Raw genomic sequence first — 144,179 nt, forward strand, 5'->3', positions numbered from 1 at the left:
TTTCTCGAGCTGCGAGGGAAATAGCTTTCGCGTTACATTCAAGACCTGCAGAAATATGCCTGAACTGCATATTAAGCTGGAAAATGATTGTAGTAGCGAATCAGAGAATTTTTACTGGGTATAGAAACTTTTAGTTGCTTTCTTGGTAGGAATTAACAAACTCGGTGCAATTATGAATCTGGCGTTTGTTGTTCTTATAATTGCTACAAATATGCAGTTGTTTAATGTTAATTGATGATTACTGACAGATGATCAATGTTATCCTTCGTTGAAATGCACCAGAGGAATCAAAACGGAAATACACGAAAGAACATGTGTATCTATTCAAACGTTTTGCAAAGAAAAATCGTGCATATCCTCAAGAATGTGGTCTCTTAACTCTACAACATTTCTACGAAAGATTACAAATTAAAACAAGAAAGAGAAAGAAATTCTGTAAGAAAAAATTACGAAAGTGTAACTATTTATTTTTAACATATTACTTACTTTTATAATGGTCTATGTTAATATATACATTTAGATGCACGTGTTATAAATTAGTGGCCTTAGTGTTAAATTCTGCTTCTATAAAATCGGTTGAGACGACTAATATAAATTCATATAGATGGATATGGAGGTGCGAGTTAAGATCGCTATTAAATTCCTGTAGATATAGGGACATATAAATTTTAACTCTGTTGGAATAAGCTTCAGAAGCAACTTGATTCGCCTTTAAAAAATCGAGACAATTAATTTGGACGGTTTCTCTCACTGAGAAATAGCTGAAAGATCCCGGAAGATCCGGGCATATTGTGCATGGAAACAGCAGCATCTCTGTCCAAACTATTCTACGCTGTAATTCGAGTGATTTTATCTCGTGTCTGCATCGACGTGTTACGATTCTCGGACGTGGCAATTCAGCCAATTTACTCGATTCCCCCGACGTTCCACAATGGCTTGCCAGAAGTCCCCATGACAATATCGTGGACATCGTGGAATGCAGACAGATCGAGCTGAACCGACACGTTCTCCACGCGAATTCACTGCCTTTTGTCGCAATATATCACTTTGCGGACCGCTTGGACAGTAATAGAAAAATTATAACTGCACAAAGTACGTAGTATTATAAATGAAGCAAATATTTATGAGATATCGATAGAATTCCTCGAATATTTTTCTAATTTTTCATAGACGAGATAATTAATATTTGAATGTTTGATGATCCAGATCTTGAAAATGAGATAGTGATTTTACGACAAGTTATAAATTAAAGAAATATTTGTAAAATATCCATCAGAGTACTTTTAAATATATTTCTGTTTGATCACTAAAGAAGTTACTATAATTTGAAAATGACTGTCTACCGTGACTATGACTTTGATCTAATGATCCAAATTTTCATTATACATTGATTCTGCTTTGCATTTGCGGATGCTTGTCACGTGGAATTAATGCGCGGTACGTGTCTCGAATAGACGCTGGTTGCCCTGGAACCATAGAATTAAGCAACATATCCCATCGTCCAAATTGTATTATATTACAGTGGCTATAAAAAATATTAGCATATACGTTTGTTCTCCAAGAAAGCAACTTTTTTAAACAGGTATTACATTCCATTTTTGACAGCATTTCAATTTTCTCTAGTCATATGGAAGTACTAAATGACACGAAATTTAATATATTTGAATCTAATTAATTAATATATACATTTTATAACAGATACAACAAAGTATAAAATACTTTTTTAAATAAAAATACTTTTTTGTAACCACCGTATATAGAGAACAAAAAATTTGTCCAAACGTCTCTCACGTTCGTCGGTAAACGTAATTCTCTTTCAGAGTTTTGATTGATGGTAATTCTTGATTAAAAGATTAGCTTGCTTGTTACGTAATAGCATTTAGAGATGAACCTGGGTCGATGTCCGATTCAGAATATCCTTCTGTGTGGATAACTTCTGTTTGTTTAAACTGCCATTTGGAGCTGCTTTGCTATACTGGATGTCGGAGCCTTTAATTAAACTGTCTGTAAACCTAGTCGTTCCTGTGTTTGCATCGTAGATGCGCATAGATATACTTATGCAAGCGAGTTATCGGCAAATCGACGTTAATTGCCATTTGGCTCAACTCAGTGACAAGGCGCGCAATAGTTGGAATCTTCAAGCACGATTAATGTATGATATCCTTTCTCATTTGTCCAATGAGATTTTATATATGTTATTTATCATTATAATAAATTCTTTGCACCTTGATGAAGTAATATGTAATTCATTTATGCCTTCCAGTAATGTTTATGTAACTCTTATTCGTTATTTCCCTGCTTGATCCTTAAATTTTAATTAATGCAATGATTAAATCCACTTATGTGACCTCTATCATGGTATTGCTCGTAAGAAGTGACTTTAACCAATTTTTGCAGTAAATGTAATAAAATGTACGAATCAATGACGAATCGGTAATTAGAACAATTACTAGGCTTTTACAAAGTCACTAGATTATAAATGTAAAAAAATAACTTAAGCGTGGTTCTTTTATATTCTAAGCGTAACTAATTGATTTTGCATACCTTTAATCAAACATTATTGTATCGTATCATATACTTTTTCTATTATCTTATACCCTGTGTAAGAGTTGAAAATTCAAGTGAAATTTTATAATTATTAAAGAAAAAATGCATAAAATATCTAAAGCGAAATTTCAAATAATATTAAACACGTAATGCTAATACCTACTAAAGATTTACGGCAACGCGGTATAATATTTAATACGTAAAACAAATTGCTACTTAAATATCATTTAATCGCATTGATAAAAATATGAATTAGCATAGGCATTCGCAATCTGGTTATGAAACACGATACATCTATTGTTTGCATCTCCATGGACAGGTAAGTGATGAATTCCACTGTAACACGAGGCACCGAGGAAATCTTTGCAAGTTTAAAAAATTGTTGGCACGCGCGTAGAGGCCGGAAGCGGGGGCTCGAAACCGAGGGTGCAAACGAAAGAGGTGGACTCCACGTTTGTCTCTCGAGCCCTCCACTAACTTTTTCCCCCCCATATGGCCGGCACATGTGGGTTCCCCATGGGCTACGGAGGGGGCAAAGTAATCGGGAAACCAGCTGATGGTCGCCGTTTGTTGGCCTTCTTCAGTTACTCTTGGACCGTGCTGTGCTCCGAATCCGCTTTCGCGGCGTTCCATCCAACCGTCTCCGATTTCCACGATAAATTGCAGCAAGTATCACCGTGAGAAACGACCTTAACCCGTTCCCTAGCTGGATCCACGAGAGGAAAGACGAGACAGAGCAGCAGCAGCAGCGCAGGACGCCGATATAATCGAGGTGAGTTCGATGAAATCTCGACGACGCCATTCAATGCAGAGCTTCGCTCTCTGATCCGCTATTTACTCTGAGTCAAACTCTGAAATTTAATTAATAGTTACTTGACAGTTTCCATGTTAATATATCTTATACTCAAGTGAACGTAGAAGTTGGATAATTGGTAGTTGTTTCAGCGAGGCTTCAATTAAATCTGAACGTTTAATTTCCTGCTAGGTCGGCCGATTCGATCGATGTTTTTGCTGTCGGTATTAAAGATAAGAATACGCTCCAACGTGCAGAGATCCTCCATCAAGAGTCGGTATAGTTCAAAGCTTAATTGCTAGCCGTTAGGCGGTTTATCGAGGTTTTTCACTCTCGATAGCGCAATTAGCGCTAATTAAACTTGTTAATTGCTGCTCGAAAGTTTAAGACTGTGCTACGAAGGCGTCGGGAAACGACACTGGAAATATCGACTACGAGAGAAATAGGGTTTTATCGTTCTGTTATGAAATCTCGATAAATAATTAGTCTTACAAGTTTTTTCAAATTACTTTCCTATAATTGTACAGTGGCTAGAAAAAGTATTTGCACTGTATATATTATAACATTTATTGCAGCAAGTAATTAGCTACAAGCTTGTTAAATTTCGTATACGTGCCTACAAAAGTTTGGTACTGTAAAAATGAAGTACATAAGTAATAATAGATATTACTTGATAGATAAAAGACGTTCTATTTGAAAATAAGTATAGATGCAAATACTTTTCGTAGTTATTAAACTGATCTTATACTGTTACCTTTTGGGTTACGTGATCTTACAAAATTCCTTAAGTCCAAAGCAAAAATATTTTTAAAGCGTCGAAATCTCATAATTCTTAAATCTGAATACTATTTAGTAAACAGCTCCGTTTTGCTCAATGATTTACGAGGCAGATGGTCGTAAAAGCCAAAGAAGAATATCGTGTATATCTTGTCAAATTAACTGATATTATCAAAGTTTATCACGCACTTGCAAACAATCGTGTATCTGTAAATTGACACAATCATTAAACAAATATATACAACCATAACACTCAATTCTCTAATTATTTCAATCAATTTACATTCATACAACCAATCAAAGATATAGGAGGGACCAAATGCTCGAATATAAAGCGGAGCGAAATAAAAATGGAATAGAGTTTACGTAATAAATGAAGACTCAATGTCCTATTTTAACTCGTTCGTGTGTTTCGTCGACAATATTCTAGGAATTTGGCGAATAACTGTTCTTCCATGACTGTTAGCCAAGTTAAAACGCTCGTGTTCGCGAATTTTCGAAGAAGATAAATGTTTATCGTTGCTCAGAGCGGAAGTGGAAAAAGTTAAAGTGGCTGCCAGAGTCTTTCAAAACTTCCTATAGCCCGTGCTTAAAACTTCTCCAGCGTAAATAGAGGGGGAAGATATTCTAACTTTTTTCCAGTCATAAAAGTAGCAATTCCTGGGCTACAAGCTCATCAGAATTATTGTTCCATCTTATTGACGATCAAATAGAAACTTTGACGATATTTCTACCATAAAATCGCAACCTTCCGGACGTTAAACTATTCTCGTTTCTTTTCAATCTTGACAAACCTGGGAAGAAGATAACGTTGTTAATAGAGAAATTCTTATTAATATTTAAGCACTATAGTGCTTGATAATATTTAGATTAACATACTTTTTGTCTTTTGTTATGTAAAGGCACGTATTCTATTTGACAACAATGAGAATTTTATTTGTTTCTCGAGTGTGTAATATGACATAGTCGTTTGTGGATATTTAACTCAGTTTGTATTAACAACAGATAAATGTTGCTAAACTATGTGTCTTAATAGGAAAGTTACGATTAAAAGCAGTATTCAACGCCTTCTTGTGACATTTATAAGAAGCTTTAGAAAGCTTTGTATCACGAGATACAATTGTAATAAGAACGAATGATAAAATCGTTGCAGGTCAATTATTCGTAATATTGTAACTAAATTATGTTCTCTTAGAACTAAACGTGGGATCACATACCTTTGCACGTACGTACGTAATACGTAGAAAAATTAACGTTCGATAAATTTTTTTACTATTACATCGTATTTTAATGTTAATGTTACTCGCCTGAAACATAACTCGAACGTTAAACATTAAAACCGCTTTTCCAAAAATTATGGACTATAAAGTTCAATCTAGAATTCTAACTGTGCAACTGTCCTGCTACTACGATGCGACTAAAACGAATAAGTTTAAAAGAAGACAGCGAAAGAAACGACTACATTTTCATTTGCAATAAAAAGGGTAATAAAAAGAGCTACTCGAAGCTTCATTGTTTTCGACTGTCCATCTTACTCTGTTCCAGCGGTCAGCGAATCGAGGAACAGTGAAATGCTTTTTAAAAGTTGCAACCGTCGAGATAAAGCAATTCGCTTTCAACGCTTTTCCACGCAATCGAGTCGAGTTGTTCTGAAAACTCTGAATGGTCAAAAAGAAAGGAAGGGAAAAGAGAAGAGAGAAACGAAGACAATCGAAGGGTAGTGCGCGCGCGCGCGCGTGTGTGTGTGTATGTTCGTTTTCGAAAGTGTAACACGTTCGAAGGCCCGTATTTTGGCCATTGAACCCCGCCAGTGGCTGGCACACGGGGGTGAATCTGGCGATGGGGGATGGGAATCCTTAGTAACAGTGTAATCCCGAGTATTGATTTCGAGGGGCTGGCTTTAGGCTTGTGTTACATCTGTATACACGGCGTCCTACAAACATCGGTCAACCTGAGCAAGCGACGAGAGATCGAGAGGCGTGATCAAACCGACCGCTTTTCCAGTGTGTCGAGCAAATTACAGTAGCTAGGAAAATTGCTAATAATTAGCCGAGCGATCCGAATAATAGCGGAGAATTTGTTAGGGAATTAATCGCTGCCTTAAGCCTGGTTCAGATTAGCCGAATGAGTTATACGAATTCAACTCGTAGTCGAATAATCTTCTTGAAGAGAATACAAGTTAAGTCGTAAATTGTAGTGACATCACGTTACTCAGGGAATAATTACAGCGTTGCTCGCCAAAGTATTTCATCATTTATCACTGAATATTTATCGAACATTTATCAACTGAATATTCGGATATATTATACGTCTCATGCAAAACTTTTTGAAATTTTATTAGCATTATAGTGTAATACGACTGTCATAATCATACTCTTAGAATTTTTTAACCAATTTAAAAATGTACGTATAGTTAGAAAATGTTCAAATATACACTTACAAACGTGCAAACGTATGTTCAGTAAAGAAATTAATATACAGCATGAATAACAATTTTGGATGACAATTCTAAGCTAATAAGGGGAATGCAAGTTGCTGGAATTTAAATTGCGTGGATTCAGGCGAAGTAACTTAACTAATCTGAGAGAGACTTTGAATTCGAGGAAAGTCGAGAGTTTCGAGAGGATCGTCCGCCGAGAAAGATGGTAATTGGTAATACTTTAGCGTATTCGTTGAAATAAAGAGGGATAACGAAACGAGAACGTTAAGAAGAGAATAGCGAGGATTTTCCAGGATTAACTGGAACGATTGTAATACAATTGAGCTCGTGTTTGCAGAATAAAAGTGAATTTTAATTGGGGCTGAGACGTAAAAAGAACGGCCCGGTGATTTAGATCCCTTTCGGCCGATGGAATAATGTCTGGCGAGCTTAAGAGCTTGCACAATTTAGCAAATGAAAGCAACGAGCTTTTAAAATGGTTTGTAAGAAGTAACTCTCTCAAAGATGAAACCTTAAATGAGAACAAAAGATGAACGAGCGAGTGTATATACTTTTTAAAAGAGAGTAATCGTAATATATAAAAAGCGTCTGGATATCTGGCTTACTCTTGAAAAGGTACTTTAACTACGCTTTGATTGCTACGACCTTTAACAATTTTATGTTTTATAATCACCTTACCTAAGTACAACAGTATATTATAATCCGATCAAATAGATTTTCCAAGTCAGAAATTGAATGAAACAGGATGAAATATCGAATTAAGGAAATTTTGTTAAGAGAAAAGAATTTTCAAGATTGCTAGGTTGTAGGAAATTACTAGACAATCTAAAAGTGCAAAAGTTCAGAAAAATATACAAAATATCTAGAATACTTGTTATATTAGTATATATAGTGAGCGAAGCAAATCTTTATATACATTCCATTTTCCAAGGTTATTTTAGTAACAATATAAAATTTAGAAGCTAAAAAAGCCAACTTTAAAAATTAAATAACTCGTGTCGAAGTCTTGTGAGCGATTTACGATCCGACGATAGCAATTGCGAGTTAAAAATGTTTTTCTCTCAAATTTCAGATGATACCGGATTCGGAAAGCATTTGTCAGACTTCCGAGGCTGCGGTTAGGAGTACGGACGTATATCACAAGATTAAGAACACGCCGGAAGGGGAAGCGGCCTCGGTGACCGCCTGGAAGCGATATCAGCAACTAGTGGCGATCGTCGAGTCCAGGGGAGGAAAGTTCAACCGGAAGTCGATGATCGAGGCAATCTTTCGCGGAAACGATCTCGTCTACGCGAGCCATTGATCTCAAGATCAATATCGTAGATCTACGTTGCAATGAATTTTTACCAAAGCGAGCGGATTTATATTTATACAGTAGCGTGGAACAATTTGGATTGTAAAGATACGATTTGTCGCCTTGTAATATTTAATTACACGATATCGATAATTGCACTGCGGGTCATAAAACGTTCGTGGCAATTACACAGCATAGAATGCGTGCAATGTGCGAAAGATTTATCAAAGATACGGAATATAATTTTTAGTAGGTGACACGAATCTCTGCGCAGATTGTTTCTCAATAAGTTTCGTGGTAGACTACGGATGTTTATGCAAATTTAGATTTTTATAAAAACACGATTAAACGAACGCACCCAAAGTAAAGTTTCTTTTCATTCGCAATACTTTACTTTGGATATTTTATACATCTTTGTACAAAATGCATAGATATCGATACTATATATCGTGAGCTATGTTCGTAAAAATATAAAATTGCATAGAAAATCCGTACTCTGTGGATAATATATCGCGATATTTCTTAAAATACTCGAATAGTTTAGACAGCGATAAGTTAATTGATTGCTCGTTAGAAGTGTTACTTTCAAAGCTTTATCATAGTCCTTGTATTTATAACGATATGCTCTAATTAATCGTTCTCTGATTATATACTCTAATTAATCGAGACTATGGAACCAGCGAGCATCGACGAGCGTTTCTCTGACAAATTGACACAATGATATACGTTCGATTCTCTTCGATATCAAAATGTCGAAAATCAATTAATCGACGTAGCAACGTGACAATAACGCGATCTCAGCTTCAACACATACTCACGTATCTCCTTTTTCCTCCAATGGATAATCAATCTCTACGCCACTGGCGAGAACAATTAGAGATACGATTAACGATGCCAAACCGTGTATTGCTAGTCAACGTTAGAGTAATAAAAAGACAGTATGTATACAGGTTAATTAGTTAATTAAACGAAGATTAGGACCTATCCGAGGGCGTACACGTGTAATCTCTGCAACAAGTCAAGGAAAAACAACTATACTGGGTACACACGTGCCACGTAATTGCAGTCAGATTGCTGTGAGAAGATTTCACGATCGCCTACGATTCTAATCACTAGTTAAAGCTGAGGAAGATATTTATCTACTCGAAGATCGAGACTCTATCGTGATTTTGTAAACTTTCGTAATTTTTTTTTTTCCCCTATTTTTATAAGAATTCTATCATAGAAATAAATTCTTAATTCTTAATTCTTTCTTTTTATTTTTTATACGACAAGTTTTACGAACTTAAACTTTTTTTGGATTATTCAGATCCAATTGTGTCTTTTTATTGTTATTAACGAACATCCTAACTTTGAAGAAAGTTGATTGGATCATAAAATTTCAAGAGTTGTCAACAAAACTAGGTCGAGATACTTTAATATTTTTTTATAAAGAATAAAATAAATGTATCGATTGGTTTCTGACAAAACATCTAGTCCCTTCTAAGAAGACATCTAGAATATTGAAAACTTGAAGCCAATGACTTCATGGTAAAAAATCATGAATTACAATATTCTTCATTTTCATTCAACTTTGAAAAATTTTCTTTATATCGATAAAGGTAATCAAGATAAACGAGGTTCTCTCTCTTTATTCTCGTTATTTTTTGTCAATTTATTGTTATTCTTTATTCCCTGTTATGTCTGTTATGATCGTTAATTATTCTCTGTATCGGCCCGAGCTGGGAATTAAACGGGACAAACGCACCTGTGAACACACGTGTTGCCACGTACACATATATGTATATTTAATGAATTAAATAATACCGTACAAAATGTACAAGATATATACAAAACGATCTTTATACAATAATCGAAGGCGTTGGACATGTTGTTTTCAAAAACATCTCGCGTTACGTAAATGGCCGATACGGGATTGTGGGAACAACGGGAGCACATATTTTACACATATTTTACACCATTTCTGTTTAGACATTGTCTCGTATCTATACGGATCGTAACTCAGCCTCGTTGCAATTTCGATTCCAGACCCATAAGTTATTACGTCGGCCGGTCGTGATTTATGGACAGATGACGCACCGCAATGTATCGTTCTATTAAAACGCAGAATCACCGTTTCAAATCAGTTTTTTCGAATTTTCCTTTCCATTTGTTTCCCCGTATCGCGTACACGCTTTCATACGATTTTTTAATCGAGTTTTAATCTATCGTCGTTGGAATATCATTCAGGCAATTACACGAAAACCTGCGAAGGTTTAAAGGAATCTTCTTGCACTCTATTTATATTAAGCTTTGGAAAATCGATAGTTATCGAGCAGAAAATAGGAAACTCACAATTTAATTAATTTTCCTTTCCATTTGTATCTCTATATAGCGCACACACTCTCATACGATCTTTAAATCGAACTTCGATCTATCCTCGTTCAAATATCGGTAATTAGCTGTTGGAAAAACTTAAACGCGTCCTTCCGCATCCTGATTGTATTTATTCGAACCTTGAAAAGCCAATAATTATCGAACGAGAAAACAAGAAACTGACAATTGGATTAATTATCTTCTTTAACCGGGCTGGCTACATTCTTGCAAACTTTCCAATCCGGCTACTTCCGTGTGGTTGTTATATAATTTTCTAGATCTTAGGCGTAGAGGAACTGCGGGAGATTACCTCGCGATTTCTACTTAGGCACGACCCCCGCTTTCGTAAAAGAGCAAATTTTTCTACAGCCTTAACGATCTTCTTGTATAAAGAAAAATTCTGTACATTTTACAAAATCGATTCTATATATAAGATTTCTAATGCAAGATCAGTCCTAATTTTTCTAAAAGAAGAACACGTCTCTTTGTGAAAGAATACTTTGTACAGTCTTTCCATTCCTCTCGTGCCAAAGTCTTACGCTTTTTTTCAGAAATGACTCGCCATTGTTTTGTACAAGATATACCTTAGCTTCTTAAAAGAAATTAATTATAATATTGGCTTATATTACAATGAACACTTTGTACAATCTTCCTTATGCTCGTCTTTTACTCTATTGTTACTTCATCCAAGATCTTCTCCAACCTACTTTACTAAGATCATTGGCTATCATGCTATCATTGCTTTTAATCATTGACTTCACCTCAGGGCACTGTAAATTTTCCATTAACTTCTGTATGCTTCGATAGCGTATTTGTATTATATAATAGACCTGATGAAGTTAGTTTCAAGCGTAACAATTAGACTATCCTGATTATGATGTAATCAGGCCTAAATTTAGGCTAAAGATGCCACCCTAAATTTAAGATTGGTATCCTTTTTAATTCTACTAGTCAAATTCTATCAAGAAAAAAAAAACAAACAAAAAAGAAAAAAGACGAAAAATGGGTCAGAAAATTAGAATGCACTAAAACACAGATCGTTCTTTCCAAAGAAATTTCCACAAATTCTGTCCTCCAGAATTTTCATATAAATTCAGTAACGAAGATTTTTTTGAAGTCAGGTGCAGATCCGCCAATGTCGTGCCTGCAGATGTCCCCATTGTCCAGGTAGCTGACGTCCGAATTTTTTAGGGTGCTCTTCAAGCTCTCGATCGAAAGATTCGGCATCCTCCGATCGACTGTGAGCTTGTCGAGATCGTTCATCGAGTAGCCGGGACCTATTCTCGTTTTCTTCAAATGATACGACTGTATGCTCGGCTTCGTGTCTATCAGATTGTTCCTCCTCTCTTCCGTCCCGTTCTCGATGATCCTCGGCGTGAAAGATCGCATGTTGACCTTTACCTCGCTGGCTCTCTTCGAGGGCAGCAGCTCCACCTGCAAAACAGCACGTTCTCACGATCCTCCATTATGCAATCGATGAAAGGCCAATCATGTTCTCGATGAAGTAATTCCAATGGTCCTCGCACTTTTCACCGACAATGTGCATGGGTAAAATGGAGATAGTTTTGTTGGTTTGTTCGCGATGGATTTTTCAACGAGGTTTAGTGTAGACTTCTAGGTGATAATTGGAAACTTGATGGTAATGTGCGATATAGAAGATTATGGCAGTTTGGTGTAAGTCTAATGCGTTCGTTGTTAAGTTGCTCCGCTTTTGGAATTGTATATTTTTTAATGTAAAAAATGGCTGTATCTTAGGTCTGAATGATAATGTTGGCAAATTTTCGTCGTCAAGTATGTTTAAGCGTGATTTGCTTGGAATTTCAGATGATAAATGGAAAGTTGGTGATTATATGCGATGAAGAAGACTGTGTCAATTTGATGTAAATTTAACGCGTTCATTACGCTATTAAAATGTTAGGAACTCTGCTTTTAGGAGTATACATTTTTTTTCTTATATCAGAAACATTTCATCATGAGGTTTATTTTAAGCTAGTGCTTGTTTCGGCACATTTGAAGTATGATTTAACGTGGTTTGCGTGGAATTTCATGTGATAAATGGAAAGCTGGTGGTGATGTGCAATGGAGAAGACTATAGCAATCTGGTGTATGGTTTAACGAATTCATTGCGCGCTGCTAGAATGCAGCTACTTCGCTTTTGGAATTGCATATTTTTTCCATTAGAAATGGCTTTATTTCGAGCGATAGTATTGTATTTGTTTCAGCACATTTTCGTTGCCGACTTTGGCGTGATAAATGGAAAGCTGTGGCGGTGGTGTGAGATGGAAAAAATCATGGGAATTCGGTACAAGTTTCACCTTTACGGCTACTAAAATATAATATACGAGCATAGTTTTCACTTCAGGAATTGCACCTTTTCTTCCATTAGAAGTGTTGAATTGAGTTTGAGTTTAACCGATGATGTTCCTTTTAACACATTGTTCGTTACTTTTGCTATGAAATTTTGTTAAAGCAGATGTACTAATTAAATTAACAGTTCAAATGACGTATGTGTAAATTGCAGCGAAAACGTTACATGGACTTTGGTAACTACGACTTCGAATCCAACCCTTTGCACTCCAACAAAATATACAACAAAACTCTTTGAAACTAAAAGTTACGTTTTGAAAAGAAGAAAGTTATTGTACCAATATAAATAATCTAAATTGTAAAGATTATTATGTGTTTCTTTTATTCCATTTCCTAACTTATATCAATGAAAATAAAACGAGGTAAAAATTAAAAAGAGAAAAAGGAATAATGTTTCCAAAAAAATGTAAAAATAGAGTACAAGTTTGTAAGTTTCTCAAATGTTCCTTTATGAAAATTGTAAGACGCTTTAGGAAGTATGAAAGGGTGCTGCTGGAAATGTTACCTTAGTTCCCTTACGTTGAAAGTATTCGAAATCGTCGTTGGCCACTGTGGTAACGGAGCAACAGCTTCTGCTTCGACTCCTGCAAGAGCTCATGGTATCGAAATCTCCATTCTCCAGATCGCAGCTCTCATCATCGGAAGTCTCATAACCATCACCTTCCTCCTGAGTCTCCTCTCTCTGAGTATTCTGCTGTTCTTTCTTCTGATCTTGCTTCTTTAAGTCGTACGTCCTCGAGTCCAGCGCCGGTCGATGGTACCTGAAACATTTTCCATAAAAAGTATTCATGCTATTCTTATACAGATCCTCTTGCACGATAATTTAGAAAATGATAATATTAGCGAATTGATAATTTGCAAGTTGCTGCACGATTTTGCAATATTTCAAAATAGGCAACAGGTGATTTTATAATCTTATTAAATTATAAAATTTATTTATAGATTCATTCAGTCGCTTGCACTTCGCAAACTTTTACTAACAATGCTAGGCCAATTATCCAATAGAATTCTAGGAAGCTTTTCAAACTTTTAATATTTATATCAAACAATCTTTAATATAATCATTAAACATTTGTAAATAGTCTTATGAAACTACGCTTATTCCATTACTAAACTTGTCATTAGAGCTTAAGAATTGTTTAATATTGGTAACTTGTAAGTTGTAAACTTTCGCTAATAATATTACTTGAACAGTGCAAGAGAGTCTCGATAATACAATTTCCAAAGAAATCAATAATGTTTACGATTGGCATCTAGCATGATCGAAGCTCTGATTTCTCCTCAGAGCGATTCTAGGGCAACGTGGCTCTTCCTGCAGATTGTTATCTAAGCCAATGATCAAATTTTCCAAGCCAAGCGCGCTCCTTGCGTGCCTTCTCGGAGGTTCTTCTCGAATCTCATCTAGACTCTTCGTAAACTTCCTTTTGCTGCAAGGATCATCCAGCTGGACTAGGTTTTCCATATTCTGACCAAAGACGTCGGTACTACCAATTTTTCGACGACTGCCGGGTAGCTCCTGGAAAATCTCATTTGGTCTTGGACGTTTGTTCTGCTGGTCCACGGTGCTCTTTCTCGTTGTTTCCACGACGTTTGCTTCTTGGCGTGGCTCGAAGGTCGAGCTGGCGTAGGAAGAGAGTTCTGCGGGGAGAGAAGCGTAATTATTGTCCTCGTTGAGAGATTGTATTCTTGGGTAGTGCTGTATCCCCATCGTTATCGTACCAGTTTTGCCTGCAACATCATTTCCATTGTCTCTTTTTTACCCTTCCAGGGCATTCGTCGGCGAATTTTGTTATTTAGGAATTCTTTGCGGGCTACACGAAAAGTTTTATTTTATCAATTATTAGTCTCTTAACTAGAAAATAAATGTCTCTCTCTTTGAAATAAAATTTCTCGCCCTTTGAAAATAAATTTCTGTAATTATAAAATTGAAAATTATTGAAAACACGACAATTTCAGATAGATTGACTTTGATTCTTCTAATATAACTGTGTTACGTATTATCTTGTTGTCTGGCCTTCGGTGGTTCTTCAATTAAGATCATTATACAGTCAGAATGGAAGAATTAAAAAATTGAGAAAGTGTGAAAGACTTGACGCATTATCTCACTAATTGGCCTATATTGATTCTTAAATTAAAATCAGTATAGAGTTAGGATAAAAGAATTCAACGATTGACCCACTCACTGACCCTATTAATCAACTCCATAAATTGAAAATTACAGAAAAATAATGATTCTTTACCATTTAGTTTACCATTATTTATGTCATCTGCTTACGGATTCGTTTCATCGAATAAATCGTTCTTAAGAACTGGATATTCGTGTGCTTATGCAACGAAATTATAAAATTAGTAGAAAAGGTGGAGTTACTTAGTTTGTCTTCCGAAAGACTCGGTTGAAAAAGTACGAGAGAATTGATTTTCAAGGGCAGGAGAAAAGTGTACCGTCAGAAATTCTAGAAAACGTGACCGAGAATATCGATTTCCTACTTGCACAGTGGCCCATAATTCAAGGTATTTGTGCTATCGTTCGCGAGGAAACGGCACTTTCTATCGGCGACGGATTATCGTCCCACGAAATTCCTAACGCGTGTTAACCGGATCGTGCGATGGTTCCCGATCAAAAATTCAGAGCATGTTCCGAGAGATAGTTGCCTATCGGCAGCTATTTGTCCCTGGTATCCAATAAAATGGCTCCTTCGGAGAATTCGTGATTCTCTAAAGATTTTTCGAAGTACAGATAATGCGCAAGAAACCATTGTCGGAGGATTCAGGAATTTTTAATAAATATTCAGCGTTGCAACAGCACCGGCATTGTTCGCCAGATCAATATGGCTGTGAAACCTTCGCACATTTCTATAAATAGGAGTGGAATCCATTGGTGGAAGTTGCTTCGAAATAATGAATATTCATCGGAATGAATGAATTTTTTAAATCGTTTCGGAAAATGATTTTGGAAATGTATGTAAATAAAGAGACTATATAAGTGGAGTACTCTGACAGAGTATTAGAATTTGGTGTTGTTACGGATGCGTGCGGATCGAATACATCCACGTAAAGACAATTTTTTAAAAATTAACCAACAATTATCCTTGTTATCATTCGTAAAAGAAATTATTAATTTCGTAATAATAATACGATACTTTTAAAATTATTCGAATAAATAATAATGAAACACTCGAATAAATAGAAAGCAGAATTTTAACGAATAACGAACGACTTTTATCCGGAAAAGATTATTCTGCCCGGAAAGAATTTGATAATTATTTCGACTAAGTATTTATTCCAAAAGGATCGAAATAATGTTCTAATTAAAAGTTGTACTCTTAACGCTTCGTAAATTAATTTAATCGCGATTAGTTTGATACACAAACCGTATCCTCGTTTCAACAATAATTAAAAAATATATTCTTTGCTTTTGAAATTATACTACGAACCATATAAAGTGCATTGTGGTCACGAAAGTATTCGAACATTTGTACCCACTTTTTATAAACATATGTGTGTCATACTTCCATATTTCGTATTAACTGTAGTTTTTATAACATATAATAAATCGCGATAGCCGGACATAGAGCGTGTCAATGGGCAACAAGCGTAAATGTCAGCACTAAAGAAATCCTACATAAGCTAGCTACCGCTAAAAACAACGAGAAAGAGAGAGAGAGAGAGAGAGAGAGAAAGGAGGAGAGAAGAGGCAATAATAGAAGGAGCAAAGGAAGCGTGTCGAAAAATTAGTGTACACTCGCCTCTGTTCTGATGATTGTGCAACCGGCCGTAGAGGCTTCCGTTAGTCAAGGGGAACTTGAGTCCGTGGTTCAGGTTCAACTGCAGCTTATACTCGGCGTCCTGCTCGAAGTGACGAAACTTCCCATCAATGCCGCCTGGAAGCGTAACAGAAATTTTTTCGTGAAATCGTCTAGAAACGGGCCGTCAATTTCTCTTCTGTTGTGGTCGTTGCGCAAAATTCGCTCACCTCGCGATCTATATTAGCGGAGCCGCAAAAATGAAACACATAGTGAAATCAAGCGTCGTGGCTCCACGTTGGCCGGCTATAAATCATTTCGCAGACAGAAATATCGGGACGATCGACGATCGAGAAACGTTCGGAGTATTATTTTATAGGAAACGAGAGGCAAAAAAAAAAAAAAAAAGAGGGAAGAACAAATAAATGGCGCTAGTAAAAGAGAAATTAACCGCGCGATACGCGGTTACCAGGATTGCGAGATGACGGGCTGTCGCGTAACTGATATTTCTCCTTGACGATTACGGGTTCGATGCAGCTCGTTCCCACGCGTGTACTCTGGGTCAACACGTTGCATTTTTCATCCTGCAATCGATACCATCCTCGCAAGAAAATATCGTAAAATCGGTCTATCGTGTCTTGATGCAAGATTTCTTGTAAGCATCGGATGTACCATAAGTCGGATATTCTATTCTATTGGAACACTCGCTGATCTCGTACAAAATATGATAATTGGATTGCAGATGTTTACGTAGATTTATATATTCTTATCTATATAATTAAGGATTAGAAAGATAATTGCTTTACTTATTAAACATTATAACGCTATATTATCAGTTACGCTACAAGCATTAGGATACCCACGTACTTGTTACATTTATTGAATTCCAAATTTCACTTTATTTGGTATTCCATTATGAGATGCATACGATGCAAATGCGATAATAGATTTATAATAAAATAATTAGAAACTAATGACAGTGAAAAGTATTTAATTTATATCTGCTAGATATCAATAATATTTGTGATCGACGATGTAGCATCGTATATTCTGTGCATTTTAACACATTCAAGTTCCCCATAAATGCATAAAAGCCCCCCGTCTAGCAATTAAATTAATTTAATTTATCAAAGAAACGACTAATCGATTAAAATGTTACATCCGTGCATGATCGTGATCCAATAAGCTTGCAGAAAATCTCACCTTTACTCAATTTATATTAGAACAGAGAATCACGTACCGTGAGATAATCTCCTCGCGTGATCCTGTTTCGTGTAGACCTTCGCCACGTAGCGACAGAACATTTTGTCGAACAGCGCCAGAAACACCGGCAGCAGGGTGTCCTTTACCAGAGGCAACCAAGTCGCCAGATTCTGGGTTGTGCAGAAATCCCTTAGCAGACCTGGCTTGATAGATATCACCTGGTAGGAGAAAGAAGATTGTTCTACGTTATTACCACGGTCCATTCTCTCCAGTGTCTCCTACATTCCTTTTTCTTCCAATCCCCCTCTCTCTTCTACACGCGATCTTTTATTTCTGACTTTTGTTCAAAATCTACAATTTTCTTACTCGTATCCTTCACTGGTTATTCCAGCAAACGAATAAGCGTAAATATTCAAACCTTTGGAAGTGTTCATATCGTGCTCTCATCGTACTCATCGTACATCGAGATCGTGCTCATGTACTGTTATCATAAATCCACTCCAGTGTCTTACGTTATATTTTTACTCTTAAATAAAGCTTCAACCGATCTATATTTATACAACATTTCTTCTCGCGTATAACCATAATATATACCAGTATCGTTTGGAAAAATAGGAAAAACACTCCACACACATATTTCACCCTGTCGCATTTTCCTCTACTACGAATCTCATCTAAGAAACTTAAATTCTTCTTTGAAACTTCCATTTCGTCGTGCGATCGCGAGAAATATATTTCCAGGATTTCTCTAGGATTTTCCTAAGCCACGAAGGGATAGTTTATTCTCTCGATCGATGAGATTTCGCCAAGAAATCGTGTCAGGAACGCTACATCGTGGCTTTCGCCGAGCGAAATATGCAGTGGAATGCAATTGGAATCGCGCGCGGCTAATTACTCGGCTCGTCTGCCCTCGACGCGTCGATAAACAAGCGACGCGCACGCTTCTGTAATTTCGCGGCCATGCTAATGCAGCCGCGGAAAGAGCAAGAAACCGAGAAAAGGGCGCGATGGAAAAAGAGGGAACGAGGGAAACGTCGAAACGCGTCGCCTTATATGGCCGGTGTGTTACTTTCGATTTTAGCCAACCGCAAGCGGGAAATCTCGCAGTGAAAATTGCGTTCGGTCGCGCTTTTAGAAGCGCGTTTTTTTTTCTTCATTGCGTGGCTGGCGCGTAAATAAGTATGCCTTGTATACCTTCGATACCTTCTCCGCGTAATAGCGCGTGAAGGAGAGACAGGGTTGCGTTGCAGTGGAACTCTTTGTTGAAACAAGATTCTAAACCTACTGCGATCCTTGAATTTTTATATTCCAATTTCGCTCTTGTTTCAGCAAACAGACAGTATTTGTAACGTTCGAAGAATATTCCATATAAGACTGAAGCGAGAAATCATGCACACCGACAACAGTTTACAAGGTCTTCGCGTTTTATTCAAGCCGCGTGGAAACATTTTTCGATATTAGGAAAATACAATTGGACTAAAAATAAGCGGGAATGTGATATATTATTCTAAACAATCAGACTAACGTTCTTATTTTTCTGGATCGCGTGACTAGGTTGTATAATTATCAAATAATCTGAGAATCAACACGTATCGTGTATAATGATAAACATTTTTACTGCGGCAAAGGAAATACATAAAAAATAGCCATTTCAAAAGATAATTCTAGCTTAACGTTTTAATATCCTTGCATCGTTTCTCGTTTCGCATTTTGACTTTTATATCCACTTCTTATTCTCCTATCGGATAAATAAAATTCCGTTGTATCTATTATTTATGTTGAAACGCAACTGCAAAGAATACAGAGCTTCTCCAAAGATGCTGAGATCCTCTGAAAGACAGATGTCCGCTGTTTTCCAACCTTCCACAAAACAGTTTCAAATACGTAGCTCGCGTTAACAAACGCAGCACTCGTTGCAAAAATGAGAATGGTCGAGCGACTCATGAATATTCACCGAGCTTCGTTCCGCGTTAACATTCGAGTCGAATAGTTCGCGACTGGATAAAACAAGATATACGACTACGACCCTTCGTACGTTCGACAAGAATATAACCGCGAACAGCTGTGGAAAAAGCGGCAAGAAATCGTGGCCGATTACGCAACAATGAAAGTTCATAGTCGTATTTCGTATCTCTCGGCCAGTGCAGAAGTTAATGACAGGATCGACGTAAGAAAAGGTTTCTAGTCGCTTGGGAAATCGCGCCGCGATTCTAGACTGGATTTACATGGAATTATATGTGCGATATGAATTGCACGTGGTCACTCGTGCATACTGGCTAATTTGATGAAATTACACGGATAAAACAAAAATAACAGAAATATCGAAAACGTTCTAAAAATTATTCCGAATCAGTAAAATTCTTCTAAGACACATTTTAATGCTTAAGGGCCTTACCAGATCATTACAAATGACCGGTTTCAAAATTTAATTTCAAATTGTGCACATTCATTGCTATTTCTTTCGTTCGTCTAACTCTATGTAAATTCGCATATTATCCGGCTAATCAATTTCTCAATTTTTGTCAATCTAAATTTATTATTACATTAAATCATTTTTAATAAATTAATAAAATAATAAAGAAATAAAATAATTTTGAAAAATCTATCGAAAATATCGCTCGATAAATTTGCTCTCTTAGATTACTGAATTTGGCGACGCGGCGAGAGAGTGGCTCTAGCGATTTGAATTCTGCGCGGCTATTACGCGTGCAATAACTGATATGAAATCGAAACTAGTATACCTTAATTAGATAGAGGGGAAACGTGCGTAGCGTTGGGCGTACCGAAAGCGACTCTCCCGTGGAAAGGGAAACCTCGAAATATCGTTCTATTAACACAGTGAAACCGTTTCATGGACGATATAATTGAATTTCGAATTTCACCCGGGAAACTAAGATTTCCTTCGCGTGATTCTGTGAAGAGGAAAGAAAATGAAGAAAATAAATCGCGTTGCTTTTTATGATACTTTCAGGGTTACGAACATCCTTATTTGGTTTATTGTTCTTATGTTCAGACTTTCTATCGGACCATTTAAGAATCTAGTTGTTCCTGTACGATAATTCGATAATTAATAATTATCATATGTATGTTTCCATTGGCTGGAAAAACCAATAACTCAAAACAAATAAATCAAAAACTCATCGTTTCAACGAATTTATCTTCTAGTTCTAGCGCTGAAGCTAATATGTAAAATTCATCATATTTTTTTGGGAAATATTCTAAATCTCTTCTAGAATTTCTCTTTATCAGAAGATAAAAGCAAAGCCCCAACAGAAAGACGATCGAAAACTGGTTTCTCATTAGCAGGATTAATCCCAAGTTAATATTGCTATCTAATAATTATCATCTGCATGTTCCCAGTAACTGAAGAAACAAAAAACCAAAAACTCGTCGTTCCAACTTCAGTCGTTCTAATGTTAAAGCTATCAAGAATAGAACAGGTTATGTCTAGATTCAGAAAGGCCACACGAAGATCACCGACTTGTACATATTATCAAAAAATTCATCTCCAACGACTGTGACCAGACAATTACAGTAGAATATCCTCTCCTATACTGCTCGACATACAGAAACCATCGTGCCTCAAAATCAACAATACTTTAGCAAGCTATAACATAACAATAACAAAGATAAATTGTTTGATAAACTGACAAACTGGCTAACTGAGTAGTTACTATAGTCGCTAATGGTTAAAGTAGTTGATGCGACTATAAGCAACCCAATTAACCAGTTAACTGCATTTGACGAGTGTATTCGTCGTCGCTTGCGTTTATTTACGCACTCCATGACCTAACCCAATGAGAGATTTTTAAAACTAAATAGTTGATTCTTCCATAGTTCCATAGTTTGATTGAAAACTTCCATAGTTGATTGGTTAAGAAAAAAGAAATTGGCATTTGCGTATTATTTCCAGAGTATTAGTAGTATTGTACAGGATGCTTTTCACTATGTCAATAACGATCATATGATCTAGAATATTTGCTGTTCTCGTGAAATAGAATCCTGTTTTCTAAAATTACGATAAAATTATAATAAAGTAACCTTATAAACCTCCTTCGCCGCAATATCGAACATTTACCATATTTCTTGTAAAATATTCTAAACCGTTTCTCTACAATTTCTCTCTGTCACAAAATAAAAAAGAAAGCTTCGGTAGAAAGACGATCGAAAGCTCGTTCCCTATAATTCGATCACGCCCCTGCTCTTCAACCTCCATTACTCGACAATTACAATACCCACGCAATCTCGAGCAACAGATTTTCTGCTCCGAATCTTTCGAAGAATACTCGTTGGCGTACTTTCGGCTTGTGGCGTATATTTAACACGTAACTAGCGTCGTTGCACGCGTGCTGCACAAGCGAATCGCCCCGGTTCGCGCGATTCCACAATGAGGGGCGCGTCGTATACTTCTCTCTTTCTTCTTCCTCTTATCTCGCAACTATTATCTTGTCTCTGTCCATGAGCAACGCGAGTTTCTCCAATCAATTTCAACGGCGATTCGCGTTGAATCCTGAACGAGCCTTCCAAGCATTTTACGCTATCGCTCAAGAGTCTAGATACCTGCTTACATTTGACAAGATACACTTTAATTATAAGATCACGAACGAATCATATTACAACGATTTATCCTTTACAATCAGCATAGCTACAGTAACGCACAAAAATATTCCGACACTTGTAGAAATCTTTTATGAATATGTGTATTCATTAGTATGTTCATTAATATATTCATTAATATGTTCATGTATATATTATACGAAGCATTCTGTAGTATCATTAACACCGTAACAAGACTATAGCTTGGATAATAAGTTCATTCACGTTTCCTTAAAAGAGTACATGGACATGTTATTACATTCATATAAATAATCTATCTATATAATCTATCGATATAATCAAAGAGTAATTCATTTATCCTATTTCTCTACAAATATGTATTTCATAATAAATTTCACAGAAATCTCGTATCTTTAAATCTTTTTAGATAATTTTTATAACATCCTTGGAAATGATAAACTGTTCCAGTGTTCAAATACACTTTCGCGAATCGCTGTATGTATGTAGTAGTAGATATACATACATACGGGTATATAGTAAATAGTAAAACATATTTTTGCTATCATTCTAACAGGTAATCTAGATTTAAAGCCATAATAAATACCATAAATACATAGTAAGTATTAATTCATCGTTAATTTGTACACTCTGATAAAATTTTATTGTTACTACGAATCGACCAAAGTGGCCGGATATTTATGAGTAATAGTGTAGCTTGCCTTTTAATTGTTCGACGAAGAACGCGGGAGAGTCACGGTGTTCGACTCGCGTAGAATTCGAGCGAATATATCTCTGGCTTTCTCGTTGATCGAGGTCGGTTCGGTTGACAGCGATTTGCTTCGCGCGGGGTGTTTGAAAGGAAAGTGCAACGCGAGTAAAAAGACCGAAGGTCTGAAAGTTGAGTTTATTCTGTGCCAGTGTCGCCTGGTAATCGCTTATGCTTCCTAGTCATCGTGAAACCGAATATTTCCTGATCGATGCGCTTAGAATTCTTTTCACGTTCGTTTTGGAGAGCGTGATGAATTCTAACATGGAAATAATACACTTGTAACACTTATTTTATAATAGATTACAGTGACGAGTACATTAATAGATCATGGTAAATTTAATGTAATTTAGTTTATGACTATTAATTAATAATTCCTGATAATAATCCAGTAGTTATTATTGAAACTATCGATTTAGAAGCCGATCTGTATTAAATATAGATTTTATTAAACATTGTAATATAATTCTATTGCAAAGGTTTGTAATAATATCTTATTGTATTGTAAATATAAAGATCAATGAACTTTAAAACATAACGTGAAATTTATTATATAAAGCAAAAAGAAAATAATAGTGCTTCAAAAGTACGAGAAATGTATTTTTAAATACGCTGTTACAGAGAAAGAAATAGAAGTAAAACTTACAATATAATTAGTTGAGTAATTAGTATACGCGTAAGCGTTTCTCATTTATGTACTGGCCACTAAATATCGTGGATGTGTTTATGTAACGCACTACATTGCAACGTTCAAGTATTTGTATAAAATCATTCGGAGAGATACGATCGTAAAAGTTAATGAGAAAAGTAAAATCGGAACAACGTAAATATTCGTCGACAGCAATAAATTGTTACGAATTAACATATTAACGTTATTAGTAGCAGTCAGACTTCGAAAATGAAATTATGGAAGATTTTTAACGAGAAATTAATATAAAAATTTTTTTATACCTTATAAATATATTTTTTAAATCCCATCGGTTTTTATAGAACGAAACAATTTTCGTCGGTTTTTATGAAAAATAGAATGAAACGATTTTTTTCTGGACGAAAGAGATAGAGAGGAAAGGAGGAGATTTCAATGAGTGGATCGAAGCAACCTAATTCACTGTTGGTCGCTGCAATAATCAATGAGATACGTCACACGAGCGATTATAAATATTAATGAGTAAGGTCAGGAGAAGTTTCTCTAGCGACAAGCTTGCCATCCAACGAATCATAATCGAGTCTGATATCGAGGTCGTAATCCATATTAAGCTCACACTTTCGAATATACTTGTACATTATCGGTCGTGTGTAATGATACTAGTTTTTCTGTTGCTCCTCCTCGCGTTCCTGTGCAGCTTTTTTAATGCTGGAATTTCCTTATTGATATGATTTTACATGGTTTCTTTTATTCTAGTGAGACTACTTCTTTAATATCCTTAACATTATTCTTTTTACTGTCTCTTTTTCTTGGTGACCTTGTTCTGCTTAAAATTTTTTTATCGTTATGAAATATTCCTCCTTAGTCTTCTTGCACTATTCTCTTTTTTACTGCTGAAATTCTTCTTCTTGCACCATTAACGCTGATTTTTATTATTACTATCTCCTTTTCCCTGCCTTTGCATCGCTTTTCCACTACCAGAATTTATAGTTTTAAAGTCCAATGTTTTTCCTCTCATTGTCGCTTTTTATGTTTCGATACTTCTGTATCGTGCACTTTTATTGCTGGAATTTCCTTCTCAAGGAAACTAAATACTCCGCTTTTTTACGATTGCCAAGAATATAAACTCCTATTTCTTTCGAGTGCCGTGGAATATAATTTTGTACCTAATTTAATAAAAACTCATACATGCATTCGATATGAAAGGAAAGTCTCGGTCATTTGTCTCCCTTTCTGAAGTGCTAACTTTCTCAATGATGAACGGAATTCCGGTGTGAGAGGAAGAGAATAATACCGGAGACTCATTCACTTCCGGAGGAAGGGAATTCGAGCTAGGTTCCGGTTTTCAAGGGTACCCTTTCCTTTTTGTAATCCGTTTGAATATAAAGAAAACATTTTTTGAAGTATTCCTGCTATTTAAAATAATCTAATAATTTTAATGTTCCTGGCTCAATCATGTTAATAAATTCAATAATAACTAGAAATTAAAGATATGTTTAAATGTCATCGAACAAGTAGATCATTATAAAACGATCTCTATAATCGAATACCAATTTACCAGGTTGATTTAATGAGCGAATTAAACCAACGATCTGCTCGTGTAATCTCAAGTAGTTCTTTAATAGCGCGTGACAAATAACATAATCGGAAATAAGTCAAATCATGCCCATTGCGAAATCATTCCCATTACAGTCAATAATTCAACTCACGCTACTAATCGGTCGATAGAAAGATAAATTGAAAAATATCACTTATCAAATCAGACAGAACTTTCTATAATTTGTAAATTCCTAACTCTACTGCAATTCTTGAATTTCTATATTTCAATCATACTCTTATTTTAGAAAACTGCTTTCCTTGTCAATAATAATAAACGTTCAATAAATAATATTTTTGCAAGCTTTCAAATAGTTCCTCGCCTTCTCTGAAATCCATTTTTGAGTTGCGTCACTTTTGAAATACGTGTACCATATATTCTAACGTTAAAAAAGTTACAATTAGATTTAAAATAACTAAAGATACGCAGCGAAATTAACCCGAGTCTACACAAATGAAAAAAAGAAGATAAAATGTAAAGCAAAATGATATTTACCAAAACTGGAAGATATTGGAAGACATAGCAAACGAAGAGAATGCTGTAAATCGTTGATCTTCCGCTAGCTTCGTCTATCTGGACCCTCTTCTTTCGTAAACAAGCTCTGCTGTTAGTGGATCCACTGGTGCACGATCCACTCGAAGGATCCCAATGTTGAGGATGGCATTCGAAGGCTCCTGAAGAATTCTTCGAACTCGTTTCCGATAGATCTGACACTGATTTCAGCAACTCGGCTTTCGGTGTACGACAGATGTTCCTGACCAAAGCCATCAGTAGGCTGATCACAGTCGTCATTGTCAACAGACACCGTAGTGAATTCATGAAAATTCCATATTTCAGAGAGATCTCCTGCGCTAGGAAGACGCAGAGATCTGGTTCGAAGTTGAGGACTCCAGTGACACCAACGCAAGCGCTGATCACGCTTAAACTGACCAGATGATACTTAAGATGATTTTTCGTAAGATTTAATGCTTCGTCGCCCATGCTTATCGCGGTGAAAATTGCGATTGAGGTCAGTGTCAGTTCTTGAAGGATGCTAGATGAGTTTAGCATCCAGACTAGGGTCGAGCAGAATTCTGTGAAATAAAATAATAATTATGTACTTTATTAATATTTCAACTTTAAGAGTCAAGGAATGAAAATTCTGTTTACATTAAATCTTATCTCTTTTCACTTATGCTTCCTCTTTTACCACACGTACCTACTTACACGTGTTATATTTAAATCCTCTCTCATTTTTACTTCATCCTATTTACACCTTCTCCTCAATCCCTTACTTTATTTAATTTGCTTTCTACTGCTCGTAGCCAATTAACTACCATCTCATTTTCGCTTCATTCTAACGCCTTCCCTGGTGCTCGAGTGACACTGGTAATTATGAAACCTTACGAAATTGTTTTATCGTGTAGAAAGCACAGGCAACGTTAAAAAAATCATACAAATTGTACTTTTTCGTTGTGCATTTTTACATAACTCGTGTATTTAATTTATTTTGTGTAAGTATTTACAGTCCAATTAATCGTACAATGTATAAGCAAAGTTTCCTAATGTAATAATTTCAATAAAAAGATTCCTTTGCTCCACGCTTCTAAATAAAAGTTTCCTATACAAAAGAATACTAAAAGATTAGAACGAGTTTTAGAATTATTTTGCCGAGTTTCCAACGCATCAATTACCTGTTTCCAAAGCTTTTATTATATTTAGAAAGAATGCATTTAAGGGATAAGATTGCCCCTGTCTATTCTCAAGCCTCTTTCGATCGCTTTCTCTTCAGACACTCCTATCATTTTCTCTTCCTACAATAATGATAGAGCAACAGATGCGTAACTTCTTGTTTCATTACCTCCAAAGTGATTAGTTGGCCGAATGAGAGTAAGAATGGCGTACAACAGCAATCCAAGCTGGTGAACCAAACTCTGCGAGAGAATGGCTACCGTGAACACGTCGATCTTCCGTTTCGCCGAGGATGGCTGGTTCTGATAAATCAGAAGAGACCAAGATAACAGCAGGATGCATATCGGAGAACCTACACAGGTGGGCAGCCATTCTCCTACCTCGCTTCGCATCTCTGAAATCAAAAGACAACGTCTCTTTTAATACCTATGCGAAAAGGAAAGAGAAAAATTAGCGTGCCTTTTTAACAGAAGATATAAATAATTCACATTTTAATAAGATGAAAGGAAAGTGAGGTGGAACGCCTATTCTCTCTGTCAAGGTTCTTTTCATTGACCCACGGGGAAAGTATAGAATTTACTGCCAGACTTAAAAGAGGCTTTTCAATCCTTTCAGGTTTGAATTTCTTGTAGTTTCTGCGAAAAATTATTTCTTTTTATTAACTGTTAGTAGACTGCGGATATTTGATTATATGAATAATAAATATACAGTGGCGAATAAAAGAAAGCCGAATTGATACTGACACTATAAATTTTAGTAACCTTTTGTATCAAGAATCTTTTATCATATTGATGATAATTACCTATTGCATAGTACAATAGTACAATATAATAATATTTATTCGCTCTTTAATTAAATGTAGATCTAATTTGTAAAATTATAGATACCATCTCTACATGTATTATACTTTTCATACTTTTCATTTTATAAACTTTCTCTTCTCTGCCACTTTAATTAAAGACATGGGGCCCAAGTGGACGAATTGCGTTACTTATATTTTTGTGCTTACGTATCTTATGTACACTCTCTGCATTTTTGCACTTTCAAATTTTTACCAACAACTAGTGATTTCTTAATTTACTAATATTATCGATAAATTAGTAGACAAGATATGCACATGCGTAAACGGATATTTAATCGAAGATATATGTACATATATAGAATTTACATTCGAATAAGATGAAAGGAAAGTGAGATGGAACGTCTATTCTCTGTTAAGATACTTTTCATTAATCCGCGGGGAAAGTATAGAATTTTCTATACGAGGCTTCTGCCAGGCGAAAGAAGATCGAACGAGCCGAAAAAAGAATCACTTCAATTCATCCAATTAAGTCTTTCACGCGAGGTAATTTCGCGCTAATCGTCCGTCTCGATCTCTACTCCCAGGAGGAGGCTCGAAACGGAACGAACTTTACAACCGGTAAAATGAAACGAGCAAACTATTCATTAAAATGCACTGGATCTGTCCCAGTTTATCAGAGGTGGAGAGATGATCTCGGATATTTGTGTGATTTTAAATTCGAAAATAGTGCCATAAAAGGCACAGGAAACATAAATTTAACAGTCGAGGAAGATTAAAGATCGCATCATCTACTTCTCTCAATTCTCTCACTTGTCAATAATTTGGAAACCAAATTTATCGATGAAGAACCAACTATCTAGGTCGTCTAACAATTTTCTATTATTTCGATGCTTTCCAATCCAACAAGTATGCTGCATGAAACCAATAGAATCATCATAACTAATTTCACGATACTCAGTATTTTCCAAATATTCAGGAATAGATGGATAGCAGGAATACGTATTTAATCCTGAAATCAGATAAAACAAAATTTACTTGACGGTGTATTGAATTTTAAAATCGCTTCTCTGCGCAAGACTTATCATGTTTCTTTTTTCTTTTTCATTTATTTATTTGATTCTTCTCGGCTTTGAATGGTACGCCATACACCAATACTATTTTTCTTTCGTGCTATGATATTTATCTCTCTAGTTTTTAATACTAGCTTAAAACCTGTTAATTATCCTATTATATCATGTTTCATCTTCCCTGCAAACGAGGCTAGAACAGTTAGCTTCCATGAATTTGGCTGAGAGATGACGACGAAATGACTGGAAAATGCCACAAGAATCGACGGATAGACAGAGACAGATAGAGGAAATAAAAAAAAAAAGAAAAAAGGAAAACGCAAGGGAAATTACAGGTGGAAGGAAAGGCTGGTTTCCTCGGCTCGTTTCAGAGGTAAGGTTCTCGTCAGTGAGAGTGGCAATGCCTTAATCTCGATGAAAGCTCTCGCAATTAGCGTCGTACGCGTCGAATTATTACATCCTCGTGCTCGAGGAAGAATGGCGGGAATGATCGTTAATCAACGAAGTTATTATCGCGAGAAGAAGGAAGTTCTTGATTGGTTTCACGTAAAATGTCAACGATGGTATGAAAGAAGGATAACGTGAAGAGACACCGGGCAGATCATGATTTTTCTTCCTCGTTTCAAGTTCCAAGTATTCAGCCACGGACTCTGCTTCTTCTTTCGTCTCAACTCGGCTCCGCTTTGCAACTTTCTATTCCGCGTGCGGCTGTGGTCTAATTTATTATTAGAAACGAGTCAAATTTTAAAGGATTCGTTCGACATTTCCACCGAAATCGTTCACATCGCTGAACATTTTTCAGTCCATGAAATTTATCTTATTTTCATCAATCCTAAACAATTCAGTAACGAAAATCATCGATGATCATCGCGTTGAAAATCACGTTCACTAATTAACTAATCGACATGTTAAGGGAGTGTACGAACAATTTGAAGATACGAGCCAGTAAAAAATAACTTTAAAAGTATTTTAAACAGCGTGGAGAGCAATATTCCCAAGTTGAGTAACTCTCTCTTTAAAAACGATGAAGTGTTCAACGATTAGTTGCATAAATTCCCAAGTTTTGCGCAAGTCGTGCTATTATCTTTTTTATCGTCGATATCACGTAAACTTCGTAATTTTACCGGGTTTTCACCAAGTCAGAAATTTTCAACGATTGTTACGCGACGAGGAAATTTCACTTTGGAGCTGTCAGTCAAGCTGAGGCCTCTTCGAGGCAATTTCTTGGCGGAAAGACTTTACCGGGATCGCGGAGGTTTCCAAGAAAAGAAAGAAAAGAATCCCAGCGAGGAACGAATCGAAACACGCGAATATGAAGCGAATGGCTCGTGAAATCTTTCCACAGCCTCGGTTACTTTCTCGTGGTCCTTATCTCGTTGATCAAAAATTGTAAATATGTATCTTCCATCTCTTATACCTCCGAGTGACCGGCTAAATACCTTCTCCTCTATATTAGTACATTAGTACACTGAAAATGGCAGGAAGGAAATAGCTGGAGTAAGGAAACATGAATGTTTCTCTCGACTGACGACCACTATCACCCCTTCCACTGCTCAAGCCTTCCATCACTTGTCTTGCTAGTTATCACCTCCTTCTACTTCTCCTCCTAACCCCAATCTTTTATGCTAAAGATTTGTATAAATTTTTATTTGTTTACCCTTCAAGATACGGATCTTGTCTATAGTGGAGGGGTAGCAATTAACAAATAAATTTCCGCTCCTCCCTCTTGCCTTTTGTAGGTTGCACAGAGAAGAATGTTGAATAGTATATGAGAATAGTTAGTAAAATTGGTACACTAAAAAGTGCAGCAAGGGAATAGCGGGAGTAAGAAAGTAAGAAATTTGGAAGCAAAGAATGCTTCCAAAATTCTTATGTATTCAAAATAGCATGAGGAAGGTTGGAAAGGTTCTTGTAAGCTTATGAGTCTCAAATGTTCGTAGAGTAGGTCTTACCTTTTCATATTGAAAATTTACGAGACTGTTAACATCATATTCATGCAACGTGCGATATTATAAGGCGGAAAATTTCGGTTATCCTTGTAAGAAATCGCTAAGGAGAACCGATGCAATAATCTTAATGCGTTAGTTGCGTAAGTAAATGAAGAAAATAATTAGCGAGGTGAAAATTTCAAGGAAATCTGGCTACCGGGGAGTTTAGAAAAATATTTGTATCAAACTTGATACAGGATATTTAATCATTCTTTCAAAGTATTTAAGTGTTGTAATATTTTAATATCACAGCACTTAATGATCGTCTTTCATACGTATGCCTAAATATCTTGTATATAATTAATTTGTAATTAAAGTTATATAACGATGATAAATATCTCTATGTAATCATGCTTTTCTATTAATGAAAATGGATATCAATATTAACAAAAACACTTGTTTAGAATCAAACCTGTTAACGTTATAGAACAAAATTTATTATTATTGTTAGTGCGTGAAACTTGTTACTTGTAAAATTTCGTCAGTAATAATGTAGTACAATTATGCAAGAAGAAAAATTACGTCTTTTTTATAAGACCATTTTAAAAAATGCATTTCTATTACTAATAACTTGTAAAGCAGTAACTTTTAATAATAAAAACAAAAGGAATCCGATACCGGCAATTTTAATTAGTTTGATGGTTGTAACGTTTTAAGTGGCGCTTGGACAAAGTGAAATTAGATTCAAAGTAGAAAAAGTCACGGAAACCAGGTTAATTTTCCTTCTACTGATAACAATGTCGTTCGAAGGAACCAGTCTGAAGATCTTGTCTCCATTATACTCGGTTCTTTAGCTCGATGTGAACGTCATTCTTCCTGCTGTTTCTGCCGGAAGTAGGTTACGCCGAAGAAAGTCCGCAGAATCGCGCGTGTCTGTATGGTAATGCCATAAAAAGGATTTACTTTCGCAGGAATTTGGACAGATATCTCGAGATTTTCGTTTAGTTTTTTTTTTTAGAGAAGAAACATGTATTTCTTATCCTATTTTCTCCATCCTTTCACAACTGTGTCCTTTTTAGTCTGCAATAAAGTTCTTTTATTATTCGTTGATAATATAGTTCTGTATAAAAAGAAGACATGGTGTGCATTGCAATTTGAAAATTGGATTATGTTATAGAATTATATTAATATTATGGCAGAAATCTTACAAATCGTAAATTTCCAGTTACTAAGAAAAATAATAAAAACATTTGGCATTTATGCATTATAATGTTATGGAATTCAAGATCATGAAAATACATATAATATACAAAAATATATAAAATATCCAAAGTATATTTTTATTATAATATTACTTATGTCCCATTTCTTTGACTGTATTCGCAAAATACAACACATGTATACAAATTTGAATAAATATCTGTAGTCTCACAATAAAACTTTCTCGTATAATAGTAACAGGTTTACTACTAAAACTGGTGAAATTCTACAAATTTATGAATCACAAATCACTTGATTATTGTATTTCACTGATTAAAATTCTGAACGAGAAGTCTATACGCTATACATTACAACCAACAACTAATGGTTACTCTATTCACTTTTATTATTATCAACAAGTTATTCGCTAATAAATTACTGTTCAAGAGAGTCAATTTTACCGAAAAGAAATAGATCTATAGTTTAGCTAATAAATGAATTACTAAAGTGCAGTGTTGCGTGCACGCAAGTACAATGAAGCGTGAAAGGACTAAAATTCTATTTTCAGGGAAGCTAAACTTTTAAAGAACTTTAAACTGTTAAAGGAAAACTTACAACTCTATTTTCGTAGAAAATTAAGTTTTCCATAGATTATCTAAAGAAAACGTAAAAAATTCCATTTCCGTAGAAGAAAGTTAAATTTTTAAAGGATTTAAAAAATAGACAAAAAACGAAAGTCCAAAGCGCTCAGGATTCGAATTCTTTCGTTAAAACGATAGAGCACCTAAAAAAATACCTCGAGGTTCATCAAGACCAGTTTATAGCCTAGGATTCCTCCTGAAAACTTCGAATGTTCCTCTCGAAATGTTAAAAAAGAAAACATCCATCGAAGAGGCAATACAAGTTTAAAAGCCACCGCTTCCTAATCACGTGGATCGCAGCACACACGGATAGAGGAACACGTTTATGACCAGCATGCCGGTCCATGGACTACGAGAAGCAGGGGTGAGAGGTGTGTCGTTCGATTAGACTGGAATGCTGGGAGGTGTGTAGCATCGAGCAAGGTCAGAAAAAACGCTCGTCGTCACGAAGCCACATGAGATCATCGAGGAAGACGTTAATATCTGCTAAGCCTGACCCTATTCTAACTGAGAGTCAACCGGTACCAACAAAATAAAATTCTTTTCAGAGATCTATGACTATTCTAATAAAATATCAAAACGCGAAAGAAGAACATTCTAAAGAGTGGACATTTGTTAGGCTTTTTACTGTTATTTTAAAGCCTGGCTACGAAAGGTGCGATAAATCTGAATCACGCGATCTCTGTCAATTTCTCCTGGTCGCGAAAGGCATCACTGGATAGCTTGTAGAAGTACATAGCTAACACTTGAATGCCATAAACGCGTATTAAATTTTTAGCAGCAATATCCTGCAAGCTAAAGATATCTTTGGTATACGAGTTGGTGCAGCTTTTTATGGTAAATAGAAAGATGTGTCTGAATATTTAAATACTTTCTATAATTTCTATATGTAGAATAACGAGCATATAATCGTTGAAAATAATTGTATAATCATAGTGTTCCAAAGTACAGGAAGTGTATTTTTAAATTCTATGGATAGTACAAAAAGAATTTAATATAATAAAGTAATTGAATTTTCGCATATACTACAGGAAACGTATACGTACATTTCTTCTAAGAAAATAATTAGACCACCAACTAAAGACTTAATCGTAATTCAATCTACATCAAAACCACTCTGCATTTCCTGCTAATTCTGTTACTCATTCGAAACTACTATTACATCGATAGTAATTTCCTCTATTTTTATAGGTTTTACGTAAACGAAAAACTTTTGTTAAAGTACGAAAATTCTAAACCTGATATTTTTTAAATTCCTGACACCCACGAAGCACATAATAATTCTAAGCTCGTTTCACCTTCTCCGGAAAAGTATTAGCTTGAACTTTGCAATCAAAAATAACTTTCATTTCAATCCATCTTTATCTTCCCCCGCGTCGAATGTCATCGAAGAACTTGGTCGACCAATTCAACTTCCTGAAACTCCAATAGACGTTCCTGAATAGCGCAATTTATCGGTAGCCGTTCGAGATTCAATTCGAAGTATCACACGCAGCATTCGCGAAGCCAAGGGAACGGCAATTCCCGCAATTACCTCTAGTAGGATGAAATTACGTTTCATGATTGTGACCTCTGGCCAATTAGGTCTTCTCTGTCGAGCAATCAACCAGCCTACGTGAAAACGATATTTAGTGTCACGAGTATCATGCCCCCGGCAAAACTGGATGCTCTAACTCGGTCATGTGAAACTCTGTCGCCCACTCTTTCACGGTGTCTCCCGTTCCTCTATGCTTCTTTATCTCGCGTAAGGAATGCTCCCTGTCTCTTCTGGGGCTTGAAAAGGACTCTGGCCTCCACCTTGAAACCGTTTCTCACGATGGTTATGCGCGATCCACCCAACAGGAATTTCGTTTTGCCAGGTAAGACGAGAAGAGGTAAACGTATGGCTTGATCCATGTACGTATACGCGTACGTTTCTGAATTTGGTGGTTCAGGTGAAAACTGGTTCCCAGAGAATTTCTCTGTCGATTGGATGAATTAATGTATCGACAAAGAGTCGACTTGTTTTCAAAGGAATCTTGGTTTCGATGAACTCTTCGGACTTTCCGAAGAAAAATAAAAATACAGGTGAATCGGAGGATCGTGTACTAATTTCTAAAATCGCAAGCAGATAAAGTATGCAGCTGCCACGATGCGTTCAAAGATAATTCCAGTGAATTAAACAATTAGTTCTCAGAAAAATTTCTCCGCCGATTGGATGATTTGATGCATCGATGAAGAGCCGCCGTGTTTTTAAAGAAATCTTGATTTCGACGAACTCTTCGGAATTTGCAAAGAGAAATGAAAATGTACGGTATAATCGCCGACTGAAAGTTTGTCTTTCTGAAGAAGTTTTCATCTCGATAAATTCTTGCGAATCGCAAGAAGAAACAGAAATTTGGAGAAAATGACTCTAGCGAATTGTGAACCTGGTTTCAAAAATATTTCTCTGCCTATCGAATGCATTCCAGCATCTATCGAGTCAACTTCTCATCAAAAAGTTTTTATCTCGATCAAGTTCTCTCTTCAAAATTACCTACCAGAAGGAACACAAAAATACAAACGAAGATCCGAGGATCACGTATCAACTTCCAAAATTATAAACAGACAAAGCTGAATGCTCAGAGACTGCGACATCAGCTCCAAGATAATTCTAGCGAATTAGAACCCTTCTAATTCGAGTTGTTGGCACCGGCACATGGGGTGACTGCATCGTGGTCGAAAAGTAGGTTACGAATACCGGCGAGAAAGTAACCGAGAACCGATCTGTCGTATCGTCGAGAAAGATTAGGCGCGGCCGGTTTGCATCGGCGATCACATTATCGGTCGAACGTGGCTTTGGCCACTTCGTTGGCCGTCTCCGAAGATTCAGGACGGCCTCTGTACGGCTTCGAGTGCCTTGATGCATCGATACTTTTTGTAGCTCGAGCCACCGTCAAGTACGTGCGTGCCAAATTCCATTCGGCCAAACGCAACCGCACTGTCTATGTTCCGCGTTGTTTCGAGGTCAGGGAAAAACGGCTATTTCGCGAACTAGGAATCTTCTCCACACATTATCGAATTTCTTCGGATACTTCTTGTGCAATTCCGTTAATATTATTAGCGAAATTTTACAAGTCACAACCTACAAATTAGAAATAAAATGAGAAAACTATGATAATCAGTTTTTGTAGACCTTTCCAATTTGAAAAGGAGGACTTAATACAATGTGGTTGAAGAAGAAAATAATAGCTGAGTTGAACTGAAAATATAAAGAATTGAAAAATAGCGGATAACTCACGAGAGTGTGTTATCAAAGACCCTTAGTATTTTAAAAAAAAATATATCATCTCCCCTCCTATTTTTCTGTTTAAGCGTGCACATAAAATTATTTTACTACCCTAGAGTAGCTATTCTACGGTAGAAATCATATACCATAGAATCTTCGTTTAGAAAACAAAATTAACATTTGATAGAATAAGATTTTATTAGAATTGGATGATCAGGTGATTTGTAGTTCTTGAAACTTATATTTGTAAACTATAACGAGTAAATTATGTATATGTGTTATATGAGGGAATTTATTGACACAGTTAATTCAATCGTGTAAGACAGCTCTACTATACACGTTAATGAATGGATTGTCAAAATACTATGAAAAACGTAGCTAATATTAAAAAGCCAGAACTAAAATTTCCAAGGCAATTTAATCAATTCGCCATTACGACTTCGTTTTACCAGAAAGCTCTTCAATTGACGGCTTCTAATTGTAAATAATAGTAGATTAGTGAAAAAATTGTCCGTATGAATATTTTACGAGGTTGATTCGCTATTTACGTGGGACTGTACCGTAAGAAAAACTTGTTTCTGTCTCGTAATAGGAGCTAACAGGAATATCTGATTACTTCCTTGTTATACTCTTTGCGAACTACACGCGATTATTTTTAAAGTTTCGCAAATCCAAACTACAAACCCTACGAGCCAACCAATTTAAAATCAGACCGAGATAAAAGGCTAAAGGAGTAATATCCTGCGAATCAGAATTCCGGAATACGACCGAATTAGAATTTCATCGCGGAACGAGCATAATTTCGAAATTATAGTACTAGGGTCGGCGTATCCGATTGAGGACTGCATTTACATTGTTATGCTCATTGAGCGAATTAATGCACCGTCCATAAGCTGACGCAAGGACGCGAGGCGGAGATGTCCTTGATAATTTACAAATCATTTCCGTTGTTAGCCAGAAATAATCGAAAACTAGGAAAGAAAAAAAATATCGGAAAAGGAAGATATAGAATAAATAAAAATAAGAGAAAATAATTTGGTACTCACTGCAGAGTGTCAGTGATTATGCGGAACTATCGTTGCCGTGGAATGCAACCGCATCGCTATTCAGAGCCTGCGGATGCGCGCGATCTCGATCAATCGGATCCTCGTGGCCGGTGCGACGCGATTTCTACGTTTTTGTTTCCGCCTCAGGCATCCTCAGCCTCCTCTGTTCTGGTCCAAGTACCGCGTGTTACGATTATATCAAAGATCGTACAAATTATTTACAGCTCGATGATCACTTCTAATCCAGGAAATGATACTTCTCTCTGTCACACTTTCTCTGATTAAACTTTACACTAGAACAAAAATACTCGAGTGCCCAATTTAAAGAATTGCAAAAAAGAGCAAGAGAGTAATAATTTTTTGAAAGAATAATTCCCGCCAAAACGCGAACAAATCGGTTTATGCACACCGATTGTCGGCTCTTGATGTCAACGCGGAGTACGAACACTGCGGAACATTTTTCCAAAAAACAAACTATCCAAAACAGTCACCGTATTTGTTTCGCGTATACCAATCGATTGGAAACTTTCACTGTTTGGGGTACCCTTAAAATTTCACTGGACCATCAGATTTTCGCTGCAATATGGGCACCGACCGTTAAATTAAATTTCCAATTAAATCGCCGATCTTTGTCTCGTGATCGACGACTGACCATTGACACGCATGAATGACAAGTGAAATTGTTTGAGCTGTCGTTAAACGTGGTATGTAAAGAACGGGCGCGTCTATACGATACCAGCTGTCGAGCGAGCAATATTGCCGCGAAGAAGCCCGGACCGGGACTGACTGGCCATAGGATTCATTTGGGTCAGCAGCACAACGTAGTATAGCGAAGGCAGGGTTCCGACTATACTATCTGTTACACGGCGAAGTGAAGGTGCAGTGCCGTGTGTTACTATAACGGAGCTATCCTCGCGGCGCGGTTCGATTCTTCTTGCGATCCCGCGATTTGACGCTTGCCCGTTTCTCGCGCTAATAACTATCACGTGAAATTCGACCAACTTTCATTAAAAGAAGAAGAAGAAGAAAATAAAGAAACAAAGAGGAAGAAAGATTCCACTATATTTTAGACGATTTCGTCATGTTACGAGAACCGCAGCGTTTATTCACCACGGTTCTGTAGTTGTTAAAATAAAGTTATATAAAACGAACAGTTTTTGTCTTACGTAAAGGTAGAACTTCGACTCAGACTCCTTTCAGATGTGCGAAGACTTGGGATGATACAGGAACGACGCAGGAAAACGAAGACACGGAGCTGACAGGAACGTAGTTAACATTTTATTTGTATTTTACTTCTAACTGTTTAACAAAGTTGCTTTGGCTCACTTCGACGAGTCATTATTTTTTAAAAGAAAAATATATATGTATATCATACATAACTGTCTCTCCCTTGGGAAAAATATTCTCTGCAGTCTCGCGAGGTATTTTCGATTTGTCACATTTGATCAGTCGATTGAACACCTTTAGGATTTGTAGTTAAGGGAAGTCTTCGGTTTCAGCTCGACGTAATAGGAATAATCGAGCTGCAAAACAACATAACGATTATTTACAAAGGCTCTTTTAAAGGGGTAAGCGTTTCCTCGATATAGGATTGGACATAGGGGTTGTTTCCCAGCTGCCTTCGCGGTTCCATTGTCTACTAGATCCCATAGATCGATCATCTGACACTCTGCTTGCCTGAAACGCAAAATTGTTATTTGTAACATTAAAAAAACATGCTTATTAATTTCATTGAGTTTCAAAGTTATTTCATTACAGGTTTGCGAAACCAAAGCACAGCGATTCCTCCAACACGACGTATCCAACGTGAAGATTTCTCAGAGTGAAGTACACGGATGTGACATCTTTTCTGCTGAAGATCTCGTAAACTTTCATCGTCCGATCTCTAGAACATAAAACCGGTGATAATAAATACCACGGCAGATGTAACGATCCAGGGAATGGCAAGCTTATGCACCTCATCTCTTTGCTCTCGTAGTAAGGGTTATTGACTATAGGTCTTCCCGTCGAGAGCATTAAGTTTGCCATCAAAGACATCTTGCCGGCGAACACAGCGTGTTCTGGCGTGTTCTTCTTGATCCACTCGAACAGTTCCTCTTGCTCGATGTCGCTGTACTCGCCTTATTACATATATCATATTTTTATATGATGAAAGATTAGATAATAAAGAGCTTGTTTATTAACCTTCGGAGGCTGGGCCAATTTTGACTCACGCGGATAATTCACAATTATTGCTTTTCATAAAAATTATACTTATATATCGTTACTATTCTGTCAAACTATATGAACGATTTTATTTGTTAAGAAAATATATTTGTTACTAGACTACAGATTATTTTATAGATTTATATCTGTATTTACATTATTTATTTCCTATATGTTATTTCATATATGTTTTTTTTTGTCATAACTTTTAATAGGTAAAATAAATTTCTATATAAGTTCTATTTAATTGTGCTCATAAAAATATAAATTTGCATAAAAAAATTGCAGTCTAGTTACCACGTGCAGGTAAGAAGCTTTTTTTAGTGGGTATTTCGCTTTTTTTTCGTTAGAAAATAAAATACGTATTTAAGTAGTGAAATAGTCTGTAAAAGTTGCGAAAGTTGACAACATCAAGAATCACAGTTTAGTTGTAATTTCTTTTTAACCAGTTTACGTTATTAAATTCTATTGAGTTCACGTTGTAATTATGAAAACGAATTTCAAAAAATCCTCTTTTATCTAGATCTTACAATGTTATTCAATTTGAAGAAATTCAGGCATCATAGATAACCATGTTCTTTTCAATTAAAGGAATATTGTCCGTACCTAACGAGTTTCTACGATATATCTGTTATATCAACATATTTTTTGTAATTTGAAAAAATAGTCTTGTTTTATTTATATTTTTTAATAATGTCCTTATACATTTTTACACACTATTTCATTGCTCGATCGTTAATTGTTCCGTAGGGCCTGATAATTACCTATGATACTTCGTTCTTCCTGCAGTCTCTCTAATCCATGATAAGACATCGCGGATATCAATAGGAGAGTAAGAGCAGTCTTAGTCATCTCGTTCTTCAAACCAAGCTTTTCCAAGTATCTATTCGCGCAAACAGTGCCGGCTATTATACAGAGATGGGGGTTCATGAACAGCTTGAGTCTCATGATGAAAACTGCCATGATGATAAAAGCTCCGGTCTGCAGGCCGTTGTAAGCCATATCCGCCTCTATGCATTTAGGATATCCTTTGATTTTGTAATTCCTGTACCAGAAATAGACCGCCAGCATTCCAGCCAATATAGCAGACGGCAGAAGCAACGTTTTTATAATCGCTTCGAAGCTTCTGTATTGGAGGAAATCGAATTCGGGAGAGCACGTGTACAGCATCGTGTGGAAGTCTTTGTAACTGGTCAGTTTCGCTTTAAGTAAGTCGAACACGTGCGCGTTGTCCTCGGATAACGAGGCGGAAAACGATTCTAAGTACAGCGTGCATATAATTGTCAGAACGATCTCGAGAATCGTTTGGAGCTTTATGCCCATGAAATGAGTCAGCTTCTCCGTTAAGCTTACAACGTTACTGATGAGTAAAAGATTGAAGTACAGGGAATACAGCAAGGGGAAACCATCTGTGATTCCGGTTGCTAATAAAATTGACCAACCATGAACTTTAAAAATACATCTGTAAAGGTCGTTTGGAATTATTTTCATCCATTTTAATATCAATAGAGCAACGACCTGCGTGGTGAGTACAAAATGTGAAAATTGCCAGCAACATAAGCTAATTACCGTCGCTATACCCATTTTCTGAAAGAAATAAATTGTTTGTTACTTCATACAGAATATGTCAGTCCTGTGAGTGTTTAATATTTCTCAACACACCTGAAGTAAATCTTTGGGCACTTTCTGAGGATCTTGCAAAGTGCCCTCTCTAATAATCAGAGTCAACCTATACATTTGAGAGAGTAATACAGGGTATGCGAAACTTTCTCTCAGCGGTGGAGTCCATTGGACACGAGTACATTCGTTATGATTATAAAAGAATAGAAGCACTGCTATGATTCCACTACTCAAACTATTACCAAGGAAGGCAGCATAATAGAACAGTACAGCTGCCGTAAATATAGTAAAAATCCAAACGATTTGTAAGTAAAAATAAACTGGAACACCAAGACCCTCGCAACTAGTCACTGGTGGCAAACCTTCTCCTCTTTCTATCTGAAAGTGATTCTTTTCTAGTTCTTCCGTAGGAAGTGACACACATTGAATTTCTCAATGCATACAGAGTCTGTGTACCAAATATTCTTTATGTATTATTATAGTATTTGACTCTGTATACAGTTCTAACAAACATGAATCTCACTTGCCAACACTGCTCTATGGATATAATCCCCAGATTCTTGGCACAATGATAAAGATATCCAGCTACCAGCTGTAAATTATCAATTATGTTTTATACAAGTCGATCTTCTTAACCCTGCTACGACCTTAAAATTTTTATTTTCCTATCTTGCTCATATTTCAATAAACAACAAGATATCTAATGTTTTGAAATGAACTTTAACATAACCATGGCATAAGACATTTTATATTTTTTAACCATAGAAAGACACGATTATAGCTCTCTTGCGCAATTGAACTAATATCATACGATTATAAAAATATGTTAGATTAAAGTAGGGATTAAGTAAATCAAGACTAGATAACCAATTATATATTGGTACAATAAAATGATTCAAGAATTATTGTACAAGAGAGTCTAGATAAGAAAATAACTGGAAGGACGCAGCAAAGTTAACCTAACCAAAAAATAGATTCATCGTCGAATACCGAATAGAGAATAATACCTCTGGCAACAAGCTATACTTTCTAGCTGCATTAATAATGTTTCCATATTCCGAGATATTATCATGGCTGATTTTTCTAAGTCCATCCATGAACGTTTTCGATTCCGCGATAGTCTTGTAATACGAGTAATACATCCCCTGAACAGAAAAAAAACAAAACATACCTGTTATCTTCGTGAATAATTTGTCAGTTTCTCGAAATCGTTCGAATCTCGTACCATTTCCGTGCGGAAGGACATTTCTCTCTCGATTTCGGACAGATGCGAGAAATGCCGGTCATTTTCGAACAGCGTCGACACATGCCACCAATGGAAAAAGCCAAATGCCAAACCTGTCACGGCACACGAGATGATTTTATGATAACGCTGACCAGGAAACCACACCAATTAGCCTTTTTCCTTCGCAAGGAGGCTTGTACCTATCAAATCCACCGCTAACTCGTACAAATTCAATGGTTTACGGCGTAATTTTTCGCCGCTTTTACGCTTCCTGTCACTTTCTGTCGCCATCTTTAAGATCCGACTAAATTCAGTCACGTGACTGTATGGAACTATCAGCGCGCCATCGATCGGAAATTTCAAAATGCCTGTCGATCGGTCAAAAATTAGTTTGACTTTAATCGATTTTCTGATAAAGAAGGTTACAAGGAGAATGTCAACTTTAATTTCAATCTCTTAATAAAGTTATAAAATGACTATGGTAGGTGTTTATGTACGTGCGGCATGTATATTAAATGTAGAATATGTCAATAATAGTGGTAGAAATTTATGCGTAACTAGCTGCGGTTTGTTATTAAGGAAATTAATTTACTATGTATTTATATTGTTAAATTAGTGTTGCATGGTGAGGATTTTGAAGGTTATTTAATTTTCTAAAACGAAAATGAATTTCCCTTGTGCGAGGCAGTTTCTACGGCCCTGGATGCGCGCGTACAGCCAAGCGTGCATTGGCACTCCCGTTATCGATCAGTCGCGTGTTAGTCCACCGTGACATGGAGGATCTTCTGCTGCAGATCGTCCGAGAATCAAGCAATGCAAAATTACAAAATTTGCGGAAGTCTGCGCAAGAAGCGTATGGTGAGTCGATTTAAAAGATTCGTTTTATATATTTCTTATGATAAGATGGTCACACTTGCTCCATAAATTTAAAGCTGATCGATACTTGTAATAATTATACTCGCCCTACAGTACCTTATCCACCATTGACTTGTCAATTATAATTCTTATATTGGTAAAAAGCTCTTTTTTATCAATTTATGATAAGTAAGATTCTGAAACAAACGATATATTTTACTTTATTTGTTTAATTAATTTAACATGTTTGTGTAGATTTCCTGGACAAACAGCAGGGATTACTACGCGATCCACCCCACGAATTACGAGCAAAATGTCTACATACCTTTCAGCTAGCACTAGAAACGAAGAGGAGCAAATTCGTTGCATTTGGTCTGTCGGGATTACATGTGAGTATTTCATTGAATTCCCCTTTCCTCTTTTTGTCCATATTGTGCCAGTTTAGTATCGTATACATGTAAATGACGCATTCGCCCGCGGGAAGGAACTCTGCGATAAAGGGTACGATATCAGTGACCAGCTGTAACATGATATTTCTTTACTGTTCTTCGTTTTAATCCGAGACACATAGTTACTTCACAGTGCTGTTTTCCAATAGACGATGGATATATGTCTAAAATCAATTAGAATATTTTATTCAAATTTCGTCATAATTGGACTGCGGGTTTTTATGCATCTATACAAAATTTAGATTGAAATAAAATATAAAACACTCCAAATATATTACTCGTAATATTTAGCGAGTGAAATAAATCTCCACTTAGATGTCTTCCTTTCATTCATAAAATACATATTTGCATAAACATCCGCAATCTAATCAAAATAAATAATCTGTAATTAATATAAACGTTTTGAATTCAGAAAATGTTAAGGGATGATAGATTCCAGTCGCCGTACGAGCCAGAGGATGATTCTCTTTGGCTACCCGCGCAAATGTTGCACGCAATGAGTTCCATGTTATCCCAATCTGACGACACGCAGACGGACATGCTAAAAGTGAGCCTAAATTTAACCCTTTTTTAACCCTGCTGCCTTCTTTGCGTTATTTTTGACGCATTTTACTATCGGTAATAAATTTCTTAAATCCGAGGAAAAAATAAGATAATTCTATTGATCCAATCTTTTACAATCTTTTAACCAGAGATTTTGTTGAAACATTAAATCTATTTTTGTTTATTAAAACGGGAGCGTGGCATTCAGACAAAAAAATTCGAGGACTGCAGCAGGTCTAACACTCAACTGGTATCGTTACTGAATTTTAAGACATCTAATTTTATTTTTTATTTTACACTCTACGTGATAATGGCAATCAATGATCTTTGTCGACTAAAGTGCAAAATAGAAATTAAAATTAAGTTGCGATGATCAGCCACGATTCTGGTCGAGAATTAAAATTCATCGAAGCTAATTAAGAAATATTCTACGACATATTAATCTGTATAGGTTCTGTTACAAGTTGCCTGTTCCTCTTACTGGACAATGAACGGTCGTTTAATAATCGCCATTCTCACTACTTGCTGCGAGGCTTTCGAAAATGGGAATCAAGCGGTGAGGACCGCGGCTCAAGCTGCAACCAGTCAAACGTTACGGTCTTTTTGCCTATTCCTAGGTAATTTCATTCAATGCTGTTATCCGTAGTACGTTCTAGAGTTTCGTGATTGTCCTTGTGATTATTTCTGGAATTTGTCAGATACTCCAACGTGAAGTTCAACGAAAGTTTGATCAATAAATCTCTGCTCGCGTGACTAGTGAAACGTTCTTTGCGAATTCCGTGATTGATAAGCTGTTTCCTTTGAAACACTTTCGAGGATTTTTTCTTGAACGTTAGTAGAATTCATTAATAGGATGTTTACTTATGTGAATTTGTATTTTTACGAATGTGGCTAAAATAAATCAAACTTGAGCAAAGCATTTGAATATTTTCGATATTTAGATATTTCAAATACTTTGAATATTTGTATATCTTATACTTGGATATTACTACACCATATCTATACATACTTTGTTCTATATATTCTATATATTTTATATCATTTTTTATATTTATAATTTGAAATTTTTTAATTTAAATGTATGAGGATCCACTCAATATGCTATTAATCTTCGCTGCTAATTAGTAAAAATATCTTACTTTTCACAGACGAGGAATGTCAAGAAATGGACGAGAATGCAAAGAAGAATAAGAATTTATGGGAAAGAGGTGTCTCCTGTTTCAACGAAGCTCTGCCAATTCTTCAATACATCTGCAGCAAACTAGACGAAGCTCAGAAGTAAGGGAAAAAATATTAATTTTATTTGAATACACATCAATTTTAGGAAACCTTATTACAGTAATGGAAGAAATGGAAACACCGTGGTATTTCTGTTGGAATGTCTGCATACCTTGATATCCTCTTTGCCGCAGAAAATCCATACGAACGCACATTTTACCACCTTCCTTTGGCAGAAATTCTGTCCTGCACTGATAGCTTTCCTAGGTACACCGAGGGTCGACAAGACGTTCACGTCTAGAGAAGGAAAAGAGAACGAAATTGGAAGAGGATCTGGATACTTGGCCACTTCTTTGAGCTTCGATAGTCACCAGGCTAAAACTGTTTATAGGTACATAATTTTAGATACAATAATTATAAAATTTAATATTATTATTAGACGGATATTTATACAATATTACACTTCTATTACAATATTTCGAATATTTATTATGTCATTAATATTGGAATACATTAGTTGTTTCAATATTTGCAAAATCTGTTTCACAAGGAATCATTAAATAATTTAAAGAATGTAAAAACATACATATTATATTAAAGATTTTTGACAAAAGAACAAAAGCTTTAAAATAATAAGATAAGTAAGTTATTTAATTCATTGGCAAAGGACACTAGAATAAAAATGTACTCACTGTATGTTTACATTTTTAAACTTCCTATAAATGTATAAATATAATTATGATTAATCTAATGATATAAATCTAATTATGATTCATAAAAAATTTGATGTCTAAAGTAACTTGAAAGTGAAATTTGACAATTTTTCTACCTATAGCATTGGAACAGAATTAGTTCGATTAGTGGGCTGCGTGGGACCCCTTCGTCCAGTTTTAGAATCAGTATTTCACAGAATGTTACTGTATCCTCCACCTCAGCAACGCTTAGAATCTTTGAAGGCTTTGAAAGAGCTTTTACGAAGTCCTAGTCGAATCGTTGACTTTGCCGGTCCATTATTGGTGGAAGAAGATAAATCTAGTCATATTCAGAGCGACATGGCCTTAATGAGATTGTGAGTCACTATATTAAAGCCCTTCATCTAAAATAACAGAAGTTTATTAATTTGATAATAATTAAAAATATAGAGCAATGGATTCCATCGAAGAATCAACAACTGGTGGTTTAAGTACATTGCACGCTAGTGTGTCGTGCGTGGTTGCAATGCTCTCCGCTCTTCAGGAATTATGCGAGGGGAAGGCTATTAATCACACCTACACGTGCACGATCAATAGCTTGTACGAAGACTTGGAATCCTGTGACTACAAAGGACCTTTGACTTATCAGTGCATGGCACGGTTGCCGAAAACATACAGGTGAATTTTACTACTGTAAAATATTGTAAGAAACACTGTGCGATTTAAAGGATCACTATCCTTTTCGTAAATTCTCTGTCGAATAATCACTCTGTGAAACGTTATAAAGTACAAATATTGTTAAATAGATGCGTTCAATGGTAATACCTAATGTTCTTCAATGATAACCAACAAGTAATCATAAATTTTTCCCTCATAAATTCCAATTATGCGATTAATTTCACAATTTTACATTTCTTCATAGAATTACTAAACAGACAGATGTTACTACGTTTCGTAAGAGCAAAGGACTAAATTAACATTGAATAGGTTGATGAAGTGCTTCGTAGATGCATTGTTACAAAATGTAATTAGGAAAGTCCATAAAAAGCTCTTTGATTTGCTTTCAGAGAGCAATTGGAGCTCATGAAGAAGGGAATAGGCTCCGATTCTGACTCCTCGGGGCACGGTCCATCGGAAGATGGTGATTCCACGGACACAGAAGGTCCTCAGAACGAATCTGACGAGGTTCAAGAAGAAAATAGCTTGGAAGACAACGACTACGCGATAGAGAACGAAAGGGAGAGATTGAGATTAGAAAAATTACCAAAGTGTCTTCACGTGGGTCGTCAGGTGGCTGATGAATGCAACGTAGATATGGAAAGGCATAATGCTAGAAAATTCGTCAGGACATTGAAGAGTGACTTGATTCCTATGGTTTTGAGTCTCAGAAGCAACATAGAAGTCGACGAAGCTCTGCAGAACTTTGCTTCAGAATATTGTCAAGGTACGATAATCGTATACACGAGAAATTGATTCTTGCCCAGAATAATGTCGATTTTATCGTGTTTACTGACGGATAATGTATTGTCTGTTGCTTCCCGAGACCATGTCCCAACTTTTTGGTAATTCTTGAATTCTGAATTGTGCTTCCTTAGAAAATTATTAAGATTTTGATGCGAAATATTTGGTTACTGCTTTGAGAGTTTTCATTAGGCTAAATTTTCTATTCTTTATAGAATTTTGTAGCGACTGTGATAAATGAAAATTTGTCCGTGTTAAGTCTAGAAAATAGAGTGGATGTCGCAATAATTTTTTATAAGTCTTTATTTTATCTAACGTTGTTTTTTTAATATTCCTTTTCGTCTTTAGTAAATTGTGGACGTTTACGCATTTATGAGAAATTTCAAGATATAAAGACGCACAAAATGCATCAATGTATTAAAATATATGAAATATTCAAAGTACAATATGCAATGTTACAAATTCTTATAATATTTAATGACGAATGAAAGAAATTTCCGTTTGAAGATTCTACTCCCTTAATACTAATAATTCTATTCGTAAAAATATAAATTTGCATGAACATCCACAATCTTATTATTATATGTGCTATTTATAATTCTTCTAATTGCTACTTATAAGCTTCGTCATAAATAAGCTTTATAAATTCCAAAACCAAAAGATGAAACGACATTGCGTTTACAGGAGTTTTCACAGCACAACAAAAGATGCAGGAACAGACGGACACCAGTACAGATTCATGTGCCTTGATTACGATCATGAACGCCGATGGAATTTACTTGGCCACCTATGCGGCATTATTGTTGAACTTGAAGTTGATTAGGATTAATTACTATCACGAGGATAATCGTCAGGTCCCCATCAGTGAGGTATCAATGACGTCTGACACATCGTTTAAATGTTTTTCTGCAACTCTGATAATTTCTCAAAAGCTCCTGTCGCATTCTCCAGGAACAATTTGTGGAAGAAGTGCACGGATCTGGAGTTCTAGTCTATCTTTCGGCAACTTGGTTGTCTGAACTTTACCAACAAGTTCTAGCGTGTAATTTACTCGAGAAATGTGGCTATAATCCGCACTACACGGATAACAGTGCTCTGATAAACGTATTAACTGGTAAATCAATTTTCTATAATCTGAAACGAGATTGTCCAGTCTCTGGCCATCGAATTAGGACCGTTCAAAATTTCTAACAGAACGAATAAGAATCTTGTAATGATAATTTAAGGACTTTCTAAATAACAATTTCTCGGCTTTTTCCGCGAATTCTTATATATATGGAATAACGTTTTATACCAAATATCGTTTTGGTAAGTATCAAACTTTTTTCCAACCAAGGACAATTTACTCTTTGCGATATAACACTAAAGTTTGGAGAAGAAAAATAAAATTTTGGTACGTGTCCTTGATTCGATGATCGAAGACTGTAAATCCTGAAAACTGATAGATACATTTACTTTCGTAAGATGTTGATGGGATTCCTGGAAGCCAGAGAGGCGGACAGCTTTTGTCTGACTATATACGATTGGAAAAAGCTCAGCTATCTCGAAGCGAACCAACACCGGAAGCAGAAGCAGGAGCGAAGCTTTCGAGAAGAGTATTGACGTGTTGTTGGGGAAGTATGATGACTGTGTTGACGACAGGATTGAATCCTCCTAAGGAACAAAATAACAAGGGAATACTGAGCAGAGACGGCGATAGACGTGGTATCAGAGATACCGTGATTTTGTCGTTGGAAGGTCTTCATAAAGCTGCAATTTTGAGCAATGTACTTGGTCAGTATTATTTCTTAATAAACTGTTTAATAAATTACTCTAAATACCTGAGGATATACATACAAATGTTGCCAATACGTATAGCGATTCCAGTTTTTATTTCTTCCGAGTTTCATTTCCAGTTATTCTTATTCAAATTTATTTTCTCGTTAATTAGGCCTGCAGAATCGTTGTGGTTCCATCTTCGCTCTGCTGGTGAAAGCAGCCTGTACAGAGCAGTCTATTTCGAAAATCACGAGGACGAAGGATGTTCTGCGCCTGAAATTACAAAACAGAGCAACTAATATTCACACATCGCACGCGTTAAGTATGGACGTACTTCTGGGCAAGGGTTTAGAACTTGGAAGTCATGGCAGCGATTGCTGGCCTCATGTTTTCACGTAAGACATCGCTAACAATTGAAATATTTTCCAATTTCTATCCAACTTATCGAATTTATAAAGTACTGGTTAATTTTAATTTATTAAATATTGGCAGCAACTGATTAAGTAGCTTTATACTTTAAAAAGGTGTTGTTTGTACGTGAGCAAATTGGAACATGATTTCTTTGGAAAAAATCAGAATCCATCGCTGCCTAAGACTCAGCAGAAGAAAGACAAGAAAGATAGTTCGAATGGAGATCCAAAGGGAAGCCAAGATAGGCTAAAACTTAATTTCAACATCACCGAGGAGGAAGAAACTTGGTAAAGCGTATAGAAAATTTTGATTCTCGATGAATCCATTAAACTCTCCATTACTAAAAGACAGTTTATTATTTTAGTGTCGATGTCTATAGTTTTCTATCCAGTCCATACACACAAAACTCCAGTACAGACACAATCCCAGAAATAATCCAAGAATCGAACGCGGACAGTCAATTTAATGGAATACTTCCTGCCGACTATGCCGCAAAAATTATCTGCGTTTTATCCCAACAAGTCGACAGGCTATTTGAAAATGCTGCGCTAAAGTTGAACCTTAAAGCGTTATGTCTATTCTTGTCTGCTCTTTGCAGAGCTAGTAAAGCTCAGTTATTCAAAACCACGGATGGTCTCAAAGACAATAAGAGGTTCTGGTGGAGAAGAAGCAAACCCAGAGAAAACGAAATGAATGTGCTGCTCTTGGCTCGATTAGGAGAAGTTATGTTGAAGTGCGTGAAGAGTGGAAGACCTCTGATTCATATAATGAGGGTGAGAGAATCTTCGTCCATCCTTTAAGAGCTGTATTTTTGTGCCATCCTTGACAGAATCGTATTTTCCTATTTGCTAGAAAATTTCTTCAACTTTTAGTTTCGCGATTGTAGAAATCCTACTTAAGAGGTGGCTAATAAGTTGAGATATCAAAAATTAAGTCTTTATAGGTTGAAACTAAAGCGAGATTGAAATAGTAAAAAATAAAAAATATTCAGGAATCGCAGCAGGTTCAAGATTTTATAAACGAGATGCGTTTCAAAGTTTCTAAATTGGATATGCGTATTTCAGGTTTGGAGTATCCTAGGGCCGCACTTTATGGAGGCAGCTTGTCACAAGGACCGTGGCATTTCAAAAAAAGCAGTACAATGCATTCACGACTCGATGGCAGCTTTGCTGAACGAGCAAGTGGAATTGCCTCATTTCCATTTCAACGAGGCTCTTTTCAAACCTTTCGAGAACCTATTGTGCCTAGAACTATGCGACAGTGACGTTCAGGATCAAGTGAGTCATTGTTTGTCTTTAACCTTATCAGAGTGTAGCTCGAGAGAAACCTCAATATAGAGCAACAAAGTATTATTATATACATTCAAGTACATTGCTATAAATTTCAAATCCTAAATATCATCATTAGACTGCGAATATTCATGCAAATTAATATTTTTATAAACATCATTAAAGAGATGGAACCTAAGCAGGTTTGTTTTATTTATTAAGTATTATAATGACTACACTATTTTGCATATTTCATACATTTTTGCTATTCTATGTGCATTTTGTGCATTTTAGTATCTTTAAATTCCTCACAAATGCATAAAAATCCACAGTCTGATCATCGTACCTAATATTAATATACATCTTCTATAAAAAGTGGGAAAATTACATATTTTTTGTATTTGACACCAGAGATGCAAAGGGTGGGTCTTTGACAATAAAGAAGTAATTATTTTCTAAATATACTGAATTCTCCGTTATTTTACATTATTACAGAATCAAAACGAAAGCGTTATAGATTCAAAAAATTCGGCGAAAGCAATTTATTAGAAAATAATTATTTCTTAAATAGTTCATTCTCAATACTTGATTACTTTAATGTACTGCCAAAGCGTTAAGTCGATCCAAAAGCAATATAAATTCCAAAAGCTCTTCGCGATAAAGAAGCGTAACTGTTTTCTAAATTCTCCGTACTTAATTCCCCCTCATTTTGTTAAATCAGCGAAGGCTTAAATCGACGCAAAAGAATTATAAATTCCTTCCAGATCGTCAGTTGCATCTGTGAGTTCGTCGAGACCAACAGAACCGAGATTCGATCAGGCTGGCGACCTCTTTTCGGAGCGCTACGCGTAGCTTCAGTTGGTAATTCAGATTCTGTCGAATCTGCGCCACTCCTGGAGGTCTTCAGGGTCTTCCTATCCACGGACAACACGCTTGTATTCGCCAATGCGGCGTTAGATTGCATTCTATGTCTCCTGAAGCACGTCCGTGGAATCGGTGACACGGAGGGTCACCAGGATGATCAAGATCAGATCGACGTTGCAGAATCCAGAAGAATGAGACTCTGTGTCGAAAGTCTGAAATATCTTCTCAGCTGTTCCGATATTCTTGCATCGATGTATGGCATGCCAGCTTGTCCGATTTTCCATTCAGCTCAAAGAATCCAAGTTTCGACCATTCCTCAATACGTCGATCCTACGATACCCAATTCCGAGCTGATCAGATTCGATAAACACGCTGAATCGATGCAGGAGACTATACCTGAAAGGCCACATGACGTATTAATGGATAACGTTCATACAATTACAACTCTGCAAAGTATGGACAAGCCAAGTGGCATTCTGAGAGTCTGGTACATTTTGATCGAAGGCCTAGCAAGCGCTACCATGATCTGCCCTAAACGTTATCAACCTCACGCGTTGGAAACCTTGTTCCATTTACTGAGAGACACGTTGAATGTTCCTGGGCCAACGTTTGGTTTATACTGTGTCAATCACCTGCTTCTGCCTATGGTGCAGAACTGGTTGAGGAGGACGTCGAAGATCTTCAGAGGATGGGACAATTTCGCGCCTAATTTTAAACAATGCTGTGGACTGACTACGGATTTGGTTGTTGATTACTTAACTCATTTACAAGGTAATTAACATATCATCTAGCTTGTTACGTTCTCTCGGTCATTTTCTAGCCGATTTTATTTCGCTCTGATTAAAAAGTATCTCGAGTTATCTGGAAGTGTCTTAAAGAATAAAAAAGCTGTCGTTGATGTGCAGATTTGTAGATTTCTCGTTTCAATTTCACGTTAAATTTTTGTCTTCTTTATTGAAATAAAAGCAAGATTGAAATAGAAAAATTGGAGGATTGCAGCAGGGTTAATAACACGCGATGCTTAAGGCAGAGAGAAGAGACAATTTCGACGAGATAAATTTATAATTTGCGTTTGCAAATGGATTTTAGGACCCGAGGTACTTAGAAACAACGCCTATTTATCAGCTACGACGTTGATGTTGAAGCAATTGTTGCTAGTAATGGCGGAATGCGTGGTCCAACCCACGGAGAGTATAGCTCGTCTAGGTTGCGCCTGTATTAGGTAAGTATCTTTTGATCGAAACCTAGGCCTATAAGAATTGTTTAAAAGTTTGAGACCTCTGCGAGCTGGGACATATGTACGCACAATATATTAACACGGATCGAGATCAAAGTCCTCTATTCGTTCCAACGCTTGATGACTCACTATCGAATTAAGATCACCGAGTCGCAAAGAAGGCGCTCCATTCTTCTCACCATTCTTCTAACTCGAAGAATCGACCTGTTTCGTTAAATCAGAAAATCTATCAAACGTTCATCCATTTCGAGGATCCGTTTCCCATCACCCGTTACTGATACACTGATGCTCGTACACTAATTAAGAAGATCGAACGAGGCTCCAAAAAGATGGATCAGAATTCAAAGATCGAAGATTCAAGACCTAACTCATTTTAATCATCATCGCGAACTAATCTGTTTTACCAAGTTAAGAAAAAAAAGAAAACGATTAAATGTACGCATTGCTACCAAACTTACACCCATGTCAATTGAAAGAGTCTCCAGTGGAAGGTGGAAGAGCTTGGAGAAGAACGAAGATCGATCGAGATCTCCTATGACGATTGAAAGAATCGAAGGAAAAGAGAGAAGGTTCGAAGAGGACGAGGATCGATCAGAAGAGAGAAAGGGTGAATCATAACGCGGAGGTTCGTTGGAATGTCCATCGACGGAGGTTAGATATATCGTCGTTACGGGCGTAGCGTGCGTGTAAGATGATAACGAAGCTTGACAGGCTGTCCGGTGGGATAAGGTAGCCACCGACACTCGACACCCCCGGAGCGTCGTGTCAGCGACTCACACAAATCCGACAAGAGGACGTATACAAGAGACAGCCCCCGTCTCTTCCGTCTATCTTGCTTTAACTATGGGCCGGATGGATCCGTTTGTCGTTCGTTTTCTCCATATTAATGCACGGCACACATCGACACGCGTGTAATTCAATCTTAGCCGGGGTCGATCGCGAAGTATCGATGTACAGGCGTGCGCAGAGTTTAAAAACGGGACAGGTTCGCGGGCAGATAGCTAGCCTGGCACTGAATGACGAACGGGATCCTGATCTGAAATCTTAGAGTCACCCACTCTTGATAGCAACCTATATCTGCTGTTTGCGAGCAGAGAAATTAACCCTTTCGCGAGTTAGCCATTCGCGTACGATCTATTTTCCCGTTTCGTACGAGTCCTACAAATTCGTCGAGTTACACAAAATTGTTAGGCACGATCTTTGTATTCAAAGATATTCTCGTTCTTCTGAAAGTGATCCTCAGTGATCAATTCGTGCAATTATAGGCGTAAGAATGAGAAAAGAGATACAGCGGGAAATATGAAAATGATATGATGATAAGAATTCGGACATCGCAGTGGCCGTGTTGATTTTTTAATAAAGAATATTTCATCCCAGAAGAAAATTTATCAATTTTTTAATTGGAGTTTGTAGCGTGATTTGAGGCGGATGAATTTCTTTTTGCTACCGATCTTTCGAGTAATTATTCGAGCGATTGTTTTAGAAGATATCGCGCTTTATAAACTGTTATATAAATATATGTATAACCGAAACAAAGTAATTGTAGATTTTTTCTCACGAATTCCAATGACATGAAATCAAATAATTAATCAGCCATGTTAAGACTGTCGAGGGTTCCTGTGCGAAATATCTTACGTGTTAAAAATTATACTAAGTTTCTAAATACCTGGAAGGTTTAATTTTTAGGATTCTTCTGTGATTCAATGCGATGATGTCTGCAATGTCTGCGCAGGCACGTTCTAGTGAGCAGCGGGCCGCTACTCACCCCAGAACAATGGGAAGTTTGCGGCGTCGCCTGTTACCGCGCTTGTTCAAATTCCCTGCAAGAGTTGCACCAGCTGACCATGGCTTTCTCGCCGAGATCCGAGTCCTTTTACGGTGACGTTGCACAGGTCAAGGTTGCAGCGCGACGAGATGCGACCATCGAAGAATCGGAAAGGCTGCGACAGCTCGCTGCTCAGGTAAGTTGATTCGTTACGCTTTTTTATTTAAATATTCTTCAATATGGAAGAAGATATTATCACTTTTCTGGCTGTTTGACGTTCGTTGTGCTTCTCTGTGTCCTCACAATCGCTACCAAGAGTTGTCAACTGAACGTGTTCGTTCGATAATCGCCAAAGCGGTGATCGATGATGGTTAGATAGAGAACCTTTATGACTCGATGTGTTTCCTTCTTTTCTTGTGAATCGAAGGCTTTCAGCGGTACGGAGGCAACTCCTATATGTGAAATGTATCTATTGAAAGAGAAAGAAAGGTTTCATATCGAAGAGTACAAGAGCACAAAAGTTATGTAGTAGTCTAGTTTGAAAAACTATTAGATCGGCCAATAAGTTTGTGTCACGATTCGCCAATACTCTTTATGAGATATTCTCATACTTTTTGGAGGATGAAAAACGATAAGTTTAGAAGACAGAGCTATAAGATTAAGCCCACTTTGGAAGAGATACTTGAGTGGTAAATCACATGAGTTTCATAAGGAAAATACAATAACAATTGCTATATATAGTATTTGTTCCCTTTACATTGTAGATATTTTATCATCATAGAAGGATTTAAGAAATTTCTAAAAAAGTTTCAATCTTAAAGATTCAATTTTAAATAAACAAGAGCAAAATTTGTGATCCGTTAAATGAAATAGAAATTTGATGGATGCAGCAGGTGTCTAAAATCTTGAATATTCGACGATCGACTATCCATCGATATTTAAGAAAAACTAGAAATGGAACCGATGCTGAAAGCATCTAAACAATATAGAAATGAAATACGCAAACTTGTTGGGCGACCTGAGTGCTTGATTTTTAGTTGGTTTTCATTGGTTTACTCAAATTATTGGAGAGTGGAGGTGTCTCCTTATTGCAGTTACCCTTCGATTGACTGTTTATTTTTGTCAACATGTAGATGGTTATTCGTGATTTACTTATTCGGTGAATGAGTGAGAGAGTGTTTCTGTGTAACGTAGAAGTTAAAAACGCATATGTCGAGAAAAAAAAAGATTGTCTGCGAGAGAGTGTCACACGTGGTGCCCTCCTGACCTGACTTGCTCCCAGGTGAGCCAGCTGCGCGAGGTATTGTCTGCGATCAAGAGACAGAATGCGGCGTCACTGCCGACGACACCTTTCCAGGATTCGATGACCATTGAGACGACACTGATCGACCAGCACACTACCTCCTACTCCGTTGGTTGTAGGCAGCACACGACACCCCTCGATTACACTAACACTACGTCGAACACGGGTCCCCATTGGCTTTAGCCGCCCACGGTAACTCACGTCATGGATTTTAAGAAAAAAAAATCAATGAGAAAATATTTAAAAAATTAAAGGAAAAAAAAAGAAAAAAAAAAAACGATAGGAAAGAGCAAACAGACAAACGAATGTAATCGCATCGATTCTTCTTCTGTCGACCGATGAAACGATGAGAAACAATATTTTAGAGAGTTTTCGATTCGCGACGATTACGATTCATCGCGGTTTTGACCGAGACGAGAAATATACTCGTGACGCGTGGTCGTCGTCGACAGGCCTGCTTTCGAGAGCCACGTTCTTCGCGACTCGAGATTCACTGCAACCGCAGCTTTTCTGCCTTATCTAGTTCCTTACGAGAAACTTTTCTCCTCAAGCGACATTGTGATCGTAAATCTCGTGTACGATTTTGTTTTACAGCACACCGAGTTTGTGATCTATTTCTTTTTTCTTTTTTTTATAACGTATGATAGTTTTCGTCGAGTAAAATCCAAAAATACTAGGTTTCCAGACTCAGAGATGGCCATCTTAGTGGCTCGTTCTACTTGAAAAATCTATGATATGTTGTAAAAGAAAAAAAAGTCAGAAATTCAGTGTGCTTTAAAACGAGGTTCAGCCTAAATGTTTATTCTAGACACACAGATTTTTCTATTTTTTTGCATCGACGTGCCTCGTGAATCGTGCGCTTTGCGTGTATTTATGCTGTCATCTGAATGGCTGATGGCAATACGGTGGCGTAGAATTAATAACCATACAAAACCGTTGCTTAAACGGTTCTTTTAAAATAAATACACAAGAAGATGTCTTTTAAACTGTTTTTATCCGAATTCTATGCCATTGTGCAATGCAATTAGATGTTTGTTAAAAAAATGCCAAACTAGACAGAGAGAGAGAGAGAGAGAGAAAGAGAGAGAGAGAGAAAAATAATGAGAAAAAGATCTTTGTACTTGAGACTGCGTATTGTCGATACGTTCGTGGTTTTAATGTATTTTTGTACCGCTCGAATGTGTTCGATGCAGAATGTGTCAAATACAGATATGCTTTTATCATTCGCTCTGATGCGTTCTTGTATTGCACCCTTATTCCTTCATCGGCCTGCGCGATGAAAATCGTATGGGAAAACAGAGAAAAGGATGGGAAAGAATCGAAGTAAGCCTGTCGACGCTGATACGACGCGATTGGTCATCAATCATCTCGTTTAGACGTTTGCACTCGCTGGTAGAAGGCACAGGTCAGGCTGCAGAACCTCTTCGACGAGGTCCTTTTCATTACAATCATTCGATCACCACGGTTCCTGAAAAATTTGCCCAATATTTTTATTTGAATAGATTTTTCATCGGGAACATCTTATATTAGATTTAATACACATGTAGTGAGTTTCTACTTGCACTTACAGACGTATCACTTGCAGATACAGAAGATATAAATAATTATTAGAATAAAGGACCCCGTCGTTGGCCGAGATATCATTTAAATTTAACTTGGCACGGTCTTGCGTATCACCATTAAAATCCATGGCTTGAGTCCATGGCTAGAATTTCACTGTCACATAATATGTACGTGATGAGATATACGACACCTATTCTAGAAGCTGCAGCTTTCGTAGAATGCACACATGTTTACTGACCGACTGAATTAATCGAATCACGTTAGGTTCGAGTTAGAGCCCGCCGTATCTCGATGATCTTTCGATTATTCACGAAAATACGGTGAACATCGCGTCACGATGAACATGAACATCATCTCTAGTCACAAAATCACGACCATCATCTGCAACTGTTTTTCAGACATCACGCACGATTGCTTTTGTAGCTTCTCGAATCGAATACGCATAAGAAAAACGAGAGGAAAGGAAAATTAAAAAGATAAGATCGAGAGATAAAAGTTAAATTAAACGTACGAAGAAAAAAATTTGCGTTTGACAAAAGACGAAAACTCGTGTCGAGGATCTACGAAGAATCGTGCGATGAAAATTCAATCCTGTTAGGTAGGCATATTGAAGAAAGATCTTGTGCCTTCAGGTGTTCCTCCTGGAGGAACAACGCACCGAAGATACTTCGAGAAGATCTGACGACAGATCCTACGTTTTCCTTCTGTATCCACCCTCGGTGGCTTCCACACTCAATCCCGATCTTTATATCGTTAGAGTTCAGCTCAGAGCCTTGATTGTTGGCCTCTTGGTCCATCAGATGCTTCTTCATTGCATCGCCATTATTCTTTTGCAAGGTCCTGACTCGTCTTTCCCTAGGTATGTATCGTTCAAATAAATAGCAACGAATCTTTCTAATTAATCTTCTTAACACGTTCGCTATCACAGAGAAAGATTATAGATTTACATATCAAATTTTACGACAGCTATTCAAAATTTATGGCAAGGAAATTAAGGCAAAGATAGAAATTTGAAGAATATCTATTTTCAAATATCATAACATTACCACTATACGAATAGTAATTTATTTTTTAAATTAAACTTATTATTATTAATTTAGAAAAGAACATTTCTTAAAAAAAATAGGTGTCAGTGAATGTTACGTGGTAATAATTATCATTAAATTAGCACATTGAATAATTTGAAATATAAACGATTATCCGTACAGCGTATATCGTTACAAGTTCCGATAATCAATGTTTCATCGTTATTAATATACTTCTGTCACGAACAATAACATTCTGAGATTTCTTTTATAGCTTAGAATTGAATCCAAATTAACTTTAAATTTAATTTTAAAAAGCGAACGTGTTGAACATAGTTAAGACACATTTACAAAGTTCACTTCGATTCCAGTTTGTCTAACGTCATACCACAATCAGCAGCATCGACATCGTCAAAAACAGTGATACCAGGTTTCCTGTCTTGTCTAACCAATCAGCACATAGACATTTTCCTCTCAGCTTTGGATCTATCTTACGCAACCGCTTTAAAGTTTGACTGTCGTCCTGGATTAAAATTCTTGGTCCAAAAGGTGGCTAATCTGCCTCAACCAGCGAATCTCTATCGTCAAGCTGGAGTGGCTTGGACAATCAAGATCGTCACGTTATTCGAGCTCTGTTTACACAAAATAGAAGACACGCAAGCTAGCCTAGAAACCGTGAAAATGATCCTCGCTTCGAACTCAGGCGACAGAGAACCTCTCAAAGAACCGAGTCTTCGAAAACTCTCGAAATATCTAAAACAATTACGGACTACATTCGAAGAACTTTGCGAAAGTTACGTGGAAGTGGTTTTGGACGAAGATGGAAGACACACGAGAGTAGATGGCTTTTCTGAAAGGAAGATATTTTTGCTGATAGCTCAACCGGACGATTTTCCAGAGATCACAGGAAAAGAACAGATCAGTGACAGAGTTCTGGCTACTCCAGCTCCCATCGAATTGTCCGAAGGTCCAGACGATATAGAAGACGGGGAAGATCAAATGGATCAAGAATATCAAGAAGATCAGGAGGATATCGAGAACTATAATCCAAATTTGGACGACGAAAGTGGATTGGAGGAACTTGGTCCAGAGTGTGAAGACGATCCGAGACCTTTTAGGCTGTCTGACCTAGCGGTGGAGTATTCTACTGATTCTGGTCCCCAGTCTGAACCGGAAACCGATGACTCTAGACCAGTCTCCAGATTAGGATCGGTCACAGAGAAGGTTGTGTACCCTGATAGATCTGGCGGTACTTCCAGCGAAGGATACATAGATGGAAAATACAATTCCACTACACCAGCACCTTCACGATTCATTAATACCAGAGATAATTTGTATTACAAGTTTGATTCTTTAAGAAGAACCGAGTCTGTCGACTCTTTTGGGACTTCTGTGTTGGAAATCAAATCCACGAACACTGGCTTGACGTTCAACGAAGCTGATTTGTTCAGGAAATCAAAGTTGGAGAGAAGAAGGAGCGATGCTTGTCTGTTGACTCGGAAAAGTTCTTTGAGGTTCGTCGAGCCAGTTGAAACCGACGACTCTGAGAAATTCGTGAGGTTCAATCCCAATAATATTCGATGTAGATCGGTGATGGAACTGAGAAAAACAGCTGGGTCCACGGTGTCTGAATCGTCGAACGATCTTGAGATGTCTCCGCGCGTTTCCTCGAAAATTGGAGAAAAGGAAGAGGACGATTTACCTAAAATTTTCGATAATATAGATGAGTTGCTCCGTGATTACGAGAGAAGCAAACGAGGCTTTAGAACTAATCCGTTTTTAAGAAAGGATGGCGGCGATTCTAACGCGGAGACCGAAGAGATAGCAAGTCAGGAATCTGCGTTTCATAAGAAGAGTAATGTATGCAAGGATAGCGAAGCTCACAGGAATGCTTGGGCAGAGATGCTGAGCACAGTTTTGGATTGGACCCTGGCTTTGTCTGTAAGTTGTCAATGTTTTTTTCAACTTTTTCGAATTTTTATAAATGAGGATTTCAAGTGCGATTCGTGAACAACGCTTATGTATTTATAAAATATTTCAAAGTACAAAGACGCATTGAAAATATATAAAAAATATATATACACATTTACATCAAATTTAATAAGTATATATAAAATATTTAGGATATTTCCATTCAATGAAACATGAATATTTAACGATAAAAAATGTGTCTTTATGTAAAATCATCATTTCATAATTGAGAACAAAAAATTCAAATAATAAACGAAATAAACGTTAAAAAAGTATAAAGTAATATTTTTAATTTTTATTTTACTTAAATGTCACGAGTGCTAGAATAATTTATTTTAATTTTTAAGATTAGTTTCTTATAGAAAAATACTTCCGTATAAAATGAAGGAAACATTCTCTGTATAAAATGTCCAAAGCATAGTTACAACACCTGCGACAATATTCAACAGCTAAATAAATCTCTACCTGGATTTCACTTTTTAATTATATTCGTAGGAATATGAATTTGCATATGAATTTGCATGCACAGTCTACCGATGAGGCTAGCTTCAGTGCTGCTGAAATATCAGAATACATTTCCCACATCGATTTCCGCGTATTTTGCACGACTCACGCCCGGAAGCCTCGATTATAAAAATTCTGTGATATCACAAAGTCCTGAAATCTCTGATTTTAAACCTGTTGTTATTCGAATCGGCGCCTTATCTTATCAAAAGCGTGATGTTAAAAATATTTTTCACAGGATGATCAACTGATTCCGCTGCTTCCTGTTTTCGTCAGCGGTGTAAGAGTGTTGACACGGTACGCGGTCGACCAGGTTCTCAAGCAACGACTGTCCACGCTTTTTCATCGAATCGCGGTGTTATACGGGTTGACGAGCAATTAGGAACAGCTTCAATACATCTGGGAACAGATGTATTTTCACAATTCATTCTGAAGTTCTTTGGTGCTAATCGAAGGCACTGGATGTTAATCGAGTGTCTGCATGAAATTCGAACGTTGAAAGGATGTTTGAAACTGTTTCTCAGCGTTTACAAAGAATCCATGACTGTCCGAAGAACGTAACTGGTTTCAGTCAATACATTCTCAATAAGTATTAAATCTTCCACTTTAAGACGAAGAAGAACGTTAATAGACTGATGACCAGAGTCAATCTACGAGTTTAAGACGACAGATTGTTGTATTTCAGGATGTTTTTCAAGAGGAACAACCGAGCGAACGATTTTAACTCTATTTTAAGAAGCTGTATTTTCCACATTCATTCTCTCGCTGAAGTTTTAAGGACCATTTCGCATGTCACGATCATTAATCAACTTCGAGAAAGAGATCGGAAATTTGACGAGGGAGTAAGGTTTAAAGATACTTTCTTCATCCATGATTTTCATCAAGAAGGGAAGAAGAGATAACAAGGATTCCACGATTCTCGTGAAGATCAAAGATCACTTCGTTACGCGAGTAACGAAGTCGCAAGTTTTCAGCTTCAGGAAAAATTGAAGCAACTTCGAGTAGTATAAATAGGAGCATTGCGTCCATAATTCTCTTCAAAAAGAAAAGAGATAGGAAAAATTGCACGATTACCAAGAAGATCAACGACGATTTTATTACTTCGGGAAAAATACCAATTCTCAGTTTCACAAGGAAGCGAATGATTTTCAATTCGTACGGCGTAATCGGTTACATCGTGCATATATAAACGATAATATAAACGTCATGCATATGTAAACGATGAACGATATAGAAAAAGGAGGAAAAACGAGAAAGAGGTTCCATGTCAAGGGATCGTCATCTACGTCATCTCTTTGCAAAGTTCCACGATAAAGAAGATAAAAGATCGTTTCGTTACTTCGCAAACGAATATAAATTCTCGACTTCACGAAGAACTGAACGATTTCCAGTTCGAACAGTATAATCAGAAACATCATATACGTAAGAAAACAACGTAACTTCGATTCATTTTTCAAAGGAAAGAAACGATGTCCCCTTTTCATCGTGGAAGCCTCGCCTATCTCTAGTTTACCGCTGAGACGCGTCGACACGGAGAGACAAGGATTTTATTTACGATCCACTCTGCACGCACATCTTCTCGATTCTCATTTTATGCTCTTTGCGCTTAACTGTAGTTTGCGGTTCAGTCGCAGAGTCGGATGTACCGGGATTTTACATCCATCGGTCGAACACACGCGTCGCGACCAGTTCGATACATTTCGTCAGCTGCCACGGAGTTTACCTACGGATTTTTCGACATTTTTAGCAGAATTCTACGATTTTTTTTCTTTTTTTTAACGAGGCACCAACGATTTCTAACGAAATCCTATAATTTTTCCAGCTTCTTTTTTTCTTCCTTTTTTAAGAGAAACTAGCTATTTTTAAAAGAACTATAAGATTTCTTTTCTTTCTTTTTCACGGAAAAGGAGGAAATTCGTGAAAAAATCTCAGAGTGATTCTTCTGTCTCAATATATCTAAAAGTAAATCTAGAACTTCCAAGAACAAGGAAGTGCATTACATGTTTATTTCTAGATTTACTTTTTGAAATATTTCTCACTCAACTATATTCCGTTTTTTTCTGATTCATCCATGAATTGGATACATCAGAGAGTTACTGTTACTAGTATAAAAGACGAGAGCGTAATTAGCGAGTTAAGAGTTAAAGATCGACGTTGATTTTGAAAGTTAGAAACAGATTGCCTAGGATAGAAGTATTATTTTTCGTGTGAACAAAATGACGAAAGAGTTTCAGATTGATAGAAAGCTTTCTGATTTTGCCAAAGAGTTCTTCAATACATCGTAATTGAAAACAATCGTAGCGAAATGAGACGAAAAATAAGAAGAAGAAGAAAATGAAAATGACGTTATATTTTCCTGTAAATAGTAAGTCTTGCTGCTGGTTCATGGCGACACGATTAAACCAGACGGGCTAGATATTTTTATTGTTAATTTTTACCGTTACGATATTTAGCCGACGACTAGTAAATGATTTTTTGTTTCGTTTGTCGCTTCGATATATATTATACATATATTTTGTATATCGTTTGTATGTTAAAAACGAGAAGAGAAGAATCGACGATTGTTATATAAATCGATCCATCGCCCCCTCGAATTTTCTAATTCTGTCCTCAGATAATTCCATCGGTGTTGTAAGTATTGTTGAGCGTCAGATCCTTTAAATGATGAAAAAAAAAAGAATGTGGAGGGGTTACTTATTGATAATAAAACGTGCCTACGTAGAACCCTGTCTTCTTTTGTTTTTTCTTCTTTAAAAAAACAACACACACGAAAAAGAGATAAACGAAATTTACCCAAAGCCGAATAATTTTCTCTGTGCGAGAAAAAGAACGAAATGCGGACAGTATTGACACATATAGTATTTTTAATCGAGATCAGCGTAACCTGAGCACGATAGACAAGTAAGAGATGTATGAGCGTGAAACGTTCGATTATTTCAAGTTAATAAAATTGTACTACCGAATCTATCGTTCGAAATGAGGGTAATTGGTTGCAGAACGTTACTTATAGAAGATAAAATGAAACGAAACTGCATCCAGTTTTCCTCGAGTTAAAAAATTTCTTTCCCTGTCCTGCACGAACTAGCACATTAAATGATTATATTACGTTCTAACTAAAATTTTGAACAATTTTTGTATAAACGTTCAAGAACTTTACTCGAAGAACTCTTATACAAATTTTGGAGAATTTCTTTGTGAACTTCCATAAAAACTTCGATAAAAATCTCCCTAGAAACTCGTAATTTCCATCCAGTTCCAAAACTTGTGTCGACTGAGTTAATAGATGAAAGAACAGTCATACGATTACCTTCCCTTCGAAGCTGGATGTACTTCGAGAAGTATCAAAGGTGTCGACGATTTCCTGCGAGACGAAGTGCATTTTAGTTCGTTTTAACGGGCTTAGGAAAGGGCGGGAGAGTCTTGTCTGCGGTCAAGTCATCCTCGTAAAGAGGGAAGCTTATGAGCGACGGTCGCCTCGGCTTATTCCATGCTTTTATTCCTGTCCCATTCGGCGAGGTAGTAAACATCAGCGAAGAGGAAGCGGGAAAGCGTGCAACCTCTGAAGAAGATGACGAACGCAGAGGAACGTCACGTTTCTTTGGTGAAAGTTCACGCATAGATTCTGTTCCTCCAAAGACTACGCCTTCCATGATTATTCTGTGTCGTGGAATTTTTCAATTCTTTTTATTTAGAATTTTGTATTATGCAATGGCTACAAATAGTATTTGCACACTTCCTTTTTTTTCAATGAAACATATTCTATTAGGTTCTACTATATCATTTTCATAGCACGTGTTAAATTTTTGTAGTCGTACGAAAGTACCACTAATGTACTTGGACCTAATTAATTAGTACGTAAATGCAATAACAGACACAACGGTGTGCGAATGCTTTTTGTAGTCACTCTATATCTTGTTCCTTGAAACGAAGGAAACATTATCTTTAATAACTTACCTGCTGTAGTCCTCGAATTTTTATTTATGAATCTCACTTTTACTTTAGAAAAAGTATTTTCAATATTTTAACAAAATTTTTATAAAAATCATCCGAACATTTTTTGTCAAAACCTAGAAAATGCAACAAAAGTAAGAAAACATAATTGCGTCAAATGTGATTCAAAGAATACAATAGAATTAATTGTGAGACGATTGTCCGAGCTTGTAAAATATTGGGATAATTATTTACGTGGAAATGCAAATACGAAATAGAAACCAATGGAGCGAACAAAGGAAATGTTGGAAAACTCAATGGAAAGAGGAAAATGGTTGTGAATTCCTTCGAACCTGGTCATTATCCACTAATTGTAATCAGGAAAACATCCTATTTGTTCTCTACGCATAGCTTGGCAGCAGAATCGTTGGATAATCCATTAATTCTTCATTCAGACAGTAATTTCGCTTGGGACTCGACGCTCAAGTAACTTTCTAATCCTTCCAATTGTTGTAGAATACAACTTCGTTTTAGAATTTCTAAAAACTTGCATTATCGACTCGAAACTCGATTATTTACCACAATCCACAATTACCACAGTTTTAAAGAAATCTTATCGCTAAATCTTAATTTTCATCTTACACGAGGAAGATATTTAATTCAACTCAAGGAACATTCAGAGCTGAAATATTCTGCTTTACTTCGTAGAAAATCGTACAAACGAGGAACGATGTTTTTTAGTCGGCTCGTAAAACCGATGGAAAAAAGAATGGAAAACAGGGTGGGTTGGAAGTAAAGGGAGAGAGGATGGAACAGTGACGTAGACCGCAACTATCCATTCGTTCGTCATTTCCAGTATGCTTTAAATATTAAATAGAGCTTGCAGCGCGCCCGTAAAAAGGATTACTCGTGGCCTCTGTGCCCTCTGAAAAAAGGGAGAACCACATATCTCTGTGGGCAGATGTGTGTTTCCATGCCGTATCAAGATTTTTCTACTCGAATTGCGAAGAAGATTAATTCGTTGATCCTACCTTTGTTACATTTTTCCTGCTAATGACAGGAACGAGAAACAACGAACGAAAAATCGTCGATGTTCTCGATGACTCTTTACTAATGCTATGTCTATATTCGTTCCTACGTATACGAAGCTTCCTCGTGGTGGATCTAGTGAACGGGGGCATGCAGGAACCTGTTCAGGCAAGATTTTATTTCATGGAAAATATCTGTATTTACAATGTTACATGACTATCTTCCCACTTTGCGGATACACGTACGCGCTGGCTCAATTTACAGCCGCGTATCGAGCCCTGATCCCTCTACGCGCTCCTCCAGCGATGCTTTTTCTAAACGATCGAGTTAGAGACGCTCTTAGAGTCGAGATCCTTTCCTAACACCTCGAGACTTTCTCACGACGACAGCGTATCTACACATTCGTGTTCCAGTTCTCAGTCACCGTCGATACCAATCACACTTGGTATGACCGCGAAAAATCGACCATTTCCTCGAGCACTACCACTACATCACCAAGTTCCTAACACCTTCGCTCGACCCTTCTCTCAACTCTCTATTGCAAACATTATCGTTTCATCGATATCACATTTATAACATTTAAAGTCACAGACTCGTTTACAAATCCCTTCAGTAAGGTCTCCATACATCGTTCCTTTGCTCGTTCTCTTCGCCCATAACTCCGATCTCCAGCCTGTTGCTGCTGATCGTCAGATTGCTGCCAGCGATTGTGACCTGTTCCTCGCTCAAATCACCATGCAGATGCAGATGAATCTGGTTCTGGTTCACCGTGCTGTACAACTGTGGATAAAGGACCATTGGCGCTGGACTGATGTAATTTTGGCTTGGATTATTATAGTAGCCTTGGTAGTTTGGATTGTAATTGTGTGAGGCGACCGGGACCGGCGTAGCTGGTCCAGAGGTCCAGGAACCGTAGTGATAACCTGGACTTCCGCTGCCTGTCCCACCGCCCGCGAAGATGTCTGGATCGCTGGTCTTGCTGGGTACCAATGGCAACGAGGTCGACGAGGTTCCGTGACTTGGATACATGGAGACGCAGTTCGGCGTGTACGTGTCCTGTTGACTGTCTGACGGAAGAACTGCAAGATTTGAGACAGACTGTGCAGTTGTTGTTAGATATGTAAGTTTCTGCTGAAGGAACGGATACTTGGAGGCTGTGGCTGAGGTTGAAGCGTGGTTGAAACGAGTAAGTTAGTCGAGTGGTTTTTATACAGAGGATATTTCAGATATTTCGAGAAAAAAGCATAGACGTTTCTGGTTGTAGATCAGGACAACCGGTGATCTCGAACTGAACGTGTTAATTGATCCAGATCGTTAGAGAAATAATTAATCAATTAGAATTTTGTATTGTACGAGATAAAGATTTAAGATACACGGATCCAGAGAACAGTTGCGAATGCTATTTGCAACAATTTTAGAGGGAAATAATGGATTAATAACCATAGATATTGGTACTTCTACTATTTTTTAGCGCGACCCTCGTTGAATTAAATGGTATGAAATCTAAGTCTGACTTAGTAGCTAGTGCGTGCATAGTATGTATGACGTAACATATAGAATATAATAAATAGAAAATGAAATATGTAATAGAAGGTATAGTTGGAGAGGCAATGCAGATATTATCAAAAACGTATTAATATGAATATTCGTTATGCAAGTATAATTGATGAGATTTGTTGAATATGTGAGTTCTTTACTCATATCGATCTGAGGTTTCAAATATGGAGGTTTAATAATTTCCTTATGGTGTTTCAGGTTTATCTAGTTTTCCTGTACCTGGGTGTCTTTGTATTAATGAGCGGATGTATAGGTATATGTATATCTAGAACTAGAAGTGTTTGTTAAGAGATTAAAGGTGTTCTGTTTGGAGCGATCAAACAGGTGTCAGCAATTTCGCTGTGATAACAATTATGAGCGACGTATGTGAGAATCTGGCAAAAATAACAAGATTATACGAATTATTCGTATTTTACTGGTGTTAACAAGTGGTTACGTCACACAGAAGAGGAAGAACGCCTTCTTGGAAAATATTCTGCGTCACAACAGCGTAGAGATGGCTAAATATCAGAATTTTCCTTTAGATATGAATGCAAATCGCTGTTTTGTATTTAATCCTTTTACAGTGTAATAAAGTAATGAAAATGTTTAGAACGAACAATTTGAAAAACAATTGTTCCTTTATCTACGATTTTAAATAAAATTTAAAATTACTATAAAATCGCTATATCTGATGGTTTGCTTTCGTGCTATACACTGAAAGGATTGAGAAATATTTTGGTACTAACCAGTGGGTAATGGTACCGGTTCCGTCGTGGGATGATGAGAAAGGGCTTCCCCTGGATACGAAAACGCTCCTCCAGGAATCGGCGAAAACGAGCCACCACTGCTTACTGGTGGAGCTGGATAAGAAGATGCTGCAGATGGGTAAGTCCACTCTGCAGCAGCCGTACTCGTATCTGCAACAAAAATCATTGCAATCCATTAGAAAAATTTTTTAATAATCATACTGTGGTTATTTACGCGAATTCATATCGTTATGAGAATAATTGAAAGAGTAAGTTTGTTATATCTATTATATTTGAATATTTTATATATTTTTGCCAATTATGTGCATTTTATGTATGTATAAATATCTGAGAGTTATATATTTCTCTATATACCTTTATGTATCATACATATGCAATCTATGCATATTCGCACCTTTAAATTTCCCATAAACGCATAATAATTCGCATAATATTTCTCAGTATACCGACAATGAGTACAAACGTTGGATACTTTCAACTCATAGGACGGGATTCCAAGGAGAAGACTCATAGGCGATTGACTCGATTCTACGCACTGTTTGTAAAATTGTAACGGTGTTCTGAGTGAGTAACTCCGTCAGATTAATTGAAATGACTCACGGAGTCGAAGTATGCCGGAAGTCTAAATGATTGCTAGTACACGTTAATTGGTCACGGATGTTTATACAAATTTATATTTCCATGAATGCAACTAAAGAATTGGAACTTTGGGAAGCAGAGGCAGGGACTCATTTCGTTCATTAAATATTATAACCAGCCTTGCAATTTTAATAAATTTAAAAATGCAAAGATGCGTAGAATACATATAATAATAGGCAATAGTATATCAAATATCTAAAATATACTTGCTGCTGAACTGAATTGTGAAAAACAATCGAGGTTATTACTATCGAAATTTTATGAAATTCAAGAAGGAAACATCGCTGATTACTGATTAATTACAGATAATTTTTCATTTTCATGTAACATACAAAAGACAAGTACATTACTCATGAACTTAGCTACTCGATTTATAATTTAACACTCCATACTCTGGATATTTCACGTAGATACACATCTTTTCATATTATCTTCATTTTTGCAATTTAAATTTCTCAAAAAATGCAAAAACATCTATCCGTACTAATCGGACAATTAAAAAATACGTGACTTTTCGTAGGTGCAGCGTAAGAATCACAAGGTCTACGTCATTTATACCAAGTAATTATCCGATATTAATTATCATCTCTTGAAATATTTATCGCAGAGTACGCGACTTCCGTCGGACGTGCAATGAATTTCCAAGTACCTACCTCCGCGGTAATGACGAGACGAGCAACCGGTAAAAGTTACGGAAATACAGAGAGGAAAATATCGCACGCTGAGTCAACGATGATTCGGCAAAATTATTACTCGCCATTATTCCGTCGAAGCTGAACGCGACTGACTTGTGATTATGAAATACGTATTCTCCAGAGATCGAGAATAAAGTTTCACGAAAAGAACCAACATCGACACACAATATTTCACTCCCCCCTTTTTTTTATTCGTCCTCTCAATTGGCCGTTTCAGCTTTCATTCGACATCTGTAACACTATAGTCTGCTTCCTGTTGGCCTTCGAGTATTTATTCAATGATTCGATCATTTCTATTGGTCGTTCTATTTTATTAAAAAAAAAAAAAAAAAGAAGGAAAAGATTATAAAACGTTATTGTATCGCGTACGATACGAGGAAACGTTTAGGAAGTCAATCAAAGAGTTCAAGGAACTTGTGTTCGCAGGTTTGTCTCATGTTTGCAGAGGTGCATACGTGATGACTATAATATGAGAATCGTTCACTAGCGGGAAGACTCGGTGGAAAGCCCGGGCATTGATGATTCTCGGCGGATAGTCGTCGGCCCGATGACAAAACACGCTTTCTCAAGGGCGCGTTCGTCGCCCAGCCACTTCCAAGAAGGACTATTACGAGAAAGTAGTTTCGAAAACTCCGGATTTTATATTGTCAAAAATTTTCGAAACCTGCGTTTTGTTCACAGAGTCATTTCCTACAATTGGATTAATATTATTAGCGAAATTTTACAAGTCACAAGTTGCAATTTAGAATTTAGATTAAGCATATACATATCCATTCAACTATAGTGTTAGAAATATGTCAAAGTAGATATTAAGCAAATTTGCAACTAACGGAAAATAGTTAATTTCCACTATACCTGATTTCCAATAAAAATGAAAATACGATGAAGTCACGCCTATTATGCATTATTGTAAATACAAGGAAAGATCTTCGAGTCAGAGTCAGATTTCACCAGTTCAGTCAGCTTGGCAAACTGTGTTTTACCTAAACGTAAAAAAAATACGGTTCTTACGAAATTAGGTATTCCACTCTACCAGATATGCCACAAGATTTTCCTATTTGAGTGAAAACGGCTGATTCGGCCGAGCAGATCGCGTAGCTGCAGAATAAAGTCGAATTTTACAGAGATTTGACTCCGATTTCCCGCGGCAAATCGATCGATTGTCGATCCGTCTTACTCGGTCGACAATAGGCGAGAAACTTACATTTTACAGTGCGAATGGAAAGCAGGAGAACCTTTCGGGTCAAGGCGGGGAAGTCGCCGAGAGAATTGATTAGAAAACCGTCGATTTTAATAGGCGATAAATCACGGGTTTCGCCATTGACTTGAACTGCACGCTTCGTAGTCCCGCGTTGGATTATGAGGGGCTGCTGGCCGCGCAAGAAACAGACGGCGGTTTTGTAATTAACGGTTGCTAATTCCCTCGTAAACCTACGGACAGGCCTTTACACTCCGCGAGCCTTCCAAGTCAAATTATTTAACCTGTCGAGGCTGAACTCAATGGCAGCAGCCTCTTTAAAACGTTTCCTGTATTTTACTTTGTTGCATTAGAGTGTCGTTTATCGAGAAGTCTCGACGTTTATGGCTTCCGTGAAGGATTAAGCGAATCTCACGTTTTCGAGCTGATCGCTTCGACACTGTGAATATTGTCAGTCTATAAATTATACGACTTATATGACGTATTTTGAAACGCGTGGGACATATTAGAATTAACTGGAATTTGTGAATTTTCGTAGTGGAGCTGAACGTGTCAGTGTTGCCAAATATTCTTAACAATTGCGACAGAATTCAATTTCTACGAACTTGTCTGAGGACAATTGACAACTAAAAATACACTCCGATAAATGAAGTTCAGATAAACGGCTTTTACGCAAACAGAGTTCTACTGTAATCGCGAATCGACTATAATCTTATTCCAATAAAGAAAAAGCCTTCTACTGGATTGCGATAAACACGAGTTTGATGAAATATTATAAAAATCTCGGAAGCTAAGCTACTTCCTTACCGAAGAATTTCCTTGTCAGCTACGCTTTGATTCTCGAGGAAGGCGTTCGAACCGCCACGCCGTAAGATCAGGTCGAGGTCGCGGGTGGAAGATCCGCTAGCAAAACTGTCGTTACGCCTACCGACCAGAGAAGGTCGAGGTCGTTTCGGAATTCTCAAAAGGGACCGCGCACCGTGGGGATGGGGGCGTGCGGGTGATTACCGAAAATGGCCGTGTATTTGCCGCAATTACCGGAACAACGGTAACAAAACAAAGCACACCAGCATGGGTCGACCATCTGTTGGATAATAGTCCATTTCGAGCCTCTTCAGGGAACAGGCTAGTTCTATGAATCATGAAAAAGAGGAGATCGAACTTGCCTTGAGATCCGACCAAGGAAGATATCAGGTGGATATTTGATCATTCTCTACTCATCCTTATTCACACATTGTCGATCTCTTGAAAAAATTTCATTTACACACTGAACCACGGTACCATTAATCGCTAAATGAACAGTTTCTATGAATTACGGAAAAAAGAAAAGAAGGAGATCGAACTTGTCTCGAGATTCGATCAAGAAAGACATCAACTGTGATATCCAATCGTCTTGTATTCACTTTTATTCACAACATTGTCGGTCTCCTGCAAGAATTGAGTCATACACTGAACCACCTTGGCAGATAAAATTAATCGTCAAAGAGAAGGTTTTCATAAATCAGAGGAACAAAGAACAAAGTTGTCTGAAAACCTCTTCAAGCATAACATCGAATGAAATATTCATTTCATTGGAAACATCATTCCCTATTCGCTCCTGTTCCCGAGCGAATTGCATTGTTTCTAAAAATACAGTTGTATACCGAAACATCCTCTCCAAGATCAAGTAGATCAACGAATAATAGATTAAGAAGCGAAGACAGATCATTGGTATGAGATGAAATCGCGTTATTCTCGACACTCGGGATTTCATAGTTTCATCGTTTCAACCGCAGACACCAGAGATTTGCAATGTTGAGTAAGGACAACTTTGCGGATCGAACTTTCCCATAGACCATTTCCATTTATCGGTGATCTCGATATCGTTACAGGGTTGGTCACCGCGCTCGATCGACAAGCAGACGACTCTTTGAAGAAATCATAAGGTGTAACATCGGCGTTGATCCTGACCAAAGGAACGCACGAGTCCTGACCAAAGGAACTCCGAGTTGTTTACTACTTCCTTCTCTTCGTGTCTCTCTTCCTCCTTCCCTGGATCTCTGTCCGTAGCTCTGCGGGTGTGAAACCACAGTGAGGTGGTTTTGGTGCTTAGTCTCTCGACCAGCCATCTACTTAACGAACCGTCCATCGACCGCCGTCATTTCGTCGTTTCTCGGTTTCTCTCCCACCTAACTCTCCACCCCACACCGAGCTTCATGCTACCGCTAGCCCGTTCCTTCGATCGGCTTCATCTTCTTCTTCTTCTTCTTTCAACGATCGAGTGGTCTGCCGATCATCTATTCCACAAAGAAAGTGGCAACACGATAGTAGATACTTTGGATCGTTTCCATTGTTGGTAACTAACAAGCTGCATAGAGTAGGATATGGTAAGGGTTATTTTAGTCGCCTAATCTCCAATATCTGAACCATTTCTAGACTAATGGTACGCTACGTCCTAAGATAGCTTTTACAGCGACCGTCGGTAATTTGAATCTCTCTAGCATCGTTGAAGACACTACGAGATTATAATTAAAATTATATCGTTCGTTTCTTTATTAGTTCTTATATAATTTCTCCTCGCTGACTCGAATAACTCTACCTTACCCTCCCAGAGAAGTTGGGACACTTTTGGAGTTTCAAAGTCTAGAATACCAGAGACAGGAGACAAAATATCCAAGGAAATTGTCCTTGACACGTTTTAGGCTGCTGCTTTGTGCACCCTAACCTTTGGCCTGAGCCAAGAATTTCAACCAAGCGAACTCTCTAGTACCAAAGTGCAGAAGTATGAACGTCCACGTCTTAGCCTGAAAATACTTAAGCTTCGAACGTATTTAGAACATGGAACATTTTGAAAGCGGAATTTTAAATTGCAAATAGATACGAACTTGCTGGAGTCTGGGAGTTTTTAGCCAGCGTAGAAAAGAAGGTTTGGGGTCGAACAGAGAATATTTTCATACCAGAACTTGCAAGTGGAAATAAATGCTGCCTTGTCAGAACTTGGAATTCTTTAGTCAGTGGACACATTGTGAGAAGAAGTTTCGGAATCGAAAAGAGGACGAACGTTACGAACAACGTCGAACAGACGAAGCCGTGGGGCTTCGTTTCCCACCGAGATAGATGCTCGTTTGGTCGTGTAACGTAAGTCGATATTGCGTCGTCTCGATATTCCTGCTCGACACGAATGTCGACACACGCTAACCGTACGTGTATGACACATATCAAGAGGCCGCGTGTACACTGGTAAACCCTGCATAACGTCCATAGAGGAGAGAGAGAAGTCTTACGCATACGAGCGGCCAGGAAACTCTTGTTGCCTTGCGTATCGCTTACCATCAGCGATTTCTTCTTATACACCGGGTATCCTGTCCCGAGGATAGTGTTTCCCCTCGATGACTTCGGGATCGCGAGCAACCGACTACCAGCACGATCGTTATTTGACGTCCTTGCTAACTCAATAATCTACGAGGAAAATCATTCTTTCCATTCCTCTCCTAATCTTCTGACCTTACAACTTAGAATCGGAACTACAGATCGATGTATGCAGCCTATAGTCTTGTGTCACGATCTATTATAAAAAAGAATCAAAAATTTCAAATTTAGAACTAGAGATCGATGTAGTATATCGTATGTGTGTCCTGCATGATGCGATGTACCTCAATGACTTTTTTCTAGATTTACCACGTAAAAATCGACTTATTTCACGAAATTCACGCTGTTCGTTCCAAATGTTGCTTGAAAGTGAAGTATCGAAAACCGTGTTAAATTAGTGACTCGTATCGATCAATTTGTGCGAGGCGAGATTAGATTCAATCTTTGGATACAATAGAAAAGAAAGCTGATAAAAAGGATACTGACTGATCAGTCTTAGATGACGTGTAAGAAGAGTCCTCGTTTTACCACGTGAAGATTGTTGACTTGAAGAGAGAATTTTTAGAAAATCCTATCGAAAAGAGTATTACTGTGTATTCCTAGGTGCGTATCGTTGTATCTCTAAATATCCTTTAAACGCGTAGAAATCCGAAAGTTCCGCAAAAAAGGATAAGGAATCCACGATTGATACAACGATATTCGGTATTATTCCCGCATGATGTACGACGATTGAAGTTGCAACACACGAAACGTGAGAAAGTAACAACGAATCTGGAAGAAACGCGAGACGAATGGCGAAGTTGCCGGCAATTTGCAGAAGGACCATCCACGGTTCGTCAATCTCTCAAAAGTAGGCGGCTTTCGACGACGGTTTCAATGCCCATCCACTGCTAATTTCGTTCATCCTGCTTGCGTTTTCGCGCTGTACTCTCCGTTCTTCGTTATTTTCCATTCATCTCTCCATTCATCTCCTCCAATCGTTCTGAAAGAAGAAAATCTGTTTAACAGGGCGTCGGCCGCAGAAGAGGCGAGTTTTGCACGCACGCATCGCCGCAATTTGCTCCTGAAAACGAACAATAGCGGCACAAGGAGTCTCCGGCGCGTTCGACTGCGGAGAAAAAGATCTCCGGACTCTGTTCCACCTTTTCTCTTTTTTCTTCGTTCCGCAGCCGCTCCTTCTGTTTTTCCCCTTTGTCCCGTCGCCTTTCAGGAGACGCCTTTCGCAACTTTCATTCGAGCCTCTTCCACACGCGCCTCGTAATTTCGAGGGTGAATGAAGAGCATGAATGGAGAGGCCCCATCACCGGTGTGCCCGGAAATTCACGGGCCCCGTACTCCATTTCGACCGATTATCATCGGTAGACACGCGAATTTCCTAGCTTCTTCTTCTTCTCATCCTCTTTGGATCTTCGCGTCGATGCTTTATTTCTCGCGTTATAGTTGTATGTTAAACGCCAAATAAAGTAATTTACGTCTTGTTTTCTCAAAGTTTTTTATGGGTATATGTACTATGTATGCTAAAACTTTTACGAGCGCGGAGAAAGAAAGCAAAACTTTCTGAAATTTCCTTCGCATTACGGTGAAACGCGACTATTATGATTGCATCGATATTTGATAATAATTGAAAATCTTGTGAAAGTTTGACAGAGATCGATAAAGTATTTAAACGATAATTCATTTCATTAATAATCCATAATATTCATTGGTGTCGCTACTAACACCAAGTATATGTTTCACTCAGCTAGGTATGTTATATACGTATTAATGTTTTATGAAATATTTTAAAACTTTTATGTACTTTAGTTTCGAATTGGTTTCAAATTTTACTCTTGCAACAAAGTAAATAAAATTTTCAAAAGTTTCATACAAGACACGTAATATATTATTGAATCACTATGTAGAATATATCCTCTTTGACTATGGAACCATAGAATTTGATTGTTAAACCCTGAGACACTCTGAATAATCAAGATTATTTTTAGTTCGACGTTATATCGAAGGCCTGTACGACACAAAAATATAAGAGTCGTCAATTACCTTGAAGAATTTCAAAGAAGATGTTCGCGTGCAAGCAGAATACTTTGCGGGTTCGAGCCACCATTCAATTTGGCCGCATGAAGAACCGAAAGGAGCCTTCCAAATCTCCATCACATATATTACATTTTTGCGCAAAATAAACAGATTTACCCTAAGGAACAAGAAAGTATCTACCTTTTATGTTGCTGCAAGCTACGAAGGGAACGCGAGATCGCGAGATTTCAACGAAAGCGTCGTCGATCGGTGGTAATCAATTGATCACGGGTCGATCGGATGGTTGATTGGCGTTCAATTAAGGTTCGACTGGAAAAAAAGCAGGTCGAGGTAAAGACTCCTCTGGACATCTCCGATACTTCACTTAGTTACCATTTGTCGTGGCGAGCTCAAACGAATCGTCTGTCTTCGAATACGCTTTTTCAGGAACCAACGACGCTCTTAGAAAACTGTTTTCCAACTTTGTTAAACATCAATCGACGCACGTGCTGGATTTCCGATCGACAGTTTGCTGAATTCGTTTCTACGCTATTTCGTTCTTTGCCGAGATAATTATTATTACATCAGGATTAATGTTTCTGTTCGAGACGCCGAACATGTTACAGGTCGATGAATTCATCGTAGAATCGGCTAAATGATAACAGATAGATTCATTTAAAGATACAAAGGATACGTTGAAATCTGAGAGGTACGACCACATAGATGAGATTTCTGACTGTTATAGGATGTTCTTCGCGCGAGAAATTAAGTGTTGCTGGAATAACGAGTAGTTCGAGAGATAATTGCATGCAAAACTTCAAATAGATCACCTTATATATGAGACATTGAGATTGAAAAGTGGACGAAGCCAACGCTGAATAATCTGAAAGGAAATACTGTACCATTGACGATAGAATCATACAGATCTTTTAATATAAATCGAAAGAGTACCATGAAACCCTCAGAAATATTTGAGAAAAAGTAACGTGCGGTAAGTAATGTAGGAGCTAAAGATATGGAGCTAATACGTTAAGTAACGTGTATGGTAACCTAAAATGTAATAAACTGCACGAGTCAGAATTGACCCGCCTTCGCCGCTTTATGATACGCTTTATTGGAATGAATTAATGCTATATAAACCGTTGTTCAGAAAAAGCGTGGCTTAATGGATTTTGCTCTCAATGTAAGTACATACATACTTGTGTATCGAAGAAAATGAATAAAATTCATGGCCAGGAGGTTCCTTGCGGTGAAGACTGTATGGTTCGATCGCGTTAAAGAATCCTCACCCTGATGTTACAGTTCACGCCCGCCGGCGTAATTCAATTTGGCCCCGTATTGTTCGACATCTAACGAAGGAGAGGAAAAACGAAGAAAAGACGGAGAACTGATAGACGACCAAAATCGTCTGCAGGTAAAATGAGAGGATCTTTCGAGATCGGGACGAAGATCCGTGCCCTCTCGAGCGTGGATCACGTAACTGCCTCCACCTCTTCTTCCTCTTCTTCTCCCTCGACTTATTCTTGCCTTGCTTAGTCTTCTCCTTCTCCTATTTTTTTCTCCTCTGCTTGCTCTCCTTCTCTCTCCGGACACGATCCAGCCAATGTACCTGAGATGTTACGAGTACAGGAATTTTGTGTAACGAAAAGAAGGCTGGCCAGTATGGGCTTCCTTTCGATCCTAATTCGTCTACCTTACCGGTACTTCCGTTCACTATCTCGGTGGTTCATCTCGTGCTTTTCTTTCCCTTCCTCTTTCCTTTAAATTCGTTTCACTTTTCAATTCTCTCTATAAGTACGTCTCTTTGCTTTTCTCGTAACGTCGTGTTTTATTTTTCGAATTGTTGCAGATATGATGACAAATTAATTTCATTTAGATCCTGGTTGAAAAGCTTCGTGGAAAGAGGAATATAAAACAAAATGGCATGTTTGAGTAACGTGATACTTGAAAAACTTTGTTTTATGCCTACAAAATACAGGACATTCTGTACTTTTTCATATTTAAAAAATAAACGAATCGAATAATTATTTAATCGTGTGAATACAAAGTATATTAGACATTATACTCTATATATGTACCGTAAATCTATTTAATAAACTTAAGAATTCTATAATTTAATATAACATTACTTGAAAAACTTGAAAGCCATTCTACACAGATAGCATGGTATGTCCCATATTATAAAACCTTCCGTAACGTAATTGGTTGAATTTACAGCTAACCATTTCTCCATTTTATACGCTTGCTAAGCTTTATTGTAAGTTAACAAACGTAAATATGCGTTTGTTAGCGATGACCCTGCGAGATTAAGATTTTTGCATGAGAGTCGGGCAAGTCACCGAGATTAATGGCAACATTAGCATCCCTGGAATTTCCGGGCTTCGAAATCGCGTCGACTATGTAAAGTCGGTCTTGAAAGTGTCGTGGGTGGTCTTAGAGCGGAGACTTAGTCACAAAAGCGGTTGGATTTCAACGAGATCTAACAAGAACATCAAGAAGAAGAAAGGAATCATCTTGTTAAAATCATAACGAAACAATTTTCTTAGCTATGTTTTCGCGTAATAAAATCATAAATTTTTTAAATAACATATATATAATAACATATATATAATTTCATTTTATTTAAAATGATCAGAATCAAAGACTTGATGGCAAGGTCGTGATTAGAATCAAGAATGAATACCAGACAGCTGCGACCGGTTAGGAAATAGTATGGTAATTCGTTGTGAGGATTTCTGCGAACGGCAGGACATTACGAGAAACGTGGTGGGACCTTTAAATCCTTTTGCAGAAGCCAACATCATTTACGGTTTGGCCAAGTAACGGGGAGGAGCGCGAGACGAATGGAGAATGAGGCGAGGAACTCATTATTAAATAGAAGCTTCTGCTTCGTGCGAGCGTATCTGATCTCTTACTGTACAAAAGCTCTTCCCTTTTTAAGCACTGACACTCCTCTGCTTCTAATGTTTTGTTATTTTTAGATTTATCAAAATAAATATACAATAGAATATTAACTGTTGGAACATCGATTACTGCAACATCGATTAATGAAAAATCTGAGAGTGGTTTGGAAAGCAGAACAGAAACTGAGGAAAATCGGTATATTATTATGTTGATTATCTTTTATTCCTATTTAATATTGTCTAATATTTAGAAAGTAACGCGTGAAATATGAAAATCAAACTATTCAACTCTACCTCTTGCCAATAGCTCATTTTATTGTAAATGTATAATTAGTATCGAATGCCTCAAAAAATATATATATAGTCATAAATTCTAGGGTGTATTTTAAAAATAATGTCTCGAGCGCTCAAACTTCTGTACTTAAAAAAACTCGATATCAAAACAAATAACAGTTGTAAAAGTGCAGCGTGTGAAAATTTGCAATTTCCTTCTAGGACGCGATGCACCAAGAATTCCTCAAAAAACAATCGAAACACTCGATTCAATGAGATAATCCTGGAGCAGTCACGATGCTTTTTATCTCATGATGAAAGAAACTGTTCCAAATAAATGACTGTTAATGGTAAAACGCGAGATGAACGTGGTCGGAAGTGCAGTTTTCCGTTTCTTCAGTCGACTAAGCGCTTATTATTGCAACAAGCCTAGCCGTCTTTTTATATCCAAGATTTTCGAGAGTTTTTGCTCCGATGTTTCGGTAGGATGACGATCTCGGGAAGCGGGATCCTCTGGATCGTGAACTGCTTTCTCGCTTCGCTCGTCCGGCTCAATTCTTTCTACGTTTCGAGCCGGCGGATCGACCTCGATCGATTTGCTCGAGATTGTCCCTCGATCATCTCTCAGATCGATTCGAACGAGTATCCTGATGATTGCCGGACGCCTCGATTTTCGGCCAGTTCATCCATCAGCCAGCCAATCGATCCACTTCAGAAATTTTTATCCACGCTGACTTTCGCAATTCGTTTGCAAAGCGTGTCATTATTTAGAGAATATTGTTTCTTGGAAGCTATCTTTTCTATCGATTTAATAGTTTAACAGTGGATTAAAACGATGCGACAATAATTTTGCTGTAAAACTTGAGCCTTCCAGAGCTGAATTTTCTTGAGCTGCGAAACACAAATTCTTCTCATATTTCGTATATATCCATATTCATACGTAATATCCGTATATTTTCTGATATTTCTTCTTTTATAAAGATTCTATTTTCACTAAATGTCTCTAGAAATCAGCTACATTCTTAAAATACCCACAAACGAATTTTTCAGTGGTAAGCAGCCGGGGACAGTGTACGTCGAACGAGCAGAGAGCGTCGTGGGAAAAGCGTGGATGCGTTCGGGGCGAAGGGTTCGATTCAATCCACCCTCCTCCCAAGAGTAGCCCTCGTGCCAAAACTCGTCTATCTCATCCTAGATTCTCAACTCTCTCTCTCTCTCTCTCTACACAATCAAATAAATTGTAACAACTCTCTCTAACAAAGAACAAGAAAAAAAAAAGAAAAATAGAAAACGCGATCTTCCGATCTTGAACAACAAGGATCTTAGATAATAAAGACAAAATAGAGACACCAAATAATAAAAAGTGATTACGCTCTGTCGCTTATTTGAGTCAGCTTGTCGTCTACTGGATGTTTATCTGCTGGATGGAGCGATCAAACGCGATCGAATCACGAGGCAACGAGGAACCTACTTCCGGCTATCTCCGGAAAGCACCTCGGTTGGATCCTGAGCATTTGAAAGGGGGAATACATGGAAACGAAACGTTCCATTCGTCCCGGTTATTATCGCGGTCTTGGCCTAGCGGTCACCACGGGTTTCCTTGAGTCGTCCGCCAAGTGCGCGCCTGATTGGACGGACACGAAGGATGTCGTGTCACCAGGATACGCGATAAACCGACAGGCGATAAAGTTCACCGAGCACCGCAGCCCAGGAATTTCTGAAATTCCATTTTGCGGAAGCCGAGGATCTCGTCCAGTTCTCCTTCCATTATCCTGAATGTACTTATAATGGCTCGCAAAAGTATATCAACACTTACAGGAAGTTCTTATGAACATATATTATGTGTATTACATGAAACATTAAAAAATTTCATTAGCACTGTAATGAGGCACGACTACTATGGCTGTGTATCGGTAAAATTTAAAACCAATTCGAAGATGTACGTAGAGGTTTTAAGATACTTATCGCAAGCACGTACTTTGTAAAGATCGCTGAAGTATTTGAACAAGTATTCGACAAGTATTCGCTGTATTAACGAGCCACATATTCATCCTTAGCAATAATAATAATAATACTGCGTTTAAGAGCAGTATTCGTATTATATGCTAATTCTTTACTAACCGTATGTTTGCAGTGAATGTCTTGTAACCTGTACACATTTTCAGGTTCCAGTTTCAGGTTTCAAGTTAAACTCTTTCACACGTTTCATATGTAATACAAAGTTTTCTACGCTAAGTGTTGAAATAGCTTTTGTGAGACACTGAAAACCGAAAAGTACTTGAATCTTTCCTAAAGCTGTTTGATACTTGGAATAGAGACTCGTTGAAACTTTTCATTCTACGGATCATTTTTTCTTAACGAAAGGGAAGATTCCATTCAGGAAGTGTGATGTCCTGTTGCAACGTACGAAGGGTGCGTTTGCATGAATTCAAAATAGAGTTCAGTGATTGGTCGACTGCGAGCAGGGAAATAAGTAGCAAGGCGCAACAACGGTCGTGGCTGTCTGGGACGACGGTGGCGACGGATTTACGAGTTTAATTAAGTTCTGCGGTCGCGTTCGTCATTTCGGTGAGCATCGAAGCCTCGTTTGCGACCAAGTTTCCTTACTTACACGCGTCCTGACTTATAGTAAGCGAAAGGAGCGTTAAAATTCCCACAAATATGTGCAAAGTATACGAAGGAACTTTTTCAACTCTTACGAGGCTAATGGTACGATATGTGCCAAAGTAACTTGTAGAAGATTATTGGGTTACTATAATTTTTCTCACGCAATTCACCTAATGGAACCCAGAACCCAGTACCTCCAACGAACCACATTTCACATTCTGCAGTTCACAGTCTGCAACGATACATCGACGTATTTCAATATTAATTACAGCTAAAAAGATGTTAACTTTACGAATGTCTGTGCACAATACGTAAAAGGGATTATATTAATGTTGAAAGAAAAATTCGTCTCTAAAAAGCTAGAAAACTGAAGCCAAGAATGCTTGATGCATTAAAATCTCCACAAATTTGTATATACCAGGAAACATATTTTCTGAGAAATAAGACCCAGGACGTTGATATTTTCTCGAATCATTGTGAAAATAAGAGCAAGCCGACTTTCATAGTTAATGATGTACTTAAAGAGGGTGTTGATTGCACGTTTCCTAATGTGTCACGGATCCTTTAGAGTTCCCGCGGCAAGTTTAAGCTTGTACGTTAATAACCTGCTGATAGAGCATGATAGGGGTTGGCGTGTTGCGAGGGAGACTCGCGAAAGGAGTGTGTGTGACACTTTCCTAATTGCCTGGCAACTTCTCTGCCTCGCACCCCTTTAAGAAAGGTAACCCTTTCCCCGTGCAGACCTCAGACGCTTCGAAGGCGCCGACGTGACGAAGAAATTTAATCAACCACACGTGATACCAGCCGCGAGAATTAAAAAGAAGTACCGCGTTCGAGAGAATGGCAACTGACTTTCCAGATGAAATTCTATGCGAATCCGGCCGCAGCTTGACATTAAACGACAAAGGCCTCTCTTCCTTCTCTTTCTCTCTATCTTATTATAGCAGCAGAGTACCGTTTAACTAAAATTCCCAACCATCCCAAGGAAGAATAATGATTCCGTACAAGCACGCACTAGCCTTCCATTAAGCCCCGTCGGACAAAATCTTCGTTCACGAGTAAGAAACACGACAATCATCAGTAGGTGGAGAAAAAGGCAGAGAAACGAGCAGAGAGGCAGCCGTGTTCTCTGCCACGAGTGGAGGCACGTGGGAATCGCGAGATTCGAAAATCTTTGCCTCCTTCGTTTCCCCTTCGCTTCTTCAACTTTTCTATCCAATTACCGGTAAATAGATACACAAATATATTTATGCAATCTTTATAATCGAAGTTTCCGGGTATGAATTGCGTTTTTGAGTAAAATAGAGGTCACAAATGTAAAATATCGCGAGTGACGTTTCCTGCCTGATAAATTCCACAGCGAAACTATCTCTGCATCTAATCTTGAGTAATTTAAATACACGTTTCTGTCACCTTATGGAATATTTAGGAAATATTATCGGCATTAATCGCGAGGACTGAATTAATTATGTTAAATCAACGTAATAACTAAACCAATGTTATTTGCCCCTTGCAGAATATCGTAGATTTTTCACCTACATATTTTCAATATGTTGCAATCTATCAGATTACTCTAACCATTTTTTCCAATCATTTCATTCTGAAACTCTTCTGTCTAGTCATCGAATGAAATAAAAATCCGAAAGTTAATTATCTATCGTATCGTAAAGTTAAGAAATTTGCAAAAAGTGGATCACTTTAATCTTTAAGGAGCACACTCGTGAAATAACTTGATGCGACGACAAACTGTTCCTCTCCTTTTTTATGCATCTTGCCTCAAAAGAATCTCGACTAGTTTCGACACTAAACGGTAGAAGACATTGTCTAACATAATTTAACGTAATTCCTTGCTGTTGCCCGTTTCTACGTTTTCTACGACGCGACGTCTCGAAGAAAGCAGCCGAGCGAGCAAGCGAGACAGATCCACCGCTTTCGGGTTGCGACTACGAGTAAACGTCGAGGCAGACAGAAGAAGTGAGCGGAGAATATACAATCAGCGTGATTGTTTGACACCCCATAATCAGCATCCTTACCCCTACTACGTCAACAGCATCTTTGTCTCTCCTGTCCTCTTTATTTTCTCTTCTCGCCCCTCTCGTTTCGACCAACAGGCAAGAGGACTTGCAACCTTCTTCCTTCGATTCTCTGCACCAGCTCTTCAGGTACTCGGCCCGCTTGCCACTGGCAGAGCCTTATTACCCCGATCACGACTCGAGATGAGACTCCAGGGAAGAAGACGAGAAACGGACACGGTTATATTATAAGAGACAGGAATAACGCTCGCTTCCCTTTTTTCTTCACCTGCAGAAACCTTCTAGCCAAGATTGTTGCTGTATGAGCTTGTTTCTGGTGCGTTTATGACGAATAGAAACGTGTACTGTGTTCGAGATTGGAAAGAAGGTTGGCGAGCGGAATGCTACTCTGATTGGAACACTGGCTCATGAAAGTATTCCAATACTTGTCATAGGAAATTTTTATGCCCATATCGTATGTGTTATATTCTGGAATTTAATTAACACTGTGATGAGAAACAACTGCCATGATTTTAGTGGTAAAAACATAAATGATCCCATTCGTTTCGATTACCTACTTAATTTATCTAAAATCTTGTCAATGAAGTTCCAATCGAATTACTATAGTCGTCAATATACTATCGTTAATCCCTCTTTTTCTACAATCCTTGCAAACAATCGCCGAAAACTTTTTCTCTATATTTTTAATCGTTACCTTGCATACAAAAATTTCACCGATTAATCGATTCTCTGTGGTGGTAATCTATGGTAATTCATATGAATTATCATATTTTCTATGAAACTAACAGGTGTTCCAATATTTGTAGACAGCGATACATGTCTCTTGTCCTTGTGCCATCCTAATAGCCACAATCTTCTTAGCCACAAATAGTTTGCATCTCGTTGTGATACTTCATACAGTAGAAAGTATGTATTACCACGTTACTCGTTTGCCGAAAACAAATACAGAAATTTCATCTAACCTAATAGCTAGAATGCGTGTTTTGATTTATAGAAAGTTTAAATGCGCAAACATGGATGGAACGCGCATGATACTTGCAAAAGTATGCGAAATATCCAAAGTGCTATCCTCGTTGTAATATTCAGTGGATGGGACGAATCTTTCTCTGGGCCCTGGCTCTTTAACTGCGTTCATAAAAAACTAAATTTGCATAAATACACGCAGTCTACTAATAGCGTTGAAAATTTCCTCGTCTAGTCAGGCACGGCAGTTTGATTCATAGTCCGTAAACGTAGCTGGCCGAGTCACGATCGACAGTGATCATGTAGGTGAGATTTAGAGAGCAATCACGCGAAGGAGAGACCGGTGGCGGTGCAGAAAGAGAGACGAAATGGCGAAGAAGAAGAAGATTACGAAGAAGATGGGGAGCAAGAGGGAGGAATAGAGGTTCGATTCAACAACGTCTGGCATCGCAAGCGAACCGAGCCCGAAACAAAAGGAGGAGTTCGTGCCAGCAGCGAACGGCAAAAACAACATGGATCCAGCTCTCGATCGATCGATCGCTTCTCGATCGATCCCTGGTATTACGCAGACGTGCACGTGAGTCGTACGTGAGTGCACGGGCCTGTCTTGTAGGTTGTACGGACTGTAAATTCAGTGGGGATCACTGAATCGGTGGCCTGCCTCGAAAACACCGAAGAACAGAGAGACTCGGCTACGATGGGAGGAGACGATGAGGAGGAGGAAGAAAATTGCATCCACCGACGCTCATTTCGCACTCTGAGCTCATTCGTACGTGTGCCGGCCCTTGCATCTGCTCATTAGGCGTGAAGAAAGAGAAGAGCAAGAGAGGAGAGATGAATGAGCGACTGGTAAAGCAAGCATTTCGCCTGAGATTTCCATTCATGTGATAGGCGTATAAATAGTTACATTACGGGCGAACGATCCCGATCGTGACTCGAAAAATGTACTATCTTCCAAACCTTTTGAGGGGTCGCCAAAGTAACTTTTTCGTGATTTTATTGCTTGTAAAGCATTGGCAAAAGAAGTCGTAGCACATACTCTTATTTTTCAACAAAGGGTTCTTTTTCGAAGAGTTTCTTTAATTGTATCAAATTTTTGTAGTCAGATTCGGTAGTCTTGATATTACGAGTAAAATTTGTAAAATTATTAAGAGGATAAAAAATTACATGTTTCGTGCCAGAACTAAACACAGAAACAAGTCCGATAATATGATATTAATTGACAAAGTGCTAAATCTCAAAACCGTTTCCCTGCGAAAGATAGGAAGTGCGACCTATCCTGTACTTCCCCTGTAATCTTCATATAACACACAGTTATAACACGGTTTGGTCACAAACAGTGGGTTAAAGAAAAGATGTAAACCACTGTCTTGCATGAACCAAAGAAGAATGGCGAGGGAAAGTTGGCTTCCCCAGATGAGGTAATTACAATGGTGGCCGATCCAGGAAGGTGACACGGGTGCAGTAAAGTTGGCCCGGAAGGTAGCACGATCGACGGAGAAGGTAGCGGAGGTCGAAGAGGAGGAGGAGATTAGGGCAAAGAGAAACCGCAACGTAGCTTCAAAGAGGTCTTGCCAGCTAGGGGCGCGTCTACTTAACTTTGATCAGGTCGAGACCGCTGATGCGAGACGAGCCATGCAGAAATAAACTGGCTGCCGAGTTTCCCGCCTTTTTGCATCTTGAATTATCGACTCTTTCGATACCTTCACTGGCCTCGAAATATTTCTTAAAAAGTTACCGCTTAACCTTGTCAGATCAATTTAAACCATTTCCAGAAATTTTCGAGAATTTTTTCCACCTAGAGACTATGATTCATGATAAATGATGAGGAAAGACGAATCAAACGGTGGATAAATCTGTTTACTGAGCACAACGAGAATGTAACAATGCGAGGACAGGACACTTTTGCCTCGTGGTAGAGAGATCCAACGGTGAATCGTGGCGGAGATCAGCGAGAGAAGAGATGGAAACGGCAGGTTGAACAGGTCGTTATTACGTTGAATTAGAGGGTGCAGAGCCGGAACGAGGTATGAAACTATTACCTCGCGAAACGGCAGACCCCCCCTCCTCTTGATCCCTCGCCATCGCCTCTCCTCCTCCCCATTTTGATAGAGGAGAAGGGGTTGGGTGGGGTTTGTGCGTAGTTTCGAGTCGCTCCACGAGCCACGAGGATGCTGGTCGTGAGCGAAAGATGATGATGCCCGAAGAGTATCCGCTATCGAAACGAAAGGAGCAAACAGACCGGAAGACACGGCCTCTATCTTCTCGCACTCACTCGATCGAACTAGCGTTAGAATCTAAAAAATGCGAAAGAAAACTGAAGAAAATTCACAAGTCACAAGTTAACGAATTTCGTTGCATGGCTGGAAAGAGTTTTACGTGACTCGTAAGATCTTATTAAAAATATCACTACAATTGTGCAAGTAGCTCTGATAATTAATTAGCCACGTAGCTTGGATATTCTGATTCTAACCGATCCGTTTCGTCTATATTTGTAATCCACTGTATCGAGAAATCGAAGGAAACTGTCTTATATCTGTATCTCGATTAAACTAATTATAATTTAGAAAACAAGTCGTTATTACCAGAATACCAGAATGATTCGTGAAATTCACGAATGTTCAAAGCTTAACACTATGTTACACTAGCGTCAGGTGTGTGTTAATTCCTAGTGCACGATATTGTGTACCTCTTTACTTATTTATTAGCTCTACCTTCCCACTTCAAATATTTTGGGATATTAAATTGTCCAACAGACACGACCTAAACCATACTTTATTAATTATTGACCTGAAAGTTACGCTACCAGCTATATCGAGGCACCAAGTATAAATTTCTCACCGCTTCTATTTTGCAATTGTTTTAACAGAAATTTGTCATTTTATTCACATTATGCAGTCAAATTCCATGTATGTAATATACACATATATTTCAAAATTCGCATCTTACGATATAAGATACCAAATAAAGTAAAATCTATCAGAATCTTCCAATAAACGTAACATCACATAGACGTCCTAAAACTTATGAACAACGCTATATGTTGGAAATTAGCCTGCTGTTACAGCGTTAAAGTCGACAAAGAGGCACGAAAGCTATAGTGAAAGGTGTGAGACTCACCACCATGCTGAGGACTGTGCTTGTAGCAATCTTGATGAGCCGAGGAGCCACTATTAGCCCCGAGGTGTGTACTGGAAGCAGGCGATGCGGTCGGATCGGTGTTGTTGGGGTTGGTACAGGCACCACTAACCGAATTCGCGGTGACGTTGTTGCCGACGTGATGCTTATTCCTCCTGTACGGCTCTGGTTCCCGTAGGTAGGGAGTGAACGGGCTTGGTGCGTCGGGGAAGGTCCCTCGTGCCAGTCCAGGAACTCGGGATAATGCGGGAACTCGCGCCAATCCAGGAATATGTGTCTGCCCTGAAAGATAAATAACACGTTTCTCTCCAGTTCTACTCCAATTTTAGCGTTTTATGCGTCAATGAATTTATTTATATCCTAAACGAAACCGAAGGCAACTTTAATCTTATTGCATTCTCTCAGTCTTTTTCGATCAAAACTTGCGAATTTTTCTAATTCTAAGATTAAAACATTTTGGGTTGGTGCATATAAAATGTTGTTTCCCAAAATCTGCTATAAGTCACATACATTCAATGTTAAGAAGATGTAATTTGAAAAATTACCATGAAGTTGCTGGAAATATAAATTTATGTACTATTTGTGAAATGTGAAAAGTTAAAACCATTTTCTGCTCTATTTCAAGTATTTGTTCTATTTCAAGTAGAAGAAAAACAGCTACGTTCCAAGAAACTTTGGACCGGAGAACTGATCATTTTTATAAACTCACCATAACTAAACTAATTAGTAAACACTCATATGGTAATTTCCCCATTTAAAAATATAATGTTTGACGGAAATTACGTGCGATTAAATTTCTACTTGCAAAAACGACTGCGCATTTCACATGCATCAACGAGTATTTATGCAAATTCTTCCTTTTGAGTGAAACGAGAGAAAGATTGAAATATAAGAATACGATGCCAATAGAATCAGGTACGATTAACAATTAATTGAATTAACAATTCAAAGTGTAAACATAAAGAGATTTGTAGAAGCGCGCAAAGACGCAAGGAAGATTGGATAATCTTGCTATCCAAAGCAGGGATGTTCAGCATCCTGGACGAAGAGGGACAAGGAAGACATATGTTTGTGCAATTAGCCCAATAGAGAGGGATAATTAAGAAATTTGAGTGGCTCGCGTCTCGATCGACTTCAATAGCATTCCTCGCACATTCCAACCACCGCCGGTGAATTGATGGAGCTCTGGCAGAGCCAAGTATCGCGTTGCCTGCATAGTATACACAGCGAACATGGCGATTCTCTATTGGGGCGGATCGCAATATGCACGCAGTCCGTGTGTATCGTTATACGGCGATGCACATTATGCGCCACGTGCATAGGCTCGAGTGCTTACGTAATCACTGAACAGGACATTCAGTGGCAAAATCACTAGGCTATATAACCTCTGGCATTTTATTCGCGAAATATCGATCGTTATAGGAAGCTCTGGATAATTTTTCTCCTTTACGTTTCCTTGAAAAAAGATCTTCTCGTTCCACTTTTCGCTCGAAGAGCACACGGTTGCAGAGGATCGGCGTCGATCGAGAGATGTAGAGCACGTTCCCCTTTCCTCTCGGAATCAGAAGAGGAAGCCCAGAATGGGAGCTCGCGAGGCGCAAATTGTTATTCTTCCAGTGAGAGAAGGAACGAAAAGGAAGACGAGAATAGTAGTTGAAAGAGGAAAGAAAATACGCTCGGCTGTGAGAGGAAGAGAGATACTTCGGCCACGAGGGCGAACGACAAATAAAGTTCGACCGCAAACTGCACGAAATTGTCGGTGAGCCCAGATGGTCAGCTCCGGTGCGCCAACCGATGCCTACAAGATTATTCCTCGCTACCGACTACCACGATCGCCGGGCCAGGAGAAACAAGGGAGCTCTGTGTTCAGCTCCTCGACCGGATCCCACGACTTCTCACGTACCGGACGCTCGTAATGCTCCAAACGTATCGGCCGACACTCTTTTTGGATGGCTCGCCGAGGTGTTTCCATTCAAGAGGAGCAAAGTAGAATGGGATGTAGCACGGCGGCGGATAATTCAGAATGGATCACGGATTGCGACGGAGGAGAGCAAGGCAGCGCGCTTTCGTCCTTTCTACGAGGCAGAGGTTTCAATTACACCTTTCGAGAGATTTTCCCTCTGAACTCTTCTCTAAGAGATTCTTTTCGATTTCTCGCTGTGTCTTCTAGTGTTTGATGTTTCTATTAAAAAGAAATAAGATCAGGAATATGATTATCGAATATATTACAGGAAAAAGTGTCTTGATACGACAAAATGTATTTGCTTAAGTTCTCATAACTACTTTCCTCAAGGTTCTTTTCCTACAATCTCTTTTGCTTTCTTCGATGTTTCCATTAAATAATGTTTCTATTAAAGAAGAATGAAGAGAAGAGCGTAACGATCGTAAAATATATCAAGAGCCAAAGAAGCGACTTGCTACGACAATAAGTTTTATAAATATTAAATTTCCACAACTTTTATTCGGATTTCTATGTCTGCCAAGAATAGTGAAAAAAATGAAACGACTAGAATCAGGATCGTCGAATATACTAAACAAGGACGAAAGAAGTGAATTGATACACGAGTCACGGTATTTAATTAGTTTCACGCTTTTCACAACTACGTAAGGGGATCTAACACACCTGAACGAGGATTGTTCTTCGACCGATCCAACATCAGAGCACCAAGGATCTCTTCGAATGTTAGATCATCAAGACTTGACTTCGCTATCGCGTCGTGCCTGTTCGGGATATCTGAAAACGTACCTGCTATCCGAATCTAGAAGCGGAAAGGCGGTTAATTACAATAAACAAGAACGATCGTGATATAACACCTTCACCGATTGCCCCTTCGCCTGTTCGTTGAACATGGTGAAGCAGAGAGACAGAGAGAGAGAGGGAGGGAGAGAGAACAATAATTCCAATCTCCGCAGCACGAGTGGTGGGCTTATCTAATCAAAGTGTGGCAGCCCCAGAGGACGGAAATAGCGCGGCTTTTTCCTCCTCTCTAATAACGGACCCCTCCCTCCGCTCGTCTTACGTCCTCCTTCACGTCGTGGTCTGCCAGCATTTCGAGAATTTTACACGAATCTTTCCTCTTTTTTCCTCTGTTGCTTTCGTACAAAACTATTTTTCTCTCTATTTGCTAGATTTTCCTCCTTCGTAAAAATTTATCGCAGAAAAGGTCCTCTTCTTGGAAGGAACGATAAAGAAAATTCCTATTCCTCCATGGTATAGAAAACAGGTCAGTCTAGACTCTAGAGAAGTCGAATATTTCCTTTCTTTCCTTTTCATTCTTGTACGAAGATACTCTCTCTCCTTCTCTCTCTCTCTCTCTCTCTCTCTCTCTATTTGCTAGATTTTTCTCCTTCGTGAAAATTTATGGTAAAAATATCCTTTTCTCAGAAAGAAGGACAAAGCAAGGTTCTGCTCTTCAATGATGCCAATCAGCTCGGAGCAGTCGAGCCCCGTTACTTGAAATAATTTCGTTATTTACCTGATCTGACAGTACTTCGTACGATTTATATTTTCGTACTAGCGAGCTTTATGATAAATTGACACAGCAATAATGTAAATGTAAGAACCGATTTAGAAAGGAATTATTAGAAAAGATGCAAAACTTATCGAGTAGGACCTTGATGATTCGCGAATGAACACCAAAACACACCATTTATCGCTGATCCACTAGAGATAGGTATCATCAAACTGTTTCTAAGCTAACTGTACTTTAATGACGATTTTCATTTCTTTTTGTGCTTTAGAATTCTAACCTACTGTCAATGAATTGGTAGATACAAACAACGACGATACTTGGACGAATCGGTGGATACAAACAAGGAATTCATCGAGACAAGTGATCCAGTATCTCGATCTAAGGATTCTTTCCAATCATCCGGTAATGTCTTTCAATTGCAATCTCTCTATAGTTTCAATGGACGGCTACTGGGAGTAATATCGTTCGATAACGCGCGATTTCTCTCGATCTATCTGGATGAACCTGCTTCCGATTCGCTCTAAAATTCTCCATCTCCCCGAGACGTGCTTTTCCAATCCATGATCGTACCGATTTTGATATTTATAAGCTGTAATACACCGCTGCAACCACGTTTTAGTCTAGTTGTTTAAGAATTCAAATGGATTTTTTGATATTTTGAATCACGGTTGCAACACTTAAGCTTGGAACGAACGTGTATGGCTTTGGAAAGGGTTTTTTTTACGAGGGCAAGGGAAAATGATTTCGAGAGAGACGAACGCGTCGTGTATTCCTGTCTAATCGAAATTCCAAACGCGGAGCAATTACTGGACAAGCAAATTCAATTTCAACCTTTGACTGACAGCGGCCGATCCATCGATATTGTTTTGCCGGGAACGTTTCGATGATTTTCGGCCACGGTGACGGCTACCCGGTAGCCACTTTGTTTCGTTCCCTTTTCTCCGGTCGTTCCACCCGATTCATGGCTACCTTTTCCATTCGTTTTCGTTTCCAGGCATGATCGAGAAATTGGTTGAACGTTTTCCACAGTCGAGGAGGAATCAGAATGAGAAACTAGTCTAATGATACTTTACATTGTCATCGACGTAAGTTCTCTTACCATCAGCCTGTATGGTATATCGATAGGAGAGTAATACAGCTCTAAGCATCGATACTCGAATAGAAATTGTTAGGGAAGATACGAAGGTTGTGTAACTAACGACTATTTGCTTTCCTTGCTCCAGATTTACAAGAATTATTATTTTCAGAACGGAGCAATTGTTAGAATGAAGCTGTCACAGTTCGTCGTTCGTAGTTTCTTTGAAAATAACGTATACATTAAGAAATTTCCTAGATAGAACGAGAGGAAATTTTTAATCTTCTCCTAAGGAAGTACGGTGGTAAAATTCTTGCCAACTTCCTTTCTCAAACGCGTTCCTAACGCGTTCAAACGGTTCTGGTCAGGCTGTCGCAGCCTTGGAAGTCCGTTAATCCGGTTACGTGTCGTTCCAGGCCACGGTAGCCGCGTTTGCAGTATTTACACGCGCTGACGGGCCGGCGAATTACAGAAATTGCACGATTACCAGCGAAACAGCCGGTCGAGGCGAGACGGGAAAAAGAGGGACCAAAGCCGAAAAACGGGGCGGGCAGGGGTGGTGATTTTCGATAACAAAAAGCTCACGATTATCCACGCAATAATGATAGCCGGCAGGTGTCTGCGGAGCGGCGCGCTTCGCATCGTTGCGAGGACAATGAAAGCGCCGGTTGTTTTGCCCGACGGCGCTCGTACGCTGGTTGTTACATAGATTGTCCCTGGTGCGTGCCAGGGCCAGGAGGAGCCACGCCATCGCTGCCCAAAACTCGTGTATGCAATATGTCGTGATGCGTGTCCTGTCTCGAAGCCGATTCCTTTCATCCGCCACGGAGTCCGACCGGCGATTGCCGTCTGGAATAGTTTTCACGCGTCGCGCGTCTGTCTATTCTCTGGATGATGCTATTCAAACAGTCGATTAAGCGCTTCAGCTGAGGAAGCTTGGATCTCTGAGAAGTAAAGAAGAGATTGATGGTTTCAGAATTGTCAAATTGTTTCTGTTTTGTCCAATCATCCACTTGGATCTGTAAAAGCTCCAGCAGAAATCGGTGATCTTTAAGCAGGTATTTAATTTTTTTAGTCTTCGGTGGATGATTTCTGATATCGAAGCAGTTTGTTTGCCATAAAAGTCGATTATCTTCTTAAACTGAAGAAGTTTGGATTTATAAAAACTAGAGAAAAAAGTTGACGATCACTCGTATATTAAATCGTCTAATTGGTCTTAAAAATTAAACAGAGTATCTATGATAGAATCTATTTGAGAAATTAAGCTCGAATAACTACGTATAATTTACGTTTTTTGTTTCCATAAATGATTTTTTGATATTCCGTTGATTTCCATAGGTTACTCGTTAAAACAACGAAAAAAAACATCAATTTGCTTGTTTTGACTTTTCCCGGCCGAAATACATGCGATCAAACATGTCGAGCGCGTACAGAGAACTGTCAGTTTTTATATATTAACAGATAAATAGTTGAAAATTCTATCCTGTCTTCGAATCTGACGAAAGTCAAATCCTAAATAACTTCGATTGTGAAAATTGTATGCCTCTACAGAAAATTTCACGAGTATTATAGATTTCGACGCTTAGTGCTATATCGATTGACCGACAGAACGTGAGCGAGCTATAAAAACGTTAGAAAAATCAATCACGCTGGACCATTTCGAAAAACAACAGCGGTGAAAAAAAATCTGCGAGACCGACGGGCACGCATCGTCCTACGCCTATCAATACTTTATACAACAAATGCGAAACGTCCGCAAAAAGCTGCCGTATTCGTGGTCGACTCCGCAGCGGCTATTAATCTGATATCGAAATAACAGGCATTTTTTTCTACGGATGGAAGCCTGAAATTGGTGGCACTCGCTTAAGCTGGAACAATCGTTCTGTATTTTTTGAATTTCTCTCTCTCTCTCTCTCTCTCTCTCTCCCTCCGCCCGTCGACGAGAGCATCATCGAAAAATATTTATGGAAATAAATTTACATTTTGTGGAACCATTATGTGAAACCGATAATGGATAATCAAAAACTGCTGAAGTTTGAATATTTCCAGATTCAACGAAATTATTTTCAAATAATTGCAGGAATAATCATTGTTTTCCTGCTTTTCACCGTTCCAGTTGTCTCCGTGGTTTCCGAATATTCAATATGTGTACGTACGTTTCTCTGCTCTGCAGATGTCAAAGTGAGAGCAACGCATCAGGAACTTCTCAATTAATGTTCGCTCGATTAACGTATTTTTTTATACCTATAGAATATCTGCAAAGATTTCCCAGTAATTTTCTTCCTTTTTTTCAAACTTAAAGAGGCATATGATTTTCCTTTGGAGGATTTCATAGTGTTTCTTAAAACGTACCAATGTTCCCTGCATTCCCTCAAACTAAACAAAAATGCATCAACTCGTGAATTAATCTTCGCTCGATTAAGACAAGTTTCATAAAGGATATCTGGAAAAATGTCAAGCTAGCCCTTCTTCTTTCCAAATTCTAAAAAGGCTATGAATACAGCGTATTGAACGATGGTTTCAGTTATTTGTATATCAAGCCGGTATCGCAAATACGCATCATACGACACCGTTATTAAGCATGGTCAAGCATCGATAATTAACGGATATTTTTCGAGGTTTTCATAGTATATTACGGTAAGTGGATTACTTTTCACGCGGCAGTGTGCTGGTAAAAGCATTGTCTATGTAGTACAGCTTGGTGAATAGCTAACCCAAAACACGCATACGCGCGGTACGCACGTCGACCACTGCATCATCGCGCACCATCTGCTCGGTAATGACTTCCCATTACCGCGTATAGGGACTTTCGTTGAATTATCGGTACATTTTCAGGGAATCCACGGATAGTAGCAGCCGGTGGCCGCGGATAGATCTCGCGATCCACGGCCTACCAGAGAATGGAAAGTGTTTGATCTACTCACTCGTTTTGGAGCGCGGTTCTCTGGGTCCATCGACGGTCACCTTGATGGCTCTCGTATACGTAGCCACTTGGGGTGGTGTCGTTGATACAGTAATCGTGATGCTGAAACTTTTTCCTAAAACAGAAAAATCGAATATGATAAAAGAACGATATATATATGTACCTCCCTTAGTTAAAAATAAGGTATCAAGTTAAGTACTACTCCTTCGTAAAGATATATCGTTATTACATATGTAGCTAGGATCCTGTTCAGTTTTACAGGCTGTAGTTAAATATTTTAAATTGAACGGAGCAAAGTAAAGATGGCACAAGGAAAATAATAAAACCTCGGTTTCGAAATGGCAGACAGGACATTTTCAATACAAGAGAATGATTCTTTATATAAAAGAAACAATAAAATATCTGTTTAGAAGAGAAATTTATCACCAATCGAATTTAACAATTAAAGAAATCTTATAGACAAGAAGATACTGAATGAACCTTTTGGTAGAAGTTTGTTAGAAGCCTAGTTAGAAGAACAATTAATTATCGATCGAAATGTAAATTTACTGAAACGTTCGAATAATATTTCTTGTATTCTAACGAATTAAATTTTGTATAATATACATTCTGTAATAAGAAGTAATAACATTTCTAGTTAGAAGAGGAATTTATTACCTATCGAGTTGCAAACAAATTCGCGACAGACCTATATTCTGTGGTCAGTGGTGCCACGAGCGAATCTCGATCTAAATACTTTACGATTTCGTACCGCAATTACATCCACGTCCATTAGGTTTCGAGAGACCGCGAGTTTCTTAGAGCGCGCAGACTCTAAAGCGGGAGAGAAAAGGACGTTCCGGGGGTGGAGCACCAGTGTGCATATATCACCGACGAAGGTCTCGAAGTTGAAGGTCCGGTATATTAATTCCCTCTCCATAAACGTCCGTCGCGGAGATTGACTACACTTTCTTAAACGGCCCATCGCACGCTAATATGCATTTGGTAATTCGCTGCCTGTTCCAACGAAACAACCCCTTGTCTTTTTCGGATGCTAAAGTCAACTGGATTATAGCCGTGGTTCTTCTCGAGTTACTTTGTGTCGGCACGGTCCACTTAAAAATAGATTGCCTTTATAGGAAGGAGGTGTTGATCGTCTTGTTGCAATTCAGTCTGGGATAAAAAATAAAGGTGATAAGAGAAGAAGCCCATTATTGGTTCATTTTCCGATTTTAATATTATTTTTATGACTAAAAATATAAATTTTAATACGATAAACAGTGGCTCGCGAACGTATTTGAACAATTAATACAGCCAATGTTCACGTGTAATATCATGTATGTTATACAAAACATTTGGAAATTTCATTGATACTGGAACACGGATACATGAAACACGGCTGTCATGATCAAAGGTACCTGTAAATGTTGATAGCTTTCAATCTTTTGTTATTGATAAAAAATAAGGAGATAATTTTTAAGACATGCGATGGATCGACATACAACGTACTGAAATTTAGAGTTATTCTCGCGTAAAAAATTAAGAACATGACTTAACATCAATGTTTTCCTTCCGTAGAAATTCAAAGTTTCAAGAAAAGAATTCTGCGATCTGCCAAACCATCGACATCTAAATGGAATTGGAAGAAGATCTGGGCCATGAAATTCGACAAACACCCGAGAAAATACGAAGAAGGCCCTTCGTTTGCGTTAAAGAGAGGATATCTAACGTGTCGCGGACATATAGTCGTTTGTGTTGGCGTAAACGTCAACGATTTGTAATTGTCTCCCCTTGGTGCACCCTGGTCCACCTCGCTGTGTCTGTCAACATGATAACCGGCATCAAACACCCCCAACCCCGCCACCCCCGGGAGCTGCAACTGACTGCAGAGAGGCACGGCGTTATATCCTAGTTATAGCATGCCCTCTCCCCCGCGTGCAGCCGCTCACCCTCCACCCCTTTTGCCCCCATTGCAGCCCCTGAGCCCGCGATGCTGTCGCTCTCGCGCCCGTCATTGCATCCTTGTTATCGTCATCGTTTCGGTCCAGCGCAAAGTGGCTCGTTTCAGAACACCAAAAATCGCGCGTGTCGCGGTTCCTCTTTCTGGCTTTCGCTTTAAAATCGATTAGCCGCATCGATCGCATTCGCGCGCCGTTACGTCTGTCTTTTCGCTCTTACCGCGGCCTGCATGACAACGTTCGTCGTTGATGGATCGGACAGGAAATACAATTTTTTCGACGGTTGTAAATGTAGCAAATTTGTCTAGACAGTAAAGCGCTCGTTGTTATGCTGGACACTACAGAAAGTTTCGACGTTCCTACGATTTTGTATTCAAGGATACGCCTTGGGCTCGAAGAACGCCATTTAATTTCAATGTATAATTTACAAAATCCAGATGGTTGCAAAAGGATGCCATTGTAAGAAAGTAGAAGAGGGTTGAATGTAAAAGGGTGAAAAAAAGCGTGAAAAGTATCGGAAGCTGACCGAAGCGATATCGTAAGCGATGATAGGAAGGGAATCCGCGCACGACACCCGAATGCCCCTTTCCCTCCATCGTCCGAGTCCATCGCATTTGGGGCTAATAATGCCGCACGGCCGATTTCCCCCACCGATGGCCGGACCTGCGGTTAATACTCGATGATGGGAACGGTCATCTGCAGAGACAGGACACCCAGGCTGTGCATTCGCGAACGACGGACGGACAGACCGACAGACAAAACCGGGCCACGCGTATGTGCCACCTATATAACGTGCACCACATCGCCGGTTATCCAGCGCGACTCCGGCTCGCTTCGATGTGTCGGTGCGTTTCCAACGGTGCCGAGGATGAGATGAACGCCATCCCAAACCGCCCACACAACCATCCGAAACCACTCGAAACCGTCCGTTAATACTCGTGGCACCGAGGTGGAGGGAGGGGGAAGGGAGAGCAGAGAGACGAGGTCTCTCTCGCGTAGGGCTAGGTAGCTACTCTCTCTCCAAGTGGGAGAGCCAGGAGCTGGGATGGAAAAGCGAAGGGTTCGGTGGGTCCCGAGTCTCGCAACAGGATGTCTCTGCAATTGTCAAATAATTACTATCGGTGGTAATTTCAGCCGTGTCGATATAGACTGCGGTATATTACTAATTATAGGCACGGGGCTGCCTCGGTCCCGACGATGATGGAACGCCCGTTTCAACCTCTGTAGCCCCTCTCTTTGATCCGGCGCTACCAGCCACCTCTCTTTCCTTTCGTTTACGATCCTCTGAAGAAATATCGTGCCTTCACGGAAGGTGATAATTGCAAACATCTTACTAGTCTCTTGCTTCCTTTAACTCTTTCAACAACGTTGATCTTGTATATTTTATGTTTCTTTTAGATAAGATTTGTTGTAGTTACTTCGTTTTGTTGTTAGAATATATTATTAGTCGATCTAGTCTGGCCAGACTACGGTGGTCACGTTTGATTCGGTTTGATGAATTCTTAATATTCATGTACGAGAAAATTTCAAGCTCGACGCTTCCGAATTTTCCGTCGAATTCCTTGGACGAATCGGCAATATCGAGAGGGGAGATCGGAGCGGTGCGGTAGGATTCAATCAAATTAATAAGTCGCGGAAACAAAACCTCGATGATAGGAGGGTAGGTAGACTGGCCGGTCGCGGCCGGTACGAGGGTGGTTTGGTCAATCGTCGAAATTGAGTATTACGGATTATCGAGGAGAGATAGTGAAAAAAAATACCAAAAACTAGACAAAGGGATCGAAGGATTCCGGCGAGGGACGTGTCCCTTTCGCTAATTGATTTCGGGGATAGCGTGTCCGGTGTCAGGAGGTGGATGGAACCTCGCTGACCCTGCACTTCATGATGAAATCGAATGAAACATAGATGATGCTATCGACGGGCGTACAGCTCGAGCGCGAGCAGTCCGGCTCGTTAATTCATAAATGCATCGTACGGTGCGTGGGGTGCAAAATGCATTTGTAGAACCCGATGAGTTTACCTGCTGGTCCGTAGATAATCGTCGCCCGATCTACGTACACGCGCGTCCCTGAAATCTGCGACTTAATCGGCGTAAAAACGGATTATTTAAAAAGCTACCGGACGATCAATTCATTCGACAATCATTTATTAAAAGCTCGGTTCCCGTGATAACTTTGTTCGCGGCTGACACGATTTAATTTCCGCATTGAAGCTTAATCTATACCTTTTAAAGCAGTTTAACAACTGCGGTTTTCCAAACAGCGAATTAACTAACATAAAGTGCAAACGGTAAAGAAGATATTTAACATTTCTAATTAACTCTCAGACTATTCGTTTCTGCCTGCTTTAATCGAGGCGCTTTTCAAAAAAGGGATCCGAAGATAAAATTATTAACTGAGTAAATTGCGTTGAAAGCTTTAGTTTTACTTTTTTAATATTAACTACGCTTCGATTGATACAGTAACGCTTCTTAAGGAATTCTCTTCATGCTTACGAAATATGTATATAAAAATTTTATAATAAATCTACTATATGATTAGAAAATACATTCGACATCTAAAGTTATGTGCAAAAGTTTCTGGATAGATTATTCACTTTGTATAAATAAGATACTTAAAGGAATCTGAAATAATGTTAGGTGTAAAGGTCTGACAAGTAAACGAAAACAGTACGGCAAATAAACATTGTCATATAACTGTATAATATTAATTACAATCTTTCTTAATGTTGCTTTTGAAATAGAAAGTTTTGCATCATAAACCAATACATCCGTTTCAGAAAGCCTTGCGATTAACTTTTGAGGCATATTAACTAAAGAAACTAAGTGTAAAGTAAATTAGTAATATAAATAAACTTAAAACTAAAAAATAAAGAAATTTATATTTGTGTTTTACAGAAACAAGGTAGGAACATTGATCGGATTTGCCTGATTTTCGAGACTTAGCCTCTTTCTCTCTGGCCGACGGACGATGATTTCTGATTAACGGCCAGTTGTTTCGGATGCTAGGTCGGGGCTACCGGCGGACATCGAGTAATGACTCTGGGGGCAGCGGGATGCGAGGGAACTCGCGGATGCGGAGGGTTTAAAAGCGAGAGACGAGTCAAGCGGGGTTGAGGCCAGTTGATGACGATGATGATTACAATAACCGTGCTTTTAGGGGGTTCGAAATCACGGTACATGCCTCTCTCGTGCAGATAATTTACTGGCTGCTTTTTCAACGACTTACAAAGCAAACTGCCACTGACGATGACACTCGAAACCTCAAAACTAACTCTCTCTATTGGCTCGTTTAATCAGTTGCTTCGAGCTTTGATCATTTATCTTCAATCATTGATCTATATCTTCAAATCTAACCGTTGTGTTTTTTTAATGTAGAATCTTAAAAAACGTTTGCATTTAGACATCCATGATTTTAGTTTAGATATTTCAGGTATAACATTATAATGTCAGCAGTTTACATTTAGAGATACGAGATATTAATTTCATTTTTATATCACTATGAAATCTAATGGCGTGATAAAGGTTAGGTTATGTCTCATGTATGTATTTGAAAAAAAGGATGAGAACCGAGAGAACTGTTTAAGAGACTCACCCCTGCCGCTTCTCCCAACGAACCTCAAGTCATTGAACTTGGCGACTTGGTTCTTCATCAAGGTAGTGGAATTCCTTAGTTCGGCGCAACAGTTCTCATCGTTACCCGCTCGCACTGTCACTAGAGTTCCATCGACGACTTCGCCCAGGGCGACAACTTTGAACGCCACCGGAAGCGTCTTGTTGGACCGCCAGTGAGTTGGCAGTTGACTGCATAGAAAATACGGAGATCCTGCAAAAAATTATAAAAGCAATTAGTGTCTTTGCTGTAGAGACAGGCGGAATAGAATTGGTTCTGTTCCTTCAGATGCAATTAAATTTTTGTAACAAGCATTACTTTACGTACTTTTCTAATGAATATTCTAAATTAATATTTGGGAAAATGATATTTTACGATTATATAAAGATTTTTACGTTCTTAAATTTAATTCATCTAACTCTATTCTCGGCCGCCATATTTAATTGTATACTTGTACAAACATTATTCTTGTCTTCTTCTAAAATATGATTAATATGACTAAGAATCTACGTAGAAACATTATAATTTTTTACTAACCTGATATTTCACCAACTGCATATAGAAAATTTTATAGAAAACTGCATATAGAAAACTCCGCTACATGTAACCGTAAAACAAAGACAAATTTGAATCTTCCGACTTCCCCCCCCCCCCCCCGACTACTATAAATAAACGGACGCGATCGCAAACGGATTATTATAAACTGCGACCAAACGATTTTATACACGCCGTTTCGCGACTAGGACTTTGTACTGACAATTTTAAATACATTAACGATTTCATCTATTAGTAATCTCATCATTCAACCTCCTACACATTGGTGACCACCGACGATGAACACGCACCTTTCACCGAGTAAACTATAAAACTTGTATAGCAAAGGACTCAAAAGTGCAGAAAGAAAGGAACAACAGAAACCTTTATCCATATACTTTACAAACAAATCATTTAAATCTTCAAAAACACATTACATATTAATGTAAATCTATACAAACGAACCAGACAATTTTACTAACCTAGTAATCCTAGTTTACAAACAATATGAATATTCACATTCATCCATACATCCTCACAAACAAATTACTTCAGTCACTACAAATATACCGTAATAAATTTACAAAGTTTCCATAAACGATTAAAGACAGACTAATTTCAATGTTAGAAATATTACGAACCTGTTCGAACTAATTCGCCAGGGTGTTCAGCCTGTGCCTCGCCGACGAGTCTCTCGGTCCACCACAGCTCGCCGACGGCGGCACCCTCGCTCATCTCGCCACCTCCTCCCCCGGCGTCGGCGTCGTCGGCCTGCTGGTACCTGGTGTTCACCCCCTGGAGAGGCGCCAGTGAGGGGCCGCACGGGCCGGCGCCTTCGTGGGATCCAACGGTGGCGTAATTCTCCCCGCAGCCCACGGAACCCACCGGTAGATGCATCCCATCGGCCAGTAGCCGCCCCTCGTCGCCCAAGCACGCACCCTCCGGGCAAGACGTCGTGACTTCACTTGCCTCCTCGATCTATACACTCCACCGGAGCCTGCTATCTACTTCCTGGCTGCTACCAGTAACTCCTCCTCCAGCAGCTGCTTCTCCACTTCTGGTCCACACGATGGATATCCAGGATACTTACCGACACATTCATCGTATCTTATAATACGTACGAAGTATTGTCGGCGTTCTCGAAATTTCTCCGAGTTCCATAACGACAGCTCTTAAACTTACTCGTTTCCCGCCAACGCCATGACAATATTTATCGAATAACAACGTAACACCTCCAATCAGAAACTGTTTCTCCCCTCTATTGCACTTTTAGTCCGCGAGGTGTCACTACAGAGATCGATGCACGATCTATTAAGGATTTATTATTAAACTATACGATCACTTATTGATGACGTAACACGTTTTTACCCGGATTGGAGGCTCCTACAGGTTGCTGGACGCGAGGTACGCCGAGGTTTTCGAACCTCTGACACCAGTTGGTCTAATGACAGCTTAAATGAGAAGCTTTCACTTTTGTTTCGCGACAAAGATTCGATACTATGTGCAGACACGATTGTTGACGAGGCTCGTTTGTAGATTCGAGAAAACACAGTACATCGAAATAGAGGTTGGGAATGAAACACAATTACAGGAACGTCAGTCGCGGTCGACGGTGCGCGACGTAATGCCGGCGGCGCGGCTTCAGCCGCGTGTTCCGCGTAAGCGGCCCGGGACGGCCTAAGCCTTGCAATTCCAAAGCTCCCCACCGTCGACATCATCCTCCCGCCGCGCCTCCTCTCTTCCATATCCCCACTGTTAGATCGCCCGCCCTCTGATCGAGTGCACTCGTTTTCTGGCCAGTGTTCGCGTTTTCATATTTCTCGGCTTATTTATACGCAGTCTATTTTCTCACGCGAAGAGTTTTTCGCCAGTTTCCGGCGAATATGTTGCATTGTTCAACTACTGGGAAATTGTGTTAGTCATGGCAAATGATCATATCAATTAGTAATCGATTGCATTTGATCAAATGGTTTTAATGTACTCAGTATCTTAATATATCTCAAACTGTTAATTAGTTTCGTTATAGAAGTATGCGATTAGTGCTCGATTCTCTAGGAGCAAATGATTTACTTTCACTCGTTGCAAGATGACATGAATAATGGTGTATTCCAAGGTAAATTTAAAAACACCATCACTTTTTAATATATGTACACATAACGTTATTCAACGTAATTGCTGAACGTAGTACGTGTATTTAATTTTGTATATTTAATCAAATTGAATAAGGGCGTGCAAATTAGGTTAAGTAGCGCCACGCACTAAGGAACTAGGATTTCGATCTATAGGCCGTTCGATAGGAACTGCTTGCGATTATCGAAAGCGTCAATGGCGTTGGCACAATTTAGTCAACACAAGTAAGTGTTCCAAATTATAATTGTAGCTTTGAGAAAAGAATTACAGAAATCATTTAATATAAAAGAGTGCTGAATGTTATCACTGTGAGCTTTAGGTTAGCTCGAAATGAAGTTGAATCGTAAAGTGCACGTTAAGGTGGCGTTACAAAGTGATCATTCGTTTAACCTTTCGCATAAACCATTTAGGTATGATCATAGAATATTAAGCATTACTAGTATCCACGGTATCCACATTCAGTTTAACAATGCAGTAATTAGGTTAGTTTGAAGTAAAGTTGAATCATAAAGAATTGAAAACAGTATCCATTCGTTCACTTTTAGGTTCCTTATAATGTGTAAAAATCCAGAAATACAGTATATTAATCAGCTGTACAGGAGAAAAGATACATTGAAGGCCATTTCGATATCGTGAAAGGTAAATCCAACCTGTTTCATGGCTACAGCGAATTTACGGAAAATCCCATGTGTCATCATAGTTGCTATCTATAATTGTATCCATTTATAAATATATTTGCATATGCTAGTGAGCCCGATTTTGCAACTGATCAAAACCCGATTCGACCAATCATGTAGTACCAATATATATAAAACATATAGATGTCGTTGATGTAATATTTGACATGGTCGAACTAATTCATGCTAATTAGTCATTTCTCTACATAGTCTTTTAGTTAGTTCTAATATCGATAAGGAGGAAGTATCATCAAAACTCCGTGTGTTATCATGTTCTTTTTCAAAGCGGGCCAAGCTTTCAGCACCCGCGATTTCGTAATCTTGCTGAATGGCGTTAAACGCTCATATCCTTTTCTGAAATAATTGATAGTCGAATAGTCGGGGATTCTAATAATTCCTAGTATGTAACAGGATAATATTCGCATGCACTATCAGGAAAGTTATTCAATTTTCTGGGAAGCGAGGGAAATTCAAATGTTTTTCATCATGGCTTGCTTTCCACCTAACCTTTATTCTGATGTTTCCAGATTAAACAGAACCCTATAAAACCTCATTGGCGAAAGGAAACGAAGTAATAGAGTACATATTTTGATGTTTATAAATTGGAGAATACATTAAAAACTGATGATAATTAATCATAGGAAAAAAGTGGCTTTTCTAAGTTAGTGAGTTACATCTCTAATACCTATTTCAATATATCGTAGAATTGTATAAACCCCAAGTGACGAAAACGAACGGAATAATAAAAAGATCTTGATTTTTGTAGTTTGAAACTTGGACAAAAGTCGCTCATAGGGGTTGAAAAGAGTGACTTCTCCAGGTTGCAAGATCCAAGTGGCAACCCAGTGTATCAGCAAGGCGTAACAAGTGTCTGTGTGACGTCACGCGGCTTTCTGGAGGCGGAGCCTGTGATCGCGGGAGCAGGTGGGGGTGGGACTCTCCCGCATCGTGGATCGTTTGCCCCACCCTCGGGATTTTGTTCCTTCGTACCACCGCCACCTTCAACCTCCTCCTTTTCTCCCCCGTCGTCTCTTTTACTCTCTTTTGAACTTTGTTCGGTGACCCCCCACCTGTCTCTACTCTACCAAGGTAGGAAGCTGTTACCTCTGATATCCATTGCAAGATTCAATCCACCGGGAACTTTGTAGAATTGTATCTTTGATCGGATATCTACCTTCTACACAGACGCCAAACATTATTACTAGACATATAATTTGGCTGGTAATGATAATTGATAGGGTTTAGGTTTGGACGAGTTCTCTTCAGATATTCCTCCTTGCTTCAATTTGAAAATCACTGGTTGTTCTCCTAAATTGTTTAAAATCATGCTAATAGTTTGATGATCTTTGTATATCTTGAAAATTCTTCAAAATTTCTAGTAAATTCTTTCTTTCTAGTAAATTCAAGTCTAGAAATTTAGATTCGTCATCCGTAGGTAGGTACCCCAATTTGAAAAGCAATGGTAGTTCTAGAATAATGTATCATAATAGATTACAGTAATAATTTGATAACTTTTACATATTTCGAAAATTCTTTACGATTCTATTATTACATCTTCTAAAGAAAATCAGCTATCAAATTACTATCTATGTGTCTTGTATACAGCTTTTACAGTTCAATGAAGTACATAAATTTCTCCCATGTCGTTTCAACATCCTATAATCTGACCAATCCTTTTCAATTTCCAGTTGCAAGAACGCCGAACTGCCACAAAATACTCGGGTAAGCTGTAATCAAATAACCGTTGACCCTTTGAAGTTAACCGGTGAAGTCAAACGATCCAGCCCGACGACGCACCGATATTACTTGATACGTAACTTCGTTGAAGTTGGAAAGAATTTTCCCGGAATACATACGGGAAAAGATGGTGTAAGGCGCTTTAAAGGTCTCCGGTCGGCGTGTTCCCGCAACGCTACCGTTTATTGCACTGTGGTCTGCTAAAGTGCAATCGAGGAAGCAAAATGCGGTTTCACTCGTTCGTGCGGGGCTCGCAAGAATGTAATTAACCCCTCGGAAGTGGCACGGTGCTTCGACCCGTAGCCGATTTTACCTGCGTTTTCTTATCTCTCTGTCTTTAAAAGTGAGAAGCGCGGACAAGGGACACCTCGCCGATCGGTTTTGTCGGTTCACACCGATCTACCGCAAAAATCGGGTCTGCGTGTCGTGAAACCGCAATTACTTACGCGAAAGACGCCGGCCAGATCTATCGCAGTTGTCACGTGTGTTTATGGTTGTTCGACCATGATGTAATCCCATTGTTTTTTACTTGATTTTTCTAATCTGTAAGTTGAGATTTTTTCTTTTAATTGGGTAGTTTGCTTCTTTTAATAAGAAAATGTATAAATAATGTGGTAATTCAATTCGTGGTTAGGAATGCTTAATAGATGGAATAGTTAGACATTGTTATTTGTCTTGTGAATTAATGATCAATTAAGATGAGATCTTTTGAAATAAATTTTCTTTGATAGCATTGTGTTGTAGTTAGTAGATTTCTTTTAACAGAAAATTGTACGAATCGTGTGGTTATAGATATGTAAAAGATAGCGATTGTTACTTATCCTATGAATTAGTAATTAATTAATTAAATGAAATATAGGAATTGTGCGATATTTTCGAAGTAACGTCAGATTGTAAAGCTCGTTATGAGGTAAGCGAGATAACAGATTAATGGGCGGAGGGAAAGCAGAAACATTTTTTACGCTTTTTATCAGGATGGCGACATCGCTTGGAAACGATACCGGTGGCCAGCGCCACCGGAAGGGCTTCGTAAGACACACTTATCGACAACTCGATTCTCAGAAAATAGTGTCTCGTGAAAAGGGCTTTCTCCTGATAACTTTGATAATCGAAGAATTCTTAATGCGATATGTTTGAACTCATTAATCATGTACATGTCGAAATAATCTTCCGAAGATTTGTCCACGAAAATTTGCTTCCTTTAACTATGGAATTTTGTTTCAATGGAAAATAGATAGAAAGAGATCGTAAGTAGAGGTTTCCTAAATTCAACAGAATCTTGTTAACTAGATAGGAAACTTTAAATTTTATTATGAAAGATAGTGAAGAGAATTTTATTAATATTGTGTAAAGATCTTTTTACGGGGTTAAATTTTGTCTGAGAAAAGGGATCGTACAACCGGACGTAAGTTAATCTGCCTTTTGCGTAAAAGCCGAGCTAATGAACTATAAATAAGGGAGGAATACTTACGGCAAGTGGACAGCCGCACTTACTGACCCTTCGTAATTAAAATCCCGCCCTAAATCAGGACTAGGGACGCGATTAGACGACCTCTCTTCCTCTCTTCTGTAAAACCCAAATCTGCGACCCTTAGCTCCTTCGACCCGTTCTCCCTTCGTTCTTACGTTCACGCACTCTCGGATCGTCTGAATAGGTACCATCGTTTGTTTTATTCCTAGGTGTTAGGCATATAGGTATATTTTATTCGATACATCTTTCATTTGGAGAATCTAATAAATTCAGCTTTAATTCTACTAGACTGGTTGATTTTACTTGTGTATTTACAACTATATTTTGGGGATTCTCATAAATACTAGTTAATTGAATACGTATATATATACATATTTTAATCATTAAAACATAAAGTTCACAAAAAATCGATTAACATTGCTTGAAAAACTATCAGCCGTTGGAAATTTTATGAATAAACTGTTTCATCATAAAGCATATCCTAGATGCTCTAGATTGTTTGAGTTACAGATAACAAAATTAATAGAGGTAGCTTTCGCAGCTTCACTTAAGTAAGTTAGTAATTTGTTTATACCTCTGTAAAACCTTTTCGCAAGAGAAATATCCAATACCTTGAATTAGATTGTAGAAGTATTGAAAGAATATTCTAGTAACAATTTACAACAATGAATATTATGTTGGATATTATATTGTAAACTAGGCAACAGAAATTTCAATAAAAATCATTGACTTCGTTCTTTTTAAAGAACAGAAACCTAATAACAGATAGAACTTTGGAAATACATAATCGTTTTTACAAACTTTACGAAGAGGAGGAAGATACTGTTAATGTTGGATTTAATAAAGTTTAATATTATCGTGATCCGACGATAATTGTCTCATGGTACTGGCAAGTATTTCGATTAGATGAAACAAGCAAAAGTGGTAGGCCTTCGTGACTATGTGGAACAATTCATGCCGTTTCCGTTTCCGTCGATGCAATTCCGCTTCCGTTAATCCAATTGCAAAGCGTGCAGCTAATAATACTCGCTAGGGTGGCCACGCGATTATAGGAAGGGGATGCAGTCAAAGAATATAACAGGCCTATGAAAGAGGGTGGTCGATTTAGAAGGCAAATGACTGCATGATTATCATTATCGTAATATTTTTAATTCCACCGACAGCTGTTCTTTTTCATAGTTATCGTGTTCGTGATTCTCTTGCATATTACTTCACATAAAATTCTAAGAAGAATACGAAGAGTGTAAAATAAAGATATCTGTATCCTTGTAATAATGGATGTATGTATTATACCTACAATGGAAAATTTATTTCAATTTTCGAATTTTCCGCTTTAAATATCGTTACTCTTCTGGCATACATTCTCTTTTGCAGTATAATTAGTTCAAATTCGTGAGTCGATTTAAACGTAAATTGAAATAAATTTGATATTTGGAGGAAGGTAGTGAGAAGGTGGAAATTAAATAGACGAAGAGGAAATAACGCAAAGGGGAATGATAATTATAGGTATGACAAGCCGAAATCTCGACTTCTGCCGTATGAAACGAATGAGAGGATAGGACACACACACGTAGGTACTATTATCTCCCACCCTTTCACCCCTTCTGGCTAGCCATACTTTCCATGACCACCGACGTAGATATGTACATCCACCCTTGTATAGTCCGTTAATAAGCTTAATAAACCCCCTGTGCGACTACCTCTCTCTAGTGTCCACTGTATTCTAGATTCCGAGGATACAGGGATGGCTCTTGATTCTCGGTCTTCGGTAAATTGTGTTTGGTATTCCGACCATCCATCATATACAACAGCCTTACAGAAAGTACCTTCGGACCGAATTTTCATCAACAATTTTGCTTCATCTTGTTAAAAAGTAGAATCTATCTTATGGACAGCTTTTGTAATATATAGAAACATTTTCATCAACTGTTATATCTCATCTAGCGAATATATCTCATAAAGCGAACTTGCAAGAGTTTTTTGTTGAATTCCTTATATATGAATGGTTTTTTAACTTTTCTCTTATCTAGAAAATAGAAACTACTATTATTTTTTAATTTAAATATGTTCATCTCAAATCTCGGAAATGGAATAGAATTGAATTCAAAGAAATGTTAAAAATTCCTCCTAAACTTTAAAATACAGGATAAGATGAGCTACAAATATGAATGCCATTATTTTTTTATTTCGATATCTTAATTATAAGCTCCACAAAATGGAAATAAGTTGGATCTAAGATTTGTTTAGACCTCCATAAGAAACTTATGAGTTTTAAACTAAAACTCGGGATATATATGCTAGAAAATAGGATACTACTATTATTCTTCCATTTGGATATTCTCATTCTAAACTTCACGATGTGGAAACAAGTAGAATTTGAAAAACGTTAAAATTTTTCTATAAACTTCCTAAAGTGAAATATAGCTGATGAATGAAGATGCAAATATGTTATACCGAAGTATAGTAATTTAATCGTAGAAGACAGTACATGATGGAACTAGACCGTAGAAAATCGTTTGTGCCTCCCTGCGCTTACCAGAACGGCAGTGTAAGCCTGGTGCGGTCCAGCTTTGAGGAGGACATCAAAAGGATAACAATACAGATGTGAGACATACCCTGCGCTTCATCCTGTTTGGGGAAACGAGCTTTAAAGCATGAGCTTTACCACTCGTTTCGACGAAGGGATTGGAAAGCGTAAATTAAGAACATCGGACAGTGCATTAAACGAATTTGGCTTGACTTGGAACTGAATCGTATGCGTATTAAGTACAATCAGCATGTATTAACTAGATTTCGAGTTCATAAACAGTTCTTGTTTGGTATGAGGAAGGAATTAACGATTTGGAATATTCTTTGATATTCTCTAAAACGATTACACATATTTGTAGTATTTTAATACTGTTTAAAGTAAGAATTACAATTATTTGTTAATATAGAGTGATTAGATTAGGATTGAAATTTGATCTAGACTTGTTATTTTGTTGAAGAGCTTCGATTTATTCGTTGCGTATCGACATGTTGAGATCAATGATAGTGTCGGATGGTATAGATGGTTCGTTTTTTATCAATTACGTCGATAATAAGAAGCGCAGCTTGGTGGGTAAATTGTACATATGAATTATCCGGAATTCAGAAAATCCTTATTAATAATGGTTAAAAAGCCTTTCAAATAAATTTCACACCCAGTGTAGTTTTGTGATATATACATATATATGATTCAAGAACTCTAACTGTTAGTTTATTTTTATATCATAATATTTTTATATCATTATATTTATATCGTTTATATCATTTACAACGTTACCGATTTAATGTAAAATTATATCACAGTCTCAGCACTTCCAGTGATACGAATCACATCAAAGAATGCCAATAGTACAGATATAATGCAGAATAAACCTGTTACTTTATAGAATTTCGTGTTTTATGTTGTCAAATATTAATTTTGTAAGAAATCAGCTTTGCTATGCCCTCCACAATGGAACAGTGAGATTAGGCATTATATTTAATCCAACTACCAAAATTGGTAAAACCACTAGAAGTAAAGCAACAATATGTTAACACAATTTAATGATGTGGCATATTATTTCTTTATAAACGGATATCGAAATACAGGAAAACCCAAATAGGATCCAGGTACTGTTAGAATATGATACGGTCCTACACCAACATCGCCCTAGTGGCAGCTGTACGAACTAAAATATGAAGTTACATCATTTTGCGCGCTGTCATATTGAAAATTGGAAGGAACTGGGAGCAGAGTCGAACAATTATGAATAATAACAGCAAGTATAATTAACATACGTATAATTGATGAAAGTTGTTAAATGAATGAAATATAAATAAAAGAATAATAAATATGTATATATAGGCTCCTCTGTATACATATGTATGTACAAGGTATAAGTTAATCACAGTTCCTTCGGCCCAGATATAATTTTATTTTGAATGAAAAATTATCTTTCTTCAGGTTTCTATCTACTAATCAGTTTTTACGTGCATCTCAATCTAATATATTATTTTCTTTTGAGACATAATATGTTTACTGCTGAAAAGATATCCTTGAACATAGGTTTTTCAGGAATTTGACGAATCCTATTCGTGCATACGCATCTAACTAGCTATCTAATTCCCCCACTCCTTGCCAGCCGAAATTCGCGGGATAAATCGCGGTGCTGGAGTCAGTTAAGTATGGGCAATCAGAGAGATTAGACGTACATTTATTCGTGTCACTTCGCGACAAATATCTTTGGTACTTTCATAGACATTTTTCTACCAAGTTTAAATTCACGCTATCGTTATTTTTACTTAATTGTACATTTTTCTTTAATACTTCATTATAATCTATTATTTAGTTACCTTCTTTTCTTTTTATCGTTTTTTTTGGTTGCAACATTTGCCGGTAGCTCGTCTAATGTGTTTTCGAAAGACAATTTGACTTTGATTATTGTTCCATTTACAAGTAATTTTCTCTTTTTATACATTTGTATTAATATTTTGTTCTTTTTTTGCGCAGATTGCAATTGTTTGATTCCGAAGGAAGCTTGAAACTATTAGAGAGATGCTGCGAAATTCGAAAGGACGGGATGGAAGTCAAAAGGACGGGATGGAAGTCAAAAGGACGCCATGGTGATTAACGATAAATTTGATAACTTTTCGTTGAAATGAGGTAATATTTCATCTATTTTAAGGAAGGCAAACGTATTTATATGTTTGTTTCCCTTTTTTAGTTAAGTAATTGGTAATATTTATTCACTATGCGATTAATTCCATTTATTATAAATATTTTGTGATATTAACATAATTAATATCTAATATAACAAATTCTAAATTTACGGTTAATTAAGAATACTAAGATGAAAAATGCAAGATTAAAGAAATTACTTTTTTCTTTCGAATATATTAAATTATGTTTCCGAAGAAATTGAAAAGATTATTTAACATAAATTTGACATAGATTTTCTCGATTTTGTTTCATTTGAGTAAGAAATTCAAATAACTTTTTCATTTTGTTTCATTATTCGTAAATTGTCTGTAATATAATATTGACTATTAATTTCGTCATCTTCAATAACTTCTATTACATTCGAGAAAGTACGCTATCAGAGACAAGTTTGGACAGGTTCTGCGCATCGCGTTTTTTTCATATTGCGCAGCTTTGTTTAACGGTCAGAAGAAGTGCGCCATGTTGCATTAGAAGGAAGTCACGTAATACATAAAATATTTGAAGCTGTAATGGCGGACATTCAATTTGAAAAATATTTTAAATAAACTAACGATATATTTTCTTTCGTATTCTTGGTATGATATTTCTATGTATATTTTCGTTCCTTGATATGATATATGATTCTACCTATTGTAAATAAATAATGATTAATTCGTAGTTCTAAGAGAGCAGTATTTTCGCAAACAAACACTTACCTCTTATAAAGTTTTTCTTTCAGAATATTTTTGTAACCGCGCGCAATGCGGTTGGTAGAGTCAGTGCTTGCTGCGTTAAATCACATTTAATATTGACTTAGAACATAACAACTTTCATTAAATTTAATTGTAATAATCAGACGCGAAATTAGAGTCAGTGTGTCCGCCAATTGTCATTTGACTTAAACGGACGTGTTAATAGTCTATTACTCTATTTTTTTTGTTACACGTTCGTTTTCGGTAGTAGAGTCGCAGGTCTCGCAAGAGGATAAAGCCTTTCCTGGAGCTCAAGAATGTAAATTTTTCGTACATTGCATTTTAATTTATTTATCGAACTAAAATCTTAAAATTTTGCTATTGAAGTACACAATAAAAATGTTTGATATCGTTCAGAAATTGGTAGAGCTTCAATTTCTAAGTCTGTCATTATTGTGTTAAAATTCTACTTTTTATATAATAATTAAACTATATTAGAATTTCAAATCTTTTTATTATTAAAATTTCATGTTTGAATAGAGTTTTATTTTGCATTGTTTTAAGTTTTCTAACAATCACAAGTACGTTTTCAAGTGCAACTTATAGTATTTAACATGTTTTGTTACAGGTTTTTCATAACTTCCATCATTTTTCCTCTTCTTTGGGAAGGATGTAGTGGTGTTTCAAATTTATACATGTAAGAATCTTTGCACATTGTATTCTATTAATTTTATTCCTTATATTTCGCTGCAATTATTATTAATTAAAAACTAAAATCTAGTTTTAGATTTTTATATTAGAATTTTAATTTTTACTCTAATTATAGTTTATTAGAATTTTAATTTCTTTTGCTATTAAAGTTAAGTCTTCATAGAGTTTCATATTTTATTATGTTAAATTTTTTGATCAACCATCGCTGTATTTCTCAAAATAAATTATAATAATTCATATTTTGTTAAAGATATGCCACTTCTTCCCCTTCTTCCTGTTGCCTGGAAAATACCTAGTGGTGTTTCAAAAGCCAAAAATGTAAGTAACTACTTATTTTGTATTTTATTTAAGTCGATTTTTTATATTTCATGATAATTATTATTAATTAAAAAATAAAATTTGATTGAAAATTTGAAAACTTGTAAATTTTTCATTCCTAAATTGAATATTATTAGAAAAAATATTTATTTAGTAGAAATTAGTCGTTTATCATTTCAAACTTTTAAAGTAATTAACACCGTCATTACGAGTAAATTAAAATATTCTATGCTTTGTTACAGTTTTCTTCCATTGAATTCGAGGATTCCAATTTGATGGTGGCTTGATGACGAACTCCCTTGGATCAGAACAACATCGAAGACAAAATTCTTCACAGCTAATCATGAGTCGCATGTATTTGTGTTCCTTCGGTCATTCAATCATGTCGAAGGATGAATGATCCGAATCGACACGGGTGATTGGTTGTATACGTAGAATTTTTGACGAGCATAGTGACCGCGGGTATTTATACCCGTGAGTAATAACATTTTTTGTCTATATTTTATTTATTAGTTTAGGATAGGTTTTCTTGTACACCGCGTTTTTAAATGTTGATGCTAATATATATAATATATATAAGTATGATATTTACATACTGTAATATAAAGTATTTTGTATAAGTAATATAATGTTATGAGATATAATTAGTATATATATATGCATATGATTGAAAATTTCACAATATATTCATTATAATTATTTATAAAATCAAAGTATTTTGTAGTGAAGAAGTCTGATACCTTCAGACTTCGTTAATATGGAAATTCAAGTTTGATTAAAGTTATTATAATGCTGATGAAGACTATAAATGATGTTTATTTTAATGTTTTACTTTATTCTTATATTTATACCTTTATTCTTATAATTATACCATTATTTATGGTATAGAGCAGTTTTATCATTTGAGTATACACAGTATAATTTCAGTAAAATTCCGAATATGAAATATGAAAGTATATGTTAAAGTATAACTCTGTCTGTCCGTTATGACGGATGTTATCAAATTTCACGTGCAAGAAAACATTTCGCGGCAGGCTGATATCAGAATCAAAACAAGTTGTGAACGTTTTTTTGTGTTTTCAAAGATGTGTTTTGATAAAGATATCGCCTGAGGATATTTTGAGTAATAAAGTTCATTTAGAATCCATTGTTATTCATTGATATAAATATTACTTGCTTTGAATCTTAGTTTATATTTAATAAATATCTGTATTCTTCATTAATTTCCTCCATTCTGGCTTAATAGTTTAATAATAATAAATAATAATAAAGTAAAATGCAGTATAGAATTATTAAAATTTGAAATGAAATTAGATTGCAAAATCAAAGAATATTAGCCCGTTAGACAGAAAATATAATAGATAGGCTAATCATATTTTTAGCGTAGGATTTTCAGGTTTAACCCCTTCCATGTTCATTGTCAGAATCTCACTCACGTGCCCAGGTGCTTCTTGGGTGGGAGGAAGGCAATGGGCATGATGAGTAGTCTATAAGCTTAACAATTTTTTCAGCGACTGACGTTGCGTTAGCGTATCGTGCATGACGTATTTTCCACTGTGTGTGTGTGTGGTTAGGCTGTGGAATTGCGTCGTTTCTGCTATTTATTATAATCTTGAAATAGTTATGGATTCGGAAATATGAATCCAATTACCATTGGAAATAACATTGTTAGTAAATAGGTATAGTGGATGTAAATATTAATATTACTAATCTCAGTATTAAACTACAATGATAATTACATTGAGTAAAATACAACCTATTCCAGTCAAATTATTTCTTTAGATGATATACATATACATGATTATATACGATTATGGGTATTTAATTAAAATTGAAATTTAAATATATTTGGATAATTAAAGTTGAAATATACGGAATATTTTTACGCAATGATCGCTAGCCATCGTCAGTCGATTTCAGGGAAATGGTACGTACTTTAGAGTGTGAAAGTTGTATGCCAAACTCGGGTGTCGGAGGCGTCCCGGGGCGTCTCTCTAGTGTAGGCCTTTGCGCCCGGGTTATGTGTGAGAACCGTGGAGTGAATGTGTTGGTGTGCTTGTTTTGCCATTTTTTCAGGTTTAAATAAAGGTTTCCGGGTAGGATAGGTAGCATATTTTCTGGTATGAGTGTTAACTATAAGTATAAGGAAATTTGATTTGAAGAATTGACGGTGAAGCTGGCATCACGAATGGAGCATACCATTTGTCTTGAGCCTTGCCTATCGATTTTTCGAATATCGCGGTCGTGGTCGCGAATGGGTTCCGAAACGAACGTTTATTGCTCGAGCTTGCACATGCGAACGGACAGCGGTCGCTATGATCGTTGGTCGTCCATGTGCGCTGGAAATAGCATCCGCGATTTATCTTTTTATTTTACCTTTATAAGTTATTTTTTATTTTGCGATTAGAAAGACTCGAGCCTAGATTTAAGTTTCAGCGGGCATTGCGCCCGAAGTAAGAAGAGGCTATGAGCCGAAGAGGTCCGGCAAACTGCCGTTCAAGAGGGCAATTACCAATGGCTTTCCATCCTCTGGATCATCCAGAGCATGGAAAGTCATTCTCGTTACTACTTTGTCACTATGCTCGCTTTTAGTATTTGTAGTAGTAATAGTAGTAGTTCTTTCTTTTCTTTTTTGGCCGATGTATATGTCGGTCCATCGTCACATTGGGTAGGTCGCGGTTTTTCTTATTAGTGTCGCGAGAGATTAATTACGGATTGAATTAGAGTTGCGAAATAATAACGTGCCTTTTTATTAATGTCGCGAGAGAATGTTTACGGTTTGAATTAAAGTTGCGATAAAATGATAATCGTGTTTGCTTTAGAGTTGCGAATTATGATATCGCGATTTTCTTTTGCACTTTTGATTATGAATTTCCAGAATTTCTAAGAGAGTAATACATTTTAGTTTTCTTGTGTCCTTTAAAATGTTTCCTTCATTTAAGATTAGATTTAAAATTATTAACGTTTCATTAATTTTATAATATTGCAGTGCATTAGACCCTCATAGGTAGAGCTTATACAAAATTTTTTATTTTATTTTAATCGATTTAAATTCAAGTTTGTTTCAGAAATGTCTACAGGAACGAAGTATTTCAAGATACAAGTATTTCATAAAATACCCCTTCTCCCAGTCCCAGTTATATTAAAATATTTGTGTAGTTAGAACTCATGAGAACTTTGACTTTTTACTAGGCAGATTAAATTGGATTATCAATTAAGTAGGGGTTTTCTTGAAATTAGCAAATAGGATGCTTACAAGTTGCTTGCAATGCCTTTAAGTTGCTTTTAATGCTTTCAGTGCTTGCGATTAGTTTTGGGTTCAATACATGCATAATTAAAGTACTATTTAGTAATAGCAGTAGTAGTAGTAGTAGTAGTGGTAGTAGTGGTAGTAGTAGTGGTAGTAGTAGTGGTAGTAGTAGTGGTAGTAGTAGTGGTAGTAGTAGTAGTAGTATTTAAGTTTTATATTATTTACTGTCAGATTTAGCTGTTCGCGTCGGTTTTTGAAATGTTCCTTTTGTTGTTCCCTCTGCACAACGATCAAAGGTTTGATAGTTTTGCAAACGCACATCAAAAGAAGAATTTCCTTAAACTTTTTAATGAAAAATTAGTCAATTTTTGCGTAAAAGGAAGGGTGGATGGGATCGTGGATAGGGAGGCTCTCCACTCGTAACAACCTCCATGCGGCGAGACCCGGGTAATCGTCATTATTTCATATATAATTACTAATCGCATTATTTACGTAATACAATTATTAATTATATAGCAAATAATACGAGCTGATTGGCTGCGATGGCGATTGTAGTTTCAGTCATCGGGTTGGTTGTTTCAATTCTCCGCTGTAGCATATCACAGATGGCGTAAGAAACAATCTAATTGTTTGCCAGGTCGGTATTTCAGAACCTGAAATGCTAGGTCCCATTTAGTGTCGGCATTGAAATCTTGTCTTGTCAGTGGCCACAAGTTTATTTAATTGATCACTAAATAAAGTTTTGTTTTAATAAATATGATGCTCTAAATATACGGCTCAAATGGACTTTTAATTGTTATAAATAGTACAGGACGTAAAAAAAGACAGTGATTTTTGTCTAGGTCGATATTTTAGAATATAAGACACGGAATCCCACTTAATGTTACTTGCATCCTGTTCTTAGTCAGTACATCATTGATGCTTGTAATCCTATCGATAATGTAGGAAAGAACTGAAATGAGAAATCTTTTACTTCCCTGCATACAGTTTTCTATCAGAATTACTGTCGGTATAGCAGTTGATTATCTTATCTCTGAATGATGTGCTACCAATGGAAATTGCATTGAATTATGCAATTTTCGTTCCACTTTACGATGTCGCTAGGGCTTTTATCCGGTCCATCAAATACACTGGTAACTAATTTCGAACACTCAACTACCAATATTTCAGAGTTTCAATATTCTTATTTCCTAATTACAATAATTCATCAGTTTTTATTCCGACATATAAAATAGTTCTACATTCGTCAGTTTGCATCAGTTGCAATATTCCTATCAATAATGGTTATTCTTCATATTCCGAGTCAAGTATGAGACAACTCTCTCCCCAGAAATTCCATCCCGTACCATATCACACAGATTGTACCAGGATAAAAAAACAGAGATCCACGTCCGGTTTAGTACACTCCAGTGTCCCCAACAACAATAATAGATTTGCTAGAAGACACACCTACTCCAACTAGCGAGCGAAGTTTTTCCTCTCTGTGGAGAGAGGAGCACACTAAATCGCCGGATCTCCCTGTCCTGTCCTCCCTCTGTTTCCCTCGCCGGGGGCATAAGCCACATTATACGATATCCGAGAAAATCGAGAGCACATCCTGGCCAAGGAATGCGTCGCTGAGCCCCAAGCTAACAATGGGGGCCAGGTTTTGCGCCATTATGTCGCTGGGGGATCGCATTACCGACCGATACGATCGCGCGCTTTCAGCAGCTTTCAGATCCTATCTTCGGGTATCTTTTTCTCTCTCGGTGAACGCAGAGGCTGGCCGGAACCACTGAATTTTGCAACGGTCTTGAAATCGAGGGTAATTACGCAGATTTACCCTCCTCGTTCTTTTTTTCCGCAGCTTCTTTTCGAATTCAGCTTCTCCGTCGTCTCTTTTCATTCGTCCTTACCGATGTTTTTCACTAGGGTGAAGTATCAGCTGCAATCGTTGGTTCATGTTAAAGGTGCAGTTGTAAATTAGAGATGTTGAGCCAGGCATTTGTCCGCGAGTGTTTCATAGCAGAATGTTTCGTATCGTACATTGTTCATATCCAATTTTCAAGATGTGAATTAATTGATACGTGTTTGAATTTTTTTCTGTCATTTTTTAGAGCAGTGTCATGTTCTCTTTATTTGGGACTTGAATTGGACAGGTTGAGTTGGCTTCTGTTTGCTAGTAACTAATTCCCGAAACGATCTTTCTGAAGGAGTAAGTCATTCTTAAAGAATACTGGACAGGAACCATAAAGTAATACTACAATAGAATAAACACTACGAGTCAAATTATTGTTAATGAAATTTCGAATTTTACAAGTATTGAGAAATTTACCTTAGAAAATGTTTATGTGTATATTGTATATATCACGCAAAACATTTCGAAATTTTATTATCAGTATAGTGAGACGCGGACGCCGCTGTCGCGATTATATTGGTCAAATTTGAAATTAATCTGAAAATGCGTATAGAAACTGCAAGATATTTATAGCAAGCATATATTTAGTAAGAAAGTAGTATACAGAGTCGTATAAGTCGTCTTAAGCACATGATAAGTATTAAATATAATCCATTGAAAATTGAGATTTATTAATATAATGGATAATTGACTGAATACTTTCGTGATTTCTTCTGTGGTTTCTGTTTCTCAATACACGTATATACATACTTGTACTAAATATCTTGTGATTCCCATACATATCTTCGGATTTATTTTGAACTTTACCAATATTATCATGATAATGGGATCTCGTAACAATGCCAATAAAATTTCAAAATGTTTCATATGACATATATAATTTGAATCTATTACAAGCGATAATAGGTTACGAAGAGTATATTTATAGAAAGTTTGCACAGTTGTTCGAATTTGGCAGATCTTCGCGTGTATAAGCATTCGCTGCGTTTCAGTTTCTTTTGATATTGTCGGATCGTCAAATAACTGTGAAGTCGGCTTAAATGCGCCTCTGTATTTTGCCGCTGGGGAAACGACATTATTGGGCGATGCGATCGCGCGCGCTTTTAGCAGCTTTCAGATTTTATCGGTGTTATGCATGAATAGTCGATTTTTTTCGGCTCGCAAAACCATAGAGCAATTGGTTCGCAACCAGAGCGAAATACCGGAGAGCATGCCGATCGGTCAGCCCGTCTGTGTTTCCTCTGTTTTCCACCGTTTCAATATCGACACGGCCTCCTCTTTCTCTCTTGTTCAACGTTCGATCTCGCTCTGATCTTTCGAAGGACTCGATAATCGCGCCAGAACGAAAGAGGAACTTTTTCCGGGGCAATTTTTCGTTTTCGATGGATCATCCTTCTTCGATCGTTCGACACGCGTTTCCACAGTTTCATTTTCTCCCTTTTTCGAATTTTTTAGCATTTTTGTAACCACGTCCAGATGAGAAGAGAGCAGGTTAATCCGTTAACTAGGTCCCTTTGCACAATAATTTACTTTCTTTTTACTATTTTGCAATTTTTTAACAAAAAATCTTATTATCAAACTTGTTATGCAAGAGAATTTGTTGTTTATCACTAGAACTACCGATCTTCGATATTTATTTCAATATGTTGTACGTAGTTGCTTGGAATTAATGCAACGTGATGAAAATACATTTTTGTTTCTGCGAAAATAAATATTAATATCGTAATGCGCTTGCAACTTTTTAATAATTGCAGAGGTAAAAGCCTGGTACCTTGTTGATTTGTTTCGTTCGTTAATAATAACCGGGCCTTAAGTAAACGTTCGTTCAATTAAGTAGAATGCATATAAGTGAAGCTTAACCGTGCGTTCATAATTGGCAATTCAATCAACGAATTAACCCGTGTTATCCACATTACAGGTTAAGAAAATCTCCTTCTACTGCCAACTCTTTATCTTCATTTTTTTACTACGAAAACGATAAGCCTTACTAATTTATCGATAGTTTGGTCGGTCTGTGGACACAAAGCATCGATAATTATTGGATTTGCAGGATGTCCAGCAAGAAATCACGACATCACAGTTCATTATGACAGTTTTTGCGTGAATTTCATTCAGCCGTGAGTTTTTCCGCGACTTTTTCCACGAGTTTTTCCGTGAACTTTCCGTTACCTTCGCGCGTGTCGGCGATCCTAAGGTCTCGTCCGGTGCTCTTCGAGAAGAGAAAAAAATTCTCTCCAGCCGCAGAGACTTTATGATCCTAATAAAACAGCCGCAGCGGTGGCTGGCCGGCGAAGAAGGAAAATCGCCGACGTATACGCACCTTTTTAACCCGAAGAATCCCATAAAAATTAAAAGCATCGTCGGTACACCGAGGCCCATTGTCCTGCGGCTACGTTCGTTTCCCTTCGCAGCTTCTAGTATTTTCTTCTTCCTTGCGGAATCTTTTTTTCCGAGTCCGCAGCGCGCAAAAAAAGGGAAAAAATGAAAAGCCTTCCTAGGAAGAGTCGTATGCAAGTGTATACGCGGAAAAAGAAGCCAAGATGTAGCGAAATAACACGTTGCTTGTCTGACGACGAGTAGTACGTAGCAAAAAAAAATGGTGGAGAAAAAGCAGACAGATTGAGAGAAGCAAGAAAAAACAGCGAAGGAAGGAAAGGAGAGTGGCAAGCAAAAAAAAAAAAACAAAGAAGAACGAGTTGTCTTTTTCCGGACTGTAAAAACGAAGCAATCGTCGTCGCTGTAACTCCGTAAATCGTCGCTCGGGTCGTATATCACCCAGTTGAAAAATAATATCCGCGCTACCCCCCCTCCCGTCTCTCTTTTTCGCTACTCTTTCTTTTTCATTTTTTTTTTTTGCTATTCTCGCTTTTTCATTCTATCTTTTTTCGTTCGTTCTTCTTGTATTTTTTTTTCGATTGTTTGTTTTTTACTCTCTTTCGTATCGTTTGCACGTTGCCAACGAACACGTCGATTTCCTTTTTCTTCTAAAGCGCCGCAATCGCCCCTTGGTTCCAGCGCGCGACACTTGAAATTCTAATTCATGCAAATTCACCGTCTAACGGAGTAGAAATGTTTCCCTTGTATTTTAATGAAAATTTACCGCCCTTTTCCCTCGACCCCTTTTTCTCCTGCAATCTCGAGCCCCGTGGCCACTCTCTTCGACGAATATGAAACGACACCGCGCGCGTGCCGGCTCTCTCGCGATCCACTGCCACCGTATACTTGAATCAATTTTCGCGTTCGTTCCGAAGGGAAAGTTCGCGCGAATACACTTCCACCACGCGACACGGCAATTCCAATTTTTTTACCAGCGAATCCGTGACTATGTAGTTTTCCTAGCTTCTCTCCTTGTCTTCGAATTGCAATAAAATGTAGTATTCTACCTTTGTTACCGGGCGAATTTTGAAGCTTCCATTATGTTCGAAGTCAGAACAGACTGTGTAGATTTTTTTGCTTATTTTTTTTTGCCTGTGAATTGTAATATAAAATGTTGCCTTTTACCGCTTCCTACTTCTCTCTCTTTCTCTCTACTGGAGTGGATTTTTTAGAAAAGGGCAATTTTGATATTTCTATTACGTTCAAGCTCAGAAACGTGCTGTACCGTATGACGAACCATAAGCTTGTCATTTTGTTTAGGACCGCAAACGATGTATTTTGGATCTTTCAACGTCTTCAGGATTAAAAGATATGAATTTAATTTTTTCATCTTATTCAGGGTTAAAAGTGATGAATTTTGAACTGTTCATGTAATGAATTTTGGGTCTCTCATTTCGAGTATTTCATCTTATCCAGGTTCAAAAATATCGTATAATTATCGTATAATTGGTTGCTAATTTGTTCAAGTGAAATATCGTTTGGACTCAAATGGTCGTTGCAAGATCCACCATTTTTCTAAGCAACAATTTTCGAAATATTGAAAATGCGAGGATGTTGTTTGGTCTTCGAGAAATAGAATTATAAACGCTGCCGTGCTGTACAATCGATGAAATTTATGATTCTTTCTGCTAGATCTGAATCTATTCGTACACTGATTTCTCCGTTTTATATGTATGAAAATGACTTTGCTCGAGAAGCTTCGAACGCGGTATTGCGCGAGGAAGGCGAGAGGAAAAAACCAAAATGATTTGGGAATGCTACCAGTGACAATAAATATTTTTTCACGACTCGTTTTTTAACTTGAAAAGGGGCCAACCCTTTCTGTCTGCTTCTGTTTCTCTTACTTTGAAAGAAATCATGATAACATCTGAACTCTCGACATTTGTTACACAGCATCGTGCCTCCTCGCATTATTACTCTTTCGAGCTACTTTCTAAGAAACAAAAAAAAAAAAAAAGGAAGAAAAAAAAAGAAAAGAAAAAAAGATCAAGCAAACAATTCTCGAGATAATCGTGTTTTCTGATCGGCAGAATCAACAAAATCAGCATATCTTTCGAACGAAATCAGTGTGCATTTTTTCGCCAGAGCTAGACATGCAAATGGCTTTTGACCGAAACGAAGTAAGGCGGGATGAATTCAATTCCCTTGGATGAAGAGATACGCTTTTTATGGGTGTCACGTATGCTCTGGAAAAGTTCTAATCGATCGACAGCTCTATTTCAAACTGTCCATGTGTGAACGTGTGTACACGTGTACGTACACGTATTCTACACGTACCATAGATACGTATATATAGAGTTGTTGGACGGTACGTATCCGCGGGATCGTGTTTAGAACCAGTACGAAGAGGAATCGAGTGATCTACTGCTTTTAGGTTGTGTTTACGCGACGATCAGCGCCGCCAATTTCCCCCGGAGTTTCCACGGAGAAAGCTTTCGAAATGGACGTGCAACAGCTGTTACCGTCACTCCTGATGGAAACTGGCACGCGTTACTCGTCTGTATAACGTTCACGAGCACGTACGACTTATGCCTGCTACGAACGACAGTTATTGATTGTTGCACGGGCGTCCCTGGCCTTGCACCAGTCTTGCTTCGACTTTGTTACAACTCTCCGTAACTATTTCTTTTTTTCTCTTTATCGTGCTTCATCCATCGTTCCAGCTGTTTCTTCTCTTTCCATGATTGGAACATACGGCCGGTGATGCTTTGAACTCGCAAACAGTTTTCATTTTCCTTGCAATCGCGCGTTCTTATTGGTGAATAGTTTGTTCTTTAAATGAATGCTTTGGGGTTAGATCAATTTGAACTGCGCATCTTTTTTTGTAAATACTTGATTTTACATTACATAATGGTTAAAGTAGATCACTGATGTCAGCTTTTAACGAGTTTCTAACAATATCTTACAATATTCTTTAGTCCAGTTCCACGGAATTTTGGTCGATCTTAAAAGAATATTGAGATTCCTCTTACATAAAGCGTGGTATTCTGCGATATTTCTTCGTGTTAAAAATTAAGTGACCAGAGTTACAATATATTTTAGTGAACAGATGACGGAGGAGTCTTTGGTATCACCGAAACCTGCCGAAACGTTAAAAAGGACCAGGGCTGTGAGACGTATCCGCAGCGGTTAGCCCAAACGAACGGCAACGAATCGAGAAACCGGATGCTGTCGGCGACCCTCGTTGACGATTCGCAGACACTTTCGAGAACAGTGAATGGCCAACTGTTCACGACAGTTGCGACAACAGAGGCACGCGCGTCTTGCCGAAAGGAGACCCCCCTGTGACTCTTATGTCAGCTCAGCATCTCGACTTTGGACCAATTAACTTGGCCATTAACTAACTTTAACTATTCTCGATTAATTTGCTGAAAAAGTGAGGGGAAAAGTTAATATATATTATAATAACAATTTATTTGACTGTACAATGATTCGAAATCAAAGTATGTTTCTTTTAACTCCGATTTTCGCTACCTCCTCTTCCATAAAATATTTCTATTCTTACTTCGTGTAGTCAAGTCTTAACATACATTCTTCGATTCCTTTTCACTTGTTACCAATAGCCTAATTCCAGTATAAAGATTTATTCGATTTTCATTCGTTTCAACGATATATCGGAAATAGAATTTTTATAATTGATTCAATGGAAGTCGCGTCTTGCTGACCTTAAAGTGAGTTCCAAAATTTCGCCAGTGTTTCAGCTAGCTTTTTCGGACAACCAATTGATTTGAATTCGACTCGGTAATCAAAATTCTTTAAATAGCGAAAGCCTCAATCTCTAATACATTGAAAGTAAGTAAAATCATCGATACAAGCCAAACTGCAATATCTTTCAGAATATCGTCCAGTGTCGGTTAAAAAAGCCATCGCCCCAAAAACCTAGAAAGAAACGTTTGGAAACGCGGCGGTCGCTTTCTTCGTGATTCGATTCGATGGTTTTACGATGACTGGGTTTGGTAAACAGGTAATGCGAAAGGATCGTCCATTGTCCTGGCAGTGAGTAGCGATCAGAACGCGGTGTTTGTAGACAGGGCCCAGTGTCAGGCCCCCCATCTATGCTTTTTTTTCTTCACCCTTGGTCCCTTTCACATCTCACTCTCACGAGTTAGGCTCTGGTAGCCACGGCGTTGACACGCAGGGTGACAACATAAATATAATGTCACGCTTCTGCGCTCGCCAATGGCGAACTTCTTTTCGGGGATCTTCTTATTCGGAGACCAGGTTCGACTGGAAAGGTTTGGGGGATCTCATTCATCGGGGCATACATGGAAGACGATTTTTATGGGCCACATGAAAAATGAGGTTAGCCGTTTATCGCATCGGACCTTTCTGCGTCTTCCTTGGTGCGTGTTCTGGAGAAACTAGACGGAGTGCCTCTCAATATTTTGGCACTCCGTAGGTTGAGGTTCTGATCTATATGTTTAACGTTTCTCATGGTGCATTCTAGGAGGAGAAGCTTTTGGATTGAATTTTAGGTTTAGGGGATGGTGCAAAGTATAGGAGGAAAGGATTCTCTTGAAATATGTAAATATTATAATTGTGATACCTATAGATATCATTTGCTGGTTATTGCATTAGATTATATTTTGTTATGTTGACGAATATTGCACATCATTACATTATACAGTGTGATAAGATTTGCTAATTTGCGATTGCATAATATGACTGAAATGTTCTTTATTTCCTAACGTGTTTAAAGTTTCACAATGATTTTATGACCATGAACTTCTATGAAAATAATTTGTGTGGTGTGAAAATCATGACAAAATCACACGAACATTTGTAGGAAATTTAGAGGTTGGAAAACTAAAGAGGATACGTATGATATACAAAAATATACAAAATATTCGAAATTGACCAGGTCACATCATAACATAACATTCAATAGGTAAAATTAATTTTTATTCGGCTGACAAACTCTTCAATTGTATTCATAAAAACATGAATTTTCATAAATCACATTTACATATATCCGTTATACAAGATCCGATAGTTACCATAATATCTCTTTTATAAAAATTCAAGCGCGAAATGAGTATTGCAAAGAAATCTGCAACAATTACAATTATAATTTTAATTTATGTGAATGTAATCGTATAATGTAATTGTACGAATAATTAAAATTATAATGACGACAGTTTTGTAGGATTCTTTTTACAAGACAATTGTAACGATTATCTCGAAAAAAGTGTAATCTTGATTCGATAAAACGTAGTACTTTTGCATTCTCCACAGTGGTAGTACCTCTTCTATGAATCCTCGAAGACTGGTGCCAAGAGATTGCAGCAGTCACGCGAGTCTTTGTCCTCTCCCTCTTTTCCATCGTACGAGCACTCGATGGGCATTATGGGGGGTACCGCGGGATGAAATCTCGTGAATGGTCCGGGGCCCAATTATATATCCGGCCTATTTAAACTCGACTCGGTGAAAGGTCGGAGTTTCTCTTTCGATTCCACGGGGGATCAGTTCTGCCGAGAGCACAATGGCGTCCGTGACATCGTTTACGCGCACCCCCCGTGGTTTGCCACGGGACCAATAGGCCCCATGCCGCAAGAAAGACAGCCGTAGCGTGACATCTTCATTACCGTGTGGCCATGAGACCCACTCTACTTGTCTCGTTAAGAGGAGAATGAAAGTTTGGTTATTAAATATTAGTAGTGAAGTTCGCACATTATATAAGTATCTGTTATTAGATTTTGCATGCTTATGGGAAACTTAACCCTTCGTGATCCTCTTACAATCAAGTTGAATTTATATTTTCTTTTTCTATTTTTTCACTCTCTTTTTACCTTTAGCACATAAACCTTTAGTAATATAAAATAGAATTTTTGTATCAATTTGGAAATTTGGATTTGGAAAATCGAAACAGTAATTTAAGATACGTAGGTGTAGTTTAGCAACTTGTTCAGGATTTGTGGTGTTAATTTGGAATTGTATCTTCCTTTACAGTACTTTTAACTCTCTCAGCAAATATATGAATACATATTTAGACCTGTAATCAACGTATTACATAAAATTTCGAAATTTAATCATTTTGTTAAGAAACGATATAAAAGTTAGTTCTTTGAAGAGTCACTCGGAGACTTTGGCTAACAGAATGCTTTCGTTCTAAAAAAATTTGCGATAAATGGATGAGTAGAAGCCAGCTGCCATCGATGCTCGAGCCGATAATAGACGAGCGTCGCCTGTATAAATACAGAGCGTCCAGTTTCTAAAACACGGTGCTCGAGTTGCATCGTTCTTTACAGAAGCGCATCAACATACTTATCCAACATCTCCATTTTTCGAAGCTTATATTGGTTTCCAAGCTTATATTGGTTTCCAGGCTTATATTGGTTTCGAACCTTATATTGATTTCGAACCTTATATTGGTTTCGAACCTCGCGTTGTCTTTACTGTCGATTTGCGTAGGTCAATCTATCGGTAAATTATCTTCCCTGGTGATTTCTGTTGAAGCATAGGATGTCAAAGATACACCTTCTCTTAAAAGCCGTAAGACAGTTTTTATATTTGCTCCAAAACTGTAACAGATTAAAAGATGAATTATCTTGTAACAGTTCATTTAACTTTGAAAACAAACGAAGCTTACAGCTACAGGAAGATATTTGTGCATATCCTCATTTTCAAACGAAGCACTTTTTTACTAGTTTTCTACATTTAATTTATATAATATTAAATGTTTGTAGTCGTATGAAAGTACTACCGAATGATATGGAACTTAATTAATTAGTTATATAAATGCTGTATGCTGTAAATTCTATAATGAATATAATGGCGCAGAAATATTTTTTATGTTACTAGTATATTAGGAGGTTTATTAAAAAATGTATGTAAGTCAATGTGAATAGTACCGACAACTAAAACATAAAGCTATAGTATCAATAAAATTGCAGCGTAAGGAGTAGGAAAAACTTTATAATTCAGCAAGAAACTCTAACTTTTATTCATATATTTTACAAAAATCACCAAATATAAAAAAATATATCATTGTAAAACCAAAAAAGTAAATTGTTGTAAGACTAATATTTATGAAAAAGTATGAATTTCTTACTTTGACCATTCTGATAATTCAAACGTTAAAGTTCATAATTTATATGAAATATCAAAAGTTTATTAAAGATAAATGGACTGTATCCTAGGACTTTTGAGAAGGAGTGTTGGTTGAAACAGGGATGGTGAAGAGAGGGGGGGGGGGTAAGTATAAAGAGAGAGGGTTAAAGGCGACAAAGAGGGTTCGTGGTGCGGTGCCTTGGTGGCCACGGGTGTGGTACAGCTTCCTCCGTAACGAGGGCCAACCTTTATGACCCGTAAAGATACGTGCCGTCCAGTTTGTCCTCCCCTTGCTCTCCAACTTCCCTCGAAGCCATTGCACCCCTTCGAGTTCCGCGCGATAGCCATACGAGGCCCGGCGTGACGTTGAACTCACGTAGGGATATTTTCGACCCCTTGGAGATGGCGAAATCTCCAACAGAGTCTCTCCATATCCAACCAACCCTCTCTCGATCGACCACACTCTTTTCCTACCCTCTCTCTAGCGAGCATCGAGAATTCCCCCGGGGACAGTTTTATAATGCCGGCCGTGATTGTGCGTGATTGTTCGAACAGCACCGACCTCGGCTACGAAAGGATTTTATTTCCGTTTTCAGGGTTTCCTTTAATCCAGATCCAGGCTGAAAGGTAAAATGGAATTATCGGGTTGACTAACGAAAAAGGTCTTCGCTTGTTTGTTGCTTTCTCTGGTATCGGTGGCAGTTTTGTAGAGTTTCAATAGGAAAGGGATGTTTGTTGCGTTTTGGTGTTTCTTTGACGAGGTGGTAGAAAATTATTGACAGAAGGGGATGATTGTTGTTTGACAGTTAGAAGAATATAAGGTGGGGCATGATTAAGTGATGAATATCTATGGAAATTCATTCTTTAATTATGTCTTTGTACATTACGTATCTTCTGAATTATTTTCTTATTTTTCAATTTCTTATAAACGCACAAAAATCCGTAGTCTACCTGTGATTAATGCATATCATCGAAAAAGTTGAATCTAAACCGAGATTCTTTCCATTCTTTGAATATCGTAACGTATTGACTCTGGATGTTTCATATGTGTTTGCGTATTATATACGTTTTTTATATTTTGCACATTTTTCCGCAAATATATAAATATCCACAATTTATTAATGATGTACAGCGTTTTACGAATCAATGTGAACGCTGGTTATTTTATAGAACTGTCTTCTACTTCTTTCGACCGATGTATTTCCTAACGGCTGACAAACCCGAGGATGGCTAATTCGCGCGACGATGAGAAGCACAGGCGAACTTGTAAAAACGGGAAAAGGGACGTAATTAAGCTCTATGCATCGTTTCCTAGACGGAGATCCATTTCCTATCGATGCATCAGGATTTACAGCGCCTTGCAGCCTGTAATTTCAGGCTGGACGTAGGAAAGACGGGAATGCGACGACGTGGAAACAGGGTCAAAGGGGGTGAGGTCGTTCTACCATGAACTGGAAACTCTACGCCAGCACCCTTCGACCTCTCGCGAACCTTCGACACTCAACTGTCTCTCTCTCCCTCTCTCTTTCTCTCTCACTCTCTCTCTCTCACTCTTTTCCCTTACCCTCCTCTACAAGAGCAGCTAATTTTGATTCACGATTGCCCTCACAGCTACACACCCCGCTACACCCTTTCATCAGCCAGATCTAGCTCTCATACCAACGCAGCAACCCTAATTTTCTCAGCGCCTCCCGTGCGTCCCGCAAGGAAAAAATTGCTAATACTTCACCGGCGAATTGAGAAGTTACTGCTTCCCTGTCTTGCTGCCTTCTCGTGCAGAGCATTTTCAGATACGGTGTTCTTCACTCGTGTCCTTTCTACGGCATAATGATTTTTATTATTATTCTTATCGCAATTAATTCTTCCGTTATTACAAATCTTTCAGATTCGCTAATGAATTGGTTCATTACAAAACTCGTATTTCTTTATTTTTCAAATATAGAAATGATACGTACGGCGCGATTCCGGATACGGTGTTCCAAACCCAGATTGCTTTAACCCTATCTTTTCCAAAGAATGATGATTTCAAAGATGATTTTTAGTTGTAATGGAGAAATATCTAAATGTATAACAAGTGAAGAAGGTTCATATCAAATCCATAGGATTTTACTTCTGGTTGTTTTGCCTCGGAGTATCAATATCGTTAGGATACACGTAATGTAATAATAAATAGACTTCGGACAAAACAACGTCGCCGCTACGTGCAGCCGTCGAACGAAGACGAATTTGAATTTTCCGATTCTCCCCCGACTAGGATAAATAAACGGACGCGATCGTAAAGAGTTCAGTTATCAACCAGTTATCTAGCAGTTATCAGTTAGTCGCGCGAAGGAGTATCTACGAGTATCTATCGAGTATCTACGAGTATCTCAGTATCTACCGAGTATCGATCAGTTATCGACAAGTTATCAGCGATCTTATTTTGCGACTTATACACTGCCTTAGCGAATCCGTTAGTACGAGCGTCTTTGCGAACATTATCTGTACTTATTTATTTGATCATTTAAAATATACTTGACGGTTTCAACAACGAGCAATCTCGTTTTATAAATCTCGCGATCAACCATCCTCTAGATAAGACTCCAAGTTGGTAACCCCGGCGTGAGTTGAACACGATTAACGAAATGCCACACACTTTACTTAGTTTCCCAACTTTAAATTTCTTAGAAATGCACAAAAATCTACGATCTATTCATCACAGCATCATTCGAATGACACGATCCGTAGTAGCGTATCTTTTCGTCGTCTAATTCTCTTAAACAATGTACATACACCATACAACAATTCTTATTCTTTGAAACTCTTCTCCCTCAAGACACCCAATATTTCAAAAAATGTCCAAGAATGACACGCACCTAAGACTGAAAAATCGATCAAACGAATCCCAGTACTAAAACCTAGTCAACCCTCAGCCGGTCGATCGGTTAATTAGCGAGATATTCAGCGGGTTTGAGTGGACGGTGTCGGAAAGAATTTCTCGAGGTAGGCGAGAAGTATCGGAGCGTTAAGTCGAGACGCATTAATTGGAGGATGTGATCTCTGGTCGTTAGTCGAAAAATCCGTTTATCCGCGCTACACCGTGCTTCCTGTTGTGCAGAAAACTTCTTTTTTTCCCCGGCGTAGTGCCCCTCGCGCCGCCTGACAGCGGGTGACGGGAATATTCCAGCGTCAAATACATCCGCGCTGTTGTACGCGCGCACACGCGCGTGGACCGAAACAATCCACTCCCTCCCCCCCGACACGCAACGCCGAATGTCCACCCCCGTGTCTGTACGTTGGCTCGGCGTCACGCAGACCAGCAACAGGGCTACGTGGTGGTACGTACACGGAAAGCAACGCCGGTGGAAACAGGGGGATGGCTTGGTTGAGAGCGGAGGTATTGAAATTAGCCGACCGGTCGCTAGTGATGGCCGTTCGATCCTCTCTGTATCGCGAGTTCAAGTAATTTAGCGAGTTCTCTCCACGCTCAAGTAATTTATCCCCGAGCGTACCCGCTCGCTTTCAATGTTACTTTAATTGGAAAATTCTTGCTGATCTTGCAAATATACCCCGGGATCTGCGATAGTTGTTCCAACAACCGATTTTTGATTAATCGCTACACGAATTTTTGATCAGCGATGGATTCTGTGGGTTCAAGCAGAGGCTTTCGGCTTCCTCTTTTGGTTGCAGTTTGAATAGGGATAGGAATGTGCATTTGGAAGGCTTCACGATCTGTTTCAGCGATTGCTTTCGATTAATGGCTGCACGAATTTTTTATCGGCTGATGAATTCCAGGTGAATTTTGTGGTTTTAAACAGGGTCCAAGACTTCTTTTTGGGATTGCAATTTGAGTAGTAATAAAGTGGATTTCGAATGTTTGATACTAACGTTTGGGTAATTACGGTGGTATGAATTTTGCTTTGTTCTACGATATTCCATTAAAAAATTCAGTATTTTATAGAGGTAACTATTTATTAATTGCGAACTAAAATAGCTGTTGATAAGAAACGTTATTTCTATAGAAACTTCAAAACCATAATTTTAGTTAAATCTTTGCTTCGTCTTCTTTAGGATCTTCCCTAATAATTAAAGAGTTCTTACCCTTACTGTCGTAAACGTACTAATCGTTAATACCTAACCTAACCCTGGATCTGTTAGCGAGTAAAACTAAAAGTATAGAATTTATCAGAGTTTACAATGTAAGATGCAAACAAATTTCACAATGTAATAAAAAGATAAATATCCATTCTTATAGTTTACTAAAACTCAAATCCCCAAAAGTACATAGATTATTGGAAATTTATAAAATTTCTGTGAAAAATTAGAAATCGATTCCAATAGCAGCTTCAGCGTTAAAATGGGCAGCGTCAATGACTAGTATCCATATGCTTTACCGAAAATCGCATAGATGCGTAAAAATGCCATAAATTCATAAAATTCCTATTTTCAACGTTAAAGCCAACCATAGAAGGGTATAGCAAACTTCTTTCCGTATGTAAACCTGCATACTTTACAAAAAAGCATTTGGATCTTGCAGAATGTACCGTTGTAAGTCTGCGCAATTTCTATAAAAAATCATAAATTGTGTCGGGTAATTTTAGCGTCAAAAGCAGCAAATAATGGAAAAATCGAGAAACAAACCTTTACTCGTAATACACACTTCGTCGAAAATCAAATTCGAATTCCTAGAAATGTTGTATAATTTGTAAAATTTCTACGAAAAGTAATTAATTATCCCCGATAGTTGGAGCGTTAAAAAGAATGATAGAACGAACCAGGTGATTCTAAGCTCGTCGAGGCCATCGCTACCGGTGGGTCGGTCGTGTGTGCCGTGAACGTGCTCGTCGATGGTGGCAGGGATCGGGATCCGAGAGGCCTTGCATATATTCACACCGAATTAAGTCACCAACACACCGGCTACTCGGCTGGCCACACTCTTTGTGCATCCACGAGCCCTTTCACGCACGCAGTGTCGTCCTGAGCGTTGACCAGCCGGCGGATCCGCGCGTGTATTGCGCGCGAGCAATCCTCTACGTGTGTAGAAGAACGCGAAGCGACGCGGGCGCGGCCAGGGGGCGGCATGTTTGAATTTGGATGGTGGTGGTCTGGCTTTGGCCGGAGAGAGGAGTTACTGACAGAGGAAACAGGATGGCGAGTATAAGAGAGGGAGACAGAAAAGGTTGCGTGCGTCGCATGGTTTACTTTAAAACGTTCATTGTGGTGTATTTCCTTTCTAGCGGGGATGATATGAGGCTGCCGGGATTTCGACGCTTTCCACCTAACCACGGTCTCTTCATTGATTCCGTTGCTCAGATTTCTGCTTTATGTTCCTGTTTACCTCCGTCTTTGATATCCGTTTGAGTAACAAGATAAAAAACTAGTTGTTGCTCCGCTGGAGGCTTTGAGGAAGGAATTTTGCAGTGTTGCATGATGTAGTTGGTGTTTGATGGTTTGATAGTATTTAAGGCAAGGCAATTAGTATTTAAGTCGGTTAGTTTTAAGATGAAGCAAAATAATCGACGTTAGGAAAATCACGCGTGACAGAATTCCTTGTAATATTTAGGTAGAATTCAATGTTTCTTTCGTTTAATAGCCCGTGATAAGTACTCGAGGATTTGATAGTTTTAAAGTGGAATAAAATAATCGATATCTGGTAATTCATTTTTCATTCATTTCATCTTTTATAATGGGGTGTAACATTCGAAAGGTTAATAATTTTGGAATGAAACAGAGCGATCGACGTCGAGAAAAATGATTAATAGAAGACTTCTTCATGGTATTAGCTAGTAAATTTTCCTTTCCTTGCATATCGATTCTTTATAAAAAGAACTCATGATCGTTTCCCAATGCCCAAATGCGTTTGTCAACCGATGTCGAGAAAGGGTGATCTCGCAGCTGGCATCTCGGGACACGTCGCGCATTCTAAACCGCGTATTAGACGAGATTATTTGATTAGCATTGCTGTAAATCTCCTCAAGGCCCTTTATTGTCCCTTCAGTTTTCACAGATAAAGATGATATATTCGCTCCAGAAACGAGTCCCTTAAATATCCATCATCGTAACTTGAATTTTTTCGTCTCTTTTTGAACCTCAAGTAAATTTTCATGCACTTCTCATGCAGCAAAACGACTAATGTTGAGAAAATGTTCGTAACAGTGATATTTACTTTAGAAAATAGTTCACTTGTAAATCAAAAAACGAACTTTTTTGGGTTTATTTCTTTACGGCTGGTCGTTAAAAAAATGGTTCAGATTTGAGGGTGCCGAGGGCAAAAAACTGTTCTGTTTTGGTCAAAAATTAGTGCGAATGGGGCCTGTCAGAGACCTAAACGCGTAAAACATTTCCTAAAGTACGAAATAAAAAAAAAAAGGACCAGGCCTATTAAAATATACGGCACCGTTATTAAAAACAAACCTCCGTTTGGTGGACCCTTGATCTAAAAATACACGAAATGGTATTCCGCTTTTTTGTATTTTGTGTTCTGTTTTCTATGTCTGCCATTCGCCGTTTTGCACCACCATCGACCTTGTAAGAGCATAAAAATCAACCATAGTTAGCCGAAACTGGGTCATTTCCGTCTAAGAAAACTTTCTGACTTTTTTCTTCGACTCGCTCATAAAGAGAGTTTTTACATTATAGTTTCAAGGGCTCTGGCTCCTTTATGTTATCTCCTTGTTGCCCTCGTTATTTCTTATAATTGTTTGCGATTTTATTTTTTGGTATAAAACGTTATTTCGTGAGCCTGTTACCGTTTGCTGTATTTTTAACAAGTATAGGGATATTTTATTGTTTTATTTAAGAGAATAAATTTCCTTCGAACGTTTGTGTTTTATGATATTTTTGATACTTAATGTCACAAATGATACGAATTATAGCCGTAATTTATGTAAATAGATTTCGGTAGGAAAAAAACATTTCATGTAAGTTCTGCTGTAATAAAATGTAACAGATATACCCAGAGATTCCGGTTAATCTTCTAGTATCGACTAGAATATTTCGAAAATCTTCTATTGAAATACGAATAAGGGTAGGATATCTTGCGTATCGTAGTATGTACTGTTTTCCTAAAAACGATGACCACATCTAGCATATTATCGCTTCGAGTAATATTTCCTCGATTCTACGTTCATTATAAATTTCTCAAACGACTTCACAGCTTCCCGCACGTCACTCCAATGGAAATATTTCAAGCACTTTTCAATCGTTAATTTCTTCTTTTCAATTTTTTCAAGTTTCTTGTATCCTTCCCCCAGCTCAAACTTTCTCCGCTTTGTTTAAAAAATGTGCGCGTTGCAGAGTCTTAAAAAGCAACGTTCCTTTCCGAGTTATTTGCAAGGGACTGATCGATCACCAATAACCCTAAAACGATAGGATAAAACATTCGGTACCTGAATCGTCGAAAACACAGTGTGCAAAGCGGTAAAAACGTAGGAAGTCGGCATAACGGACACTCAGAGTGACCCACATGCACCAAGTGGAAAAAGCAGGAAGAGTAAAAAAGAAAAAAAAAACGGTACCTCGAGTTTTTAGCCCTTTCTCCTAAAAATCATAAAAGTGACTTAGGTGCACCCTTTCGCAAAAGATCCTAACGAGTTGACCTTTTTACCGCTAAGCCTTTCGGCTGTACTAAAGTTAATCTAAACTTCGGGAACGGGGCGAGAAACAGCAAAGAAGCTGTCGAGGAAGCAGTAAAAAAAAAGCGTGCGAGATGGGAGCCACCGAAGATCCCGTAAGTGCTATATAACTTTTAAAAGTCAAAAACACGAAGAGAAGGGTAAAACTTGGCATAAATTCATAAAACACCGCTGCGTTATCGTAAAACGTGGCTTTCCGCTATTTTGCCACGTTCGAATACTTTACCTGTTTCAAATACTTTCGCAAAAGAAACGGTAAAAATTGCAGATTGAGGAATAAGATTCTGGAGGGAGAGATGAAAAAAACGGCACATTCTATCACGTAGAAAAACCTTTGCTTTTTTCGATGGTACGTGATAGAGACTGTAAAATTTTGTCCTGGAGGATTTTTGACGAAATCGTGGAGATTTTTTCGGTCGAAGGAACCGATAGAGAGAACGAATTTTTTCACATTTTCGCTGTGGATTTTGTCCGTGAGAAATGAAAAATTGTCGAGATGTTTTGTTGAAAAGATTTAGGGAGAATTCGTAAAATACGTCTTGGTTGGGTGAATGTAAAGACGAAAATGTGGGAAGGACCGGCGGTTGAACTATTTGTACGCCACTTAACTACAAATTTTGGCGAATCCGTTATACGTGTCCTACAATTAGTTAAACCCTTCCCGCTGTAAGCGACTCCAAACAATCAGGTCCGTAGAACTAAATAATTTACAGTGACTAATAATTTTGAAAGGTTGCGTACCCTGTGTGAAAGTTTTGAAATAACTCCTTATTGGTCCAGTATTAGCATAGTTTGCACCTCTTTAAGACCTTGAAAAATCTTTCTTGCAGTTGGCCTGTTTCATCTTCAGGAATGTAGAGATGATGCTTGGCATCCTTCTTACATCGAAATTTGAGGTGCATATTGGGAAAGTTGTAGATATTTGGATATTTTTTAACATTTATAACGAAATATTTAACGCTTATGTATCGAGTTATACAATGTCACAAGGTAACTTGATAACTTGAAGAGAAATGATTGGATTACTACAGTTTTTCTGATACAACCGGGCCTATAAGTAGAATTGTATATCCAATTTTAAAAATCATGATTAAGATTTTCGTTAGGGTGTATGCTTATATAATATAGTGTATTATAATTTCTAGTTATTCTTTAAAAATGTTCATCTCGAAAGAGCTAGCGTATGAAGAATTATGGAGTGATTGAACAGATAAGAGAAGAAGAAAACTATACGTCAGATGTTCTATTTATTTTATACGAGAGCAGTTTGCAAATTCCGTAAGTTGTCAGTTTAATATATAGTTTAATCTCTATACTCGTCGTCGCTTGTATTTATTTACGCAGTTCACGACCTGACCTCGTGAGAGATTCCTAAAGCCAAATTGCGGGTAGCTAGTTAATTCCATGTTGTACAATTACCCCTTTATTCGGATTTTTGGGCTAAATTGTACCTTTTCTCAGTTTCTAATTTGTATAATTTGTATTGTTTTTATATGCCAAAATTGCAATGATTCAAATTTTCCGACAAAATTACTCCAGGACTCCTGAAACTGGCAAATTCGATTGATCCATAGTAACTCATCGAATATATCACGCCAATAAAAGTTACCGTACTTGGCTCTACGTACATTTGCAAACTAAATATACAGAATAATAAGATTTTGCTCTATCAATTAAACCTAACCCCAATAAATCACCATAAAACAATGCTGGTCACAATTTTCCCTTTTATGGCGGTTAGGAATACTGCTACGCCTTCACTGACGAAATTCTGTTACGTTTGTGCGCGTTAGCATTGTGCAAAGGGGCACTTCCTATCTTCGTAACGTCACAACGAAAACATTATCGACGAACAATGGACCAAGCCGAATGCAAATAGAATGCGAATTGGCTGTTTGCAGTTTGAGAGACATTCGACAGTAGCGAAGTACCGCTTAAAGAAGAGACGTTCCCGATTCCAGTAAGCGTTTTCTATACACGATTGCTACCTTTAGAGGCAATCCAACGGAGAAACACCGCACGGTAGTCCAGTTTCCTGACCACTCTCAACTGCGAATATCGGTCGACTCGTAAAATTTCAGTTTACGAAGAATGGAAAAGCTTGCGATCAGGCCTGGTACTACTAGCTTTCGAGGGAAGAGTAAAGGAAAAGAAAACGATATTACGCAATCGTGGAAACGCTCGTTTTCTATTGGCATCCTCAGTTTTAGGAATTCGGAGATTGGTACTTGGAAGCTCAGTTTTTCTATCTTTTTTTTGGGGTATTCCAGTCTTTCTTTGCAAGGGAATTCATACAAATCCATTAGGGATATACGTTGCGTTAATTGGACCTTTTAATCAATTTGCATTATTGAATTTTGTTTTCCTAACATTGTGGATAGATAGCAAGGAGAGTTGCATAAATTTGGTTAATATTCTTTTATCGCTGCCGCTTGTTCTTTCATGTAGATAAAAGAATGTGCGAGATTATAAAAAGAAAATTAGTTGTATCGGAAGCTAATACAGCGACATAGTTTAATCTGTAATTGCATTATTTGAAATAAAAATTTAAGAGCCGTTCTAGTGTTTCAAAGGACAAAAACCGTATTTCTAAACTCTATGCTATGATAAAGAAATAGAAATAATCATAACACAATTCTAATTTCCCCATTTAAACGCTCGCAACTACATATCGATCATTCAAGTACTTAACAACTGCTTCAAGCAGAATCTCGTACACGCCAAAAATCGAACATACGATCAACTTTAGAAAGCATCCAAGTTCTATGTAAATTCTTTGATCATGCATTCCTATAGCTTCACAAAGTGTTACAAACGCTCCCTTAAAAAAAAAATAAAAAAATCACTGACAGATCTGTCGAGATTCGAATGGGGAAGCAATTAGCCTAGAAATCGAATCTGTCGGAGCGAAGAACGATCGGGTCGATAGGTGGGTATCGGTGTTTTCCACGGTGTCAGAACCGCGTCGTCCCCTATCGAACAATCTTCTTGGACGCCGTAGGGGGAGGTGGTAGCCAGGCGGTAATACTTGACTGACGGTTTTATTTGAAGTCAGCTCGAATTACGAGATCGATGGACGCAGTTAGCAGAGAGGCACGAGGGTGAAAAGCTCAGGTCGAAGGAGATTTAATACGATCAGCAGCGCGCGCGGGAGTATCCGTCTACCAACCCCCCTCCGCCCTCCGCCCACCCCCTCTTTTCACCGCCCCTTTGCACAACGTTCTGGCGTTCTGGACTTCATCGTCCAGGTGCCTCGTTGTCATGCACTCCCTTGTACCGTGTACCGTATCGATGGGGTGTGTGGGGGTGGAAAGGGGTGTCAGGGGTTATGTCGCAGGCCGCGCGGACGTTCATTAGCGGCTGCACAGGGTGGATCTCGGAATTCGTGTAGCAAGGCCTCTCGGGCGCACGGGGGTGAAAACGAGCGCACGAGAGCAAGGAACGAGAGGAAGTTGGACAAGGAGGTGGAGTACACTCCACTCGACGTAGAGTTAATCCACGTGTGAAATTCGAGCGACCTCTGACCCCTACAAGTGCCTCTCTTTCTCGTTTTCTCACTTGGCCCGCTCTGTCCCTCTCTCGCCCTCGTTCTCTTTCACCTCTGTTACTCTTTTTTCTGTCTGATACCAGCGCGCGCGATCGTGGCGACTCGCGCGTCTCCTCTTTGTCGGCCGATCGGGCACGGAGGAATGCTTTCTCGCACGAAATCTGTGCCGGCTAGAATTTTTTTCAGACACCGGCAAATTAAGTTGGAACCTTTTTGCTGAAACGAACTTCTTGCTGATGATAGATCGGGCTGCGCGTGCGGTACAGTCGGCGAAATATCGGAATCGCTCGATATTTCGAATTGAAATACTGGTTGCAAATTCCCTTCGTACGAAATGGTTATTTTTTATGACCAAGTTGAAGGTACGAATTAGGGACACGATTTTAGGAATAAATAATTCATAGGCTGAAGAAATTTTACTCTGGAGGATTTTATCGGTTCTAAGATCCATAATTTAGTTCGAGCGTAATTGGTGAAATTCTCGGACATATGAATGACATTACCATCCGAACATTACCAACATGAAGGATATGAAGGATTCGACGTGGAAATAGATAGTTGGAAGATGAAAGAAACTTGACTTTGTTTCAGATACCAACTTAATTCGTCAATCTCGAAAAGATTCCAGAATCAATCTGTATAGATCTCACAGATGTACAAAGAAATAACTCAAAGATGAAAGAAATCGAACTTGAGAAAATTTTATCGATTTTACGATTCACAATTTTGTTATAAAGTTTCTTATTCGGATCTCGCAACTCGCATACAATTTCTGATTCGCATTGTTCGCTTCGAGAGCAATTTGTCAAACTTTCGGAGAAATCTCAAAGAAGATTGAAAGGTTTCCCGTGGTTAGGATCATTCATTGATGTCGTCGCAATCGATTATGTTTTGCGTACTCGAGATCGGTCTATCTATACCGCCGGTAACCATTTTCGAAGAAATCTCGTAATTTGCCCATGGCATCTATGATGCGATAATGGATGGATGCCGGAAGACCCTTGGGGAGGCGCGGGAGGTGGTCGACTCTCTGTGTAAAACGGGGTCCATTGTTGCATCCATTGTACACTATAAGTAGTTGCGAGCCCCTAAAAGATTTTATAGCTTCCGAGGAAACTTGGAAAATTCATCTTAGTTTTTGAGGGCGAAGGAAAATGGTCTACAAATCGCCGTACTTCTCCGACCGCCGAGTCGGAAAAGCCGTCGTTCAATTTGTGGTACTTTTCCATCTCTATTAGAACAAAAGCAAACGTTGGTGTGAAAGTAAAACTCATATTTGGAAATCTCGGAAAACTACGGTTTATTATCCACCATAAATTATATGGGGATAATGCTAAGATTACATAGCAATATTGCTACTAGGAATAATTAAAATCCGTAAAATGTTTATCCCATACTTAATTAACCCTACAATCCTACATTACTAACATTATTTAATACTAACGCAAATATTGTATGTAACAGACATGGTAATACAAAACATTAAAACTTTTCACAATTTTGCAACGGGCATAAATATCCCATTACTTATGGCAGGTAGTGCATCTCTCTGTTAAAAAATTCTACCAAACTATTCGTAAAGCCTGCACCCATTTCGTCATCCACTGCTCAACAGCAATCCACTGATGTATATGCATCTATGAAAAATTCAAAGCTTTAAAAATGAACAGACTGAATCAATCATAAAAAATATACAAAATATCTAAAGGATAGTATTCATTATAATATTTTCTATGTTCAATTCAATCTCTACATAGATTTTATAATTATATTCACAGACACATCAAATTACATAAACATTCGCAGTGTCATCGGTAGAGCGCAGATCTTTATGTAAATTCGTATTTTTCTAAACCCGAAGTCTGAGTCTGACTAGAAATTTATTTCATCCACTGAATATTACAATAAGTGTACTATATCATGGATATTTTGTATATTTTTGAATATTATCTGCACTCTGTACATTTTCGCAATTTGAAATTTCCTACGAATGCAGAAAAATCCGCAGTCTGCTCGTCGGAAATCATCGACCCTTTTTCTCCAAAACCGACCAACCTGAAGAATGCAGACGAAACGCATTGGTCCAAGTAACCGTGTTGTAATTTCTCGCAAAAATCTTGATACGTAAAGTGTCGTGTAAGGGTAAGGCCAGACAAAGGATGGCGTTGGACGGTTGGAGGCGATTCTGGAAGGAAACCAGGACAGGAATACCGCTGGTAACCGAGTGCTCCGCGCCGGTTAGCTTATTGGGAAGCCGATATCTGGCCGCAGGGAGGTTAGAGAGAAGGCTGGGGATGGAGAAGAGACTCGTTCTGCTGTATCCAAGAGGAGAGGGTTTGGTCGTGTGTGGAGTATTGGCTCCTGAAACTAGGGAATACCGAGGAAACGAGTTGTGTCGTATAACGGGGTTGTTCGTTCTCTCTTCGTCCCACTTGGCCCGCGATAAAAGCGTGGGCCGGTTTTCGCGTAGGATACACACGGAGTATCGTATCCTACGGTTTTCCCCCTTTCTCTTTTCTTCGGTGGCATAGCGCGCGCGACCGCCCACACCCTCCGATCCATATATTTAAAACAAATGCTATCTGATGCGGCGCCGCTTTGTGGAGGCAAGATGAGACCAAGCTTCATCCCTTCGCCCTCTCTTTGCTCTTTTTCTCCCGTTTTTCCGCTCCCGTTTCTCCTCTCCCTCCCTCTCTCTTTTTCTCTCAACGATGTACGTATACACGTACTCTCCTCTCTTCCCGGCTCCTCTTCGCCTCTATTCTCTTTCGGCTCGCTTCTATCGCTGAAGCAGGGGTGCTTCCTGCGCGTCCCAAGTGCTTCCTGTTCGCTGCATCCGACGCGTCCTGTACGAGCACGTTCCCACAGAGATATATCTCTTTCCTGGTCGTCGCAGAAATTGCGCGGCTAGAGGCAAGTTAAAACCACCGATTCACCTGCAAGACGGGCTTGTAATTTAATTGATGCTAACCGAGAAGTATACGTGCATGCTTTTATTTTCGTTGTGGAAGAATGCTGCAAAAACGTGCAGCAGGCTTCTTCGATTTGGACGTCGAAGTGAAAGAGAAGGAACAGGAACTGCGGAAGCTTTTAAGAGTTTCGTGCTTTTGATTTATCTGCATCTACATTTTGGCCTTTTGGTATTTTTTAAGCAATTTGCGGGTTCTACATACGTAGAGCTTTCGGGTATTAAGAATCATTTCATACGTTTACAATTAGATATCTGACAGTGAGAGAAGTTTGGTAGAGATCTTTTTTAATAATATACTCCATACATTCGGTTAAGATTAGTTTCAATCAGTTAGAGACTAGAGATTAAACGAATGTTTGATTCTCTTGCCAGGGGATAAACGAAGAATTTTATTCTTTGCGATTGTTAACACGTAACATAGAATTCGTCTCTGCTTACCATTAAGTGGTTGCTCTACTATAATTACATCGCAAAATGAAACATTCCCTTTTCTCGTATTAATTTTCTCAGTAGTGAAATTGTAAACAGGGAATGCTTGCTCGTCAATTAACTAAGTATATGTGATAACATCGTTCGCTGTAATTACTCGTTATGTTATTCATTAAAAATTGGTCGATACATTATTCAATCGAATTATTCATTATGTTGTTTATTATATATATCCTATAATATATAATTCCAAGATACATTCTTGTTTCGAAGATGGTATTTCACTGGGGGTAGCCATCCACATGTTACTTACCAATTAAGTTAGAAAAATTTACCAAATGTCCAGCTGGACAAATTGTAAAGTATAAATTAAATAATAAAAAAAAAAAAAAAAAATAAAATTCTTGTACGTGGAAGCGCACCATAGCTATTCAATTTTTCACTTGGGTTAATAATTAAAAATTAAGCTACATTTATTTATATAATACGTTCGCTATTATACGTGTGTACATGATTAAACCACACGTACGGACTAAAACTGGATGAGGGACGATCGTGGAAAATCTGGGCAAGTTTGAGGATCGCTGAGGATCCGTGAGAGCGTAGGTGTCGCGGGTCTATCAGCCAATACGCGAGGGTTCTCCTATCTCCGCCAGTAAATCCGGCCGTAAGTTAAACTATTGGGGAATCGAGGCGGTTCTCCCGGCGCTTCCAGCCGCGTACTCGCTTCCAGTAGGGTCGCGGAAGATCCTCTAGAATCAGGTTTACGTATATCTGCTTGCCTATCATCTCCATCACCATAGATTGCCCATAAAGAACCCCGGCAATCCGTGGTTATACGCGGAGAGGGCACCGCCGACTTTATCCATCCTCTCGATCCTCCGATCGAAACTTTCTACGCTCCGTATCGACCTGGCTGTCTCTTTCTTTTGTCCTCCCTGCAATCATTTCGTTCCTCGATTGACTTTTCAGCCTTTCCCTGTCGCCATCATAATATTCATGACATCATTCTATCGCGTTAACGACCCACCTTTGTGATTTTAGGGTTCCTTTTGATCATTCAATTCTGGAGAAGAAAAAAAGAATGTAGGCGTAGCCTCGATTGCTTTGGAGACACACATTTTTAAAATTTTTTAAATCTCCTGCAATGCAAGTATTTTCAATATTTTCAAATAGATTTTTTCCGAAGCTCAGATCTTGCCCATCTTTGAGTTAGCTCTTCGTTACTTCTGCTACAGTCAGCATGCCGATCGCGGACAGTTAATAGTCAGTGACATCGTCGTACTGTATTTTGGGATTATATCGTATTATTGCTGTATTATCCCCACTGTGTTATATTATTGTTGTTATCATCTA

The 144,179-nt window shown here is 38.0% G+C and overlaps 4 protein-coding genes and 1 long non-coding RNA gene across 10 annotated transcripts; 2 read left to right on the forward strand and 3 right to left on the reverse strand.

Annotated features, from left to right (window-relative positions):
• Nucleotides 1-9,613: 9,613 nt before the first annotated feature.
• LOC117155457 (uncharacterized) lies at nucleotides 9,614-37,467 on the reverse strand. Of its 3 annotated transcripts, none has more exons than XM_033331431.2 (8): nucleotides 36,688-37,467; nucleotides 26,926-27,150; nucleotides 25,581-26,158; nucleotides 17,557-17,737; nucleotides 16,320-16,454; nucleotides 13,818-14,301; nucleotides 13,093-13,334; nucleotides 9,614-11,640 (listed from the first exon to the last, which is right to left on the reverse strand). In XM_033331431.2, the coding sequence occupies exons 2-8, from the start codon at nucleotides 27,146-27,148 to the stop codon at nucleotides 11,324-11,326; spliced, it is 2,160 nt and encodes a 719-aa protein (XP_033187322.1). In that variant the 5' UTR covers nucleotides 27,149-27,150; nucleotides 36,688-37,467; the 3' UTR covers nucleotides 9,614-11,323. The 3 variants fall into 3 exon arrangements, with proteins under 3 accessions (XP_033187322.1, XP_033187321.1, XP_033187325.1); XM_033331430.2 differs by having other exon boundaries at nucleotides 13,079-13,334; nucleotides 36,688-37,466; XM_033331434.2 differs by having other exon boundaries at nucleotides 13,079-13,334; nucleotides 13,818-14,211; nucleotides 36,688-37,465.
• Nucleotides 37,468-37,943: 476 nt separating this feature from the next.
• On the reverse strand, nucleotides 37,944-42,081 carry LOC117155458 (C-mannosyltransferase dpy-19). Its single transcript, XM_033331435.2, has 9 exons — nucleotides 41,938-42,081; nucleotides 41,738-41,850; nucleotides 41,520-41,657; nucleotides 41,036-41,104; nucleotides 40,555-40,890; nucleotides 39,657-40,479; nucleotides 38,645-38,807; nucleotides 38,444-38,572; nucleotides 37,944-38,364 (listed from the first exon to the last, which is right to left on the reverse strand). Exons 1-9 carry the CDS (start codon nucleotides 42,026-42,028, stop codon nucleotides 38,151-38,153), a joined length of 2,076 nt encoding a protein of 691 aa, XP_033187326.1. The 5' UTR covers nucleotides 42,029-42,081; the 3' UTR covers nucleotides 37,944-38,150.
• A 406-nt stretch (nucleotides 42,082-42,487) lies between these two features.
• On the forward strand, nucleotides 42,488-63,587 carry LOC117155456 (brefeldin A-inhibited guanine nucleotide-exchange protein 3). Of its 3 annotated transcripts, none has more exons than XM_033331427.2 (22): nucleotides 42,488-42,595; nucleotides 42,848-42,981; nucleotides 43,454-43,588; nucleotides 44,036-44,201; nucleotides 44,733-44,862; nucleotides 44,909-45,193; nucleotides 45,638-45,871; nucleotides 45,945-46,172; nucleotides 46,562-46,938; nucleotides 47,640-47,824; nucleotides 47,907-48,069; nucleotides 48,420-48,728; nucleotides 48,886-49,108; nucleotides 49,238-49,411; nucleotides 49,489-49,897; nucleotides 50,189-50,401; nucleotides 51,157-52,027; nucleotides 52,346-52,478; nucleotides 54,226-54,454; nucleotides 57,757-57,983; nucleotides 58,521-60,090; nucleotides 60,863-63,587. In XM_033331427.2, the coding sequence occupies exons 1-22, from the start codon at nucleotides 42,511-42,513 to the stop codon at nucleotides 61,004-61,006; spliced, it is 6,624 nt and encodes a 2,207-aa protein (XP_033187318.2). In that variant the 5' UTR covers nucleotides 42,488-42,510; the 3' UTR covers nucleotides 61,007-63,587. The 3 variants fall into 3 exon arrangements, with proteins under 3 accessions (XP_033187318.2, XP_033187319.2, XP_033187320.2); XM_033331428.2 differs by having other exon boundaries at nucleotides 47,652-47,824; XM_033331429.2 differs by having other exon boundaries at nucleotides 44,924-45,193.
• A 2,153-nt stretch (nucleotides 63,588-65,740) lies between these two features.
• LOC117155306 (uncharacterized) lies at nucleotides 65,741-103,008 on the reverse strand. Its single transcript, XM_033331154.2, has 6 exons — nucleotides 101,891-103,008; nucleotides 100,698-100,928; nucleotides 95,169-95,282; nucleotides 87,679-87,978; nucleotides 67,869-68,039; nucleotides 65,741-66,662 (listed from the first exon to the last, which is right to left on the reverse strand). Exons 1-6 carry the CDS (start codon nucleotides 102,144-102,146, stop codon nucleotides 66,193-66,195), a joined length of 1,542 nt encoding a protein of 513 aa, XP_033187045.1. The 5' UTR covers nucleotides 102,147-103,008; the 3' UTR covers nucleotides 65,741-66,192.
• Nucleotides 103,009-103,494: 486 nt separating this feature from the next.
• Nucleotides 103,495-114,436, forward strand: LOC117155410 (uncharacterized). Of its 2 annotated transcripts, none has more exons than XR_013059735.1 (8): nucleotides 103,495-103,603; nucleotides 104,584-104,717; nucleotides 104,823-105,145; nucleotides 105,745-105,778; nucleotides 111,781-112,980; nucleotides 113,290-113,358; nucleotides 113,623-113,690; nucleotides 113,933-114,436. It is a non-coding gene; the product is annotated as an uncharacterized LOC117155410 (long non-coding RNA). The 2 variants fall into 2 exon arrangements; XR_013059736.1 differs by having other exon boundaries at nucleotides 111,781-111,933.
• Nucleotides 114,437-144,179: the final 29,743 nt, after the last annotated feature.

This window comes from Bombus vancouverensis, chromosome 12 (assembly GCF_051014615.1).
Source record: "Bombus vancouverensis nearcticus chromosome 12, iyBomVanc1_principal, whole genome shotgun sequence".
NCBI classification, from domain to species: domain Eukaryota; kingdom Metazoa; phylum Arthropoda; class Insecta; order Hymenoptera; family Apidae; genus Bombus; species Bombus vancouverensis.

Excerpts from the sequence above, each read along its gene's own strand:
- LOC117155457 (XM_033331430.2), bottom strand. The coding sequence starts at position 27,148 with ATGCGAAGCGAGGTAGGAGAATGGCTGCCCACCTGTGTAGGTTCTCCG. Across the intron at positions 17,738-25,580 it reads TCCAATATCTTCCAGTTTTG|GTGATATCTATCAAGCCAGG; the intron begins GTAAATATCATT and ends TTCTCCTACCAG. Across the intron at positions 11,641-13,078 it reads TTCAACGTAAGGGAACTAAG|GTGGAGCTGCTGCCCTCGAA; the intron begins GTAACATTTCCA and ends GCTGTTTTGCAG.
- LOC117155458 (XM_033331435.2), bottom strand. The coding sequence starts at position 42,028 with ATGGCGACAGAAAGTGACAGGAAGCGTAAAAGCGGCGAAAAATTACGC. Across the intron at positions 38,808-39,656 it reads GGAAGAACGAAGTATCATAG|GCGAGTACAGCGACATCGAG; the intron begins GTAATTATCAGG and ends ATATGTAATAAG. Across the intron at positions 38,573-38,644 it reads TACGAGAGCAAAGAGATGAG|AGATCGGACGATGAAAGTTT; the intron begins GTGCATAAGCTT and ends TTTATGTTCTAG.
- LOC117155456 (XM_033331427.2), top strand. The coding sequence starts at position 42,511 with ATGGAGGATCTTCTGCTGCAGATCGTCCGAGAATCAAGCAATGCAAAA. Across the intron at positions 42,596-42,847 it reads GTCTGCGCAAGAAGCGTATG|ATTTCCTGGACAAACAGCAG; the intron begins GTGAGTCGATTT and ends ATGTTTGTGTAG. Across the intron at positions 45,194-45,637 it reads CAGGCTAAAACTGTTTATAG|CATTGGAACAGAATTAGTTC; the intron begins GTACATAATTTT and ends TTCTACCTATAG.
- LOC117155306 (XM_033331154.2), bottom strand. The coding sequence starts at position 102,146 with ATGCATCTACCGGTGGGTTCCGTGGGCTGCGGGGAGAATTACGCCACC. Across the intron at positions 100,929-101,890 it reads TGGCGAATTAGTTCGAACAG|GATCTCCGTATTTTCTATGC; the intron begins GTTCGTAATATT and ends AATTTTTTGCAG. Across the intron at positions 68,040-87,678 it reads GCACAGTCCTCAGCATGGTG|ATACGAGTACGGCTGCTGCA; the intron begins GTGAGTCTCACA and ends TTTTTGTTGCAG.